This window comes from Aulonocara sp. 'chitande type north' Nkhata Bay, linkage group LG8 (assembly GCF_057382095.1).
Source record: "Aulonocara sp. 'chitande type north' Nkhata Bay isolate Kocher_YH1m ecotype deep benthic linkage group LG8, A_spYH_male_GT1.1, whole genome shotgun sequence".
NCBI classification, from domain to species: domain Eukaryota; kingdom Metazoa; phylum Chordata; class Actinopteri; order Cichliformes; family Cichlidae; genus Aulonocara; species Aulonocara sp. 'chitande type north' Nkhata Bay.
The window spans coordinates 26,065,344-26,174,387 of NC_141351.1; the positions used below are offsets into that span (position 1 = coordinate 26,065,344).

A 109,044-nucleotide genomic window follows, 5' to 3' on the forward strand; every position below is an offset into this window, starting at 1 on the left:
AGAGGACCCATTTTATACTGACACACACACACACACACACACACACACACACACACACACACAGTAGTATATGTAAATATACAAGTACTGTGTCTATGCTATTGTCTACTGCAGCATTCGGCTCTCAGCGTCCACACGATAACTCTGTTATTAAGAAATAAATCCCCGCTGATGAGACGTGAGAACAGTGCAGGGTTAAAGGAAACACAACTAGTGATGTTCGATTCGTGAACGAATTGTTCAATACTCGAGAATCACTTCACTGACTCGTGAATCATGATTCACAAGTCCAACTGACTCACTGACTCATCGCTGTTGCTGTTAGCAAACTAATTCCATTAGCAGCAATATATAGAATAGAATAGAATTCAACTTTATTGTCATTGCACATGCACAGGTACAGGGCAACGAAATGCAGTTTGCATCCATCCAGAAGTGCTTTAGTGATATAGATATATTACAATATATATTAGCAATAATATAGATATGTGAGTATATTACAGAAATGGGTCTATTATGGTATGTTATAATGTACACGGTATGAAGTATGTTGTGAATATTCTATAACTATAAGTATGTACAGGCTGTAGTGAGTACAAGCTATGTACAGGATATGAACAGGATATAAATATGAAAAACTATACAGAATATGAAATAAATAACTTTACAGAATCTGAGATATACAGCTATACAGAAATGGGAACTATGCAAGTTGTAAACAGTTGTAGGATTAAAGATTATCGAATGTACAGAATGATTATTTACACAGAGCTATACAGTAGTGCAGTTAAGATAAGTGAGGGTGTAGATAATTTCTACAGAGGCTATATAAAATGCTGGTGGTTGTGAGTGGTGGTTCAGTCCATGTTATTATTGTGTGTTTGAGGGTACGGTTGTCCATTGTGTGTGTGTGTATGTTCAGTCCATGAGTTTAACGTGGGTCAGATGTCAGGAGGCAGAGTTCAGGAGTCTGACAGCTGTGGGGAAGAAGCTGTTCCGGTACCTGGTGGTCTTAGTCCGGAGGCTCCTGTGGCGCCTCCCGGAGGGCAGGAGGGTGAAGAGTCCATGTGATGGGTGACTGGGGTCTCTGATGATTTTCCCAGCCCTTTTCAGACACCGCTTCCTGTAGATGTCTTTTATGGCAGGAAGTGGTGCTCCGGCGATGCGCTGGGCAGTTTTCACGACCCTCTGCAACGCCTTCCGGTCCGAGGCAGAGCAGTTCCCGTACCAGACTGTTATACAGTTGGTCAGGATGCTCTCGATGGTGCAGCGATAGAAGTTCACCAGGATGTCTGAGGACAGGTGGTTCTTCCTCAGAGTCCTCAAGAAGAAGAAGCGCTGGTGAGCCTTCTTGACCAGCTTGGAGCAGTTGGTCGTCCAGGTGAGATCCTCGGAGATGTGGACTCCCAGGAACTTGAAGCTGCTCACACGCTCCACAGCCGTCCCCTTAATGTGGATGGGTGGATGTGGGTCAGCATTCCTCCTGTAGTCCACGATGAGCTCCTTGGTCTTCTCGGTGTTAAGCAGCAGGTTGTTTTCTGTCGCACCACTCAGCCAGACGATCCACCTCCTCCCTGTAGGCGGCCTCATCGTTGTCACTGATGAGGCCAATCACCGTGGTGTCATCTGCAAACTTAATGATGGTGTTGGAACCATCAGCAGGTCTGCAGTCGTGGGTGAAGAGGGAGTAGAGGAAAGGGCTCATCACACAGCCTTGTGGTACACCGGTGTTCATCGTGATTGTAGATGAGCAGCGGTTATCCAGCCGGACATGTTGGGGGCGGTTGGTCAGGAAGTCCAGTAACCATTTGCAGATGAGGGAACTGATGCCCAGGTCTGTCAGTTTCCTGATGAGTTGTGAGGGGTGGATTGTATTGAATGCTGAACTGAAGTCTATAAACAGCATTCTGGCGTAGGTGTTGTTGTTGTCCAGGTGTGAGAGGACAGAGTGCATTGCGATGGAGACTGCATCCTCTGTGCTCCTGTTCTGGCGGTATGCGAATTGGTGGGGGTCCAGGGTGGGGGGGAGACAGGATTTGAAGTGTGCTAGGACCAGCTGCTCTAAGCACTTTGTGATGATGGGGGTGAGTGCTACTGGGCGGTAGTCATATCTAGCTTATAATTAAAATTGTGGGGAAAAAAACAACAGCCAGTTTCTTAACAAAAACATTTCTGCTCTGAACTGGAAGAAAAAACCCAGAGTAGAAGCTCACATCAAGACAATAGCTCCTCGGTTCACAGTAGCAGCGCTCAGCTAACATGCTAACAACACTGTCGCTACCCGATCCGTACCGGAAACCCAATCCGTACCTCGCATGGGCAAATCTTATGTCACTTCCTCTCTTTGCCAACATTGCGACATTCAATATATTTGAATGACACGGTTAGCGCTCAGTTAGCTCCTAGCATTTCTGAGCAGCTCTGCCTCCTTTTCGACTACCGGGACATTTAAACAATGGATAATCCGTATCCGCAACAAATTAATGCTTCTCTCCTCAACAGAGAGCGTCCCCCGATTGAACAACAGCGCCGTAAAATAAGAAGAATGGCGCCTAATTACAGAGTTAATAATACAGACTTTATAATATGTCACGTGATGATTCAGCAGCCAGATGAAGTGTTTACTGACAACTGACAGTGACAGCGGACATCATCATCATTATTCCAACAATCCTCTCCTCACAGACATAAACACACTCGACTATCACTACATCAAATTTAACACACGTTTGTGATGACGCTAATTCAGTTTACAATAGGGTTCATTTGCTCAGTCAGCAGGTGGCGGTATCCTCGTACACTGGGGAGTAAACTGCCATTAAACGAACAGAAGAAGAAGAAAACATCTGCACATGTGCGGTACGGATCGGGTAGACCCAATTTGTACGGTCCGACTTTGCACATGCGCAGTAACGATCTGTCACTATCTTTTTATTTTTTGTTTTTATCTACATTATATTAAATGTTTCATTATCGGAAACATTTTAAGAGATACTTGTTATTCTTAACATCTTAACAGATACTCTGACCTGTAACTATCGTAAAACGCTTCGACCGGAAGTAGACACCTTTTGCGCATGCGGGGTACGGATCGGGTTTCCGGTACGGATCGGGTAGTGACAAGCACATTTGAGCTGCTCACCCCCTCCCTCCTGGCTCACAGCTTCTTCTTCTTCTGCTTGGTTGGCAACCAATGTTAAGGCACTGTACCGCCCCCTGGCTCACAGCTCAGTGCACATTTAGATGAGAAAATATATATTTGACACAATTAAGGAAAATACTAATAAAATAAAATACAAATAAATAAATGTTCCCTGTAGAATCTTTTTTGCTCTATAAAATAGTTGTTTTCTTTTACAATCACTCATCTTAGCAGTAGGATTTACATTAAAAGAGAAACAAATTAAGTTTGAGTGAAAATGTACATTTTTGCACTCTCTGGTCAAATGACTCAGTGACTCAAATGACTCAAGAAACCCGATTCACTTTGGTGAGTGACTCATTTAAACTCGATTCAGTAAAAAGAATCAAATTTACCATCACTAAACACAACGAGCTGTTGGGAAATCTTTAGACTCTCTCGGCAGCATCAGCTGTTGCAGAACTGAGTGCGAGCTGACGATGTTTCTTTGTCTGAGGCCAAGCATCTCGTTCCCCCTGCGTCGTGTCGTCAACTCTTTATGGTTTCTCTGACTTTGCTCCAGCTTTACGAGTCCTGAAATGGCCCGTCTCCGTAGTCAGGTGTCCTTTATGTGTCTTTGCACCCACAGCGCCTGTCCAGATTTATGGCAGATGTCTTGTTTGTCCGTGTAGCAGTCACAAGTTGGCTGATAAATGTCTGTATGTTCAAGTGCACTTCCTTTATGTCCCCGCCTCGCCTCTCTGCAGCTTCTACTTTTGTAAGTTTATGTTCACATTTACGATGAAGACAGATGTTGCCTTCCCTCTGTTTGTGCAGTATTTAATGCACGTTTATCATTTTGCCTTTGGCAGACATTAATCCCACTGTGTCATAGGAAAGGCTGGACCAGAACACCAATTCATAGACGAGGTGTATTTTGTTCTTGACGTGGAAAGCAACAAAACTTTTGCTTACGATGTTTGAATAGTTCTCCCTCAAACAAAGGGCTTTCATTCGTCTTGAATTCCTTTGTCAGCAGTGTCCAAAATAATCCCAATATTTGCTTCTTGTTCGTCTCCTCAAACTCATCTTCTGACAGTGATCAGTGCTTCTTTTGTTTATATAAATCACAACAACAGTTGCTGCAAGGCGCTTTATAATGTAAGGTAAGGACCTACAATAACACCCGTCAATCATATGACCCCCTATGAGCAGCACTTTGGTGACAGTGGGAAGGAAAAACTCCCTTTTAACAGGAAGAAACCTCCAGCAGAACCAGGCTCAGGGAGGGGCGGGGCCATCTGCTGTGATTGGTTGGGGAGAGAGAAGGAAGACAGGATAAAGACATGCTGTGGAAGAGAGACAGAGATTAATAACTAACTAGTTAAAATGCAAAGACTAAAACTGATGAAATGCCACCAGCGCTACCCCCTCAGCGTCTCAGTAGATGCACCTATGGTGTAAAATCTGAAAATCCCAGGTGACTGTCAGAAACGTTGACCTTAGGGTCTTTTGGGGACGACCTTGGGGAGTTTTTACCCCTCAAACTGGTCTCAAAGCGATAAAATTCTACTTAAAATGGTTTTCGACTGTAGGAACGTGTGAAAAATGATCTTTTCCAGCATTCATCACATCTTTAGAGCCACGAAGAATAAAGGATGGCATCGGCTTCCTCCTTCACAAACATGAGATGTTGGATTGTTTATATATTGGTTATTCCTCCAAGGTTACTCTGCGTATTTTTACTCTGAGCGAATTACAGGTTTTGAATGAGAAAGGTTACAAAGCAGTGGAAAACCGAATACAGTGAGCTGCTATCTGCAGGATTTTAGTCTGCGGGTCGTGAGGTCAAACAAACGGAGACGGTGCTGCAGAGCGTACGCAGGCCGAGCGTCACGTTCCAGGTGGCATCCGGGGTTTCTTGATTACAGAGAAGCGATGTGAGTCATGCCGAAGGGTTTGTGTTATTCAGACATGACCTCAGCAGCAGACAAGTCAGACTGGGAAAGCTGAGGTACTTTTCATCCCCACCAAAGAAAGATTTACCTGTGCGAAAGGTCATCCTTTCATTCTCTGCGATTTCACATCCCCATGGTGCTGTGTGAGATTCCCTCCTCCCCGAGTAGATTTCTCATTTTTGATATTAGAGCTGTAACACCCAGGAGACCATTTTTAAAACCACAATGATGAAGGCTGTGTTAGTGAAGCAGTACAGACTGAAAATACTCATAACTCCAATAAAAGACCTCAGGAGGGTTGTAACTCCGAGCATCTGCACTAAACTTAAAAGCTTCTGAAAATGCCTCAAAGTACGACGAAAGGATGATAACTCGGGACGCACTCATCATTTCCTGTCGGTCACATTTCCTTTGCTTTTTCCACCAACTAATATTCTGACATAAAATCAGTTTCACTGCTAAAAGAAAAGCTGGTGCTATCAAAAGTAATCGCCTAAAGAAAGGAATCCATTATCACAACCGTATCTGTAATAATGAATAACCAGCTGATTTAACTCAGCTGCAGTGATCCTGCAAGAAGGTCAGCTAGTGTATCAATGGGAAACTGAGTGGAAAGAAAAAAAGTGGGAGAACAACCAGGTTAGTGTGGAAAACTCAGCTGAATTGGACGGAGGCAGGTGTCACAGTGTGCCGTGACACCTGGACTAAAGTCTCTGTTTCTGATTAAAGCACATTTTTACAGTCTGGAGGACGAGTGTTTGAAATCCACTGTGAAGTTCCTCTCAATGCAAAGTAAAGAAAGCTTAATGGAGATTTCCTTTTCCAGCAGCACTGACCACCTGCCCGTCATGCCACAGCACTACCAAACGGTTTTCTGACCATCCCCTCTGTGCCGGCCAGCTCCGCTGACACGAACCTTTCAGAGAACCTGAGCTGTTGTCAGGAGGAAGACGAGAAACACCGGACCCCAAAATACAGACGAGCTGAATCCTTCTGCCAAAACCTGGTCCTCAGGAGCCTCAGCAGAGCAGATGATGATGCAGTAACGCATTTACCCAGAGTTTAAATCAAGAATAAACATTCTAATAGTTTCAGATACTGCACGACTGATTTTGGTGACAAAGCTGTGATCATCAAACTGAAGCTGGTTTCATTTTGGTGAACATCGGTCACATCAAACGTGAAAAATCAGGAAAAACTTTAAATTGTATTTATTTACCTTCATTGTTAGCGCTCCAAGGTCAAAGTTCAGGAAACCATATCGACTAATACATCATACGAAGGGACATGAGGAGGTTGTTTCACATGTACTGATTATTCAAAATGTAAAAGCTTCACTTTTCTAATGACATCACAAAAACAGGACACACCTTTGCCGACACATCCTCTGCACCCCCGTGGCAGTGGACTAAATTTGACTAAATGTCTCATCTTAAAGATCATTTCTACCCCAGCATCAGTCTTTAAAGGCTGGCCGTCAGCATCTGTGATGCAGATGTCAAAACCTGATTTCAGTCCAGCTGTTCAGCCTGAGTGAAACACAAGCAGGTCAAACTGAATCATGTCTGTGAGATCCAAAAATAATCCCTCTGCTCATTTCTGCGACTGCCTGTTTCTGGGTCCCACTCAGGTTCTGTTGTGCTGTGTCACAGCAACATCTGCTCAGCCACTTGTTGGAATAACCAACGTGTTTGCAGGTTCGATAGCCCCCGGGGACCAATCAGCCTTGTCAGGCTGAACGTTTTACTGTGCGCCTCTCAGACGCTGAGCGGAAACGTGCAGAGGGTTGGTGTGACAGAGGAGGATGCTGGGATAGGACAAGATGGAGGCAGAGCCACTGTGGCGCCTCCTACAGGTGAGAGTAGGATAGAGCCGGGCCGAGTAGATACTGGTGGAAGAGCCTTAACACACACACACACACACACACACACACACACACACACACACACACACACACACAGCCCTGTGATTTTTCTCATTAAGAGATTAATGTAAAAAGCTCCGCCTCAGGACAAGTGTGTGTGTGTGTGTGTGTGTGTGGACTCCTAAATCCTATTATTTGCTGCGACTGATAAAGAGCAGCAGATTATCCCTTTAGTGTAAGAAGACGGCGCAGGCGGCGATTAGCTCAGCGATAGCGTGTCGCAGCGTGTGAGTCCTTAATTCAGCGATCAGAAGAAGACGCTCGTGCTAATGATGCTAATTGGAGCTTTATGTGTTCATGTTTACATTCTGACCCTGCAGCTGAAGCACGTGTCGGTCGAACGCAGCAGCTTTCAAAACCTCATCAAATCACATTTCAGCTAAAACAAAAAGTTTCATGAAATGATCTAAAGTCAGCGTTCAAACATCTGAACCAACAGAAGAGGCTGACTGGGAGACGGCTGGAGGGTTTCCATGGTGTCATGTTGGTACGGCTGCCGTCTCAGCAAAAGTTAACATCAGAAACATCACGACACAACAACGGCGATCAAGTTTGGCTCTCAAGCCTTGTTTTCTCCTTCAGGCACTGAGCGCGCTCACTAAAAAGGGGCACGTGGGTGCCACCTGCTCCAATCGGAGATGATGATGATGTTACAGGTGATGATGATGGTATACAGAAAACATCTGTAACACTAACACTGCTGCAAATAAGATGCAGAAACTCGATGATCTAACACGGAGCTGTGAAATAGGCACTGCTATGTCTGAGCGTGCTCTCTGTGCGGCTGTTTATGTGGTAGAGCCTTCAACCTGCAGTCACGTAAACATTAAAGGTTAAAGGTCACTGTCCCACAGGAGATGTGGAAATGTAGCAAATGAAGTTTGTCAGCAGATGAACTTCATCTGACTGAGCAGGTTTTCTTGTCCTGTGAGCTTCATGCATGTGAGCCACAGTTTAAATATGAAAGCATGAAACATGATCACAGCATCACACGGAAAACACGAGTCGGTGAAACTCTTCCAGCTGAGTTCAAACCAAACTCAACACAACCTGAGCTGTTTGGTGTTCCCGGCACCACCTGCACAGGCAGCAGGAGAACGTGTGGTTACACAACAACAACAACAACAACAACTACTGAATATTAACCTCAGTCACCTGAGTCTCAGCTGATCAGGCAACCAGATTTAAAGCTATGAGACTGTGTGTGGGGGGAAAGAAAGAATATGCTGAGCTCACCGAGGCTGCAGAGCAGAGCGGGGTCTAAGAAGGTAGAGCTGCATGAGCAGAAATGAATTATTTATCTGATGACACATCATGGAAGTCAGGAATCCCACCGGTGTCAGGATGTGGGGGAGGACCCCAGAGTCTAAACGCTGGGGGAGGCTTCAGGCCAGAAGCTGATTGGACTGGAGTAGTGATGTCATTGTTGAGTTTGACAGCACGGGAAGGTGGAAGTGATTTAACGAATATCAGGCAGATGTTTGATTCCAGATCATCCTGATTGAACATTAAGTCATACTTCACATCCCACATGATGAGGATTCCTTTATGACCACATATCAGCCTCAGAGCTTTAACTCCCAGCACACCCGCCTGCCTTTCTTCATTTTTTAAAAATATGAATCAATGTTTCCCAGATGAGCTGCAGGAGGCGAGGGTGAGGTCAGGGCTTCCTGCTTAGACTGCTGCTGCTCTGTTAGAAAACTAATTTGTTTTTTTAAATGTGCACCTGCAGGTCAGGACTCCATCGTAAAACTGCAACCGTCTGCCAGCTGTCCTGTGGATCAGACACTGAAAATCAGGACGGATGTCACACGGCCTGGTAATGACGCTCGTGTCTGTGTGTGATCCACAGCAAAGCGCCCAAAACAAAGATGGTGGCAATAAAAATCAGCCGCGGCAGCTCTTAAATCAGTCACTCCGCTTTACCGCCACCTCGACTTTTATGGCTGCACTGATGGAAAGACAGGTGCCAGAGATTGGCTTCATGATTGGCTGCAGCTGCACCACACACACACACACACACACACACACACACACACACACACACACACACACACACACACACACACACACACACACCTTAAACAAACTGAGGCTGAATTGTGTCTCTTTTAAACTTTGAAGGGTGGACGTGTGTTCATCAGGAGCATTGTTATCGTCTGCAGAGGAGGAAACTGGCGACACGTTGGCGAGTGGCTCAAGCAACAACCAATGGGAGTGAAGGAGACCATTCACGGTTTAAGTACAGAACCCCAGTCTAAAATGTTAGCTAGTGTTCAACTGTCAGCTACAAGACTGTGCAGTGATGTCAATGTGGGCGTGGTTTTGGGCACAGAGACTGTTCAGGGTCACCGCTAACAGAGCGGCGCCGGGCTGCTGTGGCACACAGTGGAAACAAGGCAGGAAGCAACGGAGAGACGACAACCGGCCGACACCTCGCTCGTGTGTGAGCTCCAGGGGGGTTACGATGCTACGATATTAGCAAACATGAAGAAGAGCAGCCCAATGAACTTCCTTCTGCTTATTTCTGACACTGCCCCCTGGTGACAGAACACAGCTACAACGTGTAGATGTGAGTCTGCCAGCAGTCTCTAACCTGTGTCACTGTAACACCAACAGAAGCAGAATCTCTGAAAGATCTCAGCAGAAACTCACATTAACAGCAAGACCCTGACAGACGGCAGAGGGAGAGCTCCTCATTATCCAGAGTGAACCTGAGCAGCTCTGACACAGAAGGGAAGGAGGCTTTAACTGGAAACCAGAGACGGGAAACAAAGTCGTTTACCAGCTGCTCAGCGTGCGTCACGTCATCAGAGCCGCAGCAGCAGCAGTCATCTAAATGTAAATGGAATGTAAATCACTGACGGCGTGGTCACGGGAAAACATGCGGCCTCAGCAGCACATCACACGACAAGAGATAAAAACAAATTCAAAATTTCCTCCAATTTTAAAGTGAAAAGAAAAGCAAAACAGCTGCAGTCCAGCTGCAGTGCAAACACATGGAGTTTGTGTCACAGGGTGGGATTGCCATGTTTTAACTTGGTGTTTTTCATCATTCTGCATGAGCTACTGTGTTTCATCATTGTTAATCTTTCATAATGTTAAGTTTTTTCTTCGTTTTATTGCACCCCCTCCTGGCGGACGGAGTGCTGAACCGCGGACGAGATGACGGCGGCGTGGTTATTCCTAATATTGTCACAATTACTTATTTTCAGCAGGTTAGATGACAGCTGTCTCTGAGAACTTCAGAAGAGCCAACTACACAACAGCTCATTATAAGCTAAGCTATAAGCTAATGTTGGGCTCGAGTGCCCTAAAAGAATTAATCACACTTTTTCTCTGATAAACAGTTTGATCACATTCTCACGTCATATGAGAGATTATTCAAGACTGAGTACAACAATGGTGATCAAATTTGAAGTGTTTCACTAAGGCCGGCTTAGGGAGCCTAATGGCAGCTAACAGCGGCTAACCGTGGCTAACAGCGGCTGACCGTGGCTAACAGAGCCTAACAGCGGCTAACAGCCGCTAACAGAGACAAAAACAGCAGCACTTACTGACAGAAAAGTTCAGGATATCATGAACAACTCACCTCAGTTTCGCTGTCATGAGTCACACGTGAGCTTCACTGACTCATATTCGACTCCTCTCACAGAGTTTTACAGTCTGTGATTTGCATTTCCTCTCAGCTTTAAGCTGACATGTGCACATTAGCTGTTTTATGGAGCAGAAAATCAAAGGACACAAAACAACTGAGAACAACAGCAAACGAAATGTGCAGCCGTTTAGAGAACAACTCCAGGCCTCCTCTGCACTTCATTCATTAGACACAATGAAACCCTCGGTCTGTGTGTGTGCCCAGCTCACAAAAAGAAACGAGGCTTCACCTGACACGTGAACGATCAGCTTTACACGTTGATTAGTTACTGAACTCATTTCAAAGGAGGCAGAGCTGCATCATCACAACATTTTCATCAGTTTGCCACATTTATTGTTAAAATTTGGTCCAACAAACAGCGAGTGTGGAGGTGTGTGTGCAGCAGAAGCCCTCCAACCCCACCACTCACTACTCTCACTATACACCCACAGAACTCTGTGTGTGTGTGTGTGTATGTGTGTGTTAGGGCTGGGTTTTGATGATCGATTTATCGACTAAAATCGATCCTGGCTTGGATAACGTGATATCGATTCATTCAAATCCTGAATCGATTTTTTAATATAAATTTATTTTGCCCGAAACGCCAGAATCTCAGGTTAAACCTCACAAAATTTCAACAATCACCAAACAGCTAAAACAGTAAATGAGAGCAGGAACACGGCTTCTGCACAAAGACGTGAACACAAAGCACCAACGCATCAGAATCAGTGAGATGTGACTTTCTCACCGACGGCACGGACACGGTCGCTGATTCTGATGTGTCGGCGGGTCGAGCTTTGTGTTCACGCCCTTCTTGTGCTGATTCTGAAGCTGCAGGTTTGATCTCTCTCCAAACAATATTGACCGAACCAGCAGCAAAAGAAGATCCAAACTACGCTTCACACAAACATGAATTCACTCTGACTTTTGCTGTTTTGCTTCCACCAGGATAAAATCACACTTCATGCACAGCTCTCTCTCTCTCTCTCTCTCTCTCTCTCTCTGTTTTCTTCATTATTCGCTTGCTTGTTACGCACAAGTCCACTGTTGTTTACAGCCTGTCAGCCGCTGTTTTTTTTCCTTTTACTTACTTCTGAAAAGAAAACCTAACTTCTGCCGTTCAATACTGAACAAATTTACACTTTTTAAAATGATGCAAAATTGCAAAACGCTGTGTCTCTAATAAAACCTCTGTAACTTTGCTCTGCTTCACGTCAGCAGCATCAGGTAACGTTCATGTGTTCATTAATGGTTTTCTTTCGTTTTTGATCTACTGCAGAATATCTTTATAAAATCCAGGCCTGGAAAATCTCCTTCATGTTTTTCTGTGTTTTATCTTCAGTTACTTTGACACAAAGGCCTCTGCTGTGATGCTCACACCTGTGATAAAGTCTCGCAAGTGTCAGCTTCCTTTTTATAGATACAAAAATATATAAATGTACTGATGCATGATCTGAATTATAATATTTCTGACTGTCAAAATTTCCCAGATTCAAATCGAATTGAATCGAATCGAATTAAATCGAATCGTGGATCAAATCGATTCGGCACCTTGTGAATCAGAAACGAATCGATTCTAGAAATGAGTGACGATACCCAGCCCTAGTGTGTGTGTGTGTGTGTGTGTGTGTGTGTGTGTGTGTGTATGTGTGTGTGTGTGTGTGTGTGTGTAAATGTCCACACAGTTAATAAGAAAGCAGATGGAGCAAACAGCCGAGACACTCCAAGCCATCGTCAGCTGAACGAGATGCTTTTAAAACATGAAGAACAGCAGCTTCTTACCTTTATGACATCATCACCTTCATCAGCACACTCTTCATCACGCTGGTCACAGCCAGGTTTATGAGACAGACCGTAGACACCATCAGAAGCTGTGAAGGAACTTTTACTTTCCTGTCTCCACAGAGCTCAGATTAATGTGGCACACCTGCACAGGTGTGCTGCTGCGTTCAAACAAACAGGAAGAATGGGAAACGAGAGTTTCCTGTTACTAAAGTCTCTGTTTTTAGGAGGAAAACTGTCCATGATGAAATCCTCCGGTGTTTTTATTCAGTCAGCTGATCAGAAAAACTAAATCTGTCATATAATAAATGTTTAAATATTTTACAGTGAACATGTTAAACTGAAGTCTTTGGTTCACATAAAATCAACCAGATCTGTTCAGACCTGAGCTCCTCACAGTCATGAATCACAGTAACTTTAATATATTTAATGAAGCAATGCAAAATTTGATCTGCTTTTAAAACTTTCCACGTCACAGGCAAAGCCCACAGGAGGTCACTTCAAGTCCCTGTAATCTCATAACTACAAATATCCACGTGACATGTTCAGCTCTGTTTAAGAACCGCAGCTGTCACAGTCCAAACTCTGCTCTGTGTTCATCACTGCAGCATCAGGATCATGAGATGTATCAGTCAGACAACTGCAGCGGTTTAATGTCTGTGATGAAGAGCAGCAGGAACAAGCAGGGGCACTCTGATCTGCTCGATCACATCATTCCTGGGACAAAACCTCAAAACAAGGACATTGGGAGGTTGTTACATTTAAAAAGTCTGACTTGTAATTTGAACCACATAATTTCTTGTTTCCATGATGAACGTAATTTAATCTGCAGGAAATTCATCAACTTATTTCGTTCTTGTTGAGATGACCTGATATGATCTAGTTAGAGTGGTTACCTGGACTCACGAAATTCACAAGATCACAGGAGATTTCGACCCACAGGGAAATCACAGCAGTTATCAGGGGCACACATGTGTATGCTAGTGTTGACCTGTTAAGGGCTTGAAATCATAGCTTTCCTACTTTTGTTAAATCTGGATTGACAGTGCAGTGGTTCACACTGTTGCCTCACAGCAAGATGATCTTGGGTTCAAATCCACAATCCAGCTACTTTACAGTGGGTTCTCTCTGGTTTGCTCCCACGGTCACGCAGTTATTGGGGTTGGGCTAATCCAGTCTTTAAGTGATGACGCATGAACCCTGCATCTGGGTCCAAACTGCTCTGAGTTTAATAAGGCTTTTGTGTTTTTAACATGTTTTAATTTTCTGTATCTGGTTCTATTTAATCTGAACGAGCCCCTAAAAACAGTCCGTGATCCCTGTCGACCTGTTTTTGTTACCACTGTTCATTTTAAAGCTCAGTGTTTAAACCCTTACGATGTAACTGCAGCCCCAGCAGCAGTATATGAATGACTAACCTCGTATTGTGGATGGATTATCTCAGTTGTTCTCCTGACTGAAGTTTGGTCCGTTTACAGCATCCTGCCATGCGATTGCATTTGTCTCTAACAATCAGGAACCCTCACGTTAACTTTTATCGAGTGGAAAGAAGTTAGCATTCATCCTCCAGCTTCACTGTTTATGCTAACATAGCTGTGTCGCTAGCAATCACGTAGCACATCATTATATACCAGCTAGCCCAACTTCAGTAACCCTGCAAACGTCACTGCTGTTTAGTTTCTGTCTTCATTTATGTTGGAAGTGAGGAGGATGGATGCAGTGGAAGTCGTCATAAATCCATTAAACTTTGATGTCAACCAGACTTTGTTGAACATTATGTAATACGAAGATAATGTCGTTTTTAAGTGACCAAGTAGAATTAGAGTAAACGTGAATGAACAGTGTTGGAATAAAGTGACAGAATATGAAGGATTAAAATATTCGAAAAGCTCAAATGACTTTATCTAAACATGTTTCGGTCACATGTTATCAGCACAAACTTCACAGGGTTATTGGATATGAATATGTTGTGCTGATTACACTTTGATTTTGATTTGATTAAAAGTTGTTTAAGTTGCTGCCAAAGCAAAACATCTGCGTGAAACAACGTCCTCGACTGAATGTAGTAAATCCAACGTGTTCTTTTTTCAGTGCAGACGATCGATTCCTTCTGGAGCTTTTTGTTTACTTGCTTTGTAATTCCATCAATAATGGAAATGTCATTAATTAAACTGCAACAGAAATTAAAATGTCTGTTTTAATGAATGAAACCTCAAACTAATGTCTTCAGATTTCTTGTTTTCTCCAGCAGGACACAACAACGAGAAATTTATTGGCACATAAGGAAAAGGAAGTAGTAGACTCGTAATGATTAATCCAATAACGAGCCTTTGATTTGATATGTGGACAAAAAAGCATTAAACGTGGCGCACCGAGGCGCAGTTAAAGGCTCTCGCTGTGATGATGGAGCCGATTTCACCTGCTGATGAAAGGAAACGAGAGGAAACTCGAGTGTTGATGTTTTCCACACGTCTGCTGAGAGGATGATTGCTGGTTATTTCTCAGACGAAAAGCTGTTTTCAGTTTTATTCCAGTTCTGCAGATGTGTAATTAAGTTTGTCAATCGATGTTTCCCCCTCGCGCTCGGCAAAGACGCCGGAAGCTCTGCACACCTACTGTGCGAGTGAGAGTCGGCTTCGGTTATCGTTTGGCCTTCGGCTAAGTTTAAGATTTAAAGCACGGGAATGAGCCACCCCGTCACAGACGGCCTTAGACTGAACAAACAGGAAGTCTGATTGGTTCTCTAGGAGGTTTTTTAAGCATAAAGCCAGAAAGTGCCGAGAACTGTGCCAAAAATCACACTGAACTCCAAACACTGGACTTCCTGTTGGTTTTGGGGTCCCGAGAGATTTTCTGTTCCTCCTGGGATGTTACCGGATCCTGAATTCCATAAATGGAGGAGAAATGTAGTACTGGGAATACTTCACGGTAGATTCAGTTCTGTTCAATAACCAGCACGGCGCCATAGAAACGATGTGCCGCAAACATGCAAAAGCTTCACTATTTAATATACCAGGAATGTGTTTACACACAGGGAGAAGCTGATTGGTTCAGCTCGGGCTCAGGGACGAGAGACAGTATTGTCATGTGATGCGAGCGTTACCATAAAACCTGAGCGAGGCGCTCTGTGTTCAGGTAGTACACGCCACCGTGCATCCTGACTGACCCTGACGCTCAAGGACACGCTGGACCATCCTTCAGGAAAAGAGAGGAAATAATTCCATCCCATAATTCCCAGCGACGTTACCGCCATCCGTCTATTCATGAGAACATCAACAGGACTGATCCCAGATCATGTACATGTTAATTGTGAACATGTAACCTGCTGATGTGTTTGGATAGTGGTGTTAAACCCACAGCTGACCTCTGAACGTCTCACAGCTGGAAGAACATCTGCTTCTTCTGTTTGTTGTAAGCTCCCCAGTTTATGTTTATTAATGGATGAAAGTGTTTAAGGTGGATTGAACATGCTCGCTGTCGTGTCGCAGTCCTTAAGATACTCGTGAACGTTTACTCCAGGTCGCCACAATCGCACTGATTACACACCATGGTGGTAATCTATGAACACCTGGAGCCAGATGTTTAATATCAAGGAAGCCATTTGTTTTATTAGGATGAAATCATAAATTAAAATTTAAAAACTGTAAAAATGCTGCTTGTATATAACAAGTTCACCTCCCTCTTTAATAGCAGTATGTGGGGTTTCCTTCAATTATTAAAACTTGAATTCGATCTTCTGTAAATCTTTAATGCCTCTAAAGTACTGACATATTGTTCACACACTGACCACTTTATTAGGAACACCTGTGTAATGTAATGCGGGCCATTACAGGGTCGAGGTTTTACTCCGACAGGTCATCTGAAGCGCCCGCTCCGTTCCTCCAGCCGCCATGTTTGCTCATGAAAACTGCACCTGTTCACTTCCTGTTCGTCTCTAATTCACCTACAGGGCACTCGCTGGGTAAAGCTCATATAAACCAGTCTGAACTGGACTCAAACAAAGAGACCCGCTGGGACATGCAGAACCAGCACGATCTCATCCACGGGGCCTCAGATGTCACTGGTTATCAGAGGCTGCCTGCATTACATCGACATCAACACACACACACACACACACACACACACACACACACACACACACACACACACACACACACACACACACACACAAAATAGGCGAACTCTATTTTAAGAGCTCAGAGACGCTGTTTCATGTCCTGTTTGAACCTTTGCCTCATTTTAAAGATCTTGGTTTATATTTGGAAATGATCAGAATTTAGTTTCAAATGTCACAAAACGGCTGGAGGCCGAGCACCAAAAATCAACGTGCAGGAAACCCAAAGCGGAGGCTGAGGAAGGGGTTTAACAAAGGTTTATTAACTAGCACAAAAATGACGTTTATGATAGTACTTGACTTAAAGCTTGACACATGGGGCGTGAGGGTCTTGGCCAGGGGAGAAGGATAAGCAAGGGGACAGGTCCAAGAAAGCAACGGCAGCTGCTGGTGATTAGGTACGTACTGGAAGAGAGGAGAGCAGTGTTAGAGCGGTAGCCAAGGAGTTCTGGAGAGGGTGGAAGCTATGAAAATATTCGTCTTACTGTGCAGGTGGGAGATGGAAGCGTTGAAGGAGAGGTGGTGCGGTCCAGGTGGTTTTGGTGGTGTGTGACAGCTGTCCTGAGCGGTGAAGGGCCCGAGGTGGTGTAAGGGCAGGAGGGCAGGCAGGTGAGGCAAGGAGATGATTCTGAAAGCAGGCGGGTTAACCAGATTTCCAAGACGAGAGGTTCAGTGTGATGGAATTTCCAGGAGTAACTAGAACACAAGATGCAAGGTTAGTAGAGCACTTGAGATTCATAGACATGAAGCATGAGGCCTGGTTACCAACATAGGGTAGTGGACGAACTGGCGAGGAAGCAGCATCAGCAACCAACCTGATTGCCTCAATCAGCTTCAGGTGAGGGAGGCTGTAGGCCCTGCCCATGGGTGGATACCAGGGAGGTCCAGACCTTCAGTGGAATTTTACAGCCACACACCCAGACCGTGGCTGTCTCCCAATTCAGGGTCTGCAGCCTTAAAGTACGCAGCCTCAACGATCCTCAAGGGCCGCGTACTCAAAGACCGCTAAGGCCGGAAGTGCGAGGCTTGTGAAATGGGACGGTCTAGCCTCCGTTGCGCTGCCCAGGTTGCCTAGCAACCATGATACTAACAGCTGGAAACGTGTCATACAGCTGTGTTTGACAGAAATGAAGGAGAAAATCTTTTGTTCATGTGTTTGTTTGTTTCTACATGAGCTTTGATCATTCTCTGTGAGATTAAGCTCAGCTATTGAACGGCGTATATTTTAAAGCAGTGGTTCTTAACCTTGTTGGAGGTACCGAACCCCACCACTTTCATATGCGCAGTCACTGAAAAATAAAATAGGATTTTTTTCAAATTCAAGACATAGATATGTTTTTACTGGTGCACAAAATGAGCCGTGCATGTCACGGTGGAGGCTCTGCCGAACCCCTGAGACCGACTCGCCGAACCCCAAGGGTTCGATTGAACCCAGGTTAAGAACCACTGTTTTAAAGTAAAGGCTTTAAAACCAAGTTAGTACAAGCGTCACTAATGTCACATGACTTTGCCGACATGTGGCCAACAGCAATGTTTAATGTTCTTCGTTATTAAACATTTGCACATAAATAAGTGACATAATATTCAGTACTTACTTAAAGTTTAAAGTGTACTCTTCGGCCGCCCCTCATCCGCCGTTTTTTTTCGGCAAAATTATCCACACCCACCTCCGCGCTATGCATTCTGGGATATGTTGGGCCACGAAGTCTACACTGCCACAGCCTTAAAATTCAGGGAAATGAAGGACGCATTTGAGGGACGCATTTCGAGCAGCCTTTGAATTGGGACAGCCTTCGGCGCACCGCTGTGACGTAATCGGCCTTGAAATGCGGCCTTTAGGCTGCAGAGCCTGAACTGGGAAACAGCCCATGACACCAAACAGACTGAAAATGATGACTTGAGAGCAACAGACCAGTCTCAGTAAGGCCATAACCACACACACACACACACACACACACACACACACACACACACACCTCAGTTGATCCCCAACAGATGGAAGCTGGAAATCAAGCGGCGTTGCAGCTGATGTGACATTTCAGCTGACAGCGAAGAGGTGATGAGTGGCGGCGCCGTCGCCTTAGCGTGTGTGACGCTGAAGAAGAAAATCCTCCAGTGTCGTCCACGCCGCGTTGTTTCTTCTACAAACAGCAGCAGCAGCTGATGAAGGCTGTGCTGAAGACATGTTTGCAGATGTTTGGACAGCTGCCTACATTACAGGGTGGCTCCTGGTAATTTAATGCAAGCTCCTGGATGGATGCTTTGACAGTTATTAATGAGCAAAGCACCAGAAAGCCTCTGTCACGTGTTCGCTTCATGGCCATCGCCATCTTGGGTTTCTGGAACTAGAATTGACCATATTTAAATCTGTCGATTTCAAAGACATACGTCCCTTTTGCTCATCGGCAGACTGACTCCAACGTGTTGCCGATGTGTTTTCAGACGGCAGTTATTTGCAGATCTTTGCTAACCTGTCTGAGAGCGACTGCAGTCAGTCTGAGTCAGACCAGGATTTTGGAGACACGATGGACAGTGGTCTCCCGGAGGTTGTGGGTCCAACACCTTCATCTCTGGACCATCAGCTGGCCTCCACAGTTACTTGCAGTCAGACTCCTCCTCACAAGGAAGATGCTGTCCTGTGTTTACTGCAGTGTGACTGAGCCACATGGAGGTGACTCACTTCACTTCCATGATTCCAGATTTGATTCCCTTCAAGTCTCTGATAAAAACTTAAAACCACAGAGATTCATTTTCAGGATGTTTTTCACATCCTCATCATCACTTTCACGCGCCATCCTCCTGTGGTTCTCACACACACACACACACACACACACACACACACACACACACACACACACACACACACACACACACACACACACACTCTTTAAGGTAAAATTCCAGCACATCTTGTAACAGCTTCTTTGTGATCAGCAGAGTTTACAGTGTCTAAGGAGAGCTGAGGCAAAATGAAAAATGAAGAAATTAATACATCTGATTAATATGACACCAAAAGTTTCAATGTAAATAATGATTATTTATAATATTATATGAAATTATATCATATAAATATATAATAATTAATTATAATTAGATATAAAATATTTATGTTTTAATTTCCTTCAGTATTTACTCCACTTTTCTGAAATGTACATTTTTCATTTTACTGAACACATCGAGAAATCATCACAAAGGCAAATAAATAACAAAGTGAAGACGATTAAAGGCTCTCTCTCCTTTACATGCATTTGACCTCTGAATCACTTCTTTCTTTCTTGGTCCTCCAAGGATCCGAGCTGTACACCCGACCGTCTCCTGCCCAGCTAGATGGTCCTGTCTCTACATGCTGGATGCGTGGCAGACTGTCCCGCGTGTATCGTGAGACAAGTTTATTAAAGTCTTTTGTCCAAACAGTGACAGGATTGGTCCAAATTTGATCAAGCTCCCACACAGTGACCACCTGATGGCTCAAAGTCGAGGTCAAGCTGGTCACTTTAGAGCCGAAGGAGCTCGGCTTTAAATCTCCTCGTGTCCAGTTTTTGGTAAACCTGAATAACTCGTCATCTTTCTGTGACTCTGAGTTATTAATGGTCAGATCAGCTGCTCTCAGCCTTCTGCATTATTTCCACTTCACGCTGCAGCGGCTCAAACTGGGCCCTCAGATTTCACCGTGCTTCGGTCTTTATCGATCAGCTTTCATCTCCTCGTCTTGGTCTTCCCGTACGGTCTGATCTGTTCGCCGGCAACACGGCGCAGCTCCCGATCACGGCTGTTTCACGCTGCTGGCGGGAAGGAGGTCACAACTCAGCGGAGTCGACTTTAAGGAGCAAAGAGCAGAAGGTAATCCTGCTGTCTGTAAATGTATTTTGATGAGATGCTGTCTGTGCATTTGCATGCAGTCGCTGACTGACTGCACAGTGTACTGACCTTGTAAATGTCAGCAGGAGAACGCTTTGTGCCTGAGCGGAGAAATGATGGTTTGGAGGGTTTGTCAGCACCATGGAGATGCAGAGAGGCCGGTTTGACTTCCTGAGCCTCTGTATGCAGATCCACAGCTGGCTAACAGCTTCGGTTGAGCCCATGAGCATCAAAAACAGGGCGGGGCCACACCGGGGTCCAAAGTACTTTTGTTACCTTATGACGAAGCAGCTGCTGGAAACTCTGAGAGGAACATCTGCAGAGAGATGGAGTCCCATCCAATGTCCCCTCTAATGTTTCACGTGTCTGAGCGAACACACAAACTCCCTGAGCGTCCCTTGGACCACTGTGAGCAACAGCAGACGTGTGCACTGTGGTCACACCAGCATCCGATCCATCCAAGTCACATGTTTATTAAAGTAATCAAATTACAGCATTTATGTTAGACGACTTTTAATTAACTGCTTCAGCCCACTTACAATGAAAATTTAAAACAATCTTGTTGATGACCTGCAGCATGTTAACACTATTGGAAGGAAAAATAACTTTTTTTTATTTTCTTTTCTATAAAACTCTGACTGTATTATGAGTCTGTGGTCTGGGAGAGAGTCTGTAACTCTGTCTGCAAATACAGTAAATAATGACCAATGTTGGGCAGTTAATTATACAGTTACTTCTTCAAAAAAGTAACTGAGTTATGCAAACAACAACATTTTTTGCAGCTGTTTACCTAAAAATGCAGCCAAGGCGTTTTTTAAACAAACATTTCAAACTATTTACAGAACAATCAGCTGTTCTGCATCAAATCTGATGCCACACAAATTATTTGTGTCACAAAAAATAATTTGTGTCCACTATGAGATGAAGGAGAACATCAGCCTGATACCTGCAGGCCTGACAGCAGCAGATGTGTCACTGCTGTAACACCTGTAACACTCAGCAGGCGCCTCATTGTTCTGACACACAACAAAACTATACTTAATTTTAATTTCAGTTCAGGTTAGATTTTTTTGTTCGCCACGCAGATTTTCTGTGCGCAGAGATCGCGCCAGCACGCACGCAGCTTATAGGGGACATTGGTCCCACCCATCTCCAGGACATCACCTCGGTGTGCCCTGCAGTGACCTGTGAGGCTGAGGAGGGAAGATTTCGACTTCCGTTTAACCGTGAACAATGAAGTTGAAGGCGTCAGTCGCACATGCAGCATGCCAGCAGACGGCCTCGAGGGTAACAGACAAAACCACGAGCTGCTTTCTCTCCTTGCATGAATATTTTTCCTGCTTAACTCCTGCTGCACGGAGCAGGAGACAGATGGAGCAAGGACTTCTGGGAAATGCTGTTTTTGCCATCGCTCCTGCGAGATAAAAAGATGAATGTCCTCCCATCAGCTCATCTCCTGAAACAGCAAATGCTGCGTTTCTAAATCCTGAGCGTCGTCAGCCAATTTCTCCGACAAATCGTTCTCTTAAACTTATCTGAGCTCATTACGAAGGTCCGAAGCCAGCGCTGACATCAGCATCGTCACCACAGTGTGTGTGTGTGTGTGTGTGTGTGTGTGTGTGTGTGTGTGTCCTGCAGAGTCGAGGTGAATAAATGTGTTTTTAATGAATCCACTTTAACTGTTATTGCACATCATGAGGTGAGTAAAGCTGCAGATAGCGCTCCACAGTGAGGATCACTTATTAATGAATAACTGGGAGTTTAATGAAATCTGCTCAGCGCTCATTGCTGCTTATTACAAACAAATGCTGCTGAGTCATTTCTGGGGTTTCCTGCGCCCGTCTACAGGGACGCCCCAGCTCTCCTCCAGCCAGCTGCGCCGAGCGAGGCCTTGAAAGTTAGTGAAAAGTTAAAACACGACGGAAAACATTGGAAATCATGAAGCAGCGAGCGGCCTCTGCTGTGTGAAAGATCTCAGGGCCAGTTTTAAAGCAGGAATCATCACGTTGCTCTTTTCCAGCAGCACCGGATCAACAAAATGACACTCGGTGGAGGTTCATAGACGAGTTGGAAGCAGACGTCTCAGCTCACGCTCCGGTGCCCGCCTCCTCAGGCTCAAGGAAGAGCTCCTGCCCCAACTGGAGGATTTTCAGAATCTTCTTCATGAGTCAGAGCAGCTGCAGATCAGCAGAGGGACTGAAGCAGCATCTTCAGTGATGTGGACCTGCTGTTGATGATGACGGAGTTAACCCTGGAAGTGAGGCTTCAAAACAGGAGCAGGTTTGGGACCCCCTCAGAGCCCCCCTGGTAGAGCAGACTGTCTCTGCTCCTCTCATTTGTTCTCTTTTCGGGGACATAATAACTGTTATTTGAAGATGATAGTGTGGAGAGCAAAGGGCCACGAGGTCAGAGTTCAACTCTGACCTCGTGGTATTTGGCCGCCGGCTCACGTCAGTTGTTCTCTGAACTTTTTCTTTCCTCTGCCTTTTCATCTGTGGGGGCGTGGCTAACTCCACCCTATTAGCATACTGAGACGGGTTTTAGTGAGTCATTAATGAGGTGGTTCATTAGTGAGGGCGACGGCAGAGTGAATCCCCCTCTCCTCTCTCTGAGATGCTTTTACTGCTTTGAGCCCTGAAGTGAAGAAGCCATTAGATGTGCAGCAGGTAACTTTACCATCATTTATTTTGAAGGACGACTGCAGAGGAGTCCTCCGCTTCACTGCTTTATGGATCTGAAATGCGGCGACTGCAGCGGGGAGGAGGAGCTCTGAGCTGGGAGTTATCGTCAGGTATGAATGGTTTAATGTGGGCGTGCACAAACACGTGTCGTGGTGTGGCAGGTGTAGGTGGAGTCAGCTGTCACACTCACTTATATTAATGTCACAAATGGGAACATTTTTCAGAATTCAGATTCTGAAAACCAGCCGAGGATGATGAGGGGCCGAAGGACGAGGACACACACTGAGGTCAGGATGAAGAGTGGGCTGTCAGGACGCTGAGTTACAGCTGAGAGGTGATGATGAGGAGGCTCAGGATGATTCTTCCTCTGAGATATTGTTTGTGGACACAGATGTCAGTTTGAATGTGAGGTTAGAAACTGGGCACAGGTTAATGTTTAATATGATTGGTTGGTGGAACCTTGTCTCCGCCCCTATGAAGGTTCATGAAGCTGCATTCTCCGAGGAAGAGTGGCGAGCTGAGCCGAGCTGAGCTGAGCTTCCTGCTGAGCGTCCATCAGGATTTGGCTGCTTTATTTCCCCTAAATCTTCAGCAGCTGGATGAAAAAGTCGAGTCTGCAGATTTCAAACTGGGAGGAATTAATCACTGTAGCCACACACACACACACACAGAGAGCATCATGTGTGTGTCTGTGTTTAACTTCACTGAAGCTCAATAACCACAGAAGAAGAATGAACCCCAGAGCTGCTGTTTGTCAAGCAGAAACACTTAAAGTCAACTTCTGACAACGATGATGATTTTTATTCTTTCTTACTCGTGTGTGTGTGTGTGTGTGTGTGTGTGTGTGTGTGTGTGTGTGTGTGTGTGTGTGTGTGTGTGTGAGAGAGAGCATAAAATAAAGTTTGGAGACAAAAGTACACAGTGTATTCTTGAAGGAAAAAAAATTAAGTGAACTCCTCCTGCTCATTTCCAGCTCTTGATTTTTACTTTTGGTCAGCTGTGCATAAGTTAATAATAACCCTTCTTTAGCCGACACCTTTAGTCCCTCCCCTTTTAAAGGGAAACAAAGCTTGGACGGTAGGTGGGTGGGGCTATTAGGACCACATGAAACACCTGAGCTCACATGTTTAATTTGAGCGCCCGCCAAAGGAACCGCAGATCCAAAACAGGAAACCGTCTGAGGAGCGCTTCCTTCAAGGATGAAGCACCAGCTGATTATTTGAGCTAATGATGAAATGCTCCAGTTTCCCACAGACAGAATCAGCCAGGAAGCCTACTGTACATGCAGGCTCCAGGTTGCCATGGCGACAGAACTCATCATTAGAAACAGAGTGGGCGTGTCCAGAGTCACACTTACCTTTTAAACACGTGAAGGGGGGACGGTTGGTGGATCCTCTGCCTTAAACACACCGTTATCTCTGACGCTAATGACACGAAGCTCCTCTGCAGTTTACTTTGTGCTGATGTTAAAGCCAGGAGGGGGCGTGAACCTCCGCTCTGTGACCCCGCCATGTAAGTTCACCAGCTCTAACACTTCCTGGCTGAGCTGCTGTGGTTTTCACACCTGTGGAATTGAAAACGACGGAATTCAAAGAGGCGTGGCCCAATTTCTCCGTCCGTTCTTACACCGATACTGACTCTCAAATGACTGATATAAACACATTTAAAAATCATTAAAGATAGTGTAATAATTGGGCGTGGCAGGTGGGGGCGTGGTCATTTTGAACAGCCAGTTTTCATATTTTCATGCTGTGAAGGATAAACGTCTAATTTACTTTGTCCCAGCACATCTGTGCCACATGTGGGCGGGGCAGAGGAGATCCTACCTGACATCTCTGCTTCACAGACTCCGCCCATGAACGACATCACCCTTTCCCGCTCTAATGTGGCTCGACTTTGGCACAGTTGGAGAAAGAAGGGAGGACACACCGAGAGCTGGGGACGATTAATTTTATTTCAGCAGCATCAGAGAAATGTCAGCCAATGACAGAAGAGGACCGTAAATATCAACCAATGAGCTGCAAAGAGCCTCGCTGACAGGAATACAGGCGCTACGTTTTCACTTGGTACGACCTGAACGCTGCATCAACGTTAATGAGACAAAAAATAAGTTCAGCAGGTGAGACGCTTGTTTTAAAGTGCTTTTTCCTCTCGGCGCTTCAACAACGTTACAGTCCGCACCACGTACACGCTTCATCACATAAATACGTCAGTTATTGCACCAAAACCAGGAAACAAACAAAAGTTCAAGTTTTCAAAATAAAAGCAGAGAGGAAGTAGAAGACAGACACAGCGTGAGTACATTATTCAGAGTATTCCACTGAATCGTTTAAATACAGTTTAAATACAGACGATTATGAAATATTAGAGTCATCTCAAAGTGAACATGAAAACATTCCCAGCACTTTACTCATAAAGCCTTCAATAATTTAATTATTTCAAACAACAGCAGAGAGGTTTTCCACAGCAGGGCTGACTTCACGGATCGAGCGTAACGTTCATCCTGATAAAAACACTTTAAATGTGTTTCTCTGCTGATCATCAGTGTTTTCTACCTTGTGTGTTTTTGTCACTGTTAAGCTAGCTTTAAAGAAACTGCTGTGCCCCCTTATTTCACAGTAAAAGCATTCAGGATTATTGGCTTTTATTGTGAAATTGTTTCTTATAATTGTTGTTGAGCTGTTAGTGAATCTCAGTACTTCCTGCACAGGTGTGTCACAATAAAACCAGTCTGAGAACTTAAAGTTACACTCAAATAATGATTCTTCACTCTTAATAAGCATAAGCAACAATTTTAAGTGCAGCTGAAATATGTAAAAGTCAAAGTTTCATTGATTTAAATAAGTAATTATTAAGGAAAATGTGCTTGGTGTAAACTGAACGTATAGCAGTCAAGTTAACATTTTAAACTGTACTTATGCAACTAAATTACATGGATGTAAATAAATGTATTCAAGTTATTTGTAAGGACTAAAAAATGTTTAGTGTACAGTCTCCCTACACAGAAGACTTTTATTTTGAAAGCACAGAAGAAAATGCAGAGTTTTCTTAAAAGCAGTCAAATAAGTGATGAAGCGGATGTGATCGAGTTTAATAATGATTTAAAAACTCTGTGAGACAAACACACTAACGCTCTGTGTAATGTACATGACCACGACTTCATGGTTCACACTCTGTGACCCGGGCAGAAGGTTTTTCTCTCCCCGGGTGGTTTTAGTCACTTTTAAACTTCGGCAGCTGATAAAACCTGATTGGATGTTTGAATAACGATGAGGGGCAAACTTTAAAATTAAACCTGAGACACGACGGTGTGAAGACGAGCAGCAGATGAAGACGCTGAGACACGACCTCCTCTGACTGCAGAGGACGCCTCAGAGACAAAGCTGGACTATTTTAAGCTCCTGGTTTTTGCCTCGAGTTTCTGTAACCGTCCTGCTCCGGGTTTTGTTTCAGATTTTAGAGGTTTTGGTTGCTCTGTGTCTCTAGTTCACTTCCTGTTTTACTTTGAAGGTTTTCTTTCGTGCTTTGCGCTGATTGGACATGCTTGTTTTCAGCTGCCCCGATTAGTCTCCATGATTACAGGAGGTATATCAAACAAACAGCTGTGATGGGCTGCTTGTTTCAGATTCAGCAGCTTTCAGCGAGTCTTCGCTCAGAGCTGCTCACTTCCATTATTTCAGCTTCTGGAGGGTTTAGACAAACAGGCGCAGACAGAGACACGAAGGCGGAGGCGGAGCCTTGAGGAGGCTGATTTTTTTCATTTTTTCTGGTCGTTTTTGGTGAAAAGGTGGAAAAGAAAACATCAAACCTTGTTTGAACCAGATGAAATAAACACAGTGCACTAATTTATTTTCCTCTTTCATTTCAAACGGACATTCCCTGTTTGCCTTCTGCTTTAATTTCCCCCCGTCGATGAGGGGCTCACCGAGGAACATCAATCACAGCGTTCCTGCAGACTCTGTGTGTTCCAGGACTTTGATGATGAACTTTAAGAGCAGCAGCAGCTGAAGCTCTGCTGCGAACGCGCCCTGCTGGGCTTCGTGTCGCTCGCATGAATTAAGGCGGCTCCGATTTCCCCACTGGGAGCGAACGACGAGATCTAAAGGAGACAAGCGACTCCACCTGAGCAGTGACGCAGCAGAAAGTTAAGAGCAGACGTCTTTGAAACCTGCTCATGTTAAAGTCGCTGCGGCTCAGAGCTGAACGAGGATTTAAAGCATTTAAATGCATTGATCAGTCAAATATGAGCAAACCTGACGCCAGCACAGTCAGACTCTGCTGTTGGGGTAGATGCGAGCTGGAGCCGGGCGGTTTCCTCAGTCTGCCGTCGTTCTTCACACCGAGCCGCCTCGTGGTTTCAGTAATCGCCCCAAAACCGCTTCTACTTCGTTTCTCGGCACCGGACATGCAGGATTTAGCAGATTCCCGGATTGTCTGTAGAGACAGCGAGCGTCCTCTTCTTCGTGAAACGTGGAACTAAGCTGAGCTGGTCTTGCATATATTTTAAATGCAACAAAGTTTCCTCTTTTAGGGCTTGAACCTGCGACTTTGTTGCATATTTTATTGCATATACGGTTACTAATATCAAAGCGAGCAGCACTGACAGTTAATCGCTGACAGAAGGGAGACTATGTTTGATTTGTCAGGTATGAGGGAGACTCGTTGTCCTGTAGAAGAATGAACGTGAACGTGGTTCAGCAGGCGGATCCTGACTGCACGAGTGAGACGCAGTAATGTCCAAATGTTCAAAGGACGACTGACAGACGGGCTGAAATGTCAGTTTGCCTTCAAGGAAAAACACTTAAGCTACCAGCTGCTCCTCTGATCACCTGTAATCCGAAAATTATTTGAACTTTCTAGCCTTTTATTCATTTACTGAGTGTCTGAAATGACTCCAGCCTTCAGACAAGAAGGCCTCAGCATGCTTCACACCATACTGCCGAGCTCATCTCAGCCGTTTCCTAAAAAGCAAACCAATTGGAGCTCCTTCATCTCTTGGTGTGGCTCTTTAGTTCACACCAAAGGGGGAGGAGCTAAAACATCCTGTTCCAGTATCAGATTAGTAGGGATTATTTTGACCTGGGAGGAAACCTTCCTCCTCCTGCACGCTGTGATTTCTGCTTCCACAGCAGAGCTCAAAGCTCAGAGCAGATTCAGCAGATGTCTCTGCTGAGCGCCTGAACGCTTCCTCTGCAGAAACAGCAAAGCCTGGAGTCACGTCTGGAGCTCTGATTTTATTTTAGTTGGAGGGTTTTTGGGGGACAGTCACAGTAGACTGAAACAAACATCCCCAAACCATTAAAGTCAGAACAGAGCTGGAGCGCTTGCAGCATGCTGAGACTTTTGTGTCCATCCAGACTTCTGCTGGACTGATTTTCAAATCACTGCCAGATGGTAAAAAACCTCCAACTTCAGGACTCTTCAAGCACACAGATGTTCTTCCATCGGCTTTCATGGGAACAAAGACTGCCACACTTTCACAGCTGATGCAGGAGGAAGGAGGTGTTTACACCAACCAGCAGCTATTTGGACGAAGATTTCAGCCTCATATCGGAGTCTTGTCTGAAAACCAACAGGTTTCTAAACGAAACACAGTGAAGTGAACACCGAACTGAAAACACACGGACGGGCGACGAGATCAAGGTCCTGGAACTTTCTGACCTTCGAGATGATGAGAGTCTGTAAAGATGAAGGTTGGAGGAGGATGCAGTCTGCGGTGGTGATGGGGGTTAAGGTGGATGCACGTCATTCATGCCTCTCCACTGAGGAAGACTCACTGTGGTTGGACTTCAGGGAAGGATGGAGGAGTCGGAGGAAGTTCAGGAGCTGTACAATCGGTTCCTAACACACAGCGAGAGGGAGCGAGCCTCTGAGGGAAGAGGACCGATGTTTTATATGAAACCAACAGCAGAGGGCGAGATCAGAGGACGAGATCGGAGGACGAGATCGGAGGCGTTTCCGTCTGGTTAACGGACGCTCTCGGTGCAGTTTTAGTGTTGATGCTAGAATAAACGAAGCGTGTTGGAAAGAAAAGAAAACCCTGACATTTAAAGATCCTTAAAGGTTGTGATGAAGAGCCAAAACCTCACATACCTCCGTTCCATCTTCAGATGAACCTGATGGCCCCTCCCACTCACTGCAGAAACCGTTTCTGTGCAAAGTACTCAGACTAAAACCTTTATTGTCAACAACTTCTTAAAATAAGGTTAAATAAATTAACTGTGTCCATTTCAGCCTCGGCTAAAGCTTCGATAATCTGCAGCTCTCGTTTTATTTTACAGGAAGTTCGGCGCTCGCGTCGCTGCGTGTTAGGAAGGAGTCGGACGCTTCAGTGGTTCTTTGGTTTGGGGAGGCGGGAGGAGGTGGAGGTGAAGGCCAGCGTTCTGAAATTCAGTCCAGAGGTGCTGTTGGTGTCGGGGTCACGTGCTGCCCTCGTCTTTGGGAAGAGGCGGAGCTTGGAGGGCTGCGGCGGCTGCAGGTACCTGCTGTGGGTTTTCTTCCTTTCCCCCGACTTCGTCTCCTCCACCTTCCTCTGCTTTTCCCCGTCATCCTCTCCTACGTGGGCTGCTGGATGGGTGGAACTGGGAGCTCGGGGGTTGCGGAGTCTGTCAGCAGGGGTTTCGGGATGTGCGGGGCAGATGTTAGTGGAAGGTGGAGCTTGAGTTCGCGGTGGCGTCGGGACTTGACCTGTCAGTGGCTCCTGGTCTTCCTGATTGGAGGAGTGAAGTATCTGTGGCTGAAGAACAAACACGAGTCAGGATTCACTCAAACACACAAATGTAGAGTTTCACTGAATCAGATCTTCAACATTATTCTGCTTCACGGCGAGAGCCGGGGCTCAGAGATGTTTGCAGCCGTCTGTCGGTGAGATTACACCAAAGTCACTGAGCGGATTTCATTAACTGTGCTTGGTGGAGAGGTGGAGCGTAGGTGGAGGAAGAACTGAGAACATTTTGGATCACTTTATTTAAAACCGTGAAGCGCAGCATTGACTGTGACTTCAGATGTGACGTCTTTTATGTGTTTTTGCTTTTGCTTTCTCGGGAAAGTAGAGGAAACGCATAAACCAGGGAGGACGTTCCCTCAGCTCACATCAGGATACTTTATGCTCCACCTCGATTTCATGTTCTTGTTCCTTCCTGTTGGGTTTAAGGTCCACGTAAAGTTTTTGGACTAAGTATCACATTTTCCAAGACTTTATCCTGATATGTTCATTTATGATGACTAATATGTCTAATAGGGCCGCCACAAACGATTATTTTGATAGTCGACTACTCACAGATTATTTTTGCGATTAGTCGACTAATCAGCTCATCATCCATTGGACGTAAAACTACAGCTTATTGCACCAGCAGCATCTGCTCTTATATAACTATCATGAGCTTACAGCTTTAAGTGTTTAAGGTGCTAACTAAAAATAAAGACAAGATGGTAGTTTATTAAATTTTAATGAAATGTGCAGATTGTTTCGGTGAAGTTTAATAAACTCAGCCGATTTACTCAGGAACAAATAAAATACTGAAAAAAGCCAAACAATAACATTTTTAAGTTATCTAAGTGACTCATATATCATGTTTAACCTGAGTAGTGAAAGACTGCGGTGGGTTTGAAAACGATTTGCCGGGAGTCCGGTGTTCTCACGGCTCTAGTGACCTAGCCCCCGGCTAGCTATCGAGCTAGTGGGTAACAGACGTCTCTGAAAACGTCGGAGCGCTTTTGAAAATATGCGGTGTCTTGATAAACTGAGCAGATATTTGAGGTTTACACAGCTACATTCTCCATGAAAATATGTTAAACGTTTATTTTGTGACCCAGAAAGAATAATAAGAGTAATATTAAAACTAACTAGCTGCCGCCATTGTTGGAAACTGAGCTGGGCTGCGCTATGAATTCTGGGACACAGCTGCTTCTTCTTCGGGGTTTAATGGCAGCTGGCATCCTTGTACATGCAGTGCTGCCATCTTCTGTTTCAGTCCGTTATTACACTCTTAAATCCTGCTATTATTCCTGCGTCTTTTGTGATCTTACAAAGCTTCAAACGACGCGTCGACTATTAAATCAGTCGTCGATGATTTTGATAGTCGACTAATCGTGACAGCCCTAATGTCTAATGTGTAATAATACAAAAAAATACAGTTATCTGAACACCTCAACGCTCAGTGTTACTAAGCAGTGGCATAAATTTTATCCTCAGACGGCGAGCGTCAGGCCTGCACAGACGTCTGTGCAACGACTTGTGCAGAATTCACATTACAGCGCACCAACTACACAAGCTCACTTCAAGCAGAGATCCAAGAAGTCAGGTTTATTTTTATAGCAACAAATCACAACGAGTCGCCTCAAGGTGCTTTAAAGTCTACGGCGAAGACTCTACAACAGGCGTGGGGAACTCCAGGCCTCGAGGGCCGGTGTCCTGCAGGTTTTAGATCTCACTGAATCACATGATTAGTTCATTACCAGGCTTCTGGAGAACTTCAGGTCATGTTGAGGAGGTCATTTAGCCATTTAAATCAGCTGTGCTGGATCAAGGACACCGACCCTCGAGGCCTGGAGTTCCCCACCCCTGCTCTACAACCCGACTCCATAACTTGCCGCGCTGCAGCATCAGTCATTCTCCTGATTTGAAACAGAGAAGAACCTGCGTGGAGATCACGTTATCCAAGCCTGGATAACTTCACTGCTGCGTGCACCACCTGCTTAACAATGAAGCAGCGTCTTTGTTGTATAATTGATGGCATGTTGGAGGTGAGAGCACAAAAGCAGTGAGGGTGTTGGAGAACGAGCAGAACAAAAGCAGGAGCTGCTCTGCAGACGAGGTCATCGCGCTCGCCGTGTGTGGCCGTCTGCTTTGATCTGTGCGCTTCAAAGAGAAACAGAAGCACATTGTACTTAAAAAGTTGTGGACTTTCACGCTCCAGCTCAAAGACGAAGGAAACGCTGATGAAACGATCAACACAAACAGTTTCTCGCATCGGGAGGCGGGGTTCAGCGGGAAGGCGACGTTTGAAAAACACGTTACTGTGCGTTTTAGCTCGCCGTCTCATCTGCGCATGAAAGACGAGCGCAGCTTCCAGGTCCGAGGAGCGCACGCTGCAGGCCTCTTTGAAACAACTTAAAAATGGCTGTTTTGATTTGTCCTCAAAGAATTCTCATTTCTGTCCACAGTCGTCTGGAGTTTGTGCTGAATTCAAATCCTCGTGTAACGCATCTGATCTGCACAGAGCTACGAGAGCGCCTTCGATAACTGAGCGGTGGAGGCGTGCAGAAAGCAGACGCCATATTTATGTGAGAGAACTTAAGCAGGTGGGAAAAGCAGCAGCACAGAGACGGATAAAACAGCAGATTAGTTATGACTTCACACAAGTTTGCCAGGATCAATAAGCTGAGATTGTAGCACATGATGGATCTCACTGCTGTTTCTTCACCTTCCCTCTGATAAATCAGATTAACAGCGTGCAGATGTGAGCTGGCTGCAGGATTAAAGTGTGCAGAGCAGCACTGAGCTTCACTTCCTCACTCAGGTACAGGTGATGTCAGCTTTCTCTCCACTGAACATAAGTATCTCACTCACTTTGCAAAAGTCTCAACGTTTCAGACGTCTGAGAGCAGACGCACCTCATTTACAGATTCATGGTCATATCTTTACCTGCTGGCATTCAACACCCCGATCCTGGCTCCTCATTTTACCCTGTTACATGTTACAACTGAGTTGTCATTACTTATGAAGCTCATCTGGATCTACAGATGTTAGCTCGGTGTGGCGCTGGTAGATCCTTCATCTAAAGCTGACTGTCTGGGTCACAGGGACAGCAGTCTCAGCAGAGATGCTCAGTCTCTCTTCCCCATTCACCACCTGCAGCTCTTCTGGGGGAGACACTGCGGTATTCCCGAGCCAGCCCAGAAACATAACCTCCAGCATTTCCTTTTTCTCCTTCCAATCAGAAATGCCCGATAGACCTCACCTAGGAAGCATCCAGGAGGCATCCTGCTCACACCTTCTCTTAAATAACAGTCCTGCCCAGAGACCCTAGAGAGGAGGCACATTTCTGCTGCTTCTGCCTTTTCCTTCCCACCAGCGCCAAACAAGTTCCTGAGATACTCAAACTCCTCCTGGGGCAGGATTTTGGAGTGTACCCTCTACCCATTTCTGGCTAAGAACTGTGAGCTCAGACGTGGAGGTGGTAACTGCAATTACAGCTGGAAGCTACAGACCGATGAAGCCAGAAGGACCACATCATCAAGCAAAAGCAGAGAGGCGATCCTGAGACCAGCGAACCAGAAACTGGCTGCTGTTGGGCTGATCGTTTCAAATCGTTGCCATTTAAATGTCTGAGTCCAAACACCCCCAGAACCCAAACACCCACTGTGGCCAGATTGGTCGTAACAAAAAACCCCTCAAAAACCACCCCGGTCTCAAAGTCCACAAAACACATGCAGACTCCTGTGGACCCTCAAATATCTTTCAGAGGGTCTAGAGCTGATCCAGCAGCACCACCAGGATGAAAACAACTTATTTTCCCACAAATCCAAGGTTCCCACCAACGTGGAGCTTCCCAGGGAGGCTGAGGAGTGGGATACCATCAAAGCCTGGAAACGCTCTCTGACCTGCTTGGTTAAAAGCCGCCACCACAGTTTACCAATCCAGCACATGAACCACGACAGCCCCACAGCATCCTTCACGAACTCACCCCCCCCCTCCAATCAGTCTGAGCTACACATCATTGCTTGATGAGTTTTAGAAATTTCCAGGGCTCTAAAACTCATCATAAAGCCATATTTGGACACAATTTTAAATTAAATTTTAAAGTAATTCAATTTTAATTAAAGACAACAAACTTTCGACTGAACGAACAAACGAATAATTATTAAATACCAAGAGTATTCATGCTTTGGATCCCAGTGTGTGAATTCATGATATCTGTGCTTTGTTTGTGGCTCTTAGCTCCCACTGGTGACTGCTAAAGATAAAAAACACTTAAAGGAGAACAGAAAAGGTTCAGTAACTTCCAAAAATCAGTGGCGCATAAAACAAAAATGGCAGACGTCTTAGAAATCATAACTTGGTCTCTGATTCCTGACAGCTCAGCTGAGTAATCCAACGCACTCTCGTAGCTCTGTGCAGATCAGATATTGTGTTGCTTGAGGGTTTGAATGCTGATTGGTCCACACTTCTTGACGTATTCGGGCAGTTTTTAATAATTTTGCTGACAGGAAGCAAAAGTGAAACCTTTTGTTTGTGTTGTTAAACTCCAGCCGGGTCCAGCAGGGGGCCACACTGAGTGCCTATGCTGAATGTAAAGAAAACGTTTTTACTGCTCTCAACAGAACAGAAACACCTGCTGGTAAACACTGACATCTGGTGGTGGGCAGTGGTACTGCAGCCTCTCTGGGACGTTCAGGTGTATTCACCTCATGAATAATGCAAGGCAGGATGGGTGGATTCAAGGCAGCGAGAGAAGGAAGAAAGATATGAGGAAAAAGGACAGAAAGACTGAAGAGGAGGAGGACAGAGGAGGGAGGTGGAGGGTGTCCTCCACCACACGCAGCTCTCCTCCAGGAGCATTCACCTTGGGAGGGAAACACTCCACTGCCCCACTGTTTTTATTCTACTTCTCTGACGCCGACTCACAGGACGTCCCCACGGTGTTACCACGCACACACACACACACACACACACACGCACACACGCACGCACACGCGCACGCACACGCACACGCACTTTCCTGGCATATAAAGTGCTGATCCACCCAAACTGCGTCCACATCCACCCACATTCGTCTTAGCTGTCGTCTTATTGGCCCCCAGAGGCGCGTTAGATGAATAATCCATCATAACATCACTGCGAAGCTCGAATATTAAAATCAGAACAATAATGAGTGAATATTCGGTGGTAGCAGCTTTGCTCCGTACGGTTTTATACTCGATAACTATGGTTTTTATGTGTTTCAGCGATCACACGGCGTCCTCACCAAGGAGGAGGAGCTCTTCCTGCTGTTTCATTGTCTCAGTCTCCGCCCCCACCTGTGCTGTCTGCTGAGGACGAACCTTTGATGAGCAGGTTTGTTGACAGCAGCACTCGTTCATTCTTTTTTATTTTCTTTGATCCGATCGTCGCCGTTAGCAGCAGCGCTCCAGAAATCCACGTCGAATATGAAACGGCAGCCCGGCGCCGAAGCCTCCTAACGTCCAGCAGGTCACCGTCGACCCTCGAAGGTTAGCACTAACACAGGCGGGGTCAGCTGACCTCACCGCACTGTCTTCATACTGATCGTGGATCAAATCTAAACTAAAGGATGGAAAAAAAATCAAAGGATGGAAACGGCCACATGTGTCCCTCTGGGCTGTTCAACAGTTCACCCAAATCAATGAAGCTTTTTATAGATTTAGAGGCTGAAAAATTCCACTCTGAAAACTACATCCTCACACTAAAGGAGGTGAGCAGAGAACGAAGGGAGCGGAGACGTTATTTAGATAAAACACTACATGTGATCTTCAGTCAGAGCGTCAGTGTGATGTGTGGAGGTGGCGTCCGTCTCTGCTCATGTGTGGGACGGATTTTAATCAAGCTGGAAGTTCAATACATGAGGACACTCACAAAGACTAAAAACATCAGGTCACTGAGGTTTGAAGCTGATCAGAGAGCGACGCCCCTCTAACACACCAAACTCCCAGAATGTAGCGCACCTCATCTAATCCAAAATTTAAGAGTCATTTACAAAGATAATTTTAGCTCAGCGCCGCCTCCTGATGGGCCTCTGGACTCCGTGCACTCGCTCCACTGTGAAGGAGAAGGTGTGACCTGTCCTGCAGGCAGCAGTGAATCATGGGTAAAAGCGTGCAGACAGTCACTTAGAGACGTTACACACGAATACTGATCGACTGTTTTATCATCACTGGATGCGAGCCACGTTACTTCATCCCGTCGATTCCTTTTATAATCAATCTTAAATCTCAGCTCGTCTCATTTATTAAGAGCTCGGTCCGTCTCCTGTTTCTGTCTCCTTCTTCTCTGCCTGAACAAATAAAATTCATTAAAACCAAAACTGATATCAAAAAGTTGCTTTCACTTAAGCTTATTTCCATTTTGGATTTTTAATGAATTCCCTGTTTCTTCTGTGAAATTAAGAAAGCGTTCACACGAACTGACAGAGGCAGAGGAACCAAAACTGAAGAACTGAGTTTATCTGAGAGGTGAGCCTGAGGGACGAGTGCAGGAGCACCTCAGGGATTTGTTCATGACTAGGGCTGGGCCATATCATACATCATATACACACACGCGCGCATATATATATATATACATATATATATATACACATATACATATATATATATACACATATACATATATATATATACACATATACATATACACATATATATATATATATATATATACACATATATATATATATATATATATATATATATATATATATATATATATATATATATATATATATATATACATATATATATATATATATATATATATATATATATATATATATATATATATGCATGAACAGTTTTTCGATACAAAAAAATGTTCATGCCTTTTTAATTTGTCATTTATTAAAATTTTAAATATATATTTTAACTCAAAAGTACAGTTTTTAAATTTAATGTTGCTGAAACAACAAAAATAATAAATCTATCTGATTGAGGAATCCCTCATCTTTGGAAAAGAGAGTTTATTACAGAGAAATGGCTCTTTCCAAAATAAAAGCTCTACTATCCGCTTCTTCTGGGCTATATTCTCAGCAGCATATTAAACATATCAGGTCCCCATAAGGAGAATCCTGTGCTAACGGCTGTCTAAATGACTCGGGTAAAGTTTGTAGCATGCTGCTTGTTTTTGTCTGCTTCCACTTGTTTTTGCACGAGGATGCTGTCGGAGTAAATGTGCAGTCATATTCGTTGTGTTCCCACTAGTGCTGTCAGCGTTAATCTGAAATGACGTTAACGCCACAACACGGCAAATCTCCGTTAACGAGCTACCGCGGATCGCCGCGTGCGTGGGGCTGGACGGCGTTTAAAAGTTTAAAAGTGGCTGAACTCTGCTGCAGGCTCTGGATCAGCTGAGCGTGGGACGAGAGGCAGCAGGCAGGCGAACCATGGATCACATGGTTACAAATGACTGAACTTTCAAAATAAAGGTCAGGGTGACTGTGTACTACTAGACAAGAAAATAAAACGTAAATAAAACATCATCACAAATGTGTTGATCAAATTAAAGAAGCAGCAGCAGCTAAATTACTCTTTAAAATGCATGAAAACTTCTGATTTTATAACTTTGTTCTTTGGAAGGAGACGATTCTCTTCACTCTGTCAGGACCCACACACCTGTGTTCCTGAGCCCACACAGCCTCCATCACATGCTGGTGTTGGTCAGACCTCCGAACACTCCTGATCCACCAGTTTATAAGTATCACTGACTCTACATTAGTGTGCATTATAATCACTCTCAAATATCCTTATAGCTCTGAGCTGTTAGATTTGCCCTCTTGGCCTTCAATGGCACTTTTTACTGGGATACATAAAGACGCATCAAAGTCACTTTGCACACTGTCACAAGGAAATGACTTGATCTCCTTCGCGAGACACGTTGCACAGATTACAGACCGACGAGTCATTTACAGCCAGTTACTCTGGCGTCGGAGCGAAGCCTCCCTCTCACGTTGCGCTGATGCTAAAACCAGAACCGTCCCTCCGAGCTCGCCCTCAACTCGACTGAGCATCACGAGCTTTTCTGGAGGCCTGAAATCAAACAGCTGATGTGCTTATGGAGGAGCGAGGTAGGTAAGGCGAGACCGCCGAAGAGCTTGTGACTTCAGCGGCCAGCTGCTGGATCATCTGCACGGCCCGAAGGCTCGCCGCGCTTTAGGCCGCGCGGCCACGTGCTTCCCTCACAGTAACAACATTATTCAGCATCAAGTCTCACCTCTAAACTGAGAACATGTTTGCTGTCACTGATGTGAAGAAAGAGATGCTGCAGAAAGCTGACTCACAGCTTCCCATCAAACACTCACAGCTGGTAAAGAACGATGAACTCGGGCACAGCTGGACGTCACCGTCACTGTGGCCAGAGAGCAAAGCGCCTCAGTGAGGCACCATCGTGTATCCGTTCACTTCATCTGTATAGTACTGCATTTATGAGACACTCTTATTTTATCCACAGAATAAAGGTTTATGAATAATTCAGGTAGAAGACTCTGTGCACAGCGCCGCTGTGAGGCAGACTTTCCAACGCTCTCATCATCATCAATGTAAATATAATACTACCGTTCACGGTATCACCGGTATGTCGGGCAACGAGAAGAAAATGAAATATTGCGACAGAATATGGATAAAAGACGCATGCTTTGTTTTCATACGCACATGGCGGCGACGCAGAATGAGGAGGGCGAGAGCGGATCGTTGAATGAAACGAACCAGAACTGGTTTGTAAAAACGCTGCCGCTTCACTGGTGTGGAACTGGTTTAGCTTTCGTCCGTCAGATACACAACAAAGCACTATTTCTGGTAGCGCATGCTAGCGGGCCGTCGTTATTCTCGTCACAGTGATGGAATCGATCCACACATGGAAACACATCGACGTCCAACGAGCTGGGAAAGAAACACGACTGGACTTCATCTCTAAGACCAAATGCTGGAGAGTCCCAGGAATTTAAACTCTAGTGGGAGTGTCCGTTGACCCACTGTTGATCATGTGACTCATCACATGAGCCACGGTGTGTAGGGTGTGGGTTTCAGGTGAACCCACTGTGAGACCTTGCCCCACCCTGTCAACCCAGGATGTGCGTGGGCGTTAAGGCGTCTGGGAAGGATCTCAGACTGGATCACAGGTGGCAAACAGCTGGTGTCATAAGCCCCGCCCTCTGTTCAAAGATGGCTGTTCACAGGGACACAGATGTCTTCTTTCACTCCTTTTTCAAACCATCTGTCTTCTCTGTCCAACATGTGAACATTGGTGTCCTCAAAGAGTGACCTTTGACCTTTAGATGCAGGTGTACAGCTGAGTCTTGTCCCGTCGAGGCGGGTCTTCTGCGTTGTGCGTTTATGAAGTGCTGTTTGGTTTCTCCAGTGTAGGTCTGAGCACAGCTACGGTACTAAGTTTGTGTTTGAGAGTTTATCAACGAATGAGCTTCACTGACGCCTGTTACATTATTACACGATAATACCAAACAGTTTTACGTGTGTTGTACTGCGATACCGTCAAAACAAGCATCACCTCCCTGCTAAAGACACGCATCAAACACATCTGAGTACAAACAGAACAGCTCGCTTTATGTGACGGAAGAAGAGAAGAAGAAGGAGGAGGATGAAGTGAGGAAGATTAAAAAGTTGCTACCGTACCACGCTGTGTCACTGAAGTAAAGCACTAGATTTTCCACTCCTGGACGAAGGCGCAGAGGAGAAAAAACAGAGAAGAGGAGCAGAGTTAGGAGAGAAATGACAAACAGTCAGTGACAGATTTCTGAGGAGACACACGGAGCGGCTGAAGGTGACAAACGAGGAAGAACAAACCCATCAGGAAGGAGTGAAACAAACCAGAGCGAGGCTGAGGGAGGCAGGAGGTAAACGCGATGCTGGGGTGAAGTCGGCGGATTAAACTCCTGCCTGAACTCGGTCTGCTCCGCTCTGAAGTGGCTCCACTGACGTTCGTCCTCATGAATAACTTAAACCAGAAACTTCTAATTTGAGCGTCTGGATTCAGTGGCGTCTTATCTCAGCTCAGACTAATTCTCAGAATCATATTCGAGTCATTTTGTGCCGCCGAGTCTCCACGCGTCCATTAAAACTTCCTGCCTCGACCTCTGACCTTTCACCTCTTTGGTTAACTCTGAACGCTGGAGCTTTAAACAGCTTTGGAGGTTAGCGTGTGCAGATCTGCATCCTTCTTTCATTCGGCAGTGCTGCAGCTGTAAGAGCTGAAAAATCCTGGATCCCTGAACGCCTCACAGCACAAACCGTCTACTGACTAAATTCGATTCGTTCTGCAGTTAAAAGTGAAATAAACTGAAGAGAAACGTAAAATCAAACCCGCTGGCTTCAACTTTGAAATCTCAGACTTTAAACTGAGAATAGAGACAGTCTGAGCTTTTCTGTCACCACTGCAGATTTTGTCTGGCTAAAGTTTTTACAGGTTGTCACGCACGCTGGGGGGGCGGCGTTCCTTGGCTTTTCCTGCTCTCCGACCTCTCGGCTCGTTCCTGTGCAGGGTCCTAATGACGGCCATATTTCAGACGACAACTCCTGACTCGGACAACTCACTCACCAATCGCTCGTTCTGTGGTATTCAGTCACAACTCTGAAACCTTTCACTTGCTTCCTCTGCACGCTGTCGTTCTGTGCAATGCATTTATATTCAGTTCAATTCAGTTTTATTTACACAGCACTAAATCACAACAACAGTCGCCTCAAGGCGCTTTATACTGTAAGGTCGACCCTACAATCATACATACAGAGTAGCCAACAATCATATGACCCCCTTTGAGCAGCACTTCAGCGTGACTGAGCTCACTCTGCAGACTCTTTTCACGTCGTTGAAACATAAACACACTTTTCTACAGATGTGTTTGAAGCGTCGACAGAAAAATGGACCAAAACACAAAAACATCTCAGTCCGAGGAGCGAGAGAAGGGGATGATGATGGGGAGGAAGAGGAGCAGCAGGTTAGGGTGAGGTGTGACTCACGTTTTCTCGCGAGGTGGGAGGGGATGCTGGGCCTGGGCCTCCCCCTGTAAGGCCTGGAGCGCTGATACTGCCAGGGCGGAGAGAGGAAAGGAACAGGAGGAAAAGCCTGAGGAGACGGAGAGGAGACGGAGAGAGCAGGGACGGAAGCTGATTTACAACATTAAGACAAGAAGACGGAGAGAGACGGACAAAAGCAGGACTGGAAGGACAACAGTTCATCACGTGTCTGCATACCACAGAGCAGAAAGACAGAGGAGAGAGAGGAGGGGCCTCCATAACAAACGTTTTACAGGAAGCAGGATCTCTGAAGATGACCAATCAGAGCCAAGAAACACAAAACCTTCACCTGCACCAGGAGAAGGTTTTTTAATGCCTTCAACCTTTTCCTGTCTGAGCCCGGCTCACACGAGCAGAGACGCCCAGAGCTGTGACAGCTGGATGTGACCGAACAGCTGCTTGTTTCTGTCTTTGTTTAGACCTATCAGCTCTCAGACAGACACAGGCTGTGTGTGTGTGTCTGTGTGTGTGTGTCTGTGTGTCTGTCTGTGTGTCTGTCTGTGTGTGTGTCTGTCTGTCTGTGTGTCTGTGTCTGTCTGTCTGTGTCTGTGTGTGTGTCTGTGTGTGTCTGTGTGTGTCTGTGTGTCTGTGTGTGTCTGTGTGTGTGTGTGTGTGTCTGTGTCTGTGTGTGTGTGTCTGTGTGTGTCTGTGTGTGTGTGTCTGTGTGTGTGTCTGTGTGTGTGTCTGTGTCTGTGTGTGTCTGTGTGTGTGTGTGTGTGTGTCTGTGTGTGTGTGTGTCTGTGTGTGTGTCTGTGTCTGTGTGTGTGTGTCTGTGTGTGTGTGTCTGTGTGTGTGTGTCTGTGTGTGTGTGTGTGTGTGTCTGTGTGTGTGTGTGTGTCTGTGTCTGTGTGTGTGTGTCTGTGTGTGTGTGTCTGTGTGTGTGTCTGTGTGTCTGTGTCTGTGTGTGTGTGTCTGTGTGTCTGTGTGTCTGTGTCTGTGTGTGTGTGTCTGTGTGTCTGTGTCTGTGTGTGTGTGTGTGTGTGTGTGTGTCTGTGTGTGTGTGTCTGTGTTTGTGTCTGTGTGTGTGTCTGTCTGTGTGCACGCTCACCGTGCGCTCTCTCCACAGCGTCCAGCCCGTGCTCTCTCTCTCCGTCACACTCGTCTGCGTTTGTTGATCCGTCTTTGCCGTCATCTCATGGCAGCGACACCTGGTGGTCACCATGGGAACAGTCTACACACACACACACACGCGCACACGCACACACACACGCGCACACACACACACACACACACACACCCCTTATGAATACTTGGACATCTTCGATCGTCCCACATCAGTCACACTGATCAACACAGATTCATCGATCATGTCAAAGTTTGATGATTTCATAACAAGAAACATTCAGTTAATCGCTCAAACCTGACGAACAGAAACATCAGAGCTTAGAAAGACTTAAACCTAAAAGCTTTTGTTTGATACATTATGACTAATAAACTGAAACAAAGTCTCCAGCTGCTCTTTAATGCTGAGCACTCAGTGGTGTGACAGCCGTGTACGGTCATGGATGTTTATTAAGATGCTTTAGTACCGTTGCAGTCAGAGCCTCTCGCATCAAATATATTTTTAATTTTCATTAATTTGCCCAAACAGACGACATTTAATGTCATTTTAACTTAATTAAAGCATGTTTTATTATCATAATATTAATTATTATTATTATTGTTTTTAAAAGGATAAATGAAATAAAAGTGAATAAAATGTAAACCCTTTGGTCGGGACAGTTCTCAGCCGCTAACCACTGATGGAAATAACGAGTTTGGATTGGCTCAGGCAGGAAGAGGGCGGGACACCCACCAGCTGCTGGGTGAGCTGTGCGATGGTTCGGTCACGGCTCCGCAGCTCCTCTCTGAGCTGCTGCACCTCCTGCAGGAGAGCCTGGACCTGCATGCACGCACGCACACACACACACACACACACACAGGTGGCGGCTGAGCAGAGGCATTCTGGGAAATGCAGGAAAACATAAGAGACGATAGAAGAAGAGAAGAAAAGCCTGAAAGGCGCCGACCTGTGAGTCGGAGCTACACGAAGAGTCGTTGGCCTCGGGACTCAGAGTGTCTGTGGTCAGAGTGTCGTCATCGCCGTCGTCCTCCTGATCACAAACGCAGCAACAACAACAACAAACAGTAAACAAGTCGATGTTACAGATGAAAGCTGGACCAGTACACCAGCCCACAGCTCACCTGCAGCAGTAACCTCTGCAGGTACTCCAGCTGACACCTGACAGCCGAGCAGTCTTCAGCCAGCTCCTCCACATCCAGACCCAGACTGGGAGTACCAGGAGACGGGGAGGTGGAGCTAAGGGGAGGGGGGAGGTCAGAGGTCACAGCCCACAAATATCAGAGCCTATGCTGAACTCTGAACGCACCTCAGAAGTTTACACATGCAAAAAACACTTTTTCACACATTTCATTTTAGGCAGAGGATACACGAGAGAGCCAATCACGTTTCAGGGCTAGCTCAGGCCCCGCCTCAGGACATGCTACATGAGGCCAGGTTCATCATCAGATAACTAAGAAAACATGATGCTGAAGCTACAGACGGGAACTTTGAGGTTTGAGGACAGAAACTGAGGATGTGCTGTATCACCTCGTAGGAGGACAGAAGTCCAGGACGAGCTCGCCGTCCCTGTTTGAGTCCGTCCTCTTATTCCCAGGATCCTCGGTGAGCTTGTAGCTCTGAAAATTGCTGAGGCTAGAAGAGAAAGACAAACGATGCACGAGGTTTAGTGATGATCGTCAGAACACGACAGCAGACACAGTTTGTCCCATCATGGCTGTATGAACAGTGTAGAGCAGGGGTCTCAAACTCGCGGCCATTTGCGGCCCACGTCACCTCTACTTGCAGCCCGCATATAGATGTGAAGAAATACTTTTTAAAAACTATTCCACGAAAAATGATTTAATACGACAGCAGAGTGTTACAGGCATGGCCCTTTAAGACTGTAGCCTCATGGGTGGTGTAGTCCGTGCTGCAGGGAGAACATGTGGGACCGCCCCTCCCGCTGCGTGTGTGAGCGCGAGGGAGAAAAAGGAACATTGAAAAGTACGAGCTGTCACCGAGCAGAAACGGGAGCTGGAAGCATGTAAATATAATAATAACATGCAGCCAAACAGAGAGCCTGACGAGCCCAGCTGTAAGTAAGCTGTTAAGACTCGACTGTACGCTGTGTTCCTGTTTTCCTCCGAAACAAAGTTCTGCTGGAGCAGCCTTTCAACGCCTCTCTCTGTCTCTCGCTAGCAAAGCTGACCCAGACAGTAAAGCTAGTTCCCGGCTACGAGCCCGACACGAACCCAAAGTATTAGCCAGAGTTTCCTTACCGCGACCTGGCCGAGGTAACGAGAGTGCAAACATGCTGAGGGCTGTGTTAGTTCAGCGACAGATTTATTTGGAAAGAAAACTATTTTCACTTGCAGTCAAAAACTCATGTGTACGCTTATACCTGCATTTTTATTTTGTTAAATACAAACATAATTGTAGCAAAAGTGCTGCCACGTGTCTGACCAGAAAGAGAATTAAATAAAAAACCAAACACTACATTTTAGGAAATATTAATGGTGTTTTTTTGTACTACTTGGACACTAAAGTGGCCTCCAATGAGATGACGGTGCCAGAAGTGGCCGGCGGCCTGGTGTAGAGCATCTCTCTGCAGCACACTTTAGCTTGCTCCAGGTGTGCACCGAGCAGGCCGAGCTTCTCAGTTTTCTAATGAGACGATTTATTAGACACACAAACGGCTGTAAGCGATAATCCATTTGTTCAATCTGTGACATTTTCCTCACAGTCAACATCGATCTCGACCTCTAAATGACCCGCTCTGACCCCGAGCCCTCAGCGTGGACAGTCCTTTTCTCTCACCAACAATAACAACATAATCAGGCTGATACTAATAATCTCAGTACTTCTATGGGTTAAATCTTTTGTGCCCCAGGGCATCATTTCCATTTAAAACAACTATTAAATCCACTAAAAGTTGTGTTTAAATGACGAGAAATTAAAAGAAAAGACTAAAATAATCAGAATTTACAAATATCAAAAACAATGAGGTACACAGACACAAAAAAAACCTTACATAAAATCAAATAAATTGAGCTGATAGACAAACGAGCTCCACTCACCCTTCATTGTCGTTGTGGACGTCCTGCGTCCCCCAGCAGAGCTGCCTCTTCCTCCACTGAGCCATGTGGGACAGCCCGTCTCCGTCTGCAGCCGAAAAATCAAACAAGAGTCAACACTGACCGGAGACGCGGCGCTGTGGTCACCGCTGAAGCTTTTGAGCCCTGCACAGATCCTGCTGCTCGCACTGACGCGACGTGCAGATCACCATGACAACCAGTAAGGATTTAACTCCAAACAGAGGATGATTGTTTTTGTAGGACATCCTGAAAGCTTGCATCACTCTGGTTCCCTTTACAATACTTTTTAAATGACGCCAGCACTAAGCCCCGCCCCCAGCATGATGATCCCAAGTGTCCAGCAGCTGTTACCAAACTGGTCTCTGAGAAAACCTTCAGTCAGTTAAACTGGTGAACCCTAACCCCCTAACCCTAAGTCTAAACTACACATCTGAGTTCACTTTGCAGTCTCAGCTGATTTTGTTGTCTCAGCTGTTAGCATCTTTTGGCTAAGCTGTATTTTGGCTAAACCACAGCCCCACAGGCCGAGGGGGAGGTGTGACAGCAATTTTTCACACCAGCCTATTAATCAACCTAAGACCCAAACAGACTTTTAATTCATTTGAAAGCCTGATGCTTAGCCTCGTCCACCCCAGCTGTGAAACTCAGAAACCAGTCTTACTTGTTATCATCTATCGTCCACCTGGGCCTTACACAGAGTTTCTGTCTGATTTCTCAGACTTTATATCTAATTTAGTTCTGAGCTCAGATAAAATAATTATTGTGGGTGATTTTAACATTCATGTAGATGCTAAAAATGACAGCCTCAACATGGCATTTAATCTGTTATTAGACTCGATTGGTTTCTCTCAAACTGTAAAAGAACCCACCCACCACTTTAATCACACTCTAGATCTTGTTTTAACATATGGCATAGAAACTGAACATTTAACAGTGTTTCCTGAAAACCCTCTCCTGTCTGATCATTTCCTGATAACATTTACATTTACAATAATTGATTACACAGCGGTGGAGAGTAGACTTTATCACAGTAGATGTCTTTCTGAAAGCGCTGTAACTAAGTTTAAGAATATAATCCACCCACTGTTATCATCTTCAATGCCCTGTACCAACATAGAGTAGAGCAGCTATTATTATTAGCTATACTAATGCTTCGATCTTAAATAGGATCAACCTATCTCTAATAATCAGCTATGTTAAACCTTTACTCAAAAAGCATCTCTAGACCCAGCAGTCTTAGCTAATTATAGGCCAGTCTCCAACCTTCCTTTCATATCAAACATCCTTGAAAGAGTAGTTGTCAAACAGCTAACAGATCATCTGCAGAGGTTTATTTGAAGAGTTTCAGTCAGGTTTCAGAGCTCATCACAGCACAGAAACAGCTTTAGTGAAGGTTACAAATGATCTTCTTATGGCCTCTGACAGTGGACTCATCTCTGTGCTTGTCCTGCTAGACCTCAGTGCAGCGTTCGATACTGTCGACCATAATATCCTATTAGAGCGATTAGAACATGCTGTAGGTATTACAGGTACTGCACTGCAGTGGTTTGTATCATATCTATCTAATAGACTCCAGTTTGTGCATGTAAATGGAGAGTCCTCTTCACCCACTGAGGTTAATTATGGAGTTCCACAGGGTTCAGTGCTAGGACCAATTCTGTTTACATTATACATGCTTCCCTTAGGCAGCATCATTAGAAGACATAGCATACATTTACACTGCTATGCAGATGACACCCAGCTCTATCTGTCCATGAAGCCAGATAACACACACCAATGAGTTAAACTGCAGGAATGTCTTAAAGACATAAAGACCTGGATGGCCGCTAACTTTCTGCTTCTTAATTCAGATCAAACTGAGGTTATTGTACTCGGCCCTGAAAAGCCTAGAAATATGGTATCTAACCAGATTCTTACTCTGGATGGCATTACCTTGGCCTCCAGTAACGCTGTGAGGAACCTTGGAGTCATGTTTGACCAGGACATGTCCTTCAACGCACATATTAAACAAATATGTAAGACTGCGTTCTTCCATTTGTGCAACATCTCTAAAGTTAGAAATATCCTGTCTCAGAGTGACGCTGAAAAACTAGTTCATGCATTTATTACTTCCAGGCTGGACGACTGTAATTCATTATTATCAGGATGTCCTAAAAACTCCCTGAAAAGCCTTCAGCTAATCCAAAATGCTGCAGCAAGAGTCCTGACAGGGACTAGAAAGAGAGAGCAGATTTCTCCTGTTTTGGCTTCCTGTTAAATCCAGAATTCAAAATCCTGCTCCTCACATACAAGGTCTTAAATAATCAGGCCCCATCTTATCTTAATGACCTTGTAGTACCATATCACCCTATTAGAGCACTTCGCTCTCGCTCTGCAGGCCTACTTGTTGTTCCTAGAGTATTTAAAAGTAGAATGGGAGGCAGAGCCTTCAGTTTTCAGGCCCCTCTTCTGTGGAACCAGCTTCCAGTTTGGATTCAGGAGACAGACACTATCTCTACTTTCAAGATCAGGCTTCAAACTTTCCTTTTTGCTAAAGCATATAGTTAGGGCTGGACCAGGTGACCCTGAATCCTCCCTTAGTTATGCTGCAATAGACGTAGGCTGCCGGGGGATTCCCATGATGCACTGGGTGTTTCTTCTTCACTCACTATGTGTTAACAGACCTCTCTGCATTGAATCATATCTGTTATTAACCTCTGTCTCTCTTCCACAGCATGTCTTTATCCTGTCTTCCTTCTCTCACCCCAACCGGTCACAGCAGATGGCCCCGCCCCTCCCTGAGCCTGGTTCTGCTGGAGGTTTCTTCCTGTTAAAAGGGAGTTTTTCCTTCCCACTGTCACCAAAGTGCTGCTCATAGGGGGTTGTATGATTGTTGGGTTTTTCTCTGGATGCATTATTGTAGCGTCTACCTTACAATACAAAGCACCTTGAGGTGACCTTTGATGTGATTTGACGCTGTATGAATAAAATTTAACTTTACGTCCTTACTGGGATCCATCATTTCACTTTACAGGTATCAGTGATATCTGCACATGTTCAGACGTACCGCTGTGCAGAGAGCCATCCTCTGGGAAGTCTGCGTCCAGCATGAGATCATCATCAGCCAGATCGCAAGAGTCCAGGTTGTTCAGGATGTCCTGAAAGACAGCGTACGACAGAGACACGCGGTCTTTAATAAGCCGACTCCAAGAAAACACACCGGGCTAAATTCAATGAGCAGAAAATGTTTCAGGAACTTCTAACGTCAGCGTGCAGACAGCGAACGAGAGCATCCAGAGCTGGAAATACAAATGCTCCTTTCTACAGAGCACCACACAGGAAAGATGAGAGTACGGATCCACTCAGTGAAGTGTTGTTTAGGTCCAAACCTATCCCGACTGAACAGTTACAGCTTCCTGTCCTTTATTTTGGAAAAGAAACATTAAAAGGAGATAAAGAAAGAACACAGAGACGTCTCCGTTTTCTTATCTTGTAAATAAAGAAAACACGTTTTTGGAAATCTGGACCCTGCTTCCCTGATTTCCTTTCCTCAAACCTAAACTCAGCAGATTTTGCTGTTAGTGTGAACATCAGCTGATAAAATCGGATACAAGCACGACTCACTGAGCGAGCGGCTTTCACATCATTGGGTCACCTGTTACTGCAGCTGGTTAACGACAACAACACGACCACTCACAAATCCACGCAGCTCCAAAACTAAAGAGTTTCATGCAGCTTTAAAATGTATTTAATAAAAACTTTTATTAGCAGAGCCATGAGGAAGAAACGGTGCATCACTTTAAAACAAAGAAACGTTCTCTGTCTGACTGCTGTCAGAGCTCTGAGGATAAATATCTATAACTAATCAATCATATCTATCAGTTAAACCTGAACAGTAGGTTTTACCTTGTATTGTGTAACATGTCACAGGACATCTGCAGGCTACAGGTTAAGGATCAGCTTTGAGCTCCGTTCATTTACAGAAGGACACATGCTGACCGTGTTTTTAAAGTTATTCTGAAAAAATAAACGAGCGTCATCAGAAAACAGCAGCAGATGATCCTTCTATCATCCAGGACAGCGGTCGGAAAACTTGATAGTATCTCGATATTTGTGTGTTAGAGGAAAAAGAACATTTATTGAATAATTCTCTATTTGATTCTAGTTTTGCACAAGGTGATCAGACAAAGTGCCGTGCTGCACAGACCGTCCCCTCGTCGTCAGCAGGTCTTTTGTGCTTGCTGATCAGCTCTGAGTTCTTCTGTCTGTGCAAGAGTTCGGAGGCTGCTTCATGCAGAAGCATCTGCCTGCATGTGCTCAGCCACACACACACACACACACACACACACACAGGTGGCTGAGAGCAGTCATCCACATCAACGCACCGCCTCCTAATCTCCTCCTGCTCCCTCATCTCTTTGCTCCTCTTTGTCATCTTCACCTCTTCCTCTCCTACTTCCATCCTGTCACTTCACCTCCCTCCTCTTGCCCTTCTTCCCTTCTTTTCTCTTCCTTTTCCTTCTCTCTCATTCTTCTGCCCACATCATTCACAAAAACACGTATCAACAAGAAACTAAATCACTGATTTAGACTTCAGGGTATTTCATAGAGCTGTGAGCACAGAAGCTAAAGTAACGTCATTAAACGCTACTTTAGCGCTAACCGAGTCCATGACAGGAGAACACAACACAACATTATAGTATGTACTGATTTTATAATCAATAAATCATGAGAAGGTTCAACCTAAAGATGTAATAACGAGCACTGCCCTCTACAGGAGGAAACAGGAAGAGCATGAAGAAGATGCCCTCTGACATCACAGTGACATCAAAAGGCCGACGTCAGCATGTTGTAATAAAAACATAAAACTGAAACACGTTGCTGAGCTCTCGGCTTGCTCTCGTTTCCGTATTAATCCAGCCTAAACAGGAAGCAACTTCTTATCTGCCAATTCTGTTTATGGCTTTTATTGTGGAATAAAAAGTGGTTAAAAATGTTAACATGGTCTTTGGTCAGTGGTTGTTGATCAATGGTCATGAGAATTTGTATAATTAAGATGAAGGAACTGCCCTCCCAGCCCATTGTTGCTTCACTGGGCTGGTTTCAGTCATTATGCAAATGTCCTGTTTATAAGATTGAAGCCTGCAGTCAGCTGAGACTGAAGACGTCACCTGGATGATGATGAAACGTTTCCCCCACAAAACGCTACATTCTTTTTAAAAATGGAGAAAATAAAATTTAGACTCAGAGGAAATGTTAATAAGTTCTCACAGATGTGGCAGCCTTTTATCACTTACTTTAACTCGTTGAAAACACTTACAATAGACTAAACTTCTGTACCACAGGGTTCCCTTCTGTTATGGTTTTGGGAGGGAGTTGATTTTTTTTTTTTTTTTCTGTTTTATTGTTATTATCCGAATTTCGATGGCCTAATTTGTTTTGATATATGTCTTTATATCGGTTGATACTTGCTGTATTGGGCCTGATATGTTAAATTACATGTGCAAAACGTTATAAATAAAGAGGGGAGAATTTCACCATAAAAGCTTGAATGCACAGAGCAGTTGCCACGTGACTAATTGATTAAACATTTGCATTAATGAACAGTCAAAAAAAAAAAAAAAAATGCTACATCCGGATGAACAGAATCAACTTTTGGAGAGTTAAAAATTTTAGTTTTGTTTCATAACATTTCTTAAACTCTCCTCGTGCCACGCCCCCCTGTGATCATCGTTACTCCTCCTCTTTTTCTGTCCTCGCTCTGATGAAAACACAGAAACCTCGTCGTTGTCCTGACCCGTCTGTTAAAACAAACAGAGCAAAGCTTTCCCCTGAGGCAACACTGACCCCTGGTGGTCGGGTCAAACATTTCTAATGATAATTTCAGTTTCACATCTACCAACAAACAGAAGACAATCAGGTTAAAGCTTAAAGACGAGAAAGGCTTGAGCCATCAGTCCAGAGCTCGTTAATGTCCTCACATCATTAAGACCCTCAGCTCACTGCGATCAATCACTCGTTGGGCCCACAGCTCATTAACGCAGAGGGCACATTGAGACGGGAGCTCATTAACAGCCTCTCAGCATCATTCAGGATGGAGATTAACTTTACTCAACAGGACAGAGCGTACATGAAGCCACGGCTCGAAGCAGTTTAACACATCTGAATCCCTTTGACTGTTAGCCTTCAGCTTTGTGTAACACCACCCAGATGCTCACTTCATGTCTGATAAGAAGACAGAAACATTAGTCGTTTATGGCAGCTGTAGCTCCCAGTAAACACTGATGCTAACGAAGTGCGATTTATTAACCTGCAACAAGCAGAATGGCCGGGTGGCGTTTAAGCCGCACAGATACAGGATGTTTAAACTGACTTCCTGTTTCCTGTGCCAGTTTATTTATTTATTTCAGCTGGTTGTTGTGTTTTCATCAGGGAGGTTGCAGAGTGCCCTCTGGTGGATAAATTATGCAACATCCGCACTGATAACATGGTCGAACGGTGTTTTTATCCACGTTATAAGGTTTCATTTATTGGCTGTTATACAAGCTGACACCGACACATACATCTGTAACCATTACGGTCCATAATACCGATAAACCAGTCGGACTTTAGCAGAGATGCTCTTAAAACTGGAAAACCGTGAGAAGAATGGGAGCTTCCAGCTTCTCTCATCATCTCATGAACATCAGTGTCTGTAAAGTTTCAGTGGACACTGGAAGCTGGAGACAAACTTTACTGAATAAATGTCTGATATTGTTCAAAAATAGAAAGGATGCATGAGGAAGGTCAAGAGAGAGAGATGCTGAACACTGAACGTGTCACTGCGGAGTAAAAAAGAAACTCCTGACCACAAATACAGAAACCGCAGCTGGATTTAAGGGAGTATAAACAGTGAGGGAACCTTTAACATCCCTTCAACTGTAGAAGAAGAATCAGAAGAAGAAGAAGAAGAAGAAGAAAGGTGGAGTGAGGACGAGACTAAAGAGGAGTACAAAGAATAAAAGGAACAACAACAACATGATGTAAATATATATAATATAAATATATATAATCTTCTATAATTTCTAAAGAGAAATTATAGAAGAGAAATGAAGAAAGGGCAGAACAAGAAGAAGAACAGGACATCTGATCGGCCGTGAGTGTAACTCACAGAGTGGACACAAGAGGGAGCCAGAGGACTTCCTGCAGACTTAGATGAGCTGAAACGTGACACCAGCGTTCATCGTGAGATTAAAATGTCTGATTTTCAGTTTGATAAATGAAACTGTGGGTTAAACATGAACTCTGACTAAACTTTGGACATTTCAAATCAATGAAATCAAAACACAAGATCAGTCTGAGTGAAGCTGTTTTTTGAGCTCCCCTGAGAGGCCTCGAGCTCAGACTTTAAAAACTTTGTGCTAATCTGACACGTGACTCCATCACGATGAAGCGTCTCCATTGTGCCGTCTCTGTGGAAGCAAACCTCAGCGGAGCAGCACAGCAGACGCCTCCTGAATGTTAAACGCTCCTCTTTGTCATTTCTCTGCTGCGCTGCCACGAAATCATCCAAACTACAAACCAGCCTGGAGGAAGGTTGGGGGCAAATGTGTGTGAGCTGCAGGTTTGTCCTTACGATGCTGTTGAGGTCGGAGTCGAAGCTCCCGATGTGGTGGGTGGTGTTGCTGCTGGTGTGAATGGATGCGGTTGTGGCGACGCCCCCCAGGGGCTCCAGACCCTCCTCGTCCCACATGTAGGTGCCCCCGGACCCGCAGCTGTCGGAGGGGGACAGGTCCAGGGACGAGCCGCCCTGCAGAGGGGACGGACATGTTTGATTCAGACCACGTGGAGTTTTTCAGCTTTTATTAAACGTTCATGACTGCAGATGAGAGCAGGACAGACGTCCTCCTCCGTCTTTCCCAACAGCGTCCTGCCTCGCCCGGCTTTCAGGGACAGAAACCACGTCTACACCCTGCCTGTTAACTGTCCACGTGTGGGGCTGCTTTCACCTGCTGCAGCTGAGCTGTGAGTCAGGTCAAAGTATGACTCAAAGATTATGTCATGTTTCTGGAAATGGGTTAAAGGTTTGACAAATGGAGGAAACTGTGACAATTCAAGAGGCTAAATATCTGAAGTGGGTCTATGAGGTGAGGCTGAAGGCAGGGTGAGGCCAAGCAGCATCCTCCTGTGCTGATATCAAAGCCTGCAGTTCCTCTAATGTCCACTAGAGGCTGACTCAGTGTTAAAGCTCTACAGCAGAAAGAAACATGCTGACGGCCTCATACAGAAACTCTTCATATCAACTGTTTTCACAACTCACCTTTTTAAACTGTTTTAAGGCTTAAAGTCTGCATTATTAGGGGTGTGGCCTCTTTGACTGACAGGTGAATGGTGACACAGGCGGCTGTAGCTGCTAGCTGTCTGCTAGCTTCACCTCAGCTAACTGGAGTCCCTGAACTGGACCTCCGGACTGTGTTTGTGCTGTTAGACTCTATTTTTTCATACAAATGAAGCAGCCTACTGGCTTTTATTGATTTCTCTAATTAAAAAACAAAATCTGGCAAATGTAACAGGAAGTGTTGGCCCAAAACTACAAGGAATATGGCCGCTAGCACAGGCTAAGCCACAGCATTAGCCGATAGGTTGGCAGACTGTGGTTTTATAAAGAGAGCTGCTGCTGTGGGCACTGATAGCTCCTTCTGATTGGTGGAAAGTTCTTTGTATGGGTTTAATGGCGCTACCTGCTCGTGGTAGTCCGGCTGACTGGACCGTCTCCGGCGGGAGAGTCGGGTCAGCTGATGGTCTCCTCGTTCACCTGAACACAAGCAGGATTTTTTTTTTTAAGCAGTCGTCTCGACACTTTTTCTCCTCCCTCCTGCTCCTCATAAAACTCACCTGTGAGTCTCACGCTGCTCCAGTCGATACCATCATCCAGAAAACACAGCCCGGTCGCCTTGGTGACACAATTAGCGACCACCTTGTCGTCATCAAACCTGGCGCACGATTGGTCGAGCCCGGAGTCGTCTTCCTCGTTTTTGGAGGAGAGCAGCAGGATGCCGACGCCTCCGTTTCCTGCAAACAGCAGACAAGCGTCGCCGTGAAGTCGGATATTATTCTAATTTACTGACATCTGTATAAAATAAGAAATCTGATCTCACCGAGGTTGTCAAAGTCGTCCATGTACTCCTGACTGGTGTCGTTTCTATCCAGAGAGGAGGTGGAAGACAGGGACATGTCCTCCAGCGTCTCCCCTAAAATCGACACCTCTGCCTGGGATGCAGGCTCTGCCGGCAGCTCCTCTGCGTCCGGAGCCTCTGGAGTGTTTTCTGGAGGAGGACGAGCAGCTGTTAGAGAGAAACTACAAACAGACAAAAATAAAAAGCTGTGGGTAAAATAAAGAGTTAAAAGCTGAACCTGGGCTGTTTTCTGTCGTCGAAGGCGTCTCTACAGAGTCCTTCCGTCTGCTCAGTCCTTGGTCGTCTACACACTGATTGGCCGTCGTCGCTCGCAGTGGGCGGGACTGCTTGATGAGTGTTGGGCGTGACATCTTGTAGCTGATGCCACTGGGCCTGGAGGTGGGGCTCAGGCTGGGTAGGAGAGGTTTCTTTAAGGCAGATGGAGGCAGGAGGGAGGGGACCCCCGACCTCGCTGAAGCAGCAGAACCAACACTGGCTCCGCCTCTACCTGCCTGGCTGCTAACAGGTGGTTTCAGCAGGCTGCCTTTAGGTGGAGCCCTGCTGGTGGAGGGGGACTGAGGGAGGGACGAGGAGGAGGCGGAGGAAGGAGTGAGGGTGGGGGAGGGCTGCCGTCGGACCTGGGTGAGGCTCCGTGAGCGAAAGCGATCGTCTTCAGTGAGCCGGACGGAGACAGCGGAGCCGAGGCTGTCGCTGGAGTACGAGCGGTTGGCTGGAGTCTTCTTCTGGAACGGGGAACCAGCTCGAGATCCAGGACCAGAACCGCCGGCACGAGAGAGGAAACTCTGAGGCCGTCTCAGAGAGCTGCTGGGTCTGGGCCGCGGTTTGGGCCCCGAAACGCCGTTCAGGGCGTGTTTGGCGCCGTTGGTCGGCCCTGATGGACTCAGTTTGTTGGATCTGATTTTGGAAGCAGGAGGCGTGCTGGGGCTGGACTGTGGAGACGGCGATGATGATGATGGCACAGGCAGGCCAAAGCCACGCCCCTTTTCCACAGAGGCTGCTTTTTTGGCGTCACGCTGGGAGTAAAACTGCTGGACGCTGCTGCGATTCCACCCGCCCTTCCCCCGGCTCCACGCCCTCTCCCCATCACCGCCGCCGTCCACCATCAATCCATTTTCTCTCCTCAATTTCACAGAAATCGAACTCGGCACTCGGATAAATCCATTCTGTTTAGCCGAGGACGGGGGCGCCGTTAGGGCGCCGTTGCCCCCTGATGGTCCAGGGTGGTGGTAGAACCCGTTGGTGAGGCGGGTGCCGGCGCTGGCGGCAGCAGCAGCAGCAGCGCTGGTGCTGACAGCGGCGGTGGCGGCGGGAGCCGTCTGAGATCTGGGCCGAGAACCAAACTTGGGCAACCTAGAGACCATGGTGGGCATGGCGGGAGGGTCGACGAGATGAGGGGCTGACATCAAACCCCGCCCACTTCACCATGGAGACACAGAGTCAGAGGATCTGGACAGAAGACAGGAAAAGATGATGTTAAAGGTCACGACCTCAGAAAGGTCAACTGTTCTGAAAACTATTCTTCTAAAACTCTCAGTGATGAAATTTGATTAAATTAAAAAATGTTTTAAATTGTTTTCCAAAGAAAAACAAAAAAGACAAATTTCAGCAGCAAAGTTTGGACATGTGGAGTCAAACGAGTCCTGCGAGGTTCCCTCGGTTAGCTTCACGTGCACTTTGCAGCTTAGTCTGTGTGACACTTGTGTTTCAGTGCAGACCGACAGGCTGCAGGTGGAGCTTTGTTATCACGCAAAGCAAGAACCAGTTCAGAGAACGCTTCCATGTAGAGCTACGAAGGACCTTTACTGGAAAACCTTTCAAACGCCCGTTTGCTGCGGTTTCTCTGAAGCACAACAAAGCAGCTCTCAGCGCAGCGTCTGCAGGCGCTCCTCACTGAGCAGAGCTGCAGGATCAGGACAAAGCTGCAGCAGCCTGGGACACTTTGGTGAGATATAAAAAAAGCCTGGCAGCCCACAGTGGGTGATCACATGATCCCTCTGATGGTAAAGGAAAGCCCGCCTCCATGAGGTCACCATATTCAGTTTCCCATTAAGAGCAAACTTTTCTCCTGGTTTAAAGAAAGTTTCTGAGGAAGAATCACGACAGAAGGTTCAGGGATTGAACTTTACAGGCTCGAGTGACACTGTGGAGCTGTGCTGTGGAACTTTATTCATAAAGCACATTTAATAACAACAAAATGTTGGCCAAAGTGCTGTACAAAGATTTAAAAAAGCAAAAAATTACACAGTAAGAAATAAGATCAATAACAAATACGTGGATGATGACTGGGTGGATAGATGGGTAACTCTCACGCGGTGCTGTGGCACAGCAGAGCTTTCAGACACCCTGATTACAGACTGCAGGTTTGAACGGCAACGTTACAGGAAGAAGCCTCCGAGCCTCGATGTGGGTTCAGTCCTGATGGAGGTGAGATGGACGCATGTTTATTCCAAACGTGTATTTTTAGCCTTCCCGCCCCCCCTCCTGGCCCCCGCTGAGCCCACACATATGTTGGTATTCATAACACCAACCGTTCCCTCTGACTCTCCAGAAACAGTCGCTGAAAGTGGTCGTCTGAGTTTCTGCTGGTCGCTCTGCTCCACAGCAGCTACGTGATAGGCTGCTTTTATAGCATTAGCATTGTTAGCTTGACATGACACCATCTGTGACGCGCGTGCAGAAACACGGAGCTGCACGTGTGTCGTGCACTGACAGCGTGAAGATAAACCAGCGTCCAAAACTTGTTTTTTGCAAACAATTCAGTTTCTGAAATCTGCAGAGCTCAGTTTGTGATCCTTATTTTTTAATATGTTTCCACCTGCGAGGCTCGCTGTATTATAAATAAAAGCTATTGTGTGTTTTTTTCAAACAAAGTGAAAAATGGATTTAACTGTAGATACGTGTTAGTGCTGCAGGACTGTTTAAATGAACAACTCCTTGTTGTGTTTTCATTCATGTTTTGAGGCCATAACAAACTGTTATTACTGTCGGTCACCTGCAGTACCTTCTCGGCCCATCAGGGGTCCCCGGCCTACACTTTGGGATTAGTCCTTGACGTGGGTAGAACAATAAACCAGCTAAGTTTAAGAGTTTGCTGAAGTTTGCTTGCTAACAAACATGTTGGCAGGTTTTAAATCCCAGTCAGCATCCACAGCTGAGCCCAGACTGAACCTGCTGAACAAAGACAACAGTTTCATTCATTTTGGTGATGATGATGCATGCTGCAAATTTCCAGAAGTTTCTCAGCACCAATGACGTCAGCTACCCCGATGAAATATAATGAAGGTGTGAAGCCGACAGGCCCCGCCCTCCTGCAGAGAGCCGAGCTGCGGCGTCTGCACAGAAACTAAATTACAGCCCTGAGGGAGCGGAAAAATCCGGAGAGGAGCAGCTCTGACTCCTGCCAGTGATTAACAGCTGAAACATGTGGCAGCTGATCGCTCTGCAGCTTCAGCGCCGCCGGCTCGTGTGCGTGTGTTTGGGCTGGCGTGGAGATAATGCTTAAATGCACTCCGCCCCTAATAAAAACAGTCTGCTGTTCCTGCACACAGACACACATTAATGGTATGCCACACCCATCACACACACACACACACACACACACACACACACACACACACACACACACACACACACACACACACACACACACAGGTAAGACTGCATGCAAATCCAGAGGCCGGGAAGCTGCAGGGACACAAACCTGCGACCTGCTGCTGCATGAAGTCTTGCAGCAGCAGGTCGCAGGTTTGTGTCCCTGGTTGCAGAAGTTCATAAAACCACAGCGACAAGAGTTCAGTACACATAACTCAAATGTGTCAACACACACACACGAGTGCATGTGAGTAATTCCCACAGACACAGACATGTGACCACAGGGTGTAGCCTCACTGGTTCCTGCATCTTAATTAAGTTTAGGAGACTCTCGTTTCAACTGGAAAGGAATGCAGAGCAAACACGGAGTCAGCACTCAGAGCTCAGGAACGTCACGGTTTTAAATGCTGCAAACACAGACAGCAGCTGCTGTTGCAGAACTCAAATAATCAAACAAATCATTTATATAGATGAAAAAGTTTAAAAGTGGCTGAACTCTGCTGCAGGCTCTGGATCAGCTGAGCGTGGGACGAGAGGCAGCGGGCGAACCACGGATCACATGGTTACAAATGACTGAACTTTCAAAATAAAGGTCAGGGTGACTGTGTACTACTAGACAAGAAAATAAAACGTAAATAAAACATCATCACAAATGTGTTGATCAAATTAAAGAAGCAGCAGCAGCTAAATTACTCTTTAAAATGCATGAAAACTTCTGATTTTATAACTTTGTTCTTTGGAAGGAGACGATTCTCTTCACTCTGTCAGGACCCACACACCTGTGTTCCTGAGCCCACACAGCCTCCATCACATGCTGGTGTTGGTCAGACCTCCGAACACTCCTGATCCACCAGTTTATAAGTATCACTGACTCTACATTAGTGTGCATTATAATCACTCTCAAATATCCTTATAGCTCTGAGCTGTTAGATTTGCCCTCTTGGCCTTCAATGGCACTTTTTACTGGGATACATAAAGACGCATCAAAGTCACTTTGCACACTGTCACAAGGAAATGACTTGATCTCCTTCGCGAGACACGTTGGACAGATTACAGACCGACGAGTCATTTACAGCCAGTTACTCTGGCGTCGGAGCGAAGCCTCCCTCTCACGTTGCGCTGATGCTAAAACCAGAACCGTCCCTCCGAGCTCGCCCTCAACTCGACTGAGCATCACGAGCTTTTCTGGAGGCCTGAAATCAAACAGCTGATGTGCTTATGGAGGAGCGAGGTAGGTAAGGCGAGACCGCCGAAGAGCTTGTGACTTCAGCGGCCAGCTGCTGGATCATCTGCACGGCCCGAAGGCTCGCCGCGCTTTAGGCCGCGCGGCCACGTGCTTCCCTCACAGTAACAACATTATTCAGCATCAAGTCTCACCTCTAAACTGAGAACATGTTTGCTGTCACTGATGTGAAGAAAGAGATGCTGCAGAAAGCTGACTCACAGCTTCCCATCAAACACTCACAGCTGGTAAAGAACGATGAACTCGGGCACAGCTGGACGTCACCGTCACTGTGGCCAGAGGGCAAAGCGCCTCAGTGAGGCACCATCGTGTATCCGTTCACTTCATCTGTATAGTACTGCATTTATGAGACACTCTTATTTTATCCACAGAATAAAGGTTTATGAATAATTCAGGTAGAAGACTCTGTGCACAGCGCCGCTGTGAGGCAGACTTTCCAACGCTCTCATCATCATCAATGTAAATATAATACTAAATCCACTTTTTCCAGCAGCAGGTTTACGTTACTGCTTCTGCTTTGAGGATGAATTTCTGTGGGGGAAGTTTAAGTGTGTCATGGTCACGAGTGATGGAAAGGTGGCACATGAGGTCGCCTGGTGGATCAGTGTGGTGTCCACCCACCAGGAGCTCCTCTAAGGGTGCCCTCGCTGCTGTTTGCTGGTTGAGTGCTGCGCTAACGTTAGCATGGGGGTGTAAACAATGGTAACCATGGCTTCCGTTAGCTTGCGAGGTAGTTGAGTTGTGCTCACAAAGGCAAAGCTTGGACTATTACTGTGGAGATAAAAAAGGTAACCAGGGCAGCGCTGATGTTTTCATCATCTGATGGTAAATAAGTGTGAAAAGGTTAACGTCCAGATTAAGGTCACATGATTCATGTGCTGCTTCAGCTGCAGGCTGGTGAGATTAGGGATGAAGACCGATTAACTGTTCAGGTGGGAGTTTTTCTACACTTGTGTCACATTGACTGACACGTAGCCACGTCCTCAAAAACTCCAGTCATGATGATGTCACAAAGCCTGCAGCAGTACTGTCCTCCTGTGTGCGTGTGTGTGCGTGTGTACGTTTGTATTACCAATGTTGTGGGGACATAAAACTGTCGGTCACTTTGTGGGGACTCGACTTCTCTTTGGTGGACAAAGGACAAATCCACGACTTGAAGCATTGAATGTAAGCTGGTGTAAAGTCCTCTGAAGTGCTGCGAGCAGGACTGAGTGCAGCTGTACTGCAGCAGAAGCACTGCTGCGATACCAAGGACACACAGGAGGAATGAAGACTGATGAACGAGGTCAGGGCAGAATCATAATGAGATCCTCTCTCCTCGCTCTCGTCTGTGTCTGCACACTGTGTCTCTCTCTCTTCATCCTGTGTTATTTATCAGCATCTCTCCATCACTGGGCCTCTTGTTAATTTGGATTCTCTTCAAGTTGAAACTGAGCTGAGCAACAATCCCGACCCACAGAATGTTTGACAGTGTTGTGCTGGCACTGATGCTCCGAACACTTCATGGTTCCTGTACAAACATTCATATTAAACATGCCAGAGTTTCAAACAGTGAGCTGTTTATGCTCAGACTGCACACTACTCAAAACACACAACTGTGCACTGCTTGTTCTATTGTTGACTCCGTGTGACCTCAGAGAGGGGATCACTCACAAGCTCCGCCCACCTGATGTTCATATCTCAAGTTTACAAAGAAAAGTCTGTCAGAAGAAAGTTGGATAACAGGGAAGTGCGGTTTTCAGACACAACTGAGTGCAGCAAGGCCCAGCATGAGAGGAAAAAGGCTTATTTCCAACTGTGAATCATGCAAAGCTACCTTCATAGGGTTCAGGAACAAAAACGTGGGGCTGGAAATGAAACACGGGCCCTTTATCAGTGTTTCACAGTGGTTCCTGAACCTCTGATTTATGACTGATGATTCTCTCAACCATTAGTTCCCATTCAGCAATAACCTTTGTGTCCGAACGGATCAAAACGAGTGCTTATCAATCAAAAACACAGCTGTAGTAGTTTTACATCGTGGTCACTGTCCACAGTCCAGGACACATGTTAGATAACTGAACACACAAGATAAAGACACCGTGCAGCCTATCTGAAGTGGTACATGCTGAACAAACACGGTGCCAAAGTGTCTGCATGTGAGCCGCGACGAGGAAAGTCCAGTCGGTTCCCTCACCTCCTCTCGTGCACTGCACCAACGACCTGCCGCGTCAGCGCTCGCTGGTGTTCCCCGACCTCTCTGCGTGGGTCTTTAAAGCCTCACACATAATCCAGTTTGGTGTCAGGCTGCTGGATGACTTACAGGAGAGATTTAAGCCGGATGAACAAGTGTGTTTAAGATAAGAGAAGCAAACACACGGAGGATAAGTCAGCTCAGAGTGTGAGCGGTGTGGATAAGGCCTCGGCTGTTTGGCTGTGAGCCACAGAGTCCATTTGAATTAATGAATGAAAATCCAGGTGTAAAGTCAACTCGCTGTTTGTTCGTTTGGATAAGAAACGAGTGAACTCTGATTACAGCAGCAAACCTCACAAGAGCAAAGATAAAAACCATTCTCAGCACCAAAAACTACAGACGCCCGTATCCTTCAAATTCCCACACGTAGTGTTAGCAGAGCACAAGTGGACTAATGCACAGTTAAAAGTGGGCTTCGAGAAATACAGCACTCCCTCTGAGGCTGGATTACAGGCAGCTCCACGTTTGCTCCATTGTTCCAGTTTACGTAACTTAATTCACTGCAAACCAGTCGGAACTTTGCACCATTTCAGCTGCAGCTTCCTGTGGGCTCCGTACCAAACGTGCAGCTTTTCCCCCCAAAGACGACGTTTGAGTGCTGAGGTGTCTGCCATCATCGGTGAATCTGAGCTGCTCGTGTTGGAGCTGAAGCCAGTGAATCATGGACCGGCAGTTACCTTCATTCATTTATATAGAAAACAGACTTTGCATGAAAGGAAGTTTTAAAAGTGTCAGTGATGCAAAGCTGTTTCTGGAGGCCCAGGATACGAACACAGAGCTGGAAATGATCTGAGCAGCTCTCCATTAAACTCCGAGTCTGGATCTGAAATCTGCAGAGAAGCCCGAGTGCTGCTTACGTGTCCTGACCTTGACGGCTTTCTTATCGACAGAGCGTATCCATGAAGGATACCGGGGTGATCTGAGCCCGAGACTGACTGTACTGTGCTTATGAGTCACTTTCACTAATGCAGTTCACAGAAGATGAGCCAGAAAACAGAGCTGCTGGGAATCAGCATCCAGCGTTTATCTTATGAAGCTCCAACAATCAGTGAAACGATCAGAAAAGACATCTGCAGCTACAAACAGGTGCTGAGCGCCTCTGTGAATCCAGACGGATGTGATTAATGGACAGCTGAGACAAACATACTAGAACATACTCAGCTCTGTAACTGAATGGAAAACCGTCAGAGAACGAGAGCACGAACGCTGAGGGCGTAGCTACACTGCGAGGTCTCGTGTCTGAGATGGTTTTAATTCCATATCTGCACAAACTTTGGATGTTACAGAAAAATTATAACTGTGAAGTGAAAATCTAGATGAAACAGCATCTTTTGTTTCCCTTCACCAGCCGCCGCCTCCTCCTTTGACTCCCCCCTGCTCTTACTCCCCCTCCTCTTCCTCTACTGTACGTCCATGCAGCCATGCTCTGAGCTATCGATGTCTTCATGCTCCAGTTCTCCGCTCACTCAGCTGAGAGGAATCGAGGGCTGGCGGCGAGACGGCCAGGAAAGGTCAAACACGTCCATCTTTAACCTCCTAAGACCCGTACTCTTCCACAGCAGCATTTTTAATTTCTCTTTGATATTTAGGCTGATTGGGACCCGATGAATATAAAAACAAATTTGATTTTTTTTTTCCACCTGATTTTTGTTTCTAAGAGAAAAGGAGCCACATACGAGGATATGCGTTTAAAATTTTGATAGAACAGTAGCAGCATAATGTCCTCGTAAGTGGATATCAGGCCCTTGTAGAGCAAAATTGAGTATTTTGGTCTAAATAACCCAAAATGTGACGTCCACATATGTGGACGCAGGTCCTACAACGATTAATCTGAAATCAGTTCAGCCAGGATGCACGCAGCTACTTTACTTATCACTGTGGACCGCTGTCCTGAGCAGGGGGTCCGCTGCAAACAGTCAGTATTGGCATCATCAAATAATCTGGAGATTATAAAGGAATATATTCATTTATGGTTTATCGAAATCCCCAAACCCACCAAAAAGCACCCATGCATGCCACAAACCAAAGAATACTTCATGTATAATGAAGCAGGGCCAAAACTCATCACTGTTTTATACAAATTCAGACATTGGCCAATAACTTCTTAAAGATGAGTTCTGAGTCAGACGTCCGAGAGTCCGGACTCTGCCCGTCTGGGTTTATTTCACAGGAACGACGACCTCGTCGTCTCCTGACAGACGGCGCTCTCTCTCAGATTCTCAGGTGAACGTTTCCGCTCCACGGGGTCAGATTTCATTCACACTCGGAGTGAGAAAGGCCAAAAGCTGCTGGAGCAGAGCTCACAGATGGACCCGCGACACAACAGATGGTGTGGATGCAGCTCGCTGCGTGCACGAAACGTGACACCACAAATCTTTGACAGCAAGTACAAAAAGTCACAAAAAGTAAGACGATCCATTAAAAGGAGAGAATTTTAATGAATCTGCAGCTCCTGCAGCAGGATCATCTTCCATAATCAGTCAATTGTTACTCTCAGCCTGACCAACAAGCACAACAAAAGAAGGTATCGCAGGGTATTTTTCTATTTTACATTGATTACAAGGCTAAACTGAACACATCACATCACCACCAGCAGCCGGTGGACAAAATATAAAACAGCGGAGTTCCTCAGGGTTCGAGTTTAGGTCCTCTTATTTTTCACGTCATATGGAATCTAAAGACTATAATTAGAGAAATGCTACTTTTACTACACATAACTTGAGTTTCAAAAAACAAAAAGTAAGGTTTACATTTGAATTTTCATTTTATTTTGCAAAGGGTAATAATCTGTACAGTGCAGAACATTATTTAAAGTTTTCCTGTGTTTTGCGTGTAACTGTTAGTTACACGGGAAACAAAGCTTCACTTCACTGGCCTGCCTGCATAAACGAATGTGTCAATAAAACCTTCTCTGTAAGATGCTAAAAAACAACACCTCATTCACACGTTACGTTCAGTGCCTGAGTCTGTTATGTAATATTTGACCTATTAAATTGCTTCAAATAACAACAGGAGAGACTGCATGTGAACGCTCTGCCTCTGAGCCTTCTTAAAGATAAAGAGAACTGTGTGCTGCTGTGGAGGGTTTAAAGGCCAGATGTGATGTAACTGCACTCACGAGGACACGCTTGCTGCTGTTGTTACACCAGAAACACTCACAGGTTTATCTGAACTCTGCTGCTGGGGTTCCCCACGTCTGTCCAGGTGAGGAAAAAACAGCAGGACATATCTGAGCTCCTCGAGCTTTCAGGAGTCCCACCAGCTGGTGATGAACTACTTCATGTGCATCAACAAAAACTGTAGTTCTTCTAATGTCCACTTGTGGCTCGCTAATAAACACATTTACAGCCTGATATGAATGTAGCTAGCTCTAAAGCTAGTTCTTTATTAAATCTCACTTATTATGCAGGTAGATGGCGGCACAAGTGACTTTAGCTGCTAGCGGTCTGCTAGCCTTTCCTTCTAATGCAATTAGCTGATTAATAATATGGCTGCTGTGAACTCAGAGCGTCCAAGAAGTCCGAGCTCCAGTGTTTTATTATTTGGATGTTGCTGAGCACTAATTAGCAGGTAACTGTGTCTGCGTTACGCTTGCACAGTCTGTAGACGCAGCTTGCTAACCAGGCTAACTAGCATTAGCAAGAAAACAGGGACTCCGCCCTCTTGTCCAAATATGGTCACTTCTGGCTCCAAAAGAACAACAAGAGAAAACATCCGTCCTTTATTTACAGTGGACAGCTGTAAATTTACCAACTGTGCCAAATGAAACTGACCCCAAACAGCAAAGCCTTATGGGTAATGAGGACAGGACTGCTGAGAAGCAGGCAGCGCAGATAAACATGGCAGCCTGATAATCACGTCTGCACGGTTAGAACAATAACAATGCTCCTGAGCTGTAGCTCAGACTCTTTATTTCCACGTCCGTGCGTGCAGATCACCCGAGGACAGATGTTATTGGCTCAGGGCAGACTAACATTACCTCCTCCTCCGCCCTGCCTCCATCACTGAGCACAAAAAAGCTGCACTAATCTTCCAGACATATAAAACCCTGTTTAAGTGACCTACACATCTCAAGCTCATGTGAATTAAACAGACATGACATTTAAACATGAGCCAGACTGTCAATTTGTCGTAAGAAAGCGGCTCTCTAATGAAGCCTGAAGTCAGAGTGAGTCATCGTTTCTCCGTCAGTCCAGGTCACGGTGTGGTTTCTGACTCCTCCTCAGTCAGGATGGCTCCCCATCAAAACAACAGAGCCACATTTAGCCGAGCCGTTTTATTATTCATGGCTGCCGCTCGGATGCAGGCCGTGAGAGTCATCATTCGATCCGCACAGACTCAGCAGCAGGTTTCTTGCAGGCCTGATGTCCACGCTGTTAGCCCAGATACTCGGGCAGTAAAGAAAGAGGCGGGCTCGCACGCATTACTGCGCTCCACGCAGGAAAGATACGAATTTAATAAAACTCTGACCTCATTTACTTTATTATTTTAAAGGCTGTAACATTCAAATCTGTGTGATGGACAAAAAGCCTGACGTGCAGCTTTGCTGGCTGTTGTTTTGTGAATTATTATTATTATATTTAGCTCATTTTTGATGACAGCTTATTGCTTTGTTTCTATTCATATGCTGCTACCAACTATGTAGCTGTTGGAAAATATTGGAGTTATATGAGGAGTTTAGTCATTTATTGTGTATTTATTTTCCTACATTCACCTAAACCAGTTTAACAACAAATTAACATTATGCACAAAATTTACATTTATTCAAAAATACGAAAAACTGATCAAAACAGCAAAAACTATTTTAAATAATTAGCATTTTAATATGCACATGAATGGAGGCAGGTTGCAGAAGAGCTTCTCTGAACACGCAGCACATGAAACAGGGCTGCAGCAGCTGCAGACCCCACTGGGTGGGACCCACTCAGCTGAGAACAGGAAGCTGAGGCTGCGGTTCACAGGCTCAGCATGTTTAACACCAGACGTGGAAACATGGCAACATTCAGATGGTAGGATCAGAACGTGGCGTGAACGTGAGTTCCTGGATCATCCTGCCTTGTGTCAACTATTAACTGCCTGAGGTTCTACCACCTCCACGCAGGCAAACACACAGCAGGAGAGCCCCGCCCGGGTGGCTGTTAGACCAACAAACACACCCTCGTCCAACACAGACACACACGGAGGATGTGTAAACTTTTCCCACAGTTTTCAGTCTGAAGTCACACTGATGACGGTGTCGTGGGATTTCAGGTCTGACTGGTCTCCAGCGGGCGGTGACGGCAGCGAGGATCCAGGAGGAGATTCTCGTCATTTTCATAAACAAATGTGTTTGTGCTGGTCGTTGTTTAAAGCATCGACAGCTTTCTGTGCTCGTCTCTTCAGCTCTTTCAAAAGACTGAAAGAGATATAAAATCTAATGTTAATATTTCAGTATTTTCTCCCCCAAACAGGAAGAGCCCGTCAGAGTCTCCCTCTGAGAAACAACACGTTTCATCTATCTGAAGAAAGCGACTCGTTACTAACTCAACAGGTCCTCTGTGAGCCTGACATGGATCTGTGGAGGGAAACTGATGCTATTTTACTTATTATTACATTCATATTATATAATGAATAATATTTTATTGTACTTTATCATTTATTCTGTTTTCTTTTATTTAGCGTGTGATCATCTGATTTTGTCATTTAATTTTATTACATTTCTTTTAAAACTTTATTTTTTAATCTTTGAATTTTTCTTTTTTGTTTTTATTATGTTTTGTTTTATTTTTAGTCGTATTAAAAATAAATAAATATTTATGTTTTGATTGGTTTCTGCTGTTCTCCGACTCGATCTGCGTTTATCGCCTCTGTGTCAATAAAGTTTGATCAGAGAATGTTTCAGTATTTATTAGGAAATATTTACTTCATATTTTTCGGCCACGTTTGATTTAAAAAGTAATTTTTATTTCCCATTAATTTTATTTTAGATTCGTTTTTCATGCTTTTTAATAATATTTTTAAGTCAATTTCCACTTTATTTCCAGACATATATTCTTTTTACTGCTCGTTTTTCAGAGATTGTATTTTCTTCTGTTTTTGGGTTCATTTCTTCTAAGCAGTTAAAAAATGAATTCAATAAATAAAGATTTCTGGCTTCTTGGAGTCAGTCTCACTGATTTTCTTTAAACTTTAAAAGGAATGAATTTTCTACATGAACCCTTCTCATGTCCTGATGTAATTTGTTTCTGCATCAATAACTACACTTACATCACTACATCAGCCTTTGTTTACATGTTCCGTTTCCTCCACGCTCGTCCTCGCCGAGCTCGGCTCACATGATCTGATCAGTGAGGAAGCAGCAGGCAGACACCACCCAGCTAGAGATCCACAGATTCACCAAACATTTCCTGCTGCTGACCTCCATCAGCACAGACGGAGAGGGCATCAGATATCGCTCCAACAAGCTCACAGCGGAGGACGAGGATTGCACAGAGAGACACCGCCATCCGCTGTTAGCATTAGCTTGGCACCAACGCACGACCAGAGCTGCGATTTGAGCTCCGACATGCAGAAGAAAATTTCCACCAGTGAAACAAAAAGCTCAGATTTCATTTACAAAGATGACACAGGATGATGAGGACTGAGATCAAATCAGAGAAGGTCAGATGTAACGCTGACCTTTGGGGGGAATTCCTTTTAAAAAAATAAAAATTGGAGTTAAATGCTCATTTTCTTTCATTGATACACAACACGTTACAAAATGCTGCCTCAGCAAGCACGATTTTAATCTTTGGGTCGACACCAAGGTGACCTCCATCCAAACCCCAGCAGAGCGGCTCGGCCTCCAACACGCACACACAAACTTGTTTTCATCTAACACGGGGACTCCACTATCTTGATTTGCCAGCCCACAGAGGACACTAACTGTGCCATCTGTGCTGAAGGCCTGATGGAAAACATTAGCCTGAGGAAACGACTTTGAAACAGCAAAGTTAAACCTGCTCAGGCTGCAGGTAGGACTACACCTTCCACTTCAATTATTCATCCAACAGTCTGGAAACAATTAATGTTTGATCAGCTGGATCCAAACTCCTCCCTCTGCAGCTCCTTTGTCTTCCTCGGGGGTGAGAGCGGGCTACAGACACAAAAGGCCGGGACCCGTCTATGAAACTAGCTTCGGTTTCATTGGTATGTGAACAAAAACCTGAACAGGAGGCACAAAACTAATGAAAGCACCAGCAGGGCTTCTGTTTTCTGTGCTGTGACTCATCCCCTCTCCGTTATCCGTCGGGCTCTTCGTCTCAGAGGGAGAGGGCGAGGAGGAGAAAGGCAGGAATGAAGTCCAGCCGGGTGGAAACGCCACACAGAGAGACAGATGGGCGGACAGACTGGACTCCTGCCATCGGTCTCGGTGTCAGCAGGTTCCCTCAGAGAGCTGCTGAAGCTGGCAGCGAGAGCGCCACAGAGCAGCAGGGGACTCGCCTCTGCAGCTGCTTTCACCTGACTCTGCCGACCAGCCCACATCAGCTCACTTCACAGTACACGCGCTGCCTTTCCTCCATGACTGCAGACTCCGGGGCTCGTGCTCCAGTTTAAGACTCAGGTTAAATGCCCGGATGATGCATTAGACTCTCCGCCGTCCATCACACTCACTGCTGAGGCCTGCTGTACTTTCTCTTCATGCTGACGGGGAAAATCAAACTCCATGTTTCCTGTCTGTGTGCTTTAGCACCGAGCAGTCAATAAATCATCACCATCACACACGTCTGGATCCACTGAATGAAACTTACTCAGAAAGGGGAAGCTGAACCTGTCCATGTTATTAACTTAGTGCTTGCAGCTCGTTAGGAGGCAGAACTTGAGCTTAAAGTAAATAAACAAATGTGTGATTTATAAATGAATTCAACTTGACATTTCATTCCTACAATAAACTGGAATCGAGCCCAAGTTTGGTGACTTCACCTCAGCGGTCTGTTCTGTGCCTGAATCTGATTGGCTGTTATGACTCCCACATCAGCTGCTGATTGGCTCTTTGTAGGCAAGCGTTTACCCAACTGATCAATAAAAGAAATCAGCTGAGCATTGATTAACTGAATAATCAATTAGTCCAATAAAGTAGCCAGTAATGATTCACAGAGACGGTTTGCTGCAGTAAAAACATCTGATGTTTTATAAACAGCACACTAATCAATCAGCTGATCTGAGTAATACAGCGAGCAGTTATGTTTTTACCAGGTTAGTTTAACCAGTAATGATAACTGCTGTGTGACGTCAGGCTCTTAGAAACAACACCAAACTAAAGTTTCACCGTCCTGTGAGACTTTCTGAGCTGTGTGAGTGATTGCTTCACCGGAAAGAGACCGACTGATCGATTAATTGTTCGATCAGTTCATTAAAATAAACTGTCTCAAGTCTCGTTATCTTTAGGACAAAATGATCAAAAACAACCCGTAACCTTTTCGTAACACACACACACACAGCCTGGACGTGGGGTGTGTGTGTGCGTCCTCTCAGCAGATGTTTCCTCACACTCACCTGCGAACCACTCGGAGCATCTGACGCCGAAATGCGGAAATATGCAGCTCGGCTGGATGAAGATAGCCGAGCTGCAATGGGGCTGTGAGCCGGGATGCACCGGGCTATGAGCCGGGCTGTGCCGAGGTAATATCCGACCGCTGGCGGTGTGCTGGAGGCCGGGCGGCGGTAAGAGTCCCGGTAAACGGCGCTGAGCTGTGGGGCCTGTGGATGCTCCTCCCGGGCTCGGCGGGTCTCGCGCTGCCGACGATCACCTCCGCGCGCCCTGACGGAGAGGAGACGCTAACGTGAACGCCTTTTGTCCGCGTGCAGTCTGTTTGTGCCGCACATGCTCAGAGCTCGAGCCGCTGCTGCTGAATCATCCACACACGCGCGTGCACGCGGACAGCGCTTGCGCGAGGCACAGCTGACTCTGACGTCACGCGGACGCTGTAAACAAAACCCTTTCGTGGCCGGTGTTCCAGATCTACTGGCGTTGGTGGAACAGATGTGTGGCAGTTTCAGTATATAACGTTTCAGGAGCTGCTACCGACAAACCAGCAAAAAACCGCCAAATGTGTCACCTGTGACACTTGTGAGGTTGTCTCAAACACACTCCGTCCGTCGTGATGCTGTTGAACAACAAAATGTTTAAAAATGTCGCGAGGTACCTGGTGATATCCTCACGCGCGACGCGATCGCGAAAACAGCAAACAATTAACACCACGCCGATGTTGTTCACAGGACAGCAAGAGTAAAGCGAGCAGTTTGCTTTGTGCACTAACATGGACTCGAGTCAACCAGCGCCCCCTCTGGCCAAGTGCCACAGCCTACAGCCAGATCAGCCTGACACACATCTGCACAACACGTTTGTGCCTTTCAATTGTGTCCGTTTGTGCGTCGTGCAAATAAGCCTTTGAAATGATTGAAATGATATCATGTATTTTTTTTTTATTGGCCTACATTTGTACAAAATTCCAAATTATATACACAAAGTCATAGAAATCACCACTCCAATTGGTCATCATGATTTTGATATTCTCTTTTTCCATGACAATGAAACACGCCTTGGACAAATATGACACATCAATATTTCATTAGTGTTGTCACATCACATCCTGTAAGCAGAGTCTGCCTGTGTCCTTTATATATCTATCTCTATACAGTCTGTATAAGTGTGGTTAATCTAATAAACATGTGTAAGGAGATGGCAGTTACTGTGAATGTACAGCAGGTGATCAGTAATAAACAGTCAGACAATGACTCTGACGATCTCATTCAGTCTTGCAGATTGAATGCACCTTCTGTGGAAAGTGGTACCACACAGTGTGTGTGGACTTCCCCTGTGCAGAAGGCGACTACAAATGTTGTGGGTGCTAAATAAACAGAAAAAATGATCCCTGTTGTCTTTGCTTACCGATTGTTTTCAGTGTTGACAATCCACATTGCTGGGATTGCATCTTTCAACATGTTGGTGAGTAGATGTACCAGGGGTAAGTGCAGCCACTCAGCCTCTACTCACTGTGATCATAGCAGCAGGTGCAGATGTGTCAGTAGGCTGTGGTACTTGGCCACAGGTGGCAGCAGTGGACTGACCTCCACTGGAGACTGCTCCAGCTGTGTAATAGTGGATCTGCTACAAATTGAAGCTCATAAGCAAGTTTTGGAAATGAACCCTTGTATTATGTTGAAAAACAAAAAAGTGACATTGATTTTGTTGCGGTCATTTTGACCCGTACTGTGTAAATCCACTCAGAATTATCAAAAACCTGCACTAAAACAATAGAAACTTTAGAAACAGGAACCTTCCCAACTAAGATTTAAAATAAACAATTTCTACGTCTCCTCCAGAGTCAACAACAGATGACAAACCAAGCGACACACCTGAGTCACTGACTTTCTTAAATCCACTCACTCTCACTGGCTCTGTTTATTTTTAGAGATGCCTGTTACCCACCAGCTGACCGGGCGGTCACTCGGGTTAAACATAATAGAAAAGGCTGAACTGACAATGCTGTGACAGTGATGTACACTGTTGTTGGTATATATCAGGGGTCCGGAGCCGCGGCTCCTTAGTCCTTATACTGCGGCTCCGCGTGGTTTGGGAAAATAAATTAGAAGTAGGGGAGACCGGGGACAGTTGTAACATTTTTGACATTTCTGTCTGTAAATTGGAGCTCTTTTAAGGTAGTGGATTCAAAATGTAATGCAAAGTATTTACATGTCTCTGCTATTAAATAGTTACTGACAGACACCGAGCAGCCAATCCCAGCACACCAGGGTCCAGCATGGCGCTGAAAGTGTGGCGCTCCATCTCTCAGAAACATGTACAACAGGAAAAGCTGAAAATCAAAAATCATATTAACCACAAACTTTTCAGGTTATTAGCAGCAAACACAGAAATCTGTTTGTGCCATTATGGAAATGTTTCACTCTTTTATAAAACTGCAGCTCTTTCTACCCAATGAACATCAGTCAGCCCAGACTGAAATGTTACATGTGTGAGGCAGACACGTAATAAACACAAGCAGAGAAACCATGTTGCACAGTCACATGATCATGATTATTGCAGCCTGTGTAATGCTCAACTACTGCATCAACAACTTGATTTTCAGCCCAGTGCATGCCCACAAATCTCACTTATTCCCTGCAGTAATCAGCCATGTACAGGCTGTGAAGTTGGAATTTGCTCCAATCAGAAACTTCTGGAAATAAAGCATATGATGCATAGTGGGTGGGTCCAGCACTGGCAGAAATCAGAGAGAAATATCTTAATAGTAATATGTACAATTAACAAGCACCCTGAATTGGATAACTGAAGAAGTAAAACTTCTTCCAGGCGATGAAGTGCCAGAAATCCAAACTCCATTTGAATATGCAACAGATCTTTGAGATGTTTGTGTTGCCTTCAGATTGCTCTAAACAGTTGTTAGTCTGCACTCAGTCAGTGAAAACTGCTCCACTGTTCCCAATATCAATATGGAGTCTCCATCAGGTTCAGGACTATGTGAAACCTCTTGAGTGTTTATAGCAGCAGCATCAAGGCAACTGAGCAAATCACAAATTTATCCAAGTTTGTGCTCATAAATCAGCAGGATGACACGATGAAACGCTGTCGTCTGCATATAACTTTATATCTGTAATATATTTTAATCTAAGAAGTATAACCAGAATCTGTCATCCAAGCTGAGGTTTTAAGTACAGTCATCTTCCACTTCCCTCACCTATGGTGTGCCACAAGGTTCTGTATTGAGGCCCTTATTATATACATAATGCTGATTCAACGTTTCAGTTATGAAGGTGCTTCTGTCACATTACATTCAGAGCTCTGTGCACTCAAACACACATCACTATGCTTATGTTTAACATAATGAAGATGTGACTACGACACCTCATTGGTCAGCTTAGTGCCTTCTTTGATAACATTGTTAAATAAACAGAAAAAGTGCTCAGTATTGCACCAGCTTCCCCTGTTTGAAGCTTGTGTTCCACATGTAGAAATGTTGCTGCAGCCACAGCAGCAGCAGAGGTGAAAGGTTGCACAGAGAAACAGACAACCACACTTAAGAGCTCTTTGTGACACACACTCTTTCATCTCCAGGAGAAAGCGGCCAGGATTGTGCTCATGCCTCCTTTCATTCGCTCTCTTAGAATAAAATAGAGTAGATTTGATTCATTTCTTCTGCCTTCATGATATAACAAAGATAATGTAAAATCAGTAATTTCTTAGTAAAAAGGATACTGTACTCAAATATACAGACAAGTGTCTAATTACATCTTCCATTAACCTGACCCATATAATTAATCTAGAATAAACATCAGTGGGTTGGCAGTTTGTGGAAGCCACTATATCTGAATACAGTGGAGGGAAAGGACATCTGCCTTGCAACTAATGGTGTTTTACGTATGTGGTGCTAGAGAGCGGAGATGCAATGTGCAAACCAAAGGAGAAAGAAGTCACGGGTGTTTGCGTAAGGTACATTTAGATTCATTCTGCACCGTCATACCCTACATTTTAGCCCCTTCACAAAAACACAAGGAAAGAGAACGCCACTGGCACCTTATTAAAATGTTGTCTTCATTTAAGTCAGAGCTCTAACACAAAAACACGCTCCCAGGTCAGACACGTGACCCTCTCATCTCTGGAAAGCTGACAAGAGCTAAATAACAGCAGCCAGTTATACGCTAACATTAGGCTCCAATGCCCTAACAGTCACTTTCCCGCTGATAAATCGTTCAGCTGCGTCTGAAAGCTGAGGTAAACAGCGGACTGACTGCCTTCTACAGTTGAAATTTAAGGTTTTGTCTCTGACAGATGAAAATAAGTTATCCTAGCCACTGTAGCCAGGCTTACGCAAATAAGTTTCTGGAGGTAATTCAGTAGAATTCTGCAAGCTGCTGACATCTGTTAAACTTTTACACACTGTAGCTTTAATTGTCAGTCCATGGTTTGACTTTGGGATCTGGGGTCTTGGTTGAGTATTTTCAGTGCATTTGAGTTATTCTCACCATTTTAAGTCTTGAGTTGTAGTTGCTATAGTGTTGCCTTTCACTTCATTATGCTTTTCATCATCATTCATCCAATGTGACAGAATCACGTGACCTGCAAGACAACCTTTGTGTCCATGCATATCAGCCAGTTTAAAGAAAGTTGTTACCCATCACCTCTGACCGTGATGGTGTCAGGTTCAGCCAGTTAAGGCAGAGTCGGGCTATGCTGAATGTGTAAACGTCAAAGTGTCTGACATTGTCCACAAAAACCTAAAGCTGACCTAATGACTGGTTGCCCAGTAAAAGACTGGAGAACAGATTTTGTTGTTATAGTGCATTTAATGACCACATGATGCATGGAGGCCCAGGCTCAGCTCATCAAGTTGACCTGCAAGAACAAAAAGTCACTACACATGTTTCTCCAAATTTAAGCAAGTTGGTTCGTAACTGTGCCTTACCTCAAACCTTTATCCTTTGAGAATCAACCACTGGGACACTTTCTGGATCGTGTGGCAGCACAGGGCTTAGAGGAAAGGGGCTGTAGACATCGTCAGTGTATTTGGAGTAAGAAAAGGCTTCTCTTCCTCGCTGGTAACCATCGCCGTTCTGGATGATGTAGGATGAAGGCAATGCAGGTGGAGCCATAAACATGCCAAGTGGCACTTGAGAGGTATACCAGGCATTAAAGTCAGGATAGGTCTGAGAGGGCATCCAGTCCTGTGGGTCAAAGGAGGAAGGAGCTCCCCCTGTAGGAGCATTTACCCATGGAAAGCCAGCAAAAAATGAGGATCCAGTAAAGCCACCAATACCAACCCTTCCAGAGCCGGAGCCGCCAGCAGATCCAACCCCTCCAGAGCTACCAGCACCGACGCCTGCAGTAACAGAACTGCCAACGTCAACCCCACTAGTACCAGAGCTGCCAACACCAAGCCCTGTAGTAACTGAGGTGTCACGACCAACCCCAGTTGTGCCAACACTTAAAGCACCAGCTCTGCCAGCACCAGAGGCCCAGTCACCAGTATCAACTCTTACAGATCCAGTGCTACCATCCCCACGCAATCCAGTTCCAGGGAACCATCTGACAGCACCAACCCCTCCAGTACCAGGTACCCAGCCAAGGTGGCCCAATCTTCCAGTGCCACCAGACTGACCTGAAAGCAGAAATAAGTTTTTACTGAAACTGAGCTTGTCAAGTTGCAATGAAGCTCTTGCAAATTTTGCTCTGAGTAGCACTGAAAGAAAACCCTTCTATTACTTGGTTTAGCAGACCAAGCTTTTCAGTCAAGTATAAAATTACAGTTTCCTGAGAGAAAAAAAAAAAAAAAGGGGGGGGGGGGGGTAGTTCAGTTCTGCTACAGCTATATTTCCAAGACTAACTCTTGAGATTAGACAGGAAGACTTACCTTTAACTAAAACAGGCAGGCAAGCACCTCGGCCAAAAAGGAGGAAGCAAATCCAGGAAACCCTGTTAAAGATATAACATGTTTTATATATATATAAAAAAAAAAACTTAAATTATAAAAGAGACATCAAACAGCACAACTAACCTCAGCATAAAGACAAGCACCATGATTAAGGGTCCGCTACAGCAGGCTGGTATCAACACACTGCCAGCTGCTTACAGATCAACTCAGTATCCGTTAACTAGCTGACAGCAAATGCATGGCTTATATTGGTGCTCAACATGCTGGCAGCTCTCGTTAAATTCATTCACTTCACCTGGTGCCCATCACTCCCCAGTCAATGATGCATTCTTTTGAGCCTGGAATCTGAACAATACCGAACCCCGCACAGGAAAGTTTGACTGCAATAGAGAAGAAAAAACAACAGAACATGTTTTGATGCATTGTCAGAAATATGATGCAGAGAGAAGAATTGATATGCTTGGTGATATGAAAGTGAAACTGGGCTTGGTTGATTTGTTTCATAAGAACTCGAGAAGGGGGGGGAGGGGAGAGAGCAGCGACATGTGAAGACGTGTTTTTGCGAGCTCTGCTTAGATTGACCATTTGCATAATTTTCCCGCTCCCCTTCTAGTACATCCCGGCGCGAACCCGTCTCACAAGTGCCTAATCTTTCGAATCAGTTGTATTTTGTAGTCTACAGCTGTTCAACATGCCTAAATCGCTCAAGCAGAAGCCGGGGCCTGATGCCTCGGACTTGCCTGGTGCGGATCCGGCCGCGGGGGTGGGGGCCGGGCCGGATCTCGACACAATCATGGCTGCCATAAAGCAAACGGAGCAGAATGTGCTAGCCAAGATCGACTCGTCTGTGATGGCGGCTGCAGGTGAACTACACAAGAAAATAGACGACTTGGCGGGTGATTTAAGGTCAGAGGTCCTGAGTGTGCGCGCAGAGTTTGCGAAGGTTATCGAAGACATGCAGAAAGAAAACGCCACGCTCTCGACCCGCACTGATGATCTTGAGGAGGAAGCTAATGGCCAGGCTAACCGTGTTGTAGCACTGGAAGCTAAAGTTGATGCGCTATCTGCCCAAGTCGTCCGGTTGGCAGACAAGGCCGATGATTTGGAGTCCCGGCAACGTCGTGATAACTGCAGACTAATTGGAGTGGAAGAGGGATTCGGAAATATTCGACCGGAGAAAGCCGTGGCTGAATTGTTGAAGGAAGCGCTCGCCCTCGACTATACGCCGACGCTCGATCGGGCGCATAGGGGCCTGCAGCCGAGGCCAAAGGATGGAGATGCCCCGAGACCGATAATCGTCAAGTTCCACTATTTTCAGGAGAAAGTGGATGTTCTTCGAAAGGCCATGGGGGCAGGTCCCATTACCCGTAATGGGAAGCGTTTCTACATCTACCCAGATTACTCGGCCACCGTTAGAAAGAAGAGATCGGCCTTTACCGAGGTGAGAAGACTGCTTCGCCGGTGTACGGGAGTGAAATATGGTCTCCTGTATCCAGCTACATTGAAAATCACGACCCCAGCTGGCGAACAGATGTCTTTCGAAGACCCGATCAAGGCAAGGCACTACGTCGAGACCAATCTGCGCCCACGGGAGACGGAGGGAGAGTGACAGTTAATTCACGGACCACAACAAGTATCACACGCTGCGTGCTACCATTGAGGTAGTCTGCACAGGCTGTGCATTGACTGGTGAACGTCGCCACGCTACGGTTGGATGCCCTTTATGATTGGACAAGGTATAGCTATAAGATGTTGGGGATTTCTGTGGATGTCATGTGGCCTGGGGAATATTTTATTTCAGAATATCTTCGGTATCCTCATTGGTCTTAGTTCCAGCCCGACACCATAACCCCAACAGTGCTTTTATTTTGCTTTTTGATGTATTCTGATTAATTAATCCCCTTTTTCTTATCACCAGTGTCATTATTTTTATTGGGTTTTACCCCTTTCTTGTGGGATTATTTTCCAACCGTGTGTGTTCAGAGCCGTACCGGCCTGTAAGTGGATGGGTGCCGACGTGCATGCGGCAATAATGATGCTGAGTCAAGGGTCCTATTATACTTTGTTCTGTCTTTGCTGAGTTCATGTAAGAGTTTAAGCTAGTGTAAACGTGTTATATGCCTAGGAGAGAGAGGAGTGTTTTCAGGGCAGTCTCAGGTTTGTGGAAGACCAGCCCAGGGGTCCAGGATGGTGAGAGGTTTATTTATGTTTATCTGTTTGTTTTTGTTAGTTTTGCTTTGGGTTTATCTGTGGTTTATGTTGTGGCTCAAACAGGCACTGAAACACTGAGATATAACCAACGTGCAGGATCAGTCTATTATCGATTGTGGCACTATGACTCTGGATAATGTGAATAATCAACAGAAACCGGTCTCATTCATTAGCTGGAACGTCAAAGGGCTGAATAATTTGGTTAAAAGAAGCAAGGTATTTAGTCATTTGAAATCGCTCAAACCTGACGTGATGTTTCTACAGGAGACACACTTAAATACTAACTCCCAAAAAAGATTAGGTTGTAAGTGGATTGGACAAATATATCATTCACGTTTTAACTACAAAGCCAGGGGAACAGCAATCTTAATTAGGAAGGGGGTTCCATTTGAACACTCTGAAGTGATATCAGATCCTAATGGCAGATATGTTGTTGTAGTGGGCAAGCTGTTTAACACACCACTAATACTGGCTAATATTTATGGACCTAACTGGGACAACGCACAGTTCTTTCTTAATTTTTTTTCGACTCTCCCAGACCTTGTCTCCTATAAACTAATTCTAGGTGGAGACTTTAATTGTGTCCTTTCTCCCCAGCTGGACCGATCAAGCGTAAGGTCGAGCAACACCCTCTCGTCAGCAGCAGTGGCTATTAATTCCCTACTTCGTTCTTACGGCTTATCAGACCCTTGGCGTGCAACAAACCCATCTACGAAGCAATTTTCCTTTTTTTCCCCTGTACATCATAGTTACTCCAGGATTGATTACTTCATTGTCGATAACCAGCTACTTCCCTTAATTTCCAGCACCAAATACCACAGTATAGTGTTGTCAGATCATAGCCCTGTGCAGATGGGTCTGGTTTTTCCAGGTAATGTAGCGCCCCAACGAACGTGGCGGCTAGACCCCCTATTACTTTTATGTGAACGCTTTAAAACGTTTCTCAGCAATCAGATTGACTTCTTTCTAGAAATTAATGACACCCAGGATGTGTCGAGGGGAGTCTTGTGGGAGTCTATGAAAGCCTATATTAGGGGCCAAGTTCTTTCTTATGTGGCACACAGAGACAAGGAGCGCTCTAAACAACTTAAAGAACTGGCTGACAAGATTGCGGATATGGATAGGCGTTACGCTCTTTCACCTACGCCGGATCTTTTTAAGGAGAAATTACTGTTGCAAACTGAATTTGACACGCTTATGACATGGAGAGCCGAAAGAAATATTTTTAAATCCAGGCAGGTATATTATGAGCATGGAGATAAAGCGGGGAGGCTCCTTGCACTTCAGCTCAAACAGCGGTCAGCTGAGCGCGTGATTTCGGGAATTGAAATAGGTGCTGATTCGATATCTCACGACCCCCGAGTCATTAATGACCAGTTCAAATATTTTTACTCTACCCTATATCAATCAGAGGTGGGCAGTAATTCATCCGAGATCTACTCGTTTCTTGACTCGCTGGATCTTCCCAAGCTCTCTCCGGACGCTCAGTCGCCTTTGGAACAGCCGTTGTCGATTGAAGAGATAACGAACGCTATTAAATTATCTCAGACTGGAAGGTCGCCAGGTCCGGACGGTTTCCCCATGGAGTTTTACAAGGAATTCTCTTCGAAGCTCACACCTATTTTAGAATCAGTTTATGCTGAATCTTTTGCTACTGGCAATCTGCCGCAGACGCTTACCCAGGCCACGATCTCAGTCTTACTAAAGAAAAATAAAGATCCTGTACAGTGTAGCTCATACAGGCCAATAAGTCTTTTGTGCTGTGACTATAAGATTTTAACCAAAACTCTTGCACTACGGTTGGACCCTATTATTTCCACCATTATTAGTGAGGACCAAACGGGCTTCATTCCCGGACGGCAGTCATTTTTTAATGTGAGACGACTGTTTAATGTGGTATTCTCCCCCCATTCGACAATACAACCGGAAGTTATTCTGAGCCTTGACGCTGAAAAGGCGTTTGACAGAATCGAATGGTCCTACCTTTTCACAGTTCTGGAGAAATTTGGCATGGGACCTACTTTTTGTAGATGGATTAAAGTCCTATATTCAACACCTATGGCTGCAGTCAGGACAAATGGTCTGATTTCGGAATATTTTTCGCTCTACAGGGGGACGAGGCAGGGCTGTTGCCTGTCACCCTTCCTGTTTGACATTGCGATCGAACCGCTGGCAATTGCTATCAGATCTGATGAGAGGATTAAAGGTATATCCAGGGGTGAGGTAACTCATAAAACTCTGCTTTATGCTGATGATCTCCTTTTGCAGATATCAGACCCAATTGGGAGTATGCCCCACCTTTTCCGCTGGCTGCGGGAGTTCAGCAACATATCGGGGTATAAGGTTAATTTATCAAAATCCTTACTGTTTCCATTGAACAATCTGGCAAAACAGACCACTTATGACGATTTGCCTTTTAAAATTGAAAATGACAAATTCACATATTTGGGACTGGAAATAGCTGGCTCGATTAAGACTATTTTCCAGTATAACTACAGGTCTATTCTGGACAGTACTAAATCTGATCTGGGTAGGTGGTCAAAACTTCCACTTTCGCTGGCAGGACGGATAAATGTGGTGAAGATGACTGTAATGCCCAGGTTTCTTTATCTATTCCAAATGATCCCCATCTTTCTCCCCAAATCCTATTTTGCCCAGCTGGATCGCTTTGTCTCTTTGTTCATATGGAACAAAAAACCTGCACGCATAAGGAGAGCAAGCCTGGAGAGAGCTAAAGCTGATGGTGGTTTGGGCTTACCTAATTTCTTATTCTATTATTGGGCTGCTAACATTGTCAAGCTGACATATTGGATAACCATGTTTGCGGATGGGGAGGGTCCAGTCTGGGCAGATATGGAACTGAGAGCTACACTCCCAATCTCTCCGATTTCGATCTTAACTGCCCCTCTCCCACTGAATGTCAAAGCATCTGGGCTGAACTCCAATTTGGTGGTTCAAAATTCAATTAAGATCTGGGGTCAATTCAGGAAACATTTTAACTTGACAAATACTTGTAGCTTTTCTCCGATAATGTTCAACCATCTTTTTACACCATCTCAAATAGATCATTCATTTGCAGTCTGGCACAGAAACGGTCTGGTTTTCTTTCAAGATCTCTTCACTGAGGATGGCTTTGTCTCATTTAAATATTTGTGTGAAGACCATAACTTACCAAAGTCTCACTACTTCAGATACCTTCAGGCTCGGAGTTTTGCCTCTAAATTTCTCCCAGGGTACCCGTCTCTGCCCTCTAAGGACCTACTGTATCTAGTTCTTAATGTGAGTCAGCCCACTAAAAGAGCAATATCGAAGATTTATGCATTGATTCTTGAAAGCTGCCCTCATACATGGGACAAACCTAAGGCGGCGTGGGAAGGGGAGGTTGGAGAACTCATGTCAGAAGACATCTGGAAGAAAGCCATACAGCGTATACATACGTCTTCTCTCTGTATTAGACATGGCCTGATTCAATTTAAGGTCGTCCACAGGCTCCACTATTCTAATGACAGACTGTCTAAACTGTACCCTGATGTTGCACCGAATTGTCCTAGATGTGATTACTCTCCTGTTTCTTTGGGGCACATGTTTTGGTCATGTCCCTCCCTGTATGGTTTCTGGACATCAATTTTTCAATCACTGTCAGCTATATCGGGTGAAACACTGCGGCCTGACTCTTTGATAGCTATCTTCGGTGTACCTCGGGAAGAGCTGAGACTCTCTCCCCTCCACAAAAACGCAATAGCCTTTGCCTCGTTGCATGCCCGCCGTCTGATACTGCTGAGCTGGAAGGCGTCGAACCCTCCTTCCTACGTCCATTGGATTAGAGAGGTGATGTTGGGATTAGCTCTGGAAAAAATTAGGTATACCGTGCGCGGCTTGGAGAGTAAATATGACAAAACCTGGTCACGGTTCATAACTCATGTCAGGGGTCTGTCTTTTGCCTGATTTATTGTTCTTTACTTGTTGGTAATTTATGCTCTTGCTCTCTTCTCGGACTGCTGTCCATAGTCTCCTCAATGCCCGTACTTTGACTGTTGGGATTTCTTTATTCCCTTTTTCTTCTTTGTTTCTTCTCTCATGTGCCGGGGTCCGGCTGTTGGTGCTATAATGACTGTCACAGATTGGTTTGAGTGTTTCTCCCCTTTTTTCTTTTTTTTTTTTTTTTTTGTGTTGTGTGTATTGTGCTTCCTGGTTGTGGGGATGCCACCTGGATGGGGGTGGGGGGTAGGGTTCGCAACTTTTGTAAGAAATTCTGGACTGTTTTGTTGGAAAACTATAAATAAAGTTGTAAAAAAAAAAAAAAAAAAGAACTCGAGAAGGGAAAGTTATCAGACCATATTTGGTTTTTATGGCAGACTCATTTGTTTGGGAGGTTTTTAATTTTTAATTTTTTTGTAAAAATTTATTTATTTATTTTGTTAACATTTTGGTTCACATTCCAAACCAGTTGGTGGCAGTATTGCACCGTTTTGCTGTTTGCCAACCACCAATAAATAATTTAAAGAAGAAGAAGCCTGAGCTCCTACTTGTAATACTACAGGGTGGGCCATTTATATGGATACAGCGTAATAACAGGGGAATGGTTGGTGATATTAAAGTCCTGTTTGTGGCACATTAGTATATGTGAGGGGGCAAACTCCTCAAGGTGGGCGGTGACCATGGTGGCCATTTAGAAATTGGCCATCTTGGATACAACTTTTGTTTTTGCAATAGGAAGAGGGCCATGTGACACATCACACTTATTGGTAATGTCACAAGAAAAACAATGATGTGCTTGGTTTCAACGTAACTTTATTCTTTCATGAGTTATTTACAAGTTTCTCTTTGTTCACAGCCATTGACATGTCGAAGAGGTTAACACGTGAGGAACGGATCGAAATTGTGTTGATATCTGGTGAACGCAGTAACCGGGTCACTGCAGCAGATTTCAATGCAAGACACCCTACGAGACCACCCATCTCCCATGCTATGCTATATTTTTCCTGCAACAGGGAGATGATTGTGGTTTTTAGTGAACTTTGCTCAGTGGGGAAAATCGCTAGGATTTAGGACATGGATTCAGCTTAACACTTGTAATACGCACTAATACATCTAAAACTTCTGTCCAAAATTTTGGGATTTCTAGACATTCATATAGGCAATGCATCAGTGTACCTTTATCCCCACATTTAACACACATGTCCGGAACGTTAGGGTCAAATTTGTTTAATAATCTTGGGGTGATATATGTCCTAATTTTCCATTTATACTGGATTAGTTTAAATTGGGTGTTTATAGATTGTGTTTGGGCTTTCAAGTAGGCTTTTTGATATTCCGCTGTGGTTATTCTACACTTTAAGTCTTGACACCATTTAAATCTTTTTTTTTTTTCTGAGGACGTTTGAGAGCTGTCCCTGTGGTTGTTATAAAGACGGGATGTTATACCCTTCTTCAGCTGATGGTTTATTGCTGTGTCCTTTAATGAGTTTAGAGTGGGCAGTGTTAGGGATTTTTGAAATGAAGCTTCTGATCTGTAGAAATTTGAAGAAATGTTTGGTTGCAATGCCAAATTTCCATGTCAAGTCATTAAAGCACATTAAGGTGTCCTTGTCAAATAGGTCTGCAACTTTGCACAAACCTCTGGCAGCCCACATTTTAAAACCAGAATCTTTCCAACCAGACAAATGACATTTTTAACAAACTGATTCAATGTATCTTTCAGATCATATATATACACACACACACACACACATATACATATACATACACACATATACACACATACATATACACACACACACACACACACACATATATATGTATGTGTATATATATATATATATATATATACATACATACATATACACACACACATACATATACACACACATACATATACACACACATACATATACACACACATACATATACACACACATACATATACACACACATACATATACACACACATACATATACACACACATACATATACACACACATACATATACACACACATACATATACACACACATACATATACACACACATACATATACACACACATACATATACACACACATACATATATATATATATATATATATATATACACATATATATATATACACACACATACATACACATATACATATACACACATACATATATACATATATACATACACATATACATTAACGATCAGTTCTATTTTTAATACCACCAAATCACAGCTGCCCCAAAGTGCTTAATATTGAAAGTTGAAAACCCTACAACTTCAAGTCAATGCAAGAGTCAGATGATCAAGCACTTTCCAGCAGAATTTTGATGCCTACTTTCAACACTGTATAATAAAGGAGCAAGAAAATCCATGGGATACCTTTTCTTTGCAACTAGAGCCAGAAGCACTGTTGGAGCACACCAAGCAGCTCAGGCTGTAGCCTTTGGGATCAGTTACTTGATAGAAGTGAAACAAATAATTTAAACATCGAATTACAATCAAATGCACAGAACACTCAGCTTTATTAAAGTCTTTATTCCATATCCAAAAGGCTTCTTGAAAGCAGATACATGCTCTTTAGTTTCACCTGCAAGATTAAGCAGAAATAAGTCAATTAAAAAGGACCTTCAGTCATTAATGCGTCACTGCATGTAGTTACCTCATTAGACTTTTATCCCTTGAAATCCACTCGCACGTCTTGGGTACTGTGGCAGTACAGGACTCAGAGGATGGTGGCCCAAGATATTATTAGAATATTTGGAGTGAGAAAGTACTTCTCTTCCTCGCTGGTAGCCAGTTCCAGTCTGGACAAGATGGGACGAAGGCAATGAAGGTACCTGAGGGAGCAGCGCAACCATACCTAGTGGCACCTCATAAGTAGACCAGGCATTGAAGTCAGGGAAGGGACGTGGTGGCATCCAGTTCCATGGGTGGTTAAGGAAAGAAGAACTTAATACAGGATAATTTTGATAAGGAACACCACCAAGGAATGAATAACCATTAGACCACGTTGGGCGAACCTCTCCAATGGGGCCAACAGGAGCAAAGGACCAGCCTCCTGGAGAGCTTCTAGGGCCAACCCATCCTCCACTCGAGCTCCCAAGGCCGAAGGACCAGCCTCCTGGGCCAACTGCTACCCCAGTGGAGCTCCCAGGAATAAAAGACCAATGTCCTGCAGAGCTGCTAATCCCTCCTCCACTGGTGCTCCCAGGGTTAAAGGACCAACTCCCTGGAGAACTGCCAGGGCCAACTGCTACCCCAGTGGAGCTCCCAGGGCTAAAAGACCAACTTCCTGCAGAGTTGCCAGGGCCAACCCCTCCGGCAGTGGAGCCAGCAGATCCAGGATCAACTCCACCTCCATTGGAGCTGCCAGAGCCAAAGGACCAGCCTCCTGCAGAGCTAACTTCCCCTCCAGCAGAACCATTGTGTTCAGGGCCAGAATCGAGTTCTCCTCCAGTAGAACCATTAGGTCCAGAGCCAGAACCAGCCTCTTCTCCAGTAGAACCACTAGATCCAGGGCCAGAACCAGCCTCTCCGCCAGTAGAGCCATCATGTCCAGGGTTAGTGCCAGCACTTCTAGCACTGGCAGTTACAGCTGGACTAGTTTGCCCTGAATTAAAAGATTTCAACTAAATGTAAGCTTGTAAAACCAAGTTAATTTAAGCTTCTGGGCATTCTGAAGTTGAAGGAATAGCTTACCTTTCATTGTTTGAGGGAAACAAGATCCACTGCTGAAAAGCAGGAAACAAATGCAGGAAACCCTGTGAAAAAACAAACAAGTCTCTGTAGATAAACTACTAAATCAGACAGCATTAAATTTCACTACTCACTTCAAAACAAGCTTGAGCCCCATGTCTAACTCAAAAAGCAGCACGACTCATCTACAGCAAGTTGGGATGAAAACCATGAGGGCGCTGCAGGTTTGTGCTTTAACTGGTGTGTGGTTGCTGTTCGCTTTATATTGGTGCAGTTGCAATTACAGTGATTAACCACACCTGGTAAAACCTGCATTTAGCTTGCAACTTGGAAGTGTTTTACCTATCTACTGAACAGTTGGGAGCAAATGAGTGTAACCCTCCAAGGGGAACAGGTTGTCAACCTAATCTTATATTGTTTATATACTGCCTGCTTTTTATTTTCTTTTTTTCAAACAGTCAATATTTTCAGGTTAGTATTGTGGAACTTTGACTTAAAAATGAAATATTGGGATAAATTGAAAATCTAAGATAACATAAAAGCTATTTTTAAAAAACATTTCTGACTTATACTTTTGTTTTTTTCCCAGTGCAGGAAACAAGCCTCCATAGATATGACCCATGATTCTGAACGCACAATTCTTATGTTTTAATGAACACTTAAACTTAATTTAGATTATGTTTCAAAAACCAACATTTTAAGTCCTTCCAGGCATTTCAGATGGCTGTGGAGTTGCAAGACTTGCTTTTTGAACATTTTGTTCAGAGGGTTACACCAACAAAGATGAAGTGACAGTCCAAACACTGGACTGTTGAATTAAAACATGAGCACAGAGGTTAATTATGGAAAAAATGAATGATCAATATAGCACTGAGTTTGCATTGAAAATATACCTCATATCGGTATATTTAAATCCTACAGCTATGCTAATGTTGTGCTAAAAATTCATAGGACATTTACGGTTGCACATCTGAAGCCTTACAGCATCAACAAAACCAGCTAATGTTAGCTCAGCTCAAACTTGAGTGTTGTGGTTGCAGATAGCGGGTTGGCAAGGTTCGTCAGCCAGCGAGATAGTTATGGGTTATTCAGGAAATTCATGTTCACCAAATCAGAAAAAAATGGTGAACAAAACTAACTCGACTTTCTTCTTACTGTTCAATACACAGTTGTAAGAAACCTGATGTAGGAACATATGATGGGTTTACTCATGCCAGCAATGTTTTTGTGTTACTTGGGGAGCGGCTTAGACACAGGAATGTATTTTCAGCTCACTAGCAGTAGAATTTTGGCACCCAGTTATCCTGCTGCATTTATTTACAGGCCATAATACCCATTATTCAGTGAACATTATTGTATTTAGAAGACTTGGTTCACTGTCCGTAGAGTTAGCAGCACACTGCAACATCTAAAACCAAGATGATTGACAGTCAATGCAATTTTTCTTATGTTTAATGTTTGAAGACATCAGTTCTTGCACAGCTGAGGGTCAGCATCACCTGCAGAAACAAAGAAAAAAATATATATACACAAGTAACGCGTTACTGCCCATCTCTGTTCAGAACAGACCCTTTGTTTACTGGGTCATTATCAACGAACTTCATGTGAAACCCAGAGACTAGGAAGGAAAGGAGAAAAAGGTGTCCAGGAAGTAAAAAACCAAAAGGGCTGATCTCGACAGGAAGGAGATCAACGGTTTCAAATGAAATGAAAGTCACAGCAAAGAATAGGACATCACGTTTTATTCCAACTTGTAATTTTTTAAAGTGCCTCGATAACAAACTTCATGTGGTTAGCATGAAATCTATAAAAATGATCATCAGGCCAAGGTCCAGCATTAGTGTGTGCTCAAACAGGTTAGAGGTTCAACATCTGTCAGCTGGGCGACGTGAAGAATTTCCTCGCTGGCTCTGGTCGACCTCTGAGGACAAAACAAACAAACCATGACATGAGAGAACTGAAACAACAACGCTAATATCTTTAACTTGCATTAAAGGGCTGCACTTATACTGGGAAAACTAAAACCCAGAAATTCTCCCAGTCTTAGAACTAAAGTTAATTTTACTAATACGCATCAGCCCCATGATCTTCCTCAGTATTTGCTCAAGAGTTTGTGGATGTTGCGTTAACGCGGCGTGGTCTTACGCATTGGCCCGGTTCCTGACTCGCCCTCTCACAGATCTTCCTGCTGTAGCTTGGTAACTGTTTAACTCTGGAGATGTCAGCGGCTGGAAGAAACGACCTGAGAGGAAAATAATTATATATATTAAAAAACAAAAACAAGGTTCAGTGCTTCCTTCTTTGTATTAAGAGGTCCAGTTACACTGTGAAAGAAAACAAAGGAGGCTGAGGCAGTCGGACGATTCACAGCGATGGTTAAACAGCCTCGGGTTTCCCGAAAAATTAAAAAAGGTGCACACTCACCTTGCCCTTCACTCTGGCCCATCTTACTGGTGGAGGAAGAGGGGGGGATTTGGCCAATGAGGATACGCCTCCAGTAATCTTCAGGGAGGGACAACAGGCGGCAGACAACCTGCAGTGAGAGCAACGAGAGCACTCAAAATGAACTCTGAAGATGCAGAGGATAGAGAAATTAATACTATAAAGACATTTGAAAGCAGTGTTACCTAGAAACACTTTTCACATTGCATGTGTGATCCACACAGAAATGTGGTCACAATTGTGAGTTAAGTGTCGTGATATATGGAGATTATTATGCATGTTTTATTTTGCTGGTTTATTGGTGTAATTTAAATCCACAATGTCATGTAAGTTCCCTGTTGCCAGGAGAGTGTATAACACTGTGGACAGTAGGGGGCAGCAGCGTGCTTTGGGAACTGAGTTTTCCATTCTGGCAAGACTGACCAGGCAGCGTGTCGCCTGTGTTCACTTTCTCTCCTGTTTTACAGGATCGTAATCTGGCTACGCGCCCATCATAGTGGGGCCTGAACACATGCACAAACTGTGATACGAAAGCTTAAATCAAGGCAGAATGGACGACATCACTGCTGGACCGAACGGATCACAGGTGGATGCAGAGCTGGGTCAGAGCACGTAGTGAAGGTGTTCAGGAGTGGGCAGGTCGCTAACTGTGCAGACTGTAAAGTCCGGAGCAGAGCCGCCGACTGAGACTGTGTCAGGCCTGAAGAGCCGGGGGGGGGGGCAACAGGGTTAGGGTTACTGAAACTTTTTCTGACTATATAGCAGCTACGAGGTCAGATATCAAATGCTAGCAGTGACCGGTTCAGTCTGTACTTTATCGTGACTGAAACCAACCATTATCCAAAATTCAACTCTATTATCCCCCCCCGCCTTCCAGTCTGGATAATTAGAGAGGCTGACCTTCAGCTGAGTGTTGGTGTCTCTCAAGATGGTGCTGGGTGATGGCTCAGGCATCCCGTGACCCACAATGGTTGGGCCGAACACCCGGGACAAGTTATTCTGGTCCATCTGGCACTGAGGACTCCTCATCACCCTCAAACATTAAGAGCAGTTTAAATAAAAAAAAAAAGAGAAATACACACACACACACACACACACACACACACACACACACAATTTACTTTGGTGATTTATTTATATTACATTAGGTCACAACAGCTGCCTTGAGGTGACCACCTTCTGAAAAAGGACCCAGAAAGCACCAAAGCTCAGAAAGAAAAAGCCTTAAAATCCCAAAGTGCTCATCTGCAGCTCTTCAGGTGTACTCGAATTCTGTGTGGAGACTTCGTGGAAGGACTTACTTGTGTAAATGAATCATGAGGAAGGCAAGGGTGTCCCTGTTGGCCTTTGGCAGCTCTGCTATGGCCTGATACATGGTAGCTGAGCAGTTGTCTTCATCAGTCAGCTCTGAAAAGACGTGACATTAGGCGCTGTCTCAGCTCTGGAATTTAAAGGTCTGAACATACCTGAAGCCTCCATAAAGGTCCTGTGCAGTCTGAAGGTGATCATAGGTTCATTCAGCTTCCTCAGGAAGTCTTTCAGCAGTCCGCAGACCACATGGACATCTTGGACTTTACTGAGCATCAGAGCAGATTTCCCCTGAAGGAAGCAGTCTCTGAGCTCCTTTACCAGACGCTCACCTCCAGGAACTCTGTACAGGCCTCTCTGCAGACACAGGTTAGACATACAGGAAGTGCATGCTGGGGACAGGACTCCAGGAAGTTTTCTTTATCCACATCCTTGCATGCACAGCCCTCTACTACAGGAGGATCCAACCCTCATGTATTCCCAGAGTATCAGAACAAACAGCTGTCTTTATTATTGATACATCCATAAACCCAAATGATCAAAACCGTAACGGCTCACCTCCTGCAGGCCCCTCCTCTCGATTTCGGCCACGCAGTCCACAATCAGCTGAGGCACTCTGGGATGAGTCTGAGGAGCAAAGTCCTCCAACGAGTCCTGAACAAGGTTACTTTATTTATACCCATAGCTAAATTTGCTTTACGGAAAAAAAAGATAGCATTTGGCATCCCTTCAAAAACACACATACCTAATAAAAACCTGACTATAGTACTTTAAACATTTCAAATCGAAAAACAGTTCTTATTTAATTCAGTGACAGCAACACGGACAAAGCTGTTTTTATAACGCTTTGTCCTGCATCTTGGAAATGAAAACCTCCGTCCTGAGGAAAGAAGCTGAAATTCACCCCGTAGAGGATGGGAACCATTTTTAAGGCTTGATCCTCTGTACCTGCTTAGAGTACAGGGAGACTGTGGCTCACCTATCAGACGACTGGACCGTCTCACTGATTCAGCGAGTTTTTCTCTGTGACAGAGGTCTGACTGAACCGTGCCATCAAACAAAAGGATAAAACTGACTGAGAATGTTTTATCATTCATGAAAATATCAAAGTTAACATTTTTCAGTCAGTGTCAAATGAGCACGTTTCCTGAGGCAATAAAGGAGCTGGTGACCCTTTTTACAAACTGATTCGCAATTTTGTTCAGTTTTTCATTGATTATGGTCCCAAGATTTTTATATGATTGAACTTGACTTGCTGACCTTTAATTAAAGTGACTCCGTGCCCATTCTTTTGTTTCTTAAAATCAATAACTTCATCTTTAGTTTTAAATATGTTCATTGGAGATAAGACTCCTCCCACCACTGAACAAAGCCATCAATGACTGGACCGTAGCCAGTTTCACCCTCTTTCAGTAAGCGGACAATAACAGAGTCACCTGCATGTTTAATGATGACACGTGTTTGTATAGAGAGTGAATAATAAGGGCGATAAGACGCACCCTTGGGGAGAACCTGTGGAGGAGAACACTGGGTCAGACTGAACCCCCATTCATTCTAAGTCTTTGTGACCCATTTGTTAAAATATCTACAATCCAGCCCAACGGGTTTTTCCTGATTTCAAACTGATCTAAAAGTCTTGGGGCTGTACAAGCGCAGGCTTTCAATTACACAGCTGTTGTCCAGCTGTGTCACCTCTGTTCCTCACCCCCAACCTGTCGCAGTAGATCGCCTCCCCTCCCTGAGCCCGGTTCTGATGGAAGTTTTTCCTTCCCACTGTCCCCAAGCGTTTGCTCACAAGGCGTCGTCCGATTGTTTTCTGTATCATTGTACGATATAAGGAGTCTTGAGGCAACTGTTGTGATTTTGCGCCGTGTAAATAAAACTGAATTGTATTTCACCTGAGCAGTTAAAGAGCCATCCCTGAAAATAAAATAGCTGTTCAATTTCAAGATGGGATCTACTGGCCTTTCAGAGTTGTGCATTTAATTATCAATTTATGACGAAGGTTTAAACAGTCCTGCACCAGGAACCTTTTTTTCTAGAAATGTCCAAACATACAACAGTAATCGAGTGACGAGCAAAACAGACTGAAACTAAACCAGCTCACTAAAGTCGCCCTGTCGTCCATGAACACAACCAACTGAAATGACTGCCGCAGGTTTATTGTGATGCATATTATGATGTCACAGTGAAGCCCCTCCCTCCAGCTCACACCTTAGCTGCCGTTTGAGTTGTACTTCCTGCCGTGGCATTGAAGGCTGTGCAGCCATCAGCGAACTTCTGTCGGCACTCCGGATGAGCAACCACGCGACAGTTCCTGCACTTCACCACCATCTTACCAAAGCGGATCCTCTTCCCACACGGCGTGCAGGTCTCCGGCCGGATCACCTGGAGGGAAATGACACGTTACTCCATCAGAGGTGATGTCGGAGCAGCTTGAATGTAAACATCAAGGAGGTTGCACCCCATGATGGGAATATCGGCATTACCCTATTGTTGCAATGCTGTTACCAACATGAAAATGCAGCGTGGGCACGAGTGCTGCTGATTGGCTGAGAAAGAGTACAGTAGCCATGGTAAACCAGCCAACTTAAACTTAGGTGTGGGGCGATCGTGGCTCAAGAGTTGGAGTTTGCCTTGTAATCGGAAGGTTGCCGGTTGGAGCCCCGGCTTGGACAGTCTCGGTCGTTGTGTCCTTGGGCAAGACACTTCACCTACCGCCTGCTGGTGTTGGCCAGAGGGGCCGATGGCGCGATATGGCAGCCTCGCTTCTGTCAGTCTGCCCCAGGGCAGCTGTGGCTACACCTGTAGCTGCCTCCACCAGTGTGTGAATGGGTGGATGACTGGGTGTGTAAAGTGCATTGGGGGACTAGTAAAAGCGCTATACAAATACAGGCCATTTACCATTCACGTACAAACAGATATGGACAGTGAGCACATAAACAACAATTCAAAGGAAGCATTTAAGTGGAAGTACAGACATCACTTTTCTGTCTAAATAAAAAGGCAAGAAACTGTAAGAATGTGTAAGCAATTTGAATCTCATGATACATCACATGCTTCAACAAAACTAGTTGCCAAGAATGAGGGCGATGGTGATGCTAGCAGGCGCAGCCCAAACCCCGATGAGGCTAACACGAGCTCGGAGAATAACAAGGTGACACCATCCAAGCTTGATTTCTCTCCTCCACAAACATCTGTGACACGGACGGAATTAAAACAGCCTGAGCGGCAGGTATGTCATCAAGAATATGCTGCTTTATCTACAGTGGATGGTTGGATGGATGTGGCCAATAAGAATGCTTTATATTTGAATATAAGCAGAGGACATTAAAACAGGAAACTCTAATACGACTCTACCGTGAGAACAGCACTCATGTGACTTGAGATGGATTGTCAAAGACAGCCATGGATGTTACATTTTGATTCCTTAGTTTTGTTATACAGTGAACCTATTTGTTTCAGTATTACACTGAAATCACTTTAGTGTGGAACACTTGTTCGGCCACGACGATCTGACATTGTGACGATTTGGCTTCTTTAATTTGCTCAAAAAGCATAAAAGTTTTATTGTACACTTATTACATAGCCAGGTGCAGCCTGCTGACGTGGAATAAATATAAAAAAGGTTGTTTTTTTTATTGTTCTATTATTACAACTAGAGATGGACCGATCCGATATTACGTATCGGTATCGGTCCGATACTGACCTAAATGACTGGATCGGATATCGGAGAAAAATAAAAAATGTAATCCGATCCATTAAATATCACGAAAGCACCTCACAAAACTTGCAACACGCTGTAACTCACCTCAGAACGTTAGCACGTCGGAGCAGTATGCATCACGTGATAGAGCGGCTGTGGCATGCGGGACCTGTCGGTGCTCTGGATAGCATGTGGAGCTTCGCTAGCAACCCGGCATTTCATCTCCGACAAAGTTATCCCCGAGAGAAGTAAAGCAAGTGTGTAAGTCCATCTCTGAATGTTTGTAAAGCATTCCTGCGTTAAGCTTAACGAGCGACTGCCTCTCGCTCTCCGGCTGCTACTTAAATCGTGAAACTGCTTAATGATCAGCTGATCGGCTTTTCTGTCGCGAGTCCGTGTCTCTAGTTTGCTTTTGGCCCACTTTGCACCAGAAAGAGGAAACCAGCGGCTGAACAACAGCAGCACGTTTAAGCTTGATCAGCTGTTGTTAGAATGTATTTAATATTACTTTCTACACCAGGATCTTTTTCTACGTAGCTGACGCTGGTAACTGTGCAGGGGCGGATCTAGCAAAGTTTAGCCAGGGGGGCCGATAGGGCATTAACAGGGAAAAGGGGGCACAAAGACATACTTTTCTTTCTTATTCTCATTTAAAATGTCGAGCTTTTAATAAATAATTATCTGACACCCAAAGTTTTAATTTGATGTAAAATGAATAGAAGTCCATTACTGTATATAGTGACTATTAAGTCTAATATATATACCCTAGTAAGCTATAGTACTTTTTCCTTTGGGAAGGTACCATCTGTGCAGTCTGCAATTTTGTTGAAGAAAGATGTTGAATCTATTTAATATTTCTTGAAAAATAATTGATTTCTGTGCATTTTTTTTCACACTGCATCAAATTAAGGTTGATTACGTCGATTAAGCATCATGAGGTGGCGCGTGAGGGGTGGTTCCCTATTTTTTATTTATTTATTTTTGTTGTTGCTGGGAGTTGGAACTCTATTAGTTAGGTTGCTTAATATTTATGCTAAGTACTCTTTAAAATACCAGAATAGGGAGGATGGTGTAGGTTTAAGTTTATTAGATTGATCAGTATTGCTGAACTATGAAATATTTTTTTTGTATACAGGTATAACAGAATAGCTTTAGTGTAGTTGTTGTTTTAAACTTGAGTATGAACTTATACAAAATGCAGCAAAATATTTAAAAAAACAGTTTTGTTGATTAAAAAACACTATATCGGATTCATATCGGTATCGGCAGATATCCAAATTTATGATATCGGTATCGGTATCGGTCATAAAAAAGTGGTATCGTGCCATCTCTAATTACAACATGTGGAAATAATTCCACAACAGTTACATGATATCCAACCTGTGTCTATAATATCGTCACAGTGACTTTTGAACAGTTTAGATTGTGTTTCCTGTTACTTCCTTCTGGTAAGTTCATTTATTTCAATGTATTCAGTTTTATAATAAACTACTGAACATACTAAAATGTATATAGTCAAGTATAGTAAACATTTTTTCAAAGTAACGCAAATGTTACTTTTATATTACCATAACCAAGTTACTAACTCAGTTACTTCCACAAAAAAGTAAATGGCCCAACGCTCGTCGTACCGTCTTTGACACAAAGGTGTGTTTGGAGGCTTTCTGGTCTCTGCCAATGTTCCCGACTTTCTCCTCGACCAGAGCTTCACCCTCAGGACCGGGGACCGAGTCATTGCAGGGAAACCACACCGAGGTCTGGCCTGAAGGACAGAGTGCAAAACACGGGTTTTCTCACCTGTTCTGACAGCAACAGATTAAAAGAAACAAACAAACAAAAAAAAAAAGAGGCTAAAAGAGAAACTCAGAACTCCTCTGACTGATTCTCTGATCGGTCGTCTAAAGCATGATGTCCAAAGCAGTCCAACTGTAGTGAACCTGGTAGATCCTCATTCTTTAAAAGCAGAGGTCTTGTCATTAATCCGTCACTGGTCTGGACACATTTGGACATGAAGCTGAAATGAATTAAATATCTATCCATCCAGCATACAGGCAGCCCCTCAAACGAGCCCCCCAGTAAGTAAAATTACTAAAGTTTGGAGTGAAGAGTATGATTCGGTGCTTCAGGACTGCTTTGGTGCTACAAACTGGGTTGTGTTTAAGACTGCACAGACACCTTAATATTGCATGCTCTGTATATATTATGACTGAATGCTGAAACTACTTGCACTTTCAATTCTGTTTACACCCACATATAAGCTACAAGATCTACAAAGCACTGTTTTACTTATTATTACCTTCTTTTAGTTGTGTGAATCGAATCTGCAAAGTAAGAATTCGCTCTGCAAACGTGACAATAAACATCTTATATCTTGAATGTAGAGCTGACCTCCTGCTGAGACGCTACACTCCTGGGTGATAGTCTGGGGAGAGTTTTCGGAGGTTTCCTGAGTGATTCCCAGCACCATGTGGACCTGGCCTCCAGTGTCATTAGAAATGATGGAGGCCTTCACAACGGTCTCCACCTCCTGAGTAAGTTCAAAGAATCAGAGCCACAGGAGAGCCTTTAGAAACATGTTGTTTTATGGCGGTTCCTCTGCAGAGGCTATCAGGACGACTTTCATAGTTTGAGTCAGTGGAGGCATCAGAAACGTTCAGGTACAGCAGGAACAAACAGAACTTTAAGCAGTTAATTCTTTGGTTCATTAATGACTTTGTTGTGGTAGATTTATAATAAACATGGCAAATCACCAGCCACTTCATTAGGTACAACTGTTCAACTGATTGGTTAATCAGATACTTGCATTAACAATCACACAGCAGTGAATCATTCAGAACAGAAAGTGAGTTAAGTGAGTCTGAACTTAAATTGTTGTTGGTCTGCATTTCAGAAACTGCTGATCTGCTGGGATTTTTCCACCAACCATCTCCGAGTTTACAGAGACAGAAGACCCACCTGTCCCGGCAGCTAGCCAATTGTAATTTCTAATCATATATCTCTGCCATGTTCCTCCCAGCTCTTTGTTAATCTGCCCCATAAAGAATTAAGACAAGGCCCAGCCGAGTACTAACAAGGCGAGGTCAAGTGAGAACATAACATCTCAGTCGGTTCACCTTCTCCACAGTTTTCCTCTCCAGAAGCTCTGCTGACAAGTTCCTGCCTCTGCTTCGTTTCCTGACCGTAGCACCAACAGGCAGACCCATCGAGGAACGCTGTGGAGAACAGCATATCATCAGAAAGCCAGGGGAGCAGAGGCTGCACCCTGCACCACCGGCGAAATGTTTCCACGCAAAATCTGATGGATGAACAAATAAGTAAATATAGGACAACGTGTTACCCTCCTCTCTCTCGCTCGAGACCTCAGCGGTTGGATCACAGTTGTGTCCAAATCCTGAAACACCATGACAAAGAACGTTAAAGTGTTCTTACACTGCAGGCATGGTGCACGTGTCGGGTTAATGTTCGTACCACATCGTCGTCGGTGCGATCGTAGCTGATGTCAGAGTGAGACAGGAAGGACGACTCATCGATCACAGGCAACCTGACAAAGAGTTTTATCATCTTTAGTGAAAAGTCTTCACTCCGTTTCAAACAGACTTTACAGAGGAGGACTCTGCTTCTTTAACCTGCATTCTCTCTAATGCCCAGCAGGTGGCAGCTCTGACCTTATTACTGGTCCCTGAGCTCAGTAAACTCTTTCCTGCTTTAAGGTCTGATTGAGATTAGAGATGGCACGATACCACTTTTTTATGTCTGATATCTGATATAGTGTTTTTTAATCAATAAAACTGTTTTTTAAATATCTTGCTGCATTTTGTATAAGTTCATACTCAAGTTTAAAAACACAGTACAAACACTGAAGCTATCCTGTTATACCTGTGTGTGAAAAACACACTGCACCCAAAATATTTCATAGTTCAGCAAAACTGATCAATCTAATAAACTTAAACCTGCTCCAGCCTCCCTACTCTGGTATTTTAAAGAGTACTTAGCAGAAATATTAAACAACCTAGCTAACAGGGCTGCAAACTCCCAGCAAAAAAACAAACAAAAAAACAAAACAAAAAAAAAAAAAACATAGTGAACCCCCCCCCCCCACCCCCCACCTCATGGTGCTTAATCAATGTAATCAACTTTAATTTGATGCAGTGTGAAAAAAAATGCACAGAAATAAATTATTTTTCAAGAAATATTAAATAGATTCAACATCTTTCTTCTACAGAACTGCAGACTGCACAGATGGTTCCCAAAGGAAAAAGTACTACAGCTTACTAGGGTATATTAGACTTAACAGTTACTATATACAGTGATGGACTTCTATACATTTTACATCAGATTAAAACTTTGGTTGTAAGATTCAGATAATTATTTATTAAAAGCTCGACATTTTAAATGAGAATAAGAAAGAAAAGTATGTCTTTGTGCCCCCTTTTCCCTGTTCATGCCCTATCGGCCCCACTGGCTAAACTTTGCTAGATCCGCCCCTGCACAGTTACCAGCGTCAGCTGTAGAAAAAGATCCTGGTGTAAAAAGTAATATTAAATAAGAGAGAGAGAGAGAGAGAGAGAGAGAGAGAGAGAGAGAGAGAGAGAGAGAGAGAGAGAGAGAGAGAGAGAGAGAGAGAGAGAGAGAGAGGCAGTCGCTCCATATATCGGTGTTTAAGCTTAACGTGGGAATGCTTTACAAACACTCAGAGATGGACTTGCACACTTCCTCGGAGATGAAATGCTGGTTTGAGGCTACAAACACACACAGCTGCTCTATCACGTGACCACACTGCTGCGACGAGCTACGGTTATGAGCAGAGTTACCCGTGTGGGACGTTTTGATATTTAATGGATCGATTACATTTTTTATTTCTCTCCGCTATCCGATCCAGTGATTTAGGTCAGTATCGGACCGACACGATACATAATATCGGCTCGGTCCATCTCTAATTGAGATTGTTGATATCATGGTCCTGTTAAAGTCAGAGAGGAGCAGGAGGCAGATTATGGGCGGGGCTACCTGTGATTGCCGTGTGAGCGTACAGGTGCCCTCAGGTGTACCCACAGCATGTTTAATCTAGTTTCAAAAAGGGGTTTTGTTGTTTGTTGTTTATGTTTTTTCTTTTAAGTGGGCTTCATGAATCGGGGGGTGATGTCACAGTAGCTGCTTCCATCTTCTTTATACAGTCTTGATGTTTTATCATTAGATTCATTTCAACAACGATTTAACTTGTAAACCTGGAAAACACTTTCACCAGTGTCGGACTCGTCAGCAAGGACCGTGATTGGCCGCCACCTCACCGTCTGGTGCTCCTCTGCAGTGTCATGTTCCCCCCTTTGTGCTCAAACGTGGCCAAGAGAGACTTCTGCTCATCGTTCAGACAGGCGCTGGATTTCGTGTCGTGGACGAGGATGTCGCACATTAGCTGCATCTGCCTCTGCTGGAAGCACAGGACAGAAGTCTGTGAGCTCCCCCCACAGGCTGAACAGCTCATTATAAACAGACCTGATGAGGGAGAGAGTGATTAAGGCCTACAAACGAAATAAACCATGGTGCACTCATTTTACTGTGTTTCAGTCTGAAAACAGCGAGGCAGTGTAGATCAACGAGAGGCTGACGGAGGATAAATATGCTTTGATTCAGGGGCCATTTGAGTCCATTTTTGGGGGTGCTGAATCAGAGCCATGTTTCTTTTTGGCTGAAAAACATTACACCAGGTAACCTGCAGTGCTGAAACGTGTTTTCCGACGATGTTTGCTGCCCTACAATCCGTCCTGCTCTGTAGTAAAATCAGCGACATTTCACCGCCCTGTTGCTAACATTGAAATGTATACAGCCTGTTTAAAATCTAAAACATAAAATTGTCCGTAGCTGCTGTTGTTACCACTGTCCTGTTTGAAATGGATACTAACTAACTAACTGGATGCCCATTAACCTTATCACTCCTGTTGTGTGTGTGTGTGTGTGTGTGTGTGTGTGTGTGTGTGTGTGTGTGTGTGTACAGAGAGACAGCCAGGTTCATAATGGATATGAGGAAGTTTTTTCCAAAAAAGGAGCCACATTCAGGTAAATGTGTAAAATCAAATGATCCATCAATAAAGGATAATGTTGGATCAGTGTTTTAGTATTTATATCTTTTATTAGATGATATAGATATCTCTATATAATATTTTGTAATAATTTATTCTGTTTTGGGAGTTTTTTTTCCCCATCTGTTTTATATTAAACACACATTAAAAGTGAATCTCTGTCCAAAAAATGCACTCAGTTTACTTTTTACTCACTGTGAGCATCATTCATTATTCTCCCCAGTAATTAAGGTTAGGATATGTATTTTTTGTTTTTATTCCAATCTTTTTATTCCAATAAGCTTGATCAGATTCTATGGTTTTGTTACAGACTTTTCAGAAAAAGTTCTCTTTTCTTTCACAAATGTGGGATTAAATTGTGTTTAAATGTACAAGACAGTGATGTCATGTTTTGTGACGAGGACCCAGGCACAGAGAGGCTTGATGGATTTAAGAATAAAGAAATTTGCAGACTTGCACAGAGATGGTAACATTATGATGACTGATAACAGAGACGAAGACAGCAGACGACGAGGACAGGGAGGAACAGGGGTTTAAATGCACCAAGGAGACAGTCAGAGGGAATTTGGGACAACTGGAGGCATTTAGGGATGCAGGGACTGACAGAGACGGGGAAGACGTCTCATCGTGACGAGTAAAGTTTATCTTGCCTGGGTGGGCAGCTCTCCTGATGCTCAGCACCCCCAAAGCTCTGATCCTAGAATCACCCCTGCTCTGATTCAAGAATCACCTCTGCTGAAAGAAATCACTGCAAAGAGCTCTGAGGATTCAAACTCAGGTTACTGTGACACATGGGCTTTTTATTTTTAATATCCCCATTTAATTAAGATTCAGGCATAATCTAATGCACTTACACGGGATTCAAACTTTCATGGCATTTCACGTGTATCTTCTGGATTTAGCAGAGAGAAGTGGCTCTGTGTGTAAACTACTGAGAAAAAGCAACCGGGGTTAAGGTCATTGCTGCTCTGAGTTTTAGTAAAATGCAGCATTATGCGGCAGAAGACAAGATTGTGTGTCGGCTGACTGCGCTGTGTGTTTTTCTGTCAGTGCCAAAGAAGCTCTTCGTGTTCTCAGAGCGCATTAACATGGTTTAACTGCTCAGACAGTGAACTAGCTCCAAAACAACAACTGATCCAACAGCTGCAGAAACGTCCCCGTGTTACATGAAACACGAATCAGAAACATGTAAACCTGCCAGCCGTGATTTCCACCTCTAACCTTGAGGTCTTGCCTCACCAGGTATTGGTAGTCGGCCTCCACCTTGTAGCGTTTCTTCATCTCAACGTCCAGCTGATTGCGGGCGTGTTTCAGCTTCACTTCCAGAGCGGCTTTGGCCACGTCCGACTTCACCAGCAGCTCTTTGTACTTCTTCAGCTCCAGCTCGGCGTGCAGCCACTTCTTTCTGACCTCCTCGAAGTTTTTCACCAGCTCGATTGTCTCTGAGAGAGCAGACCGATTAAAAGTGTGTAACTACCAAACCCGTCTTACCTGTCGAATTTTAGTTTGGCATTTTATATAAAAACAGGTCAGAGGTCAGCAGAGAGCGCCCACATGCAGATTTATCCACGAATGAGGTGAGTTTAGGGGTTATGTCATGTGATCTACTGACAGCTGATTGGTGTCGAGTGTTGTTCTCACCCTGCTCAGTACGCATGCTGTTTTCCTCCATAGTGATCCTCTGGAGACACAGAGCCAGCAGCTCCTCCACAATGACCCGAGACTCCGCCATCAACGACCGGATGTGCCTCCACCTGTCAGAGAGGGCGGTAGCTGTAACGCAGCAGTAAGAGAGCCCAGAGCTCCCAGAGAAGGGGAGGTCACAGCAAAGTCTTGAACCCTTGCTTATTTTACAGCAAGTCCCACTGACACCTTTCCCAGAAACCCGAGCACAAGAAAACAACATGAAAAGCAGCAAACACTGATGATGGACACGAAGGATGGAATCAAACCTCAGATCACCTCCCACACTGACGCTTTGAACTCCATACTTCTTTATGATGAAGCAGTGGGCCTGAGCTCGCTCAGTGTCACTGATTACCTCTGCTTCAGTATACCACTCCAAAACAAAACATGGGTTGGTGTCGCTGAAGCAGCACGTTGTTGTGTTGATTTTACAGGTGTGTTGTTGACTTTTGCCATCAACTGCTGGTGTATAACAACAACAACAACACATCATCAGTGCTGAACACAGTCAGTGAATCTGACTGAAGCATCTTACCAGAAATCTGATGCGTTGTATTATTTCTGTCAGCTAAAAGAATTTCATGAAATGCGATTAATTTAAAAAAGAAAAAGATATTCTTTACCCATTTATCGATTTTACTCTATTTTTGTAACCAGGTAGCATGAGCCATCCCATCTAAGAAGCAGTGACGTGTCCAGCAGGGTGGCCTGGGGGGGGCCACAGGCCACCTCCCCAACCACACTGGCTACCCCAGGTGCCACCCTGAAGCTAAAACGATTAAAATCTATGAAATATCAAATGTATGATTATGTTTTCATAGTGAAGCTCAGATATAGAGTGTAAGTGAATGCAGCATTGGCTTCTGCACTATGAGCATCATGTTAGCAAAGGTAGGAGGAGCCAAGCACGAAAGACGGCACCGCAGAAAACTATTTTTCGGCAAAACATAGGTTAACATAGCTGGACTGGCCATCGGGCATACCGGGCATTTGCCCGGTGGGCTGATGACTTATTTTCTTTGTAACGGCATGAACAATGAGAGGTGGTGGATTGGCCAGATGCTGGCAGATGTGTAAAAATAACTCAGTTGTTTGGTGGTGGCCAGTGCTGGTCAAGTTACTTGAAAAAGTAATCAGTAACTAATTACTGATTACCTCCCCCAAAAAGTAATCCCGTTACTTTACTGATTACTTATTTTCAAAAGTAATTAATTACTTAGTTACTTTTTAAAAACACGATTTACAACCTGAGTAGCTGATAAAGTGATAGATCTCTCAGCCCAATTCTACTTTTTCTGCATAATCCATCATACAAAATGTAATCAAATGGAAAAGTCTCTTTTTAAAACTTGTTTTATTAGTTTTAATCTTTTAACTTTATGCATCAAGCAAAGATTTAATTATCTGCAACATTCTCTGAGTTGAATAAATTAGTTTAACATTTAAACCTATTTTCTGCACATTCCAGCACATAAAATAAAATATTTTTTGTGTTTACACTCAGTCTTTCAAATAGATGCAAGTAAAACACAGCAGAAAATAAATAAAGTCAAAGACTCAGCGGTCCTGTTGCTCTATTTTCACCTGTAAAGCAGGAGTGGGGTAGGCGGAGGTTTACCCTGGTGCAGGTGTGCCGCGGTCAGTTGAAGAATCCGTGAGTTTCTCTGTAAGTTTCCCATTACGTCGTAGCTACTCGGTGCTTGTTGGAAGTTTAGGGGGTTTTTCGCTGTAAAAAGTTTTCTTCCCACGCACAGCGGACACTAATGTTTTTGTCACTTTTTATGGAATCAAACTCAAAGTAAGGTCAGTACTTCCACGCTTTAAACGCTGCACACTCATACTCTCTCTGCACTCGATATATGATCCATTGTTGATCTGCACACAGCTGTTGTCACTAACGTCGCACTCGCTTACGTCACTGTCGTGAGACATTCTCGCAAAAAAAAAAAATCACGGTTTTAGTAACGCAGTAACGCAGCGTTCCTACGGGAAAGTAACGGTAATCTAATTACCGTTTTTGCAATAGTAATCCCTTACTTTACTCGTTACTTGAAAAAAGTAATCAGATTACAGTAACGCATTACAAGTAACACGTTACTGTCCATCTCTGGTGGTGGCTATGGCGAAGCTTCCACAGAGGCAACAGGTGGATGAGGGAAGGGGAGGCAGGAGGAGGAGGGACCCGAGGCGGCCCCCGGTCCAAGTATCAGGTGAACTGAACTTCAGGTAAGAGGTGCTAGCTAGCATGACGGAGTTTCTATACAGCTGGGTGGGTGCTATGATGTTACTGATAGTGAACTTTATTTTATTCATGAGGTTAGTTAGTAGAGTTTCCAACGGCTCCTTAAAAAATGGGATGGTCCCTCATTCAGAGGAAATATTACACGTTTCGTGTTGAGCTGAGAAGAGACGCAGTTTGTCCCGGACTTCAGCTACAATGGAAAAAAGGCACAAAGCTGGAGTTATTCTGTGTCTTTGCTGCACAGCTGCCTCTTCTTCTCTCATTCTCTCCCCCTCCGGCAAGGCTGGGATAAAAGCAAACTAAAAGAGTTTGAATCGGCGGTCAGCAGCATACGCGAGGAACATTTAGAAAATCAATCGAGAAGGAACAACATTGTGGTGGATGGATTAATAGATGAAAAAGCAGAAACGTGGGAAGGATCAGAGGAGAAAGTCCGACACATGCTGAAGAACAAGCTGGGCCTGGATAGTGACAGCATTCAAACTGAACGCGCTCACAGAGTCCGTCCCTACAAGGAAAATGGACGAGCCGGGCCGATTGTGGTCAGACTACAAAGATTTAAAGATAAACAATTTTCTCATCTGCCAAAAAACTGAAAGGTACCAATCTTTACATCAACGAGGATTTTTCAGAGTCCATCAGGAAGAAGAGGAAAGAACTGTTACCACAGCTGAGAGCGGCCAGAGACAGGTGATATTGCCGTCCTGAAATATGACAAATTAATTGTTAAACCAAGGCCACAGAACGCCGGAATTAATATTTAGACTTCAGCAATGTTGCCATTTGTAGCTGTTGAGATCGATCGGTCTGCAAATGTCCGACCTTATACTTATTCCCGGATTCTCCGGTAAAGGTTTTTCAGTGGCTCATGTCAATATTTGTAGCCTTAAATATAAGATTCAGGAAATTCAGTCACTGTTGTCAACAAATACAATAAGTGTGCTGGCTATTTCTGAGACACATGTAGATGCTGCCTTTGAGAATAATGAATTTGAAATAAACGGTTATAAGTTGTATAGGAAGGACAGAAACAGCCCGATACATTAATGATAGCAAAGCAAACTACGTATGGACTTAATGTTTGACGACCTGGGAACTGTGTGGGTTCAGTTACACCCGCTTTATGGCAGGCCTGTGTCAGCAGGTTGCTGCTACAGACCGCCGAGTAGCAATATGTTGTATGTAGAACGAATCTGTGAAATGCTGGAAAGCGTAACTGAGGAAAACAAAGACAAGATCTTATTAGGAGACTTTATCAGTTGGTCAGCTCCTTCTTGTCCTTTAGGGAAAAAGTTCATCAGCGTCGGCTTGTTGCCCGTCGTCTCAGATCGTCAACATTCCCACCCAGGTCACGGTCAACACCGTCATAGGTCATCATGTATTGATCATATGTATACAAATGTTCCTGAGCATTGCTCTAATATCGTTTGTTCCAGTTGGTTATAGTGACCATAATATTGTAGGTTTGACCAAGAAAACGAAACCACTGAAAACTGCACAAAAGATTATTTTTCACAGATCATACAAAAATTTCAATGCAGACAACGTAAAGGAAATTCACTGGACTGACACCTGCCTCGAGAGTGTCCCTGAAATGGCATTATCTATGTTTATTGAAAACGTTTGCTACCTGGCTGACAAACATGCCCCCGTATGGAGATGTACTGTTAAGAAGAACTTGGCTAGATAATGAATTTAAGGCTGCAACGTCAGAAAGAGATAAAGCAAAAGCACATAAGTCTGTCAGTCCACAAGAGTGGGCAAGATATCGCGAGTTAAGAAATCAAGTAACTAAATTGAATATGTGCAAGAAGAAAGAATATTATCAACTGAAGCTCAAGGAGGCCGATAAGGACGGAAAGCAGGTGTGGGAAGTTTTAAATATAACGGGTAGAGATCTTGCTCCGGTGGTGTCTCACATCTACACGGGTGGAACGTTTATAAGTGAAGCTAAGGCCAATAATGTTTTTAATTACTACAGCAATAAAATAACACATTTAAAATCTAATATGAGCCGAGGCGATCCCACCTTATCACTTATACAGGATGTTATCGTGAATAATAAGCAAAGCCAATTTAAGTTTGAGGCAGTGAGTGTTGAGATGGTAGAGCGCTTATTGATATCACTTCCTGACGATACATCCTCTGATAACACAGACAGCAAACTGCTCAAAGTTGCAGCCAAGTTTGTGTCCCTATGTCACATATATAATAGATCTTTGGCATGCAGCTCATTTCCATTGCAGTGGAAAGAATCGAAAATAATTCCCATCCCTAAAAACAAGAATGACGTTTTTAATGGTGTCAATAGCAGACCGATTACTGGTCTAAGTAAAATTATGGAGAGGATCGTCTATGATCAAATCCAACATTACCTAACAGAAAATCAGTTACTCGCTCAACATGCCTACAAACCTGGTTATTCCACCAGCTCAGCTCTCAGTCACATGACAGATAACTGGTATAAATATCTAGATAATGGGAATTTGGCCGGGGTGGTATTTTTGGATTTTAGTGCTGCATTTGATAAATCATGATCTTTTGATAGATAAACTACAATGTTATGGGTTTTCACCAGCTGCTTTGTGCTGGATGGAAAGTTTTCTGTCTGAAAGAAGGCAACAGGTTTATTATAACGGTTATTTCTCTGAGGGCTGTGAAATGAACTGTGCTCTACCCCAAGGCAGCTGCCTCGGTCCACTTCTCTATTCAGTCTCCACGAATGATCTGCCGTACGTCCTGGATAAATCTCATCTTGTAATGTATGCTGATGACTCCACCATGTTTTATTCAGCCAGTAGCTACTCTGAATTGACCAGCTTCTTACAACTAGATTTGCTGAACATATTTGACTGGATAAGTAAAAACAACGTGATTTTAAACATGTCTAAATCCAAATCCATGTTAATAGGAAGTAGAGGACGCTTAGTCAACAGCCCACTGCTAAACCTTTCCATAGCTGGATCGGTATTAGAACAGGTCACCCAGACTAAATTACTTGGTGTTACCATAAACCACCACCTTTCATGGTCTCAGCACATCAACTCTGTTATAAGGAAAATGGGACAGGGCATAGCTATAGCTAGGAAATGCTCCTTTTATATCACTTCTTCAATTATGAAAGATGTCATTAATGCACTAGTGTTATCTCATCTAGAGTACTGCTCAATCATTTGGTCAGCAGCTAATAAGACAGATCTGAACTTCAGTTAGTCCAAAATAGGGCGGCCGGATTAGTGTTAAGGTGTTCACATTATACAAGTATTGATAAAATGCACGATAAACTTTCTTGGCTTTCTGTACAAGCTAAATTATACTATGGCTTACTTGTATTTTTAAAGAAAGCAATACTGGTAAACACACCACTTTTTTTTTTTTTTTTATGCTCAGCTGCAGCATCCAGATGAAATACATAATCATGCTACACAATTCTCAACTAACCACAATTTAGTAACTCCTCGAGTTAAAAGTAACTTTTTGAAAAACTCTGTTATATTTAAAGCATCTTTTCAGTGGAATAAGTCGCCTTATGCAATTAGAGAATTGGCTTCTATTCATAATTTTAAAAATCACCTAAAAGCCTATTTAGGCAGTTTTTAATTTATTTGTAAATGTTGTAAGAGGGTAATGTCACTTGTAATGGAAATTGTGTATTTTGTTTGAGTGTTTTTTATAATTTTTGATATTTACATGCTTATATTTTCAGAATTGTAAAACCTTATTGTGGATGGAAGAGCCACATTATGTGGACATTTTGCATCCAACTCATTGTGTAACATTTTATTCGGTGGTATTTGATGGTTTGGGCCCCAGGCCAAAGACTAGAAAATATGCTGAAGCAAATCTTCCCTTTGGCTTCACCTGCACAAGTGCCGAGGTAGGTCTCCCTGCAGGGTTGGTTTTCGCTGGGCTCTTCAAATCACAGACAAACAGTATCCCATATTCTTGATTTTTAGTTCACAAACACTTGTTGTAATGACTAACTGCTCCTGACATGTTGGAGATGTTTGCTCTTTATACAGTAAAGTTACAGCGGGATACAAATAACATCAGGCTGATCCTGCCACGATTTGTTCCCCCGGTTCAAATCACAGACTAACAGGATCCCACAGCTGTTTATGTTTTTGAACCCATTCTGCACAGAGAGGCGTTTTTTAAAAATGCATTGACAGCAATGTTGAACATTATTACACAGGAAAAAACAACTACACGTAAAATAATGACACCGTGACGCCTCTGCCTTTCTAAATGGAGGGACAGTAACTGCGTGTAAACCTGCAGACAGTCAGATTAACAGTATTTCGTCTCTTTCTGCCATTCTGCAATTCATCTCATGTAAACAATAACGTGGCCACAGCGTGACGTGGAAAAAGGCACATACCTTTGATGTTGTGTGACCAACTCTGTATTCCTCATCCACACGTAAACGCAAAAAAGGAGTTTTAAAAAAATCTCCGTTCTCGGTGATTGGCCGTTTACGTGGACGAAACAGCTGCGTGTTCAAAAACACCCGTGTAGGTGCGGACGCAGCGTAAAAGAGTTAGTAGTTTATTTTATTACTACCTGTAATTTATTGCAGTTTACTTGTATTTGCTTAATTTTTTAGTAAATGTGAAATAAACCGCAATGGAGTTTGAAAACAGTGTGTGTGTGTGTGTGTGTGTGTGTGTGTGACACTTTAAGAGCCGATGCCATCAGAGCACACACTTACTGTGCAGTAACACGGAATTGCTGATTCCAGTCTTCTTCCACTCGAGATTTGCACATTTCGTTTTAACCCTAATTATGTATTTTTGTGACAGGTGACGTCACCTTCCTGTCAGACACGTGAAAACAACCCGAGGACGGCCAGGACATTAAAGCAGCAGGTTAAATAACGTTTATAAATAACGTATGGCAGCCTCGCTTCTGTCAGTCTGTCCCAGGGCAGCTGTGGCTACACCTGTAGCTGCCTCCACCAGTGTGTGAATGTGAGAGTGAATGAATAGTGGTGTTGTAAAGCGCTATATGAATCCAATCCATTATTATTTTCGATGTGCACAGCGCAGAAACAGAGACACTGACCTGAGTGACGCAGAGTTTCACGTCCAGGACACGTGCACAGGCTTCAGTCACATCGTGGCCACAGACGTCACAGCAGCTGTTTCTTATCACTGATCAATAACCCCGCCCTCACCTGTCTAGCTCTGCAAGGCAGGTTTATGCAGGAACGATCGGGGACGTGACCTCACCGCAAGCCCCCCCCCCCCCCAACGCTCAGCGAAAGACGGCACGAAAATAAAATGGATAAAACACAACAACAACAAAAAAACAGAATACATGTTAGATTTGCTTAAAGAAAATCTGAACATATTTAAACGATGCCTTCTCTGTGCAGTTAATGAATGGTGAAATAAAAACGTCATTCAGGCTTTTACAAGTCAGCAAGTGCAAAAAATACTTGAACTTACAAAACCTCTTAAAACCTCTATAAGAACTTAAAAACCTCTGGAATTAAATAATGATATAGAAATAATGTAAGAAAAGTTACCAGTAACAAAATATTTTCCTCTCCTTTGAAGTTTTACTGAACAAACAAAAGTCTGAAATATGCCACAGTACAGGATTTCATCAACAGCTTCTAAGAGCTGTGTTGGAGTCTGGAAATGCTTTTTTTTAGAAACCCCCAGAAGTTGATTCTGTTCATCTGGACGTAGCGTTTTGTGGGAGAAACGTTTCATCATCATCCAGGCGACGTCTTCAGTCTCAGCTGACTGCAGGTTTCAATCGTATAAACAGTACATTTGCATAATGACTGAAACCAGCCCACTGAAGGAACCATGGGCTGGGCCAGCCTCATCTCAGTCAATGATTGTGCAAAGCTCTATCCTTGTCTTTGAGCTTAGGATTCCTGACAAGGCGGAGTGTCTCCGCAGTTGTTCTGGGACTTTTAGACTCACTAGTTTTCTCTCCAGTGCCGTTGAACTCTTTGCTTCCTACCTTCCTGCCAGGCTTCTTCTGTGTGGCTGTTTTTGAATTCCTCGATCACTCAGTCCAGTTCTTCACGGTCGACAACACTGCAATAACTTTTTACATGCATCTTTGTGAGCATCAACAGT

General features: G+C 44.4%; 6 protein-coding genes across 22 annotated transcripts; 2 read left to right on the top strand and 4 right to left on the bottom strand.

The window, feature by feature from the left end:
* Window positions 1–16,779: 16,779 nt before the first annotated feature.
* On the bottom strand, window positions 16,780–70,468 carry LOC147324095 (serine-rich coiled-coil domain-containing protein 2-like). 5 transcript variants are annotated; one of them, XM_086304563.1, is made up of 17 exons: window positions 69,706–70,466; window positions 54,342–55,570; window positions 54,086–54,253; window positions 53,823–53,999; window positions 53,669–53,742; window positions 52,564–52,737; window positions 48,016–48,106; window positions 44,952–45,036; window positions 43,423–43,527; window positions 43,017–43,131; window positions 42,842–42,925; window positions 42,628–42,714; window positions 41,881–42,003; window positions 24,905–29,814; window positions 24,436–24,642; window positions 17,025–17,235; window positions 16,780–16,944 (listed from the first exon to the last, which is right to left on the bottom strand). In XM_086304563.1, the coding sequence occupies exons 2-14, from the start codon at window positions 55,525–55,527 to the stop codon at window positions 29,407–29,409; spliced, it is 2,877 nt and encodes a 958-aa protein (XP_086160689.1). In that variant the 5' UTR covers window positions 55,528–55,570; window positions 69,706–70,466; the 3' UTR covers window positions 16,780–16,944; window positions 17,025–17,235; window positions 24,436–24,642; window positions 24,905–29,406. The 5 variants fall into 5 exon arrangements, with proteins under 5 accessions (XP_086160689.1, XP_086160693.1, XP_086160690.1 ...); XM_086304567.1 differs by lacking the exon at window positions 24,905–29,814 and having other exon boundaries at window positions 69,706–70,467; XM_086304565.1 differs by lacking the exons at window positions 16,780–16,944; window positions 17,025–17,235; window positions 24,436–24,642 and adding exons at window positions 39,435–39,474; window positions 40,776–40,881 and having other exon boundaries at window positions 29,637–29,814; window positions 69,706–70,468.
* LOC147324096 (uncharacterized) lies at window positions 24,153–48,422 on the top strand. 8 transcript variants are annotated; one of them, XR_015130803.1, is made up of 5 exons: window positions 24,161–25,197; window positions 32,244–32,381; window positions 32,523–32,599; window positions 35,028–35,136; window positions 47,983–48,422. XR_015130803.1 is itself a non-coding variant. In XM_086304568.1 (4 exons), the coding sequence occupies exons 1-3, from the start codon at window positions 24,506–24,508 to the stop codon at window positions 45,160–45,162; spliced, it is 369 nt and encodes a 122-aa protein (XP_086160694.1). In that variant the 5' UTR covers window positions 24,153–24,505; the 3' UTR covers window positions 45,163–45,168; window positions 47,983–48,422. The 8 variants fall into 8 exon arrangements, 1 of the variants encoding a protein (XP_086160694.1); XM_086304568.1 differs by lacking the exons at window positions 32,244–32,381; window positions 32,523–32,599 and adding an exon at window positions 44,988–45,168 and having other exon boundaries at window positions 24,153–24,590; XR_015130804.1 differs by lacking the exons at window positions 32,244–32,381; window positions 32,523–32,599 and having other exon boundaries at window positions 24,173–24,590; window positions 24,864–25,197.
* A 4,026-nt stretch (window positions 70,469–74,494) lies between the features above and the next one.
* LOC147324097 (uncharacterized) lies at window positions 74,495–75,871 on the bottom strand. Of its 2 annotated transcripts, XM_086304851.1 has the most exons (5): window positions 75,723–75,871; window positions 75,579–75,640; window positions 74,989–75,326; window positions 74,634–74,892; window positions 74,495–74,563 (listed from the first exon to the last, which is right to left on the bottom strand). In XM_086304851.1, the coding sequence occupies exons 1-4, from the start codon at window positions 75,743–75,745 to the stop codon at window positions 74,635–74,637; spliced, it is 681 nt and encodes a 226-aa protein (XP_086160977.1). In that variant the 5' UTR covers window positions 75,746–75,871; the 3' UTR covers window positions 74,495–74,563; window position 74,634. The 2 variants fall into 2 exon arrangements, with proteins under 2 accessions (XP_086160977.1, XP_086160976.1); XM_086304850.1 differs by having other exon boundaries at window positions 74,634–75,326; window positions 75,723–75,870.
* Window positions 75,872–76,219: 348 nt separating this feature from the next.
* On the top strand, window positions 76,220–77,550 carry LOC147324098 (uncharacterized). The gene has a single exon (XM_086304852.1). It carries the CDS (start codon window positions 76,291–76,293, stop codon window positions 77,206–77,208), a length of 918 nt encoding a protein of 305 aa, XP_086160978.1. The 5' UTR covers window positions 76,220–76,290; the 3' UTR covers window positions 77,209–77,550.
* A 6,754-nt stretch (window positions 77,551–84,304) lies between these two features.
* On the bottom strand, window positions 84,305–85,758 carry LOC147324099 (uncharacterized). Of its 2 annotated transcripts, none has more exons than XM_086304854.1 (4): window positions 85,620–85,758; window positions 85,489–85,550; window positions 84,449–85,399; window positions 84,305–84,376 (listed from the first exon to the last, which is right to left on the bottom strand). In XM_086304854.1, exons 1-3 carry the CDS (start codon window positions 85,640–85,642, stop codon window positions 84,453–84,455), a joined length of 1,032 nt encoding a protein of 343 aa, XP_086160980.1. In that variant the 5' UTR covers window positions 85,643–85,758; the 3' UTR covers window positions 84,305–84,376; window positions 84,449–84,452. The 2 variants fall into 2 exon arrangements, with proteins under 2 accessions (XP_086160980.1, XP_086160981.1); XM_086304855.1 differs by having other exon boundaries at window positions 85,489–85,572; window positions 85,620–85,714.
* A 1,460-nt stretch (window positions 85,759–87,218) lies between these two features.
* Window positions 87,219–108,118, bottom strand: LOC147324100 (rac GTPase-activating protein 1). 4 transcript variants are annotated; one of them, XM_086304574.1, is made up of 17 exons: window positions 108,011–108,118; window positions 100,660–100,772; window positions 100,258–100,460; window positions 98,230–98,369; window positions 96,410–96,482; window positions 96,279–96,332; window positions 96,055–96,153; window positions 95,330–95,468; window positions 94,573–94,703; window positions 91,450–91,623; window positions 89,794–89,889; window positions 89,394–89,592; window positions 89,229–89,334; window positions 88,828–88,960; window positions 87,910–88,018; window positions 87,631–87,727; window positions 87,219–87,406 (listed from the first exon to the last, which is right to left on the bottom strand). In XM_086304574.1, exons 2-17 carry the CDS (start codon window positions 100,748–100,750, stop codon window positions 87,361–87,363), a joined length of 1,890 nt encoding a protein of 629 aa, XP_086160700.1. In that variant the 5' UTR covers window positions 100,751–100,772; window positions 108,011–108,118; the 3' UTR covers window positions 87,219–87,360. The 4 variants fall into 4 exon arrangements, with proteins under 4 accessions (XP_086160700.1, XP_086160698.1, XP_086160697.1 ...); XM_086304572.1 differs by lacking the exon at window positions 108,011–108,118 and adding an exon at window positions 107,658–107,789 and having other exon boundaries at window positions 98,230–98,366; XM_086304571.1 differs by lacking the exon at window positions 108,011–108,118 and adding an exon at window positions 107,658–107,789.
* Window positions 108,119–109,044: the final 926 nt, after the last annotated feature.

What these genes read in the sequence shown, in the direction of transcription:
- LOC147324099 (XM_086304854.1), bottom strand. Translation starts at nt 85,642, where the DNA reads ATGGGGCTCAAGCTTGTTTTGAA. An exon ending in GGGCTCAAGCTTGTTTTGAA is followed by an intron (nt 85,551 to 85,619) that starts GTGAGTAGTGAA and finishes GTTTTTTCACAG; the next exon opens with GGTTTCCTGCATTTGTTTCC. An exon ending in TTTCCCTCAAACAATGAAAG is followed by an intron (nt 85,400 to 85,488) that starts GTAAGCTATTCC and finishes CTTTTAATTCAG; the next exon opens with GGCAAACTAGTCCAGCTGTA.
- LOC147324100 (XM_086304571.1), bottom strand. Translation starts at nt 107,713, where the DNA reads ATGTGCAAATCTCGAGTGGAAGAAGACTGGAATCAGCAATTCCGTGTT. An exon ending in CTCGAGCGAGAGAGAGGAGG is followed by an intron (nt 96,154 to 96,278) that starts GTAACACGTTGT and finishes TGTTCTCCACAG; the next exon opens with CGTTCCTCGATGGGTCTGCC. An exon ending in GACCTTTATGGAGGCTTCAG is followed by an intron (nt 89,335 to 89,393) that starts GTATGTTCAGAC and finishes ACGTCTTTTCAG; the next exon opens with AGCTGACTGATGAAGACAAC.
- LOC147324098 (XM_086304852.1), top strand. Translation starts at nt 76,291, where the DNA reads ATGCCTAAATCGCTCAAGCAGAAGCCGGGGCCTGATGCCTCGGACTTG.
- LOC147324095 (XM_086304563.1), bottom strand. Translation starts at nt 55,527, where the DNA reads ATGTCAGCCCCTCATCTCGTCGACCCTCCCGCCATGCCCACCATGGTC. An exon ending in ACTCCGACCTCAACAGCATC is followed by an intron (nt 48,107 to 52,563) that starts GTAAGGACAAAC and finishes GCTGTCTTTCAG; the next exon opens with GACATCCTGAACAACCTGGA. An exon ending in GACTTCTGTCCTCCTACGAG is followed by an intron (nt 43,132 to 43,422) that starts GTGATACAGCAC and finishes CCCTCCCCTTAG; the next exon opens with CTCCACCTCCCCGTCTCCTG.
- LOC147324097 (XM_086304850.1), bottom strand. Translation starts at nt 75,745, where the DNA reads ATGGTGCTTGTCTTTATGCTGAG. An exon ending in GTGCTTGTCTTTATGCTGAG is followed by an intron (nt 75,641 to 75,722) that starts GTTAGTTGTGCT and finishes TATCTTTAACAG; the next exon opens with GGTTTCCTGGATTTGCTTCC. An exon ending in CCTGCCTGTTTTAGTTAAAG is followed by an intron (nt 75,327 to 75,578) that starts GTAAGTCTTCCT and finishes TTCTGCTTTCAG; the next exon opens with GTCAGTCTGGTGGCACTGGA.
- LOC147324096 (XM_086304568.1), top strand. Translation starts at nt 24,506, where the DNA reads ATGACACGAAGCTCCTCTGCAGTTTACTTTGTGCTGATGTTAAAGCCA. An exon ending in CCGCTCTGTGACCCCGCCAT is followed by an intron (nt 24,591 to 35,027) that starts GTAAGTTCACCA and finishes TATGTGTTTCAG; the next exon opens with CGATCACACGGCGTCCTCAC. An exon ending in GACGAACCTTTGATGAGCAG is followed by an intron (nt 35,137 to 44,987) that starts GTTTGTTGACAG and finishes TGCGTCCCCCAG; the next exon opens with CAGAGCTGCCTCTTCCTCCA.